Raw genomic sequence first — 144,179 nt, 5'->3', positions numbered from 1 at the left:
CTGCCTGTTCATCCAGAGACTGCCCCGGTCACTTGCCGTGACCTCCTGCCCGTTCTTCTAGAGACTGTCCCGGTCACCTGCTGTGACTGCCTGCCTGGTCGCCACCCGCTCCCTTACAAGGACCTCCCCCTTGTATAGTAGCTCAGAGGTTCCGCCTCCCAGACCCGTTACAGAGTGTTACTCACAAGGTCTGTGAATTTCCTCTCACTATTAATGGTATTCATCAAGAGAATTTGGATTTGGTGGTATTGGATAATCTGCCTTCTCCAGTAATATTGGGGTTACCCTGGTTAAAATTGCACAATCCTGTACTGGATTGGTCTACCAATGAAATTAAGTCCTGGAGCCCTAAGTGCTATGACAAGTGTTGTAACGGGCGCATTGCTGCTGTGGATAGAGGGGAATTGCCTGTACCTATTCAGGATTTTTGGAGAGTTTTTTTCTGAGGAGGAGTCGCAGGTTTTGCCTCCCCATAGAGACTATGATTGTACCATTGAATTTGTCCCTGGAGCGACTCTTCCTAAGAGTCGTTTATTTAATCTTACTATTCCTGAGAGAAAGGCTTTGGAGGAATACATACAGACAAGCTTGGCCGCTGGTCACATTAGGCCTTCCAAGTCTCCTGTGGCTGTTGGATTTTTTTTTGTAAAAAAAAAAGATGGCGGTTTACGTCCTTGTCTGGACTTTCGTGAGATTAATAAAATTACTGTACGCAATCCTTACCCACTGCCATTGATTCCTGATTTATTTAACCAGTTAGTGGGGGCCAAGTGGTTCTCTAAAATTGATCTCCGGGGGGCATACAATTTGTTGCGCATGAAGGAGGGTGATGAATGGAAGACTGCTTTTAACACTCCTGTGGGTCATTTTGAGAATCTGGTGATGCCTTTTGGTCTTACCAATGCTCCAGCATTTTTTCAGAATCTTATTAATGACATCCTTAGACCTTTAATCGGCAAAAATGTGGTTGTGTATTTGGATGACATTTTGATTTATTCGCCTGATCTGGAGTCTCATTGGCGGAGCGTACGTGAGGTATTACAGTTATTAATGGACAATTCGCTTTTTGCTAAGCTGGAGAAATGTGAGTTTGCTGTACAGAGAATTAGTTTTTTGGGCTACATTATCTCCAGTGAAGGTTTTAAGATGGACCCGGTGAAGGTTCAGGCTGTACAGGAATGGCCTAGGCCTATTGGTTTGAAATCGATACAGAGGTTTTTGGGTTTCGCCAATTATTACAGAAAATTCATAAAATTTTTTTCTATTATTGTCAAACCGCTGACCGATCTCACCAGGAAAGGTGCTAATGCGGTTCAGTGGACTTCTGAGGCCATTGAAGCTTTTGTGTTTTTAAAGGAGAGGTTCACCTCTGCTCCCATCCTTATGCAGCCTGATGTGACTAAGCCGTTTTTGGTTGAGGTTGATGCTTCTTCGGTGGGGGTCGGTGCGGTGTTGTCTCAGGAAAACAAGGATGCAGTACATCCCTGTGCCTTTTTTTCAAAAAATTTTTCCGAGACTGAACTTAATTACGATGTCGGTAATCGGGAATTGCTGGCTATTAAACTCGCATTTGAACACTGGCGTCATCTCTTGGAAGGTGCTGATTTTCCCATTCAGGTTTTCACTGATCATAAAAATCTGATCTATCTTGATGCTGCCAAGCGCTTGAATGCCCGTCAGGCTAGGTGGGCACTTTTTTTCTCGCGGTTTAATTTTTCCGTTACTTACATCCCGGGTACCAAGAATGTTAAAGCGGATGCTTTGTCTCGCAGTTTTTCTCCCATGGTCGGTGTTGAGGAGGAAGAGGAGACCATTTTACAAGAAGGTGTTGTGATTGCTGCTTTGGACTCCGTTTTGGAGGATGAGATTCTTAAAGCACAGGAGAATGCCCCATCTAACACTCCCCATGGGAGGTTGTTTGTGCCTAGGACCTTTAGGAAAGCTTTGTTTGTTGAGTGTCATGAGACTCGGTTGGCAGGTCATCCAGGAATTTCTGAGACCAAGAGACTTGTGGGTCGCAGTTTTTGGTGGCCTGGATGGCAGAAGGAAGTCATTAAGTGGGTGCGCCAATGTACTGTGTGTGCTAGATCCAAGTCTTCGCATGCTCCTGCTGCGGGGTTGCTTTGCCCTCTGGAGGTTCCTAGTGCACCTTGGACACATCTGGCTATGGACTTTATTACTGACCTTCCTCCCTCTGAAGGTTTCACGGTCATCTGGGTGGTCGTGGACCGTTTTAGCAAGATGTGTCACTTGGTTCCCTTTATCAAACTGCCTTGAGCTAAGACACTCGCTAAGGCCTTTGTCAAGGAGATTGTCAGACTACATGGTGTTCCTACTGACATTGTTTCTGATAGGGGACCTCAGTTCGTGGCTCGTTTTTGGCGTGCCTTTTGTGACAGGTTGGGAGTCCATTTGTCGTTTTCATCCGGATATCATCCTGAGTCTAATGGCCAGACAGAAAGGAAGAACCAGGATGTTGAGCAGTTCTTGCGTTGTTTTGTGGCAGACAATCAAGAGGGGTGGTCTGAGTTTCTGCCACTTGCTGAATTTGCTCTTAACAACCATACATCCTCTTCTGCTGGGTGTTCGCCTTTTTTTTGTTGTTCTGGGAGACATCCGTCTTTTGGGTCATTCTCCAAATTGGTTTCGGCTGTGCCTGAGGAGGAGAGTTTTTCCGGTGATTTGGAGAGAGTTTGGACGGATGTGCGTGGTAATCTTCAGGAGGCTAACAAAAAATCTAAGAGGTACTTTGATAGGAAACGGCAAGAGGTTTTGTTTGCTGTTGGTGACATGGTTTGGTTGTCCTCTAAGAATCTGCGATTGAGGATTCCTTCTAAAAAATTGGGTCCCAAGTTCGTAGGGCCCTTTAAGGTGCTTCAGATAGTTAACCAATCTGCTGTTAGGCTGGAGGTTCCTACGTCCTGGAGGATTAATCCGGTGTTTCATGTTTCTCTGTTGAAAAAAGCTGATGTGTCGGATGGTGACGCCTCTGCCACTGTTCCTCCGGTGGTGGAGGACGGGGAATATGAAATTTCCCGCATCCTAAATTCTAGACGGTATAGAGGGAGTTTGCAGTATCTCGTCGCTTGGAAGGGTTTCGGACCTGAGGATAACTCATGGGTGAGGGCGGATGATGTTTCTGCTTCCAGACTTGTCCGAGCATTTCACAGGAGGTTTCCTGGTAAGCCTGGGCCTAGGGGATCCGGAGGATCCTCTTAGAAGAGGGGGTACTGTTACAACTCTCCTGTTAGTTTTTTTTTAGTTTGCTGGTCACATGACCAGTTTTGCCTATTTAATCCGGCTCCGCCCTCCTGGCATTGCTGGACTTCATTTGTATTTACTACTGTTGAGCTAGCTTGGTGCTCTGTTGCCGTTCTCTGTTAGTTTTGCTAGGTCTTCTGACCTCTTTACTTTTTGTTGTGTGTTTGTCTTTGACTGCTACGATTTCTGCTAGGAGGTGTCCAACTTTTCCCAGTCCCTAGTTCTTGTAGGGATTCCTCCCTCACATCTATAGGTCTTCATACAGACTAGCCGAGGACTTTAGCGGGTCTGATCGCAGGATCAGGTTCCCCGTTACATCGTAGGGATCTAGTTTAGTTCTATTGTAGGGACAGATCTCCTGTCTTTCCTTAGTCTCTGTAGCAGATCATAACCGTAGTTATATTCTTGTACATGGGGGGCAGTATTATAGTAGTTATATTCTTGCACATAGGAGCAGTATTATAGTAGTTATATTCTTGCACATAGGAGCAGTATTATAGTAGTTATATTCTTGTACATAGGGGGCAGTATTATAGTAGTTATATTCTTGTACATAGAGGGCAGTATTATAGTAGTTATATTCTTGTACATGGGGGGGGCAGTATTATAGTAGTTATATTCTTGTACATAGGGGGCAGCATTATATTAGTTATATTCTTGTACATAGGGGGCAGTATTATAGAAGTTATATTCTTGTACATAGGGGGCAGTATTATAATAGTTATATTCTTGTACATAGGGGGCAGTATTATAGTAGTTATATTCTTGTACATAGGGGGCAGTATTATAGTAGTTATATTCTTGTACATAGGGAGCAGTATTATAGTAGTATAGTAGTTATATTCTTGTACATAGGGGGCAGTATTATAGTAGTTATATTCTTGTACATAGGAGCAGTATTATAGTAGCTATATTCTTGTACATAGGGGCAGTATTATAGTAGTTATATTCTTGTACATAGGGGCAGTATTATAGTAGTTATATTCTTGCACATAGGAGCAGTATTATAGTAGTTATATTCTTGTACATAGGGGCAGTATTATAGTAGTTATATTCTTGTACATAGGAGCAGTATTATATTAGTTATATTCTTGTACATAGGAGCAGTATTACAGTAGTTATATTCTTGTACATAGGGAGCAGTATTATAGTAGTTATATTCTTGTACATAGGGGCAGTATTATAGTAGTTATATTCTTGTACATAGGGGACAGTATTATAGTAGTTATATTCTTGTACATAGGAGCAGTATTATAGTAGTTATATTCTTGTACATAGGAGCAGTATTATAGTAGTTATATTCTTGTACATAGGAGCAGTATTATAGTAGTTATATTCTTGTACATAGGGGACAGTATTGTAGCAGTTATATTCTTGTACATAGGAGCAGTATTATAGTAGTTATATTCTTGTACATAGGAGCAGTATTATAGTAGTTATATTCTTGTACATAGGGGCAGTATTATAGTAGTTATATTCTTGTACATAGGGGACAGTATTGTAGTAGTTATATTCTTGTACATAGGAGCAGTATTATAGTAGTTATATTCTTGTACATAGGAGCAGTATTATAGTAGTTATATTCTTGTACATAGGGGACAGTATTGTAGTAGTTATATTCTTGTACATAGGAGCAGTATTATAGTAGTTATATTCTTGTACATAGGAGCAGTATTATAGTAGTTATATTCTTGTACATAGGGGACAGTATTGTAGTAGTTATATTCTTGTACATAGGAGCAGTATTATTGTAGTTATATTCTTGTACATAGGGGGCAGTATTATAGTAGCTATATTCTTGTACATAGGAGCAGTATTATAGTAGTTATATTCTTGTACATAGGAGCAGTATTATAGTAGCTATATTCTTGTACATAGGGGCAGTATTATAGTAGTTATATTCTTGAACATAGGGGACAGTATTGTAGTAGTTATATTCTTGTACATAGGAGCAGTATTATAGTAGTTATATTCTTGTACATAGGAGCAGTATTATAGTAGTTATATTCTTGTACATAGGAGCAGTATTATAGTAGTTATATTCTTGTACATAGGAGCAGTATTATAGTAGTTATATTCTTGTACATAGGAGCAGTATTATAGTAGTTATATTCTTGTACATAGGGGACAGTATTGTAGTAGTTATATTCTTGTACATAGGAGCAGTATTATAGTAGTTATATTCTTGTACATAGGGGCAGTATTATAGTAGTTATATTCTTGTACATAGGGGACAGTATTGTAGTAGTTATATTCTTGTACATAGGAGCAGTATTATAGTAGTTATATTCTTGTACATAGGAGCAGTATTATAGTAGTTATATTCTTGTACATAGGGGACAGTATTGTAGTAGTTATATTCTTGTACATAGGAGCAGTATTATAGTAGTTATATTCTTGTACATAGGAGCAGTATTATAGTAGTTATTTTCTTGTACATAGGGGACAGTATTGTAGTAGTTATATTCTTGTACATAGGAGCAGTATTATTGTAGTTATATTCTTGTACATAGGGGGCAGTATTATAGTAGCTATATTCTTGTACATAGGAGCAGTATTATAGTAGTTATATTCTTGTACATAGGAGCAGTATTATAGTAGCTATATTCTTGTACATAGGGGCAGTATTATAGTAGTTATATTCTTGAACATAGGGGACAGTATTGTAGTAGTTATATTCTTGTACATAGGAGCAGTATTATAGTAGTTATATTCTTGTACATAGGAGCAGTATTATAGTAGTTATATTCTTGTACATAGGAGCAGTATTATAGTAGTTATATTCTTGTACATAGGAGCAGTATTATAGTAGTTATATTCTTGTACATAGGAGCAGTATTATAGTAGTTATATTCTTGTACATAGGGGACAGTATTGTAGTAGTTATATTCTTGTACATAGGAGCAGTATTATAGTAGTTATATTCTTGTACATAGGAGCAGTATTATAGTAGTTATATTCTTGTACATAGGGGCAGTATTATAGTAGTTATATTCTTGTACATAGGGGACAGTATTGTAGTAGTTATATTCTTGTACATAGGAGCAGTATTATAGTAGTTATATTCTTGTACATAGGAGCAGTATTATAGTAGTTATATTCTTGTACATAGGGGACAGTATTGTAGTGGTTATATTCTTGTACATAGGAGCAGTATTATAGTAGTTATATTCTTGTACATAGGAGCAGTATTATAGTAGTTATATTCTTGTACATAGGGGACAGTATTGTAGTAGTTATATTCTTGTACATAGGAGCAGTATTATTGTAGTTATATTCTTGTACATAGGGGGTAGTATTATAGTAGCTATATTCTTGTACATAGGAGCAGTATTATAGTAGTTATATTCTTGTACATAGGAGCAGTATTATAGCAGCTATATTCTTGTACATAGGGGCAGTATTATAGTAGTTATATTCTTTAACATAGGAGCAGTATTATTGTAGTTATATTCTTGTACATAGGAGCAGTATTATTGTAGTTATATTCTTGTACATAGGGAGCAGTATTATAGTAGCTATATTCTTGTACATAGAGGCAGTATTATAGTAGTTATATTCTTGTACATAGAGGCAGTATTATAGTAGTTATATTCTTGTACATAGGGGCAGTATTATAGTAGTTATATTCTTGTACATAGGGAGCAGTATTATAGTAGCTATATTCTTGTACATAGGGGCAGTATTATAGTAGTTATATTCTTGAACATAGGGGACAGTATTGTAGTAGTTATATTCTTGTACATAGGAGCAGTATTATAGTAGTTATATTCTTGTACATAGGAGCAGTATTATAGTAGTTATATTCTTGTACATAGGAGCAGTATTATAGTAGTTATATTCTTGTACATAGGAGCAGTATTATAGTAGTTATATTCTTGTACATAGGAGCAGTATTATAGTAGTTATATTCTTGTACATAGGAGCAGTATTACAGTAGTTATATTCTTGTACATAGGAGCAGTATTATAGTAGTTATATTCTTGTACATAGGAGCAGTATTATGGTAGTTATATTCTTGTACATAGGAGCAGTATTACAGTAGTTATATTCTTGTACATAGGAGCAGTATTATAGTAGTTATATTCTTGTACATAGGAGCAGTATTATAGTAGTTATATTCTTGTACATAGGAGCAGCATTATAGTAGTTATATTCTTGTACATAGGAGCAGTATTATGGTAGTTATATTCTTGTACATAGGAGCAGTATTACAGTAGTTATATTCTTGTACATAGGAGCGGTATTATAGTAGTTATATTCTTGTACATAGGAGCAGTATTATAGTAGTTATATTCTTGTACACAGGAGCTGCCAAGAGAGGATCTTGATGATTTTCCTAAGTGCATTTAGCGACCATTGTAAATGTTGTTTCCACCATTTTCAGACCAGTAACATGTCTATTTATCCTGCGATTTCTATAAGTCCTAGACGTGTCCTTCGTGGTGGCGCAATTTCGACCTCTAGGAGAGCAGTTGTTTCTTGCGTGTGGGTGGAATATTAAAAACTGAAACAATGTGGTTAATAATCCTGTTATCAGTCACAGGTCATAGTCTATATCAGATAAACCTGGGCCTGAGAGTGATAATACGCAGCAGACTCTGCAGCCATCACTGCTGCTCTACTCGTAATACTGAATGCAATGCTACACAAAGTACAATAAAGTTTGTTGTGTTTTTTTTTTTAAAAAAAGCGTCCTCCGCACTCCAAGCCTCGTTGTGAGACTGCAGCGCTGTACTGCAAACCGGAAACAGGAAGTGTTGGTGTCACTCGTCAGGTGCGTGGATTACAAGTAGTTGCTTGTGACAGAGTGGAGCAGTGACGGCGGAGCGTGCAGCTTTCCCACGGTGAGCGTGGGGCGGCTTGTTATATTCCCGGGCAGGAGTGGTGGGGAACGAGTTAACCCTGTATTAGCCGGTCTAGTATAGGATATGTATATGTGTGTGACAGGTCAGCCATGCTGTATGGTGTCAGTATATGGTGAAAGGGGGGAAGGTTCTGCATTTATATATATTTGCTAGTTTTTCTTGCCTAATTCTTCTTAAAGGAAAAGTCCATCAGGCTCAGTGATGTAGTATTACAGTGCATGGACGACCACTGCAGGGTATCTCTGTTTTGGGTATTGGGGGTGTTAGACTGACTGAATGCAGACCCCCCTGTATGATGTCATATACCCTAAGAGAACATCCTTAAAGGGGTATCCTCAACATAAGACACACACACACACACACACACACACACACACACACACACACACACACACACACACACACACACACACACACACACACACATCTCCATAGATGTCTAAGGACCCCCATATATGTAAGAATAAAGTCAACCGATATTGGTGGGATCATCAAAAAATCTAAAATGTTTGGGACTCTCCCGAAACAGATCGGGGGTGGACATATCATTGTTGTCACCTATGCAACAGCACAAGGGGCCCATTGCCTCCTTTTTCTGTCACAGGCCTATAAGGGGGCGCATTGTCATGAACTATTAGCCTGTAGTGGACCCATATAATCTGCCTCGATAAACAGACAATGTCAATGGACACTTTTTTTGTTCTCTGGTAGATGAAAAGCTGCAAGAGTTTTTTGATGGCAAAGTTTTCCACTCTTTCCCTGTTAAAAAGAAATGATTGTCCATTGATGGGGAAATGGTGACAAGGGGGCATCCTCTATGCCTGTAGGAGAAAAGGTTTAATCATCATCATCATCACAGATGCAGATTCTTTACTGTAAGGGCAGCGACACTATGGGTTCTTTACTGTAAGAGCCGCTACACACACTATGGAACTTGCTGCCACATGATGCTGTGATAGTTAACTAAAAAAGTTCATGGAGGGCCTGGATGCCTTTCTTGATACATATAATACTGGTTACGGGTAGATTGTTAAGGGACAATGATCCAGGGAACTAGTCTGATTGCCCTATCTGTCAGCACCATATGACTGTTCAAGCTACGTCCCACCGCTCTGTGCTTCACGGACAGATCAAACTTTTAAATACACCTTTTCACCTGTTTGTTTTCCCTGAATATTGACCCGCCACCCTTTCCCTCTATTTTGACAGCTCTGGTTTCATAGAGCCTGAGAGGTATGGAGATAGATGGAAACCAAGCAGGTGGTGAGGTGTATATAAATTATTGACCCCGCCGTGCGCCTGCACTTGATTTGAACAGTCATTCTGTGCGGAGTCCCTTTAAAATCTATGAAACTGTGAACAATAGCTGTCAGCTTGACTGTTTTTGGCCCAACTGCTATTGGGTGTGTCTGACAACAGCCTGAAAGTGTTTTCTCCACAATTAGATAAACATGGCTGCTCTCTTTTGGAAACAACGCCACCTCTGGCTGCCCATGTGCTGTGTCCGGTATTACAACCCAGCCCCATCGAAGTGAATACTCATGGGGCTGGTGCTGTGTCTCTATGAAGGCAACTATGTTTTTCTAATCCTAATCCTGGACAATCCTTTAAAAATGTGAATTAATCCTTTTAAAGATTCATGAAAAAAATCAGCTGACACAAGAGCGGGATGTAGAAACCCAGACTGTCAGCTGATCGCAATGGAGGAAGTTTCGTTCCTTTACACTTTCAAATACATGGAAGCTATTGAGATCAATGGAAGACCACCCAGTATGCGACTGAGCCTGACCGTACTATTGCTCTAGCTTTTAAGGGGGTGTTAGCGGGGGCCCCCTCACTGATGTCTGGGTGTCCTAATAGGATTTATAGACAACAGGCGTTCTTATAGGAGGTAAGGATTACAGATATTGCAAATGCTGGACCATCACCTGCTCTGTGCAAGTGATGGACATATCAGTAATCACACAGACCATTCGGCCCATCGATCATCACTGAGAGCGGAGGAGGGGACATCCTCCTCGAATGCACCAGACGCACAAACTTTTTTTTTTTCTTAAGTTTTCTTGTTTCTAAAAGTTGCAATTTTTTTGCACAAACCATTCATTTGCTGGCCCTGCTGTTGGCGGAGCTTGTCAAAAAGTGTCGGTGTCCGAGACTGCCTGATAGTTTCACAGAAATTGGCGTCAGTTATAGCAGAACTGTTTTCTTCCAGCCCATTGGTAAAATTAATTATTTTTGGCGTTGTGCAAACCCTTCTGCCCCCTCCTGTTATTAGCAGGCCGGGGATTATATGTATCTGGGCGATCTCCTCACCCGAGGGGGTGGGGGGGGCAGCACGGTGTCCTCAGATCTGTGTCCATGCCACTGCTTATATCTAGTCCCTGCATTATCAGTACAGGGTTGCGCTATCTGTTCAGGCTTGTTATGCAGCTCGCTGGGGCTGCACCCGTTTCTAACAGCATCGGTTTCTGTTATAGTTGCCAGTCGTGGCAGATAACTCGTTTACAGGTTGCAGGCGATGAGACCCCCATAATATGTTGCTCCCATGCTTTAAGGGAAGAGGTGGCCACAGGGACCAAGCACCAGGATCCGCTCTTTTGTATCTAAAAACAAATGCACAGCCGTAGCCTCCAGTCGGTCTCTGTCGGGACATGCTGGGAGTTGCATTTTTGCTGCAGTTTGGAAATCGTTGACCTATTATGTATAATTCTTCCCCGGGTTATTGTCTGATCTGCAGCCCCTGTTGCACTGTGACTAGATTGAATGAAGTTTTCAGTCATTTTGACTGTTTCCATCCTCTTCCTCTCATTAATGATTTCTTTGCGATCGGTGCTGCTATCTGGCCGACATCTGTGAGCCGCACTTCAGACTTTGTCAAAGCATGAGCTGATATTTTGCTTCCCATGATCTCGCCACATGGCGTGTGTAAATCATGTCTATATAGATAGATAGATAGATAGATCTGTACACTGTGATATTCCTCTGCTATTCCTCCTGGAAATGTGTTAATAAACTGCCAACAGGGAAGTTACCATTGTCACTCTCAATGACACTGTCAGGGCTGATATGTCAAGGACGCACCGCATTGGTAATACCTGACCTGCCTATTTACAGGAGGTTTAACAGAGGAACGGCTATGCAGAGGGAAAAGGAGTGCCACAACGCTTATCATGGGGAATGCAAATATTTAGTAATAATATGCTAGGAGAGCGGCGCTGGCATTGTGCCTGCCTTGGGTGGGTTGCAGTACCTTTGCCAGCAGTGCTGCAGTGGCATGTGACAGCATTGCATTCCATTACACCATAAGGTCTGTACAAAGCTCAGATATTGCTACATCCTCTGCTCTTTCTCAGTGTGTCATATGATACAGACAGAGGCAGTGGACTTTTTTTTTTTTTATATGTAACAGCGCCACCATTGGCCACTGGTTGAGCTTGATATTGCATGTACATTTTATTTTATATTTTACCAGCGTTTTTGGGTTTAGTAGCCCTATAGTGTGAACTTTCCTAATAATTGTAAGCCAGCCACACAAGGCAGTTGTTTGTCTACCTGGGTCCGGGGATTTGTGAAGCAATAGGATGGCTTCAAATGCATCAATAGGTGGTTGGGCAAGAAGTAGTACTAAAGATCTGGAGATGTCTATCAATATGTGCGGTGCTGCGGCCTCCTTCCCCACACCCTCATGTGAGTCACCGCGCTCTGCTCGGGGGGCATGGTGTGCTGCGTGCTCTGCTCGGTGGGGCGCGGCGGTGGCCTCCTCGCCCTGATCGGAGGGGGGCACGGTGTATGGCGACGGCCTGCTCGGGGGGCACGGTGTGTGGCGCGTCGGCAGCCTACTCCTCGCAGCAGAAGGTCAGTAGAACAGGGATCTTATTTGCAAAACAAATGCCGCTCGTCCGTGTGCTCCTGCTTTGTATGTGGCGGCAGTGTAGAGGGTAATGTCCTCAGCTGTACCTTATGACGCCTCTTGCTGAACGTCTTTGTTTCCTCTCAGGTGATTGCAGTTGGTGAGCCATGAGTCTCCAGTGGACGGCGGTGGCCGGCTTCCTATATGCCGAGGTGTTCTTGGTCTTGCTGCTGTGCATTCCTTTTATTTCACCCACAAGGTAACAGTAACTTCTAACTAGTCGCTTTTATTACAATCTCTCTCTCTCCCTTTGTCTTTTTTTTTTGTTCTTTCTCACATTTTCATCCTTTTCCTGCTTTCTTGCCTCTTTCTCTTTCTCCGTCGCCCTTTATCTTTCTCATCTTTTTGCACAAGAAGGGTACATTCTCTTGGGATGCCATTGTGTGTAAGGGTCGTTGTGGGGCATTAGTTGGCGCTGTACACTGGCACACGTAGTATCTATAGATTTGGGATTTACTCTACGAGGTATACACATGCGGATTTGTGCGCCCCGTATGTTACAATCTGGTATCATGCGATATTCTGAGTCGTGCATGTTCCAGGTATGAATTGACAGCTCACTACCTCCCGTAGGATCAGCGTAGTCCACTTCTGAAATCCTCTGCACTGCTGAGCACTTTGCACGTTTAGCGTATGACCTCCACCTTGTTACGCCAAGTTGGAGGTCATACCACTACAGTATTAAACATGGCAACCTTTTTTATTTTTTTTATAGGTGGCAGAAAATCTTCAAATCTCGCCTGGTGCAGCTGGCCGTGACTTATGGGAACACTTTCTTCGTGGTCCTGATAGTGATCCTGTTGCTTCTACTGTTGGGTAAGTGTTATATTGCTGCTGCTAAAATTATTACACCATATTAAAGGGGTAGTGCAGGCCAAGTGATCACCTATCCCACCTATCATTAGACCCAAGGTCCTCATTCTTTCCTGGCCAAGTCACCTTGGTCAGACTAAGTTGATTAGAGCAGAAGGACTCTGATCTTATGCAAAGTCTGTGATTCCGAAGATGTGAAGGAAGCCAAGATCTGCGCTCAGTTATCTTCATCCTTACCAGAGACTTATGTGTTGTACACTACTTTATATTACCCCCCCCCAATGTATCCCCCCAGGGCCCCTAAGACTATTTGTAAATAGCTTGTGTTGCAGATAGCGCCGCTCACAGACATCACGTGACCCCCAGCTGCAGCCGGCTCTGACATCCGCTGACGTCACAGCAAGTGCTGGCAGCAGCCTGGGGTCTTTGTCTTCCTGGTTCCTGGTGGATGCCAGGCTACCCCTGAATCACACCCGGCATCCACCGCGCTCTCTGCCTCTCCCCATTCATTGGGAAACTGCGTGGTGGATGCTGGGTGTGACACGGGGAATAACCCCGCCCACAACCCAGCAGCCACCGAGGGGACCCCAGCGCTGAGTCGCGCCTCACTTGTCGTGACGTCAGCGCAGGGTCACGTGATGCTTGTGAGCGGCCACCTATAGCGCCGCTCACAGGCATTATCTGCAACAGAAGGTATTTACAGAAAGTCTTAGGGGCCCCGGGGGGATACATTGGAGTGGTAATATAAAGTAGTGTACAACTTCTTTAAATGGAGCGACTGAGCACATGCCGGATCTTCAGCTCCATGCTACTCCTAGGAGAACCAGAATCAGGTCGGGGGACCACAGGAGCTGACACCAATCTGACAGTTTCCCCCTATCCAGTTGATGCTTAGACCAGAATACCCCCTTAGAGGGGTCCTCTTGTAAAGGAGACACCTGTCCATGTACGTCATAATCAAACATGGGTATCATGAGCTCTTTGTAACCCCTTTTCGCTGCAGCCAATATTAGTTTCTTTCCTTACACCTTGGTATAACCACTGAGAGAGACAGCGGCATTTAAGGGGTTCATCAGCCGCTATCAGGGCTATCTTGGTGGCTGCTGCTAGAGGTAAGTGCTAGCTGTACAGTGGCATGTAAAGTTTGGGCACCCTTGGAGATCTGTGTGCTCAGATAATTTTAACCAAGGTTTCAGACCTTAATTAGCCTGTTAGGATTATGGCTTGTTCACTATCATCGTTAGGAAAGGTCAGGTGATGCAAATTTCACAGCTTTATAAAAATCCAGTCTCCTCTAACCTTGTGATAAAAAAGCAGCAGCCATGAGTTCTTCTAAGCAGCTGCCTAATACTCGGAAAATGAAAATGTTGGAGACCCAAAAAGCAGGAGAAGGCTATAAGAAGATAGCAAAGCGTTTTCAAGTTGCCCTTTCCTCAGTTCGAAATGTAATTGAGAAATGGCAGTTACCAGGAACAGTGGAGGTGAAGATAAGGTGTGGAAGACAAAGCAAAATGTCAGTGAGAGCTGCTCATAGGATTGCTAGAGAGGCAAATCAGAACCCCCGTAGGACTGCAAACGACCTTCAGAAAGATTTATCAGACTCTGAAGAGTAGAACAATGTGCCACAACTCCAGAGACACTTGCACAAATATGGCCTTCATGGAAGAGTCGTCAGAAGAAAACCTCTCCTGCATCGTCACCATAAAATTCAACATCAGAAGTATGCAAAAGAACATCTAAACAAGCCTGACTCATTTTGGAAACAAATCCTGTGGATTGATGAGGTAAAATAGAACTCTCTGGCCACAATGATCAAAGGTATGTGTAGAAAAAAATGGACACAGGCATTCAGGAAAAAAACATCTCGCCAACCATTAAGCATGGGGGAGGATCAATCATGCTTTGGGGTTGTGTTGCAGCCAATGGCACAGGGAACATTTCACGGGTAGAGGGAAGAATGGATTCAATGAAATTTCAACAAATTCTTGATGCAAACTATGAAGACCCGGGGTCTTCCGTGGGCGTAATCCTACTCAGACAACATAGGGTGAGAGTAAAACATTATGGCAATACTTTATTGAACCACCAAACAGACAACAAACATATAGAACAGTCCCAGCAAATACCCAAGATGGTGCAAAATTACAGTCTCACCCTTCCGCTGGCCTGCCAGGAATAGAGCAGCTGCTACTTTGGAACTTCCAGGGCCAACTACCTCAACCAGTGGCCCCCCACTTTTGGTGAACACCCACAGAGAAGAGTTAGCTGCAAGATTAAGAAGCTGACAGTCCATTGAGGTACAAGGCCAGGAGACCCGAGGGTCCCACCCTGGCTTCTCCGAACATATCCATGGAATAGGTGACCGGATGGTCCCAACCTTGCTAACCCAAACATATCCATGGGACCAGGTGACCGGAGTGTCACAATCCTGGCTTTCCCAAATGTCTCCATGGGGCCAGGCTATTGGATGGTCCCAACCTGGCGTTTCAGAACATATGCATGTGACCGGAGGGTGACAATCCTGGCTTTTCCAAATGTCTCCATGGGACCAGGCCACCGGATGGTCCTAACCTGGCGTCTCAGAACATATGCATGGGACCAGGTGCCCGGAGGGTCACAATCCTGGTTTTCCCAAACGTTTCCATAGCGTCAGTGATGATCAATGGAGCAGATCTGTATCCTTCTAGCCAGGGCCGTGTTCCCTTAGGCTGGCATCCTGTAGAATCCAAATCTGTGTCCCTCTGGATGGAGCCATGCTACCAATCTGCTGTCCTGAAGAGTCTCTCTGATTAACTCTTGCAGCAGGATAGAAATCCATTTTTATATTTAAATCTGTGGCTCAGGTCATCATTCACAGGTCAGGAGGAGTGTCGTCACCACATAATGTGAGAGGTTGTGCCTGTTCCGTGCATGTATTTGAAGACTGGACATGTGCACAGTGCTTTTATTTTTTTTTGTTTTACATTGCTGTACACAATGTTCATTTTTTTTGCAGCGCTTTTTCAGGTGGAATCCGCCTGGAAAAGATGTCGTGTGCAGATTTTCACCCTTCATAATTTTGATATCAGTGGTGAAGCAGCAGCTTGATTTCTCACGCTGAATCCGCAGCACGATCTCTCTGTGACCTTTATATAATGCTGCCTATTGGTGGGATGAGTGAGGGCCTGTATCATATACTACTGGAAACACAACGGCGGGGTGTAGCGTCGGCTTATATTTACTTCTGAGTCTTCTTTCTCCCATCAGATGCTTTCCGGGAGATCCAGAAGTATGGAGTCGGGGAGCAGGTGGACCTAAAGAACAACCCAATTGCTGTGGAACATATTCACATGAAACTGTTCAGAGCGCAGCGTAACCTGTACATTGCCGGCTTCTCCCTCCTTCTGTCCTTGTGAGTAAAGAAAGTCTTACTGCACAGCACTAGAAGTGATATCGATACTCTGCATCATCTAGAGGCTCTGATGTCTGAGTATCAGGCTGTGTGCCCACCATGCGTTTTTTTAAGCGTTTTTGCAGCAGCAATTCCGCTGCAGAAACGCTTAAAACGCTTGGTTGAAGGCCTGCCATGTTCCCCAATGATAATCAGCATGTGCTGTGCACATGCTGCGGAAATTTCCACTGCGGATTATCATTGCGGAAAAAAAACGCAGCACTACCAATTATTTTGCAGAAGTGAAGCGTTTTTACAGCCATTGACTTGTATTGGAACGCATGGAATCCGCATCAATGGATCTGTACATGCGGATTCCATGCATTTCAATGTGCGGATGGTACCCGAGTCTGGAGGACAGGAGACTTTCCTCCGGACCCGGGTACCATAGAACCTGTGAAAAAAAATATAAATTAACAAATAATTTTTGCCAGGGGTTGTATTTATGGAATCACCGGGCTCGGAGGATGTTCATTCAGTTGTTTAATGTTGTTGAAAAAAAGCAGATCACAGACATGGCACAAAACTAAAGTCATTACAAATGGAAACTTTAGGGCTTTAAGAAACACTAAAAGAAATCAAGATTAAAAATGTGGTACTCAGTAAGGGTACTTTCTTTCAGACCAAGAAGAGGGAAAACATTATGGAATCATGAAAAACAAACACACAAAAGAACACTCCAATACATCACTAGTATTTTGTTGCCAGGGGTTGTATGATACTTACCTTCTGATGGCCCCCGGTGTGCTTGTCTTCGCTTGCCGGCAGATCGCGGTGGACTGGAGGACCTGCGCTGACGTCATTTAGTCATGTGACGGCAGGTCCTTCAGTGTACCGCGAGCTGCCGGCAAGCCAGGACGGAACGAAGCAAGACTCCGGGGGCCATCAGAAGGTAAGTATAATATTTTTTTTATTTTTTATGTTTTAATTCTTTTTTTTTTTTTACTATTGATGCTGCATTTAAAGCAGCATAACTTAGTCACACTATATAAATCCATGCCGTTTGCATGGATTTATATAGTGTGACCAAGTTGTCAAGCACTTTCCAAGTGATGCTAAAATCTCTTGGAAAGCGCTTGTCAACCCGCATGCGGAAATGCAAGTGAATAACGCTTCACATCCGCATGTCCCTGGCAGGAAAACGCATGTACAATCCGCATGCGTTTTTTCTGCCAGGGAGATGCAGAAACTCTCAGGAAAAAATCCGGAGCATTTCTGCATTGTGAGCACAAAGCCTTGCAGAGCCGCCATTGTAGTGTAAGGCTATGTCCTCTCATTGGTGCAGATTCAGAGCTCCTGTCCAGGGTACATTGCTTCATGCTTGTTGTTCCCAATCTGGCCACAGGGTGGCAGCATCCACTTCCTAGAATGTGTGTTCCTGAGTACGCAGTGACGGCTTCCATTGTATTATACCACACTCTGCGCTCAGGTGTCATGGGAGATGCACAGTAATGCGGCTGTTACAGCATTATTTATCAAATGGTTGTTCTTCTCCATGTTTTATATTTTTATAGCTTTGACTTTTTAGTTATATTTTGCCTACGTATTATTATGCTTTGCTTATATAGCGCCATCATATTCCTGAGCGCTTTACAGACATTACAGGCACTGTCCCCATCAGGGCTCACAATCTACATTCCCTATCAGTAGGTCTTTGGATTGTGGGCAGAAACCGGAGAACCCAGAGGAAACCCACACAAACACCATTGGGAGAACATACAAACTCCTTGTAGATGTTGTCCTTGGTGGGATTTGAACCTGGGACCCCAGCACTGCAAGGCTGCAGTGCTAACCACTGAGCCACCATACAGTGCTAACCACTGAGCCACCATACAGTGCTAACCACTGAGCCACCATACAGTGCTAACCACTGAGCCACTGTATTGCTCTTTGTGAAATGATAGTGATGGTGTAAGGGGGAAAGAGGGGAATGCTATAAAATACAGAAAACTAACTTACCCCTGAATCTTTCCGTGATATCTCATGCGTCATTCATCTGACTGCGGCAGACGATCATTGTCTTCAGCGGTGACGTTTGCATGTACCTAATATTACCGCCGGGGTCTGTGGTTGGCTGCAGCTGGCACATAAATAATAGACGTCATCATGTCTGTTACCTACAGGGACCATCAGAACTGCTGGGAATTCAAGGGTTAAGGGAAAATGGCGACCTCCTTTTTTTTTTTTTTTTTAACAAACTTTGGATTTTTTTTTTCACCACAGAAATAAAAAAGAACGTATAGGCTATGTGCCCACGATGCAGAAATGCTCCGGATTTTTTTCCTGAGCGTTTCTGCATCTCCCTGGCAGAAAAAAACCTCATGCGGATTGTGCCTGCGGATTGTGCCTGCGGATTGTGCCTGCGGATTGTGCCTGCGGATTGTACGTGCGGATTGTACATGCGTTTTCCTGCCAGGGACATGCGGATGTGAAGCGTTCTTCACATGCATTTCCGCATGCGGGTTGTCAAGTTCTTTCCAGGCGATTTTAGCATCACTTGGAAAGTGCTTGACAACTTGGTCACACAATATAAATCCATGCAAACAGCATGTATTTATATAGTGTGACCGAAAGAATGGTTAAAAAAATATATATTATACTTACCTTTTGATGGCCCCTGGTCTCCTTGTCTTGGCCTGCCAGCAGATCGCGGTGGACTGAAGGACCTGCCAACGTCAGTGGCCACGTGACCCGTCACATGACTATGACATCAGCGCAGGTCCTTCAGTCCACCGCGTTCTGCCGGCAAGCCAAGACAAGGAGACCTGGGGCCATCAGAAGGTAAGTATAATGTATATTTTTTTATTCTTTTTTTTACAGGTTCTATGGTACCCGGGTCCGGAGGAGAGTCTCCTGTCCTCCACACCCGGGTACCATCCGCACATTGAAACGTATGGATTCCGCATGTACAGATCCAGTGATGCGTAATCCATGCGTTCCAATGCAAGTCAATGGCGGCGAAAACGCTGCTCTTCCGCAAAATAATTGGTAGTGCTGCGGATTTTTCCGCAATGATAATCCGCAGCGGAAATTTCCGCAGCATGTGCACAGCACATGCTGATTATCATTGGGGGACATTGCTGACCTTCTACCAAGCGTTTTTTAAGAGTTTCTGCAGCGGAATTGCCGCTTAAAAACACATAGTGGGCACACAACCATAGGGTATGTGCAGACAGTCGGTATTGGCTGCGCTTTGAACGCAGTATACTTTATGCTGCGTCCAAAGCGCTGCACGCAGGTGATCAATGAACACATGTGGATTCACCTGCGTGCACCGCAGTCTATACATTAGTGAGATTTCTCTTGAGGAGACTAGCGTCTCCGCAAGAGAAATTGACATGCTGCGGTCTGTGAAGATGCGCCACATGTCCGTCTCCGCGGGTGAGCAGCAGGAGCACAGAGAAACATAGTGGACATGGAATGTCTTGAAATCCCATCCACTATGCTGCAACATCTGGCCGCTGCGGATTGCACGCGGCACAAGTGCGCTGCGTCCAATCTGCAGCGTTTACTGACCGTGTGCACGCATCTATACACTTTTGGTATTTACGAACTCATAATTACCTGGAGAATCATAATGACAGGTCAGTTTTAGCATTTAGTGAACATGGTAAAAAAACAAAACAGTCAAACAATTGTGGAATTGCACTTTATTTTGTAATTTCACCGCACTTTGACATTTTTTTCCCCTTTTTCCAGTACACTATATGGTAAAATCAATGGCGTCGTTCAAAAGTACAACTCGTCCTGCAAAAAAGCAAGCCCTCACATGGCCATATTGACTGAAAAATAAAAAAAAGTAATGGCTGTGGGAAGAAAAGGAGCAAGAAAAAAACTGAAATGCAAAAAGAGAAAATGGCCCAGGGTTGAAGGGGTTAAAGGGAATCTGTCATCAGGTTTTTGCTATATAATCTGAAAGCAGTATGATGTAGGGCCAGAGACCCTGATTCCAGTGACATTCTGGGCTGCTTGCTGCAGTTATGATAAAATCCGTTTTAACTGCTGCAGATCTAGCTGAGCTCTGTATGCTGAGCCTTGTATTACCTCATCCACTGTGCATAGGCAGAAATCTATCAATAAGTGGTGGGTGCGTGGTTGGACTACCTGGCAGCAGCTTTACTAGTCCTATAGTGATAACCTATTGAGAAAATAGTGATTTTTATCAAAACTACAGCAAGCTGCCCAGTAAGTGACACATCGCTGGAATCTGGGTGTACTGTATTTTTCGGACCAGAAGATGCACTTTTTTCCCCCAGTATTTGGGAAGAAAATGGGGGTGCGTCTTATGGTCCGAACTTTACCTGTGGTGGTGGTAGCGGTGTCAGCGGCAGCAGAGGTGAGTGGCTGGGGCCGGCAACTGTGCCTGGCTGGTACTGGGGCTGGAGCCGGTGTCAGGCTGTGAGCGGCGTGCGGCCTGCGCAGGTTTCCGGTGTACGCAGCCATCTTCCTAGAGCTGTGAGCTACAGGAAAATGGCAGCCCAAGTCGGCGCGGACCGGTAGCTCCGGCAGCCATTTTCCTGTAGATCACAGCTCTAGGAAGATGGCTGCGTACACCGGAAACCTGCGCAGGCCGCACTGCTTCGCCACTCACTGCCCGGTACAGGCCCCGGCCCGGCAGAGGCTCCACAGCATCTGACCTCTTCTACTGCAGTCGCCAACTTCCTGAGGGACCCTGCCTCCTGTGACCCTCGCTCCACTGCCCCCCAGGTAAGATACCGTACCTATTCAGACTATAAGATGGACCCCCCATCTTATAAAAAATATTTTTTTCTATTTTCCACTCCAAAATTTGGGGTGCGTCTTATGGTCCTGTGCGTCTTAAAGTCCGAAAAATACGGTACTTTATGCTGCGCTCAGATTAGGTGACAGATTCCTTTAAGGCTATGTGCCCACGATGCAGAAATGTTCCGGATTTTTTCCTGAGTGTTTCTGCATCTCCCTGGCAGAAAAAAGATTGTGCATGCGGATTGTACATGCGTTTTCCTGCCAGGGACATGCAGATGTGAAGCGTTCTTCACATGCATTTCCACATGCGGGTTGACAAGCGCTTTCCAAGCGATTTTAGCATCACTTGGAAAGTGCTTGACAACTTGGTCACACTATATAAATCCATGCAACCGGCAGAGATTTACAGTTATATGAAAAAGTTTGGGCACCCCTATTAATCTTAAGCTTAATGTTTTATAAAAAATTGGTGTTTTTGCAACAGCTATTTCAGTTTGATATATGTAATAACTGTTGGACACAGTAATGTTTCAGCCTTGAAATGAGGTTTATTGTACTAACAGAAAATGTGCAATCTGCATTCAAACAAAATTTGACAGGTGCATAAGTATGGGCACCTCACCAGAAAAGTGACATTAATAGTTAGTAGATCCTCCTTTTGCAAAAATAACAGCCTCTAGTCGCTTCCTGTAGCTTTTAAGTTCCTGGATCCTGGATGAAGGTATTTTTGATCATTCCTCTTTACAAAACAATTCCAGTTCAGTTAAGTTTGATGGTCGCCGAGCATGGACAGCCCTGTTCAAATGATCCCACAGATGTTCAATGATATTCAGGTCTGGGGACTGGGATGGCCATTCCAGAACATTGTAATTGTTCCTCTGCATGAATGCCTGAGTAGATTTGGAGCGGTGTTTTGGATCATTGTCTTGCTGAAAGATCCATCCCCTGCGTAATTTCAACTTTGTCACTGATTCTTGAAAATTATTGTCAAGAATCTGCTGATACTGAGTGGAATCCATGCATCCCTCAACTTTAACAAGATTCCCGGTGCCGGCATTGGCCACACAGCCCCAAAGCATGATGGAACCTCCACCAAATTTTACTGTGGGTAGCAAGTGTTTTTCTTGGAATGCTGTGTTTTTTTTGCCGCCATGCATAACGCCTTTTTGTATGACCAAACAACTCAATCTTGGTTTCATCAGTCCACAGGACCTTCTTCCAAAAAGAAATTGGCTTCTCCAAATGTGCTTTTGCATACCTCAGCCGACTCTGTTTGTGGCGTGCTTGCAGAAACGGCTTCTTTCGCATCACTCTCCCATACAGCTTCTCCTTGTGCAAAGTGCCTTGTATAGTTGACCGATGCACAGTGACACCATCTGCAGCAAGTTGATGCTGCAGCTCTCTGGAGGTGGTCTGAGGATTGTCCTTAACTGATCTCACCATTCTTCTTCTCTGCCTTTCTGATGTTTTTCTTGGCCTGCCACTTCTGGCCTTAACAAGAACTGTCCCTGTGTTCTTCCATTTCCTTACTATGTTCCTCACAGTGGAAACTGACAGTTTAAATCTCTGAGACAGCTTTTTGTATCCTTCCCCTGAACAACTATGTTGAATAATCTTTGTTTTCAGATCATTTGACAGTTGTTTTGAGGAGCCCATGATGCCACTCTTCAGAGGAGATTCAAACTGGAGAAGAACTTGCAAGTGGCCACTTTAAGTAGCTTTTCTCATGATTGCATACACCTGGCTATGAAGTTCAAAGCTCAATGAGGTTACAAAACCAAAAAAAGTGCTTTAGTAAGTCAGTAAAAAGTAGGTAGGAGTATTTTAAACAAGAAAATGATAAGGGTGCCCATACTTATGCACCTGTCAAATTTTGTTTGAATGCAGATTGCACATTTTCTGTTAGTACAATAAACCTCATTTCAAGGCAGAAACATTACTGTGTCCAACAGTTATTACATATATCAAACTGAAATAGCTGTTGCAAAAACACCAATTTTTATAAAACATTAAGCCTAAGATTAATAGGGGTGCCCAAACTTTTTCATATAACTGTATATACTGTGACCCCAAAGAATGGTAAAAAATCAAAAATAGATCTATACTTACCTTCTGATGGCCCCCGCAGTCTTGCTTCGCTCCGTCCTGGCTGCCGGCAGCTTGCGGTACACTGAAGGACCTGCCGTCACATGACTATGACGTCAGCGCAGGTCCTTCAGTCCACCGCGATCTGCCAGCCAGCGAAGACAAGCGCACCGCGGGCCATCAGAAGATAAGTATAATATTTATTTTTTATTTTATTCTTTTTTTCACAGGTTCTATGGTACCCGGGTCTGGAGGAGAGTCTCCTCTCCTCCAGACCCGGGTACCATCCGCACATTGAAACGCATGGATTCCGCATGTACAGATGCAGTGATGCGGATTCCATGCGTTCCAATACAAGTCAATGGCGGCGAAAACGTCACGCTTCCGCAAAATAATTGGTAGTGCTGCATTTTTTTCCGCAATGATGATCCGCTGCGGAAATTTCCGCAGCATGTGCACAGCAGATGCGGATTATCATTGGGGAACATTGCAGACCTTCTACCAAGTGTTTCTGTAGCGTTATTGTCTCTGCGGAAACGCTTAAAAAACGCATAGTGGGCACACAGCCTTAAAGTGGCTGTAGCTCAGCTTATCTCAAGCTCTGTGGAAGCAACAGTAAGTCACCGGTGAGCAGCATGATAACAAGTATGCAGAGCAGTGGGAAAGCTGGGTTACAGCTGTGCTTACACTGACACAGCCACATTAACCCAGCTTTCCAAAGCTCTGTAACAGCCACAGATGAGTGTTTAATTATCAGAAAAGCCCCGCGCTCCTGTCCACCCCCCTCAGATGTCGAGGAATCGGTTGTGTGACGCTCTTTATACAGTGAGGATTTCCAAGTGAGCACAGCAGTAACCCAGCTTTCCCCAGTTGTCATTTTATTTATACGTTTCCAGGAGGCGTAGCAGAGGAACGACACAACACTTAGTTCTAATAAAAGATGCTGTTCTCATTCTTATGCAGGTATTTACTATCAGACATGTCTGTACTGGTGACGGAGGTCACTGGAGATGTCTGGCCGTCCACGGGGGCCATTGATTCCTTCTCTTACATTGCCGTTATGGTTGTTGTAGTTCTGCTCATGGTCTTGTCACAGAGGTGTAGTGTTTGGTGTCTGGGGTCCTGGTCAGGGCACACGCAGATGAACGTGATGTTTTCCCCGCGCACAGAGCTCTTGTTGTTTTTTTGGTAACAGATTTTCTTTATCCCGAGCTCAGTACATCCAGTCTCTCCCTTGGGGAATTTCTATATTTTCTTTCCCTTGGCGTGCGTAACAGCGGGTCACAGTTGTGTGTGTGCTGGCGCCATAACATGTTATGTTCTGTAGTTTACTAGTAATGTTCCTGTGGAGGACGGTGCTGTGCCCCCTACTACATCCGTATGGCTGGTAAATAAACAGAGGTACACGCTGCTCCCTCCACCCCCGCAGCCGCGCCTCTATGGCCGCCCTCACCCTTCTTGCTCGGTTATTGGCTGTGATTAGTGTTTTTAAGAACACAACTCAATTCAGGAAAACATCTCTTCTTATTTTTTTTAAGAAGTTGTACAGGCAACAGACGTTCCTTCTCACCCGACCTGACACTGAGCGGAGGGCACGCCAGTGCACGCTGGACTGAGCCGGTACGGAGGACCCTATCTAATGCCCAGTGGGGATCGGGTCCGGGTCTTAAGCCCCCCACACACAGATGGCTGTTAAAGGGGTGGTTCAGTCAGTCCTTTGTCTGGCAGCTATCTTTCCCAACTCCCCCATACACAGAAGCGCTCATTCAGCCAGCAGGTCCTGTGTTCTTCATGAAGAAGAAACGGATTGGTAGTCCAAAGCAGGGCGCGCCGGACTCCCCTTTGCCTGGTCCCTTTCCGGGGCGCGCGCCGGACTCCCCTTTGCCTGGTCCCTTTCCGGGGCGCGCGCCGGACTCCCCTTTGCCTGGTCCCTTTACGGGGCACGCGCCAGCCCCCTCCTTGCCTGGTCCCTTTACGGGGCACACCCCCCCCCCCCCACCCTGGCCTGGTCCCTTTCCAGGGCGCGCCGTGCCACCCCCCCCTTGCCTGGTCCCTTTCCAGGGCGCGCCGTGCCGCCCCCCCTCCTTGCCTGGTCCCTTTACGGGGCGCGCGCCAGCCCCCTCCTTGCCTGGTCCCTTTACGGGGCACGCGCCAGCCCCCTCCTTGCCTGGTCCCTTTACGGGGCACGCGCCAGCCCCCTCCTTGCCTGGTCCCTTTACGGGGCACGCGCCAGCCCCCTCCTTGCCTGGTCCCTTTACGGGGCACGCGCCAGCCCCCTCCTTGCTTGGTCCCTTTACGGGGCACGCGCCAGCCCCCTCCTTGCTTGGTCCCTTTACGGGGCACGCGCCAGCCCCCCCCTTGCCTGGTCCCTTTACGGGGCACGCGCCAGCCCCCCCCTTGCCTGGTCCCTTTACGGGGCACGCGCCAGCCCCCCCCTTGCCTGGTCCCTTTACGGGGCACGCGCCAGCCCCCCCCCTTGCCTGGTCCCTTTACGGGGCACGCGCAGTGCCCCCCCCCCCCCCCTTGCCTGGTCCCTTTACGGGGCACGCGCAGTGCCCCCCCCCCCCCCCCTTGCCTGCTCCCTTTACGGGGCACGCGCAGTGCCCCCCCCCCCTTGCCTGGTCCCTTTACGGGGCACGCGCAGTGCCCCCCCCCCCCCCCTTGCCTGGTCCCCTCATCCATATGAATATAAAGGCCACAATCCTCTCCATTGTTGTCAGTGGGAAAACCATGTTAATATTGAAATGTCCGCAGTATTTTTGAAAACCAGTTTCTTTGTAAAAACTGCGGCATGTAGCCATTGTGGTTCGGCCTTTTTGAATAGGACTAGTCTTCATGGAGACCAGCGCCAGAAGCCCAATGTTCAGTCTTGTATTTCTGCCATGGATTCCACTGCAAAAATGTTGTTTTTTATTTTTTCCCTCCACCATAGCATTAGGATGTGACCCGTGCACCGTACCTGCTGGCTGACGGGTGGTCCCTTCTGCAACCGTACTGCCCAACATGGAGCGATGTCACACCAGGCAGGATGGCATTTTAAGTTTGCTGATATACACAAGTGATTTGGAGCCGCCATGTTCCAGCGATGCTCTATTACATCCCGCAGCACTAGAGGCAGACTACGCCCCCATCTTGTAGTGCATAGATGTTGCATTCAGTCTATCCTGCTATTTGGAGACCGTATCCACTCAACTAGTCCTGGTGCACGCTCCTATTTTTTTAATAGCAGGTACAATCAAAAAATATAAGAAAATGACCAGCAGAGGGCACCATTGAGCTCTGCTATATCTTGGTTATTTGCTCACCTTTACATTGTCCCTTTAAAAAAAAAAAAGTGTTCGGCTCTGCTCACACTGGCGTGATGCTTTCTGCATCTGATCGTGCAGGAAATATATGTATATTTGGTGATCACGTTGCTTCTGGACAAACTCCCTCCATCCTCACTGGCCTGCAATTAGTTCTAGTCTGTAGGAAAGCCTGTCAGTAAGTCTTCTATTTCCTCACAGCGCCACCACAGGAGAAACAAACCATTGCACAATCTATTGAAATGAATGGAAAGTCCAGGGATCCATGGATAAGTTGCCTGAGAGATGTTCTTTGCAGCCACTCTCTGCTCTTACATTAGATTTGTAAGTCCTGAGTAGGGGGCACTCCTCAATTAAAGGGTTATTCCTTTATCTTCATAAATGGGTATTGTCGGCTAGAGCTTGTAAATACAAGCCATTTTGCAATTTACTGCTTATTAAAATTTTCAGCCGTTCTTGAGATATTTACACTTTTTAGTTTTACAGCTTGTTGCCCTGGATACCGACCGCTGCTGCTAGTTCAGCAGAACATGTGCAGTGCTTACCAGCTCTTTTCTATTGCTCTTGTAAGCACTGTTTCTAAGCTGGAGCATGCTGTTACCTACTAATCTCCGCCAGCTTCAGCGCAGTGCTTTCATGCTAGACTGCAACGGCGGTCGGTCTCCTAGGCAACGACTTGTAAACAAAAGTGTTAATATCTCAAGAACGGCTCTAAAGTTTCATAAGCCGAAAAGTGCAAAAGTGCTTGTTTTTACATGCACTATCCGACAAAATATCAATCTATGAAGATGGGAATACCCCTTTAACTCAAAATCCATTATTTATAAATGGAGTTTAAAGGGATTCTACCAAAATCAGAAGGATCACTGATTTGTAATAGGTCAAAAGTTAATAACCACGGTGGGTCCAACATTGGCACACTTAGATCACCAGGACTGGGGGTCCCGAGTCTGCTGCATGGACGGAGCGCAGGATACTCTTACTTGGGTGATGGGTGGTATATGGTCTTATACGGAATGAATGGAGCAGCCGGACACATGTGCTACCTGCGCTCCAGTCACACAGGCACCTCCGGACCCCCTGTTCTCCTTATGGGGGCTGCCTTGTTATCAGAAACTGTCCTATGTATAGATCGTAAACTTTTTAATGTTGAGGCTCCTTTGATAACCTATTGATCTCTTTGCTCGTTCGTGAATGAAGTGCAAAGTGTCCTGTCGCCCCCCAAATGTCTTACTGTCTTTTCTTTCCCAGTCTTCTGAGGCGTCTGGTCACGCTTATATCCAAACAAGCTACACTCCTCGCATCCAACGAGGCATTCAAGAAACAAGCAGAGAGCGCAAGTGACGCTGCCAAGAAGTATATGGAGGAGAACGACAAGCTGAAGAAGGTATGACACTGTCCTGTATACGGGGGGGTGTTATAGGAGTGCAGCGTCCTGCTTACACCTAGTCCTGCGCTGCCCCACATGCAATCTCTGTATCCAGCGCTGCCGCTCCCAACGCTGCGGCTTCTTCTCAGTGGTCCGCCTGCACCATTACATTAGTTATCCCATATTTCCTAATAAAGGCTGGAATACGCTTTAGCATTAGAAAGCTTTACCAGGCGATATGAGCAAAAAAATAAAGGGGTCGTCCAGGTAAGAGAAATCGATGATCTATTGTTGGGATGGTGCATGAATATCAGATCGCTGGGGGGTTGACCCCGGTGAGGGTGCTGGCCAAGCCCCTCTGACTTTCCTAAGGATCAGCCATCTGTAGCTCGTCAATGCATGATGGGTGAAGGGGCCACTCAAGGACCCCGCACGTCACAGAACCAAGGGCCCGGAATACTAAAGCGCCTGCACTGCCTATAGGGGTTTTCTGGTTTCACCCCTGTTCAGTTTGTTTTAACGAAATGCAAACTGTGCTTTAATCACCCTTTCTGGGTCCAGCGCTGAGTCTCTGCCTCTGCTCACAGTGTCTATTATTGTAATCCCTTTGGCAGTGCTGTAAACAATCGGCGAGCCGCTTTGCTCACAGATTGTCTGCCGTGATGTCAGCGCGGCAGAGAGCATGAGATACCCGGAGCAGCATCTCAGACTGTGCTTTACTCACCCTCCACAGGTCCAACACAGTTTTTTGTTTTTAAAACAAGCGTTTCCAAAACTTTTGGAAAACCCCCTCAAACTGCAATTTATATGGTAATGTACTTCAGCTTATTAAAGAGAGAGTAGCGGAACTGCTGATCAATGGGCGTCGGACAACCACAAATAATGCATTGATCACTTATCCTAAAGTCTCAACCCCATATACTTTTAGAGTAGAGGAATATTGGGCCAAACTACAATTTCGGTAAAAATGGCAACCATCAAATGTGTGCGGAGGCCTCCAGGCTCCCCCCTGACAAGGCCATGTTGGAGGTTGCACCAGTTCCTTGTGTTCTCCCTGGAGATGAGCCAGAGATGTATGGAAGCTGCTTACTGTCCGCTCCCATTTCAGGCCGCTGTATTCTGCTGATGGTTTTTCCCTCTAACCCTGTGCACGATTTTCTCAAAAAGCAACTTTGGATCCTCTTCGCTTCCTCTGAGCACTTGAAGCCATTTCTTTGCTTTTTCCAATAATGTTTTCACCTCTGAATCTACTTTTTCCAGCAACTGAAAGCCTCTGGGGTTGAGGTGGCTGATGTCCCCGAAAGTAACGCCGAGGAGGAGAACAAGAAGTTGAAGACTGAAGTGAAGAAATTCAAAGAGGAGCTGGAGTCCACCAAGAAGTGTAAGTAGCATCCCAGCCCCGCGAGCAATGGCATGTCATCTATTAACTCGTAATGATCTCTGCCCGCGTCTCTCCAAAGGTAAGCATGCCACAAGGGCAATTGCTGCAATTTAATGACCCTGCTGCCCCCTCTGCACCCGCCGGGGACAGTTTCCCTGTCCTCGCAGGGTATAAGCTCAAGAAATGCTGACGTAGGAGACAAATGGTTCCTGTTTTGGAAAATCTGTTTCCAGATCACCATATTGATTACCTATCCTTAAGGCCCCGTCACACATAGCGACGCTACAGCGATCCCGACAACGATACGACCTGTAAGGGATCGTTGCTGCGTCGCTATGTGGTCGCTGGTGAGCTGTCAAACAGGCAGGCTCACCAACGATCAGGGGAGCAACGACATCGTGGAAAGAATCTTTCCACGATGTCCTGCTCCTGGTTACCAGCCTGCTGAAGCAGGAGCAGGCTGGTAACCATGATAAACATCGGGTTACTAGGGGCACACACGCACTTAGTAACCCGCTGTTTATCATGGTTACCGCTCACTTTAGCAGGCTCGTAACCATGATAAGCAGTGGGTTACTAAGTGCGCATGTGCCCCTAGTAACGCGCTGTTTATCATGGTTACCAGCCTGATCGCTGGTCACACACAGGGATGTGTGCTGACCAGCAGGAGGGCAAAGTCCAAAAAATGGTCCAGGACATTTTGCAGCGATCAGCGACCTCACAGCAGGGGCCTGATCGCTGCAAAGTGTCACACATAGCGACATCGCTGGTGAGGTCGCTGTTGCGTCACCAAAACCGTGACACAGCAGCGATCTCGCTAGCGATCTCGCTATTTGAGACGGGGGGGCTTTAGACTTTTGAGGGTCCCACGCCGATCAGCCAAGGTGACGTGGCACTTGAGCAAGTGTTAGCTCTTCCACTAGTAAGGAGACACCATGCAGGTATCGGGAGCAGTGATGAGGCCGCAGTTCTTGTATGATCACTGAGACACCATTAGGCAGCTGATCGTTAGGGGGGGGGGATGTGCTGACAGTCAAACCCCTTTATGATTTGGCTTATTGTTTCTGTAAAATACCTTTTTAAAATTTTCCGGACCCAACTCCACTCAATCTAAATATTCAGAGTTGCACGATATTGGAGAAACATGGCTGCTTTCTTCCAAAAAAAAGGGCACCACGTGAGTCGTGTCTGGTCCTGCAACTCCGTTCCAACTTCTTATGGAAGAAAGTAACCACGGTCTTTGCCGTTAGCGTAGAGAAGATACCTGTGCTGCAGGATCAGCTGTAGATTCAGGACCTGTTATGAAGACCTTGCAAGCAGAAGTAAAGATCTCCACTTCCTTCAGTCAGTAAATTCAACTTTGGGGATAAGGGGAGTAGGAGAATTTTCCTTAAAGGGGATTTCCAGGAAAAGCCTATGATGGAGCCAATATATTCTGCATCACTGTATATTTAGGCTATGGTGCAGCTGGTCCATACTTTGTCTACTTCCCCTGCAGTCATGGGACCTGTTCATGGCTGATTGTGGGGACCCCCACCGATCTGGTAAGGATCTTCAACCCCTTTATTCATTGTTCGTAGGAGCTTTATATAACCTCCGGTCACCAGACGTCTCGGCTCCCAGGTTCGCGGTCAGAAATGTGCACTGTAATGTGTTGGACCAGCAGTTCTTTTTAATGCTAAATCCATGTGACCTTCCAAACGGTACAACATGGCAGACGTCCCCCGTCACCTTCAGCTTGTCACTTGTACATTTTCTGCCCGCATCAAATTCCAAAAATGGATAATGTTCTTGTGCACAAATAGACGCCTTGACCTGTCTGTAATTTCACTTGACAGAGCTGAATTATGAGTTCTGCTCCATTCCTGGAAAGTTTATTAGCTGCATGGCTGACTTTCACATCAAAGTGATGTACGCTGTGCCTCCCAGGATGCCATCTGTGGGCGCTCATACTGATGGCAACATGTTATTGATTTTGTTTTTGTGACCCTCCGTTAAGGGCCTTGGGGAACCATATAACGAACACACAATTTGGCAAGCAATCAAAGAGTCGTTCGTATGAATTTGTCTGACATAGATAGGAAATAAAGCGATGGTAGTGGGGGCAGGACTGGGCTTCCCCTTAGTCATCCCATTAAAGTGTAAATAAAGTTTTAGAAGTTTTTTTGGGGGGGAAAAGTTGGAGCCCCTTAAGCTATCTGTAGATCTTTGGGCTCCGAGTCTTGAGACCTCCAATTGCTCGGTCGCACACCCTGTGTTGTATAGATGCAGCAGCTGGACGGAGGGATCTCTTTCGGGACCCACACCGACCGATCGATAGGGTGTTTAAGGGGCTGCAACACAATATGGAGAGGGGAGAAAGCAGATGCCTCTGGCACCAACTTATCTCCTCCGAGAACGTAAGGATCAAGTGTAGTAATTCCACATGGCCGATCCGTCCCGAGCTACAAGACTTATCTTCTATTTTGTTTTCTATTTGAAGCCCTGCAGAAATCTGAGAACGAGGTGATCGCCATCAAAAAGCAGAGCGAAGGCTTGACGAAGGAGTACGACCGGCTGCTGAGCGAGCACGCCAAGCTGCAGGTGAGAACGTGGCCCTTACAGGATGTCCTCGCACTCCGTGGTGGAAGCAGACGTTTCTGGCTCCATATGCAGACCTCACACTTCTATACGTACGCCCGACATGTGCAGGACTCGGCTGGATATTATTTCACCACTTGTGTAAATTTTATACAGGAATTGCGCTGCTTCTCCCTTGTGTATCAGAGGCGGCAGATGGCGGCTTTCCTACTTCTACATACCTTAGATAACGAGCCTGGTGTTTGTGACGCTGAGTCTGTCCGGTCGGCCTTCTGCATAAGACAAATGAATGAATTAATCACTTTTCATTCACTGATTCCTAAGTCAAAGCCTTAGATCGGCCTCGGTGCAGCCATATTTGCTCTGTGCTGTATGCGAGATCTGAACGTCTCCCCGGACTGATAGACTGGTTCTTACGGATTTTGGCTGACATAACCCGTGGTGCCTCCTATAAATCCTAAATGAGGAATACAGAAGTTGTGGAAGTGCCTGTATAAATGAATAGGGTGTATCCATCCCTTATGTTGGCCATGAATTCATGAGGCTCAGTCTTTAGAGGTTTGCTGATACAAAAGGGTCTTCTGGGACCCTCATGGTGAGTTATACCACCGGCAGTCACAATTGAAGCTGTTGCTGCATTGTTGTTGTTCAGTAGCGCACCGATTCCCTTTCTCCAGCGATCCGGCCAGCTACGATATAATGCCCCTTCGATGCTGCAAAGGGAAAGCTTCCTCCTCGAGTTGCACTGGAGAGCGCACAATTCAGGCAGCGGCTCAGGCATGCAGCTGATCCAAAGTGTTGTTCATCAGGAGTGTATTATCCTTCGGCAAGCAGGAGGCAGGGGAGCGGCGCGCTTCTGATGGTTGACAGTTTAGCTGCATTGGTCTGAACTGAGCGTTCTTCAATTCTGCTCCATGAAACCTCTTTGCCACTGCAGGAGTACAGGGCTATACGGATCCAGCCAGCTTCAGTGCAGCACTTACAAGCTGTATAGAAGGGAGCTTGTAAATGCTGCTCTCCTCACCTTGGAGATCAGCCAGTTATGACCAGGGGGTACGTTTTCTCAAGCGTTAACTGCCAGTCATACGGTCCTGACCTCGGCTTCAGGTTTCTCTGAATCTTTAACCTCCCTGGGTGCCACGCATCCGTCAAGTAGCTGCCAGCAGCAAGAGGGTCTCGGAGGCAGGTGATACCCCTCCCAGCCGCTGGAAGGTGAGGGTCTTTGATAATAGATTCTCTTTAATGGGACCAGTATCTGGGACTGACAGTGTGTGGTGATGTGAATAGCGCCTGAGGTTTACTTTTTAAGATTTTGTCACATGCAGGACTCCCATAATGGCGGTCACCACCCCGCAGGACTATTGCAAGTATTAGCTGTGCTGCAGTACCAGATATGGCCCATGAAGTAGAGTGGCGCTCTTCTGGACCTACTTATTGCAGGTCTGATGAGAGAAGAGTCCCCACAATCGGCTTTGATTGCCGGACGTACCATAGTGAAGCTTGATTTTCATGTGGCGTTACAAGGGCACAGGTTTCTGTCCCTCGATGCAGTCATGGTAGCATTGCTGTGCCCTTGTTTAAAGACTGGCTCCTTGATAGCATTTATTAAAATATTTGTACACCCCTAATCTGCTATAGCATTAAAAAACGCTAACCGGTGACTTGAATGTCATGCCATATCTAGGGACAATGGGTGCAAGTGAGCATTTTGGTGTCTTGGACGCTGGGGGAAATAAATGAGTTGGAGCTTCTCCAAAACAGCTGGTCGTGTTCATTCTCCATGGTATGCAGCTTACTGCTTTCCAAAAGTGGTCCAAGAAGTGCAAAGTGTGAACTGGCCACAGATTCTTGGTCATCAAAGTCTCCTTGATTCTTGTAGGAAGTGAAGGCTAGCCCATCTGGTTTTGTCCTACGGAAGAGTACTTGCTATTATGGAAAGGGGTCTGAAGACACAGAGCATCGCTGCTTGCTGCACATGGGGCTACGTAGCCGCAGACTGCTCTGAGGTCCCGTTTTGACACCTATCCACAGCCGAAAGTGTTTAACAGGGGCATGTGAGCACCCAGACTGGATCAAGAAGAGATGGAAGGAGTCCTGGTCTACGTCGCATTGGCGGCCGGGTACCTGCGGAAGAGACTGCAGCTCGATGCCCTGAGAGAAGAAGACAATTCGGTGGAGACAGCGTGATGGGGCTATATCTACGGATTGTTGGCGGCTGAGTGCGTGAGCTTTGCTTACCTGTGGAAGAGACTGCAGCCCGATGCCCTGTGGGAAGAAGACAATCTGGTGGAGACAGCGTGATGGGGACGTACAGGTGCGTCTCATTATAAATTAGAATATCCTCAAAAAGTTAATTTTACTTCAGTTCTTCAGTACAAAAAGTGAAGCTCCTATATTATATAGAGTCGTTACACACAGAGTGATCTATTTCAAGTGTTTATTTCTGTTAATGTTGATGATTATGGCTTACAGCCAATGAAAACACAAAAGTCATTATCTCAGTAAATTAGAATACTTTATAACAGCTTGAAAAATGATTTTAAAATCAAAAATGTTGTCCTACTGAAATGCATGTTCAGTAAATGCCCTCAATACTTGGTCGGGGCTCTTTGTGCATCAGTTACTGCATCAATGCGGCAATGTGGCATGGAGGGATCAGCCTGTGGCCCTGCTGAGGTGTTATGGAAGCCCAGGTTGCTTTGATAGCAGCCTTCAGCTCGTCTGCATTGTTGTGTCTGGGGTCTCTCATCTTCCTCTTGACAATACCCCATAGATTCTCTATAATAGATCCTCTATGGGGTTAAGGTCAGGCGAGTTTGCTGCCAATCAAGCACAGTGATACTGTTGTGTGTAAACCTGGTATTGGTACCTTTGGCAGTGTGAACAGGGGCCAAGTCCTGCTGGAGAATGACATTTCCATCTCCAAAAAGCTTGTCGGCAGAGGGAAGCATGAAGTGCTGTAAAATGTCCTGGTAGACGGCTGCGCTGACTTTGGTCTTGATAAAACACAGTGGACCTCCACCAGCAGATGACATGGCTCCCCAAACCATCACTGATTGTGGAAACTTCACACTAGACCTCCAGCAGCTTGGATTGTGGCCTCTCCACTCTTCCTCCAGACTCTGGGACCTTGTGGAGTGTGTCAATGACTGCCTTCTGGACATCTGTCAAGTCAGCAGACTTCCCCATGATTGTGGAGCCTACTGAAACAGACTAAGGGACCTTTTTAAATGCTTAGGAAGCCTTTGTAGGTGTTTTTTGTTAATTATTCTAATTTACTGAGATAATGACTTGTGTTTTCATCGGCTGTAAGCCATAATCATCAACATTAACAGAAATAAACACTTGAAATAGATCACTCTGTTTTTAATGACTCTATATAATATGAGTTTCACTTTTTGTATTGAAGTGAAATAAATTAACTTTTTGATGATATTCTAATTTAGTGAGATGCACCTGCATCTACGGATTGTTGGCGGCTGGGTGCGTGAGCGTCGCTTACCTGCAGAAGAGACTGCAGCCCGATGCCCTGTGGGAAGAAGGCAATCCGGTGGAGACCGCACGATGGGACGACGTTCTTCTGGGTCTGGTATCGTGTGGATGTGATATGTGCCACCTACGTAAGCACCGTACACGAGGTGTTTGAGGAGCAAGACAACGAGACCAAGGTGATGACTTGTCCCCAAATTTCCCAGATTTTTGCGGGATGTGCTGGAAAAGAAAAACAGTCCGAACCACGGAGGTCTCATCTCACTACTTGCAGGGTCTGCTGCTGGCGTCCTGGTGCCGCATACCACAAGACACCTTCAGAGGTCTTGTAGGAAATATCACAGTGAATTTAGACTTTTAGGACAGAACCGAGCCTGAAGATTTACACCTTCCTGCTATGTTGACTGTAGATCTGGTCTCTCCGTCTAACCAAGGAGTTAAATAGCGCCACTCTTAAATACGACTTTATATCGCCTATCTGAGGAAATAGAGCTCAGCTGCAATACCAGCCACTGCCTGTGGTTAGAAGTGGCGCTGTTGCAGAAAATTAAGTCCCTCGTTAAAAATCCTAAAACATTTATTTATTTTTTTCTAAACCTCTGATTGGACGCTTCTAGCCACATAAAGGCATTCACGTGCAGCGTACGTGCCGCCCTGCCTGTCGTGTTGGCATTTTTTTTTTTTTTTTTTTAAGTCACGAGTTAAGCCATGGCTTAATCACGTCTAAAGTCAAGCTAGTTACTAGTAATAAAGATAAGTCACAAACTGGCAGAAGGAGGGGACACTCCTGTTACACCCGGCGTGATAGGGAACAGCTATTTACAACCCGCCAGCGTGGAGGGAGAGGAATGTGCGACTCCTGTGGAGGGAGCGGAGGATCCCACCTACACTCAAATATGCCCCCACACAAGTCCTTGACTCGTCCTCTTCTGGCGACTTGTTTTTCTTTTCTTTTTTTTTTTTTTGGAAAGGAGATTTCTCCGGTGTCCGTGTGATTCAAAGGTCCACGCCTGAATGTGTTCTGAATTTGAAGAGTGAAGTATAACTGATTTGACTTTGGTAGGGACTTATTTCCTTAAGAACAAAAGGATTGGGCATATTGTATCTGCCTGCCCAATCCTTCACTTTTTCAACATCTACCATGTAACGTAGACAGCCAGTACTGCTGAAACGCGGCGGACTGCGACATCATTAATCGTACGGCGTATCTTTACTACTTGCTTTACGTCTCTTATGGTATACTAGTGACCCAGATCCAAGGGACTGATCCCCAACTCTGAACCTTCCAAAGCCATTGCGAAGGATTATGGGAAATAATGGGGATGGCCCCGCCACATGATTTATTGTATGTCATGAAAAATAAATATAATTTACAATTTTACATGCTATTAAAAAAAAAAAAAAAATCCTGAGAAGAGTTATAACGCTTATTTGCATAGTATGACGCCACCAAGTGTTTTAAAGTGTCTAATATCGCGCACGTCCATGTAATGGATGGAGTGCTGGTGGACACACATGCTCAGTCTCTATAAATTAGCCAATAGCTTATGCCCTGCTTGAGATATCTATTTTTATTGGCTGCTGCCAAGCTCATTAGTCGGATCTGCACATTGCTATACAGTTTGAACTCCCAAGTGGCGCCACATTTTTGCAAGAAAATGTCGTAACTCCTCCCGGAATCATGGAATAGATGTGTAACGAGAGGAGGAGGCAACTCCTTTAACAGTTAACTATTAGGATCATCCAAAGAGTTTGTCCTTGAGGGAAACATAGAAAAAAAAAATCCAAAACTTGATCTCATAACCAATCGTTACGAAAATTCTGTAACTTTTCTGGGCTCCAAGAACGGACTTTCCTGTACTCGACGTTACCTATATACGGGGGGGGGGTAGACTGAGAATGTGCTGCATGTAAGCACAGGTGAGATCTGTGCTGCTGGATGCAGTATAAGACGGATTCCTGTATATTATGGAGCAGCAGGAAAAGGAAGGTAGAAGCAGCAGCTGAGGTAATGTTTACAGCCTTCTCCTCTGTACGGGCTGGCTGCTGCTCTCTACAGCGTGTAGTAGACACTCAAGGTAACCCTTTACTAGCCACCATGTGCCCTTCTTGCACATTAGCCCTTTAGTAACCACTTTTTCCTGGATTGCATAATACACAGGGACACATCTTATAACATGGCTGAGGAAAGGTATTCAGAGAATTTCAGCAGATTTTTCATTGATTTTGCTAAAGAGAAAGTAAAACCTCAGTCAGTAATAGTGAGCTCAATCTGATTTGTTAATTTATATACAGCTGATGAGTTTTATGATTTTATCTACTATCTCCTGGATTTCTCCGACATGATTGCTTATCTTTAATACATATGCCATCTGCCTGGTATGGGGTTAAACAACCAGCACATGCTTCGCTGTTGTTTGACCACTTATATACTGCTCACCCACAGGGCCGCCCTTGCGCCATGGTTCATAAGAGATCCTGATTTTTACTAAATACTGAAACGATTGCATGTTAAAATCCATAGGGCAAGTGAAAAGAACGAAATGAATATAAAGAAAAATAAAAGGTTTCTAAATCTCACCCCCCCCACCCCACCATTTTCAATACAAAAAATAAACATTTGCTATCACCGCATCTGTAAAATTACTATGAACCAACATAAAATTACTCAACCCATATGATAAATGGGGTAAAGATAAATATTGAATTGACAAAAAAATATATATTTTTATAGTTGCACCATTCTCCAAAGACGCAAACATTGTATGTACCCCAAAATTATACCAATAAAAACATCGGCTCTCTTTGAAAAACAAGCCCTGATAGACAAAACCTGCTGACAGATTTATTTTTCTATGTAATCCGATAGCAGCATTATGTAGGGGCAAAGACCCTGTTTTGAGCAATGTATCACTTACTGGGCTTTTTGTTGTAGTTTCATTAAAAATCAGTGTTTTATCAGCAGGAGATTATCACTACAGGACTAGGTGTCTTGTGCCTCCCTAGTCCTCCTGCTCTATGTACACTGTGCATAGGCAGAAAGATACCAATCAGATGTAGTCTGGGTTACACAGTGCTCAGCATTCAGAGAACTGATAGATCTGCAGCAGAAAAAAACTGTGATTTTATTAAAACTGCAGCAGGCAGCCCAGTAAGTGATATATCGCTGGAATCAGGGTGTCTGCCCCTAAATCGTGCTGGGATAAAAACCCTAGTGACAAATTCCCATTAAAGCAACTTGCCTTTCCAAAAAAGAAGCCCTAACACGTCTGTTGAAATAAAAAAATAAGTTACGGGCTTTGGAAGAAGGGAAGGAAAACATGAAGGCGTAAACATGAAAATTCCCCTGGACAAGAAGGCGTCTAACCATTATTTACCGGAGCGGAGACGAGAGCTGTGACCGGTTTAGCTCTTCCCTGTCCAGCCCCCTACTGGCGGTTTTAATCATTCGCTTTGGATCACGTTAATCATCCGGAGTTATAGATCCCATAGACTCCATGTTATTCCAGAAGAAATCAAATCAATACATTTTTATTAGTGGTTTGGGAGGGGGGGTTCAAATTTCTGCTATTTATCCGCTCTCCACCTCCTCTTCTAAAATAGTGCAAGCACAGATGCTGAATTCCTCCTGGATCACATGTATTGCGTTACCAGCTGATATAAATAGTCATGGTGGCTCTATGTAATCTCCAAGCCCCATATGTGGTAGCGGTAGCCGCCTCGTATAGGGACCCTTAACCCGTTAGCCACTGAGGTGGCTTGTAATATATTACTACCAGCTCTGGGCATTGTATGACACAAAATGAGGGGTTTACAAAGTGTAAGCCTTCCTATAATGGCAGCCCAAGCCTTTGCCAGGTATCTCTCTCGGAACTTTTCTGGCTGGATTTAGCTTTTTCTGCACTTTTTGGAACCATTTTTATTGCTCAAACATATCTAAAAATAAGCAAATGAAGCAAACGGCCTTGATTATGAATGGCCACATGATAGACGGTCGGGTCCAGATTTCTCATTTTTATCCTCTAATCACATCTTGATGGCTTTGCTCCTCATTCATTGTACTGGTGTACAGAGTGTAGACTCCCAGCTTTGCTTTAAGGGGTTTCCTAGACCTATTACGTGGCAGGTATAGATCCAGACCACTGTTGTCTCGTGACTACAGCTCGCGGGGGTCGATCAAGCCCACTAGGAGTGCAGGGACCTACAGAGGCCCAGTCCGGCCACCTTTTACTGTGACCTTTCAACACAGAATCTGTTTTTTCTTGTGTCGAGACTGAAGAAAATGATGGTCATCATCATTCTGTTCTGTGAAGCTCCATCCTATCGGTTTTGCAGGATTTGACTAGTCCTGAGCTGAAAATATATAATAAATAAATATATATATATATATATATATATACATATACACACTTTTTAGAATTCATCCGGCTACTTCTATCCACCATCACATCATCAGTAAACGACAACTGCCTAATTCCATTAGCAGGTCCACATGCCCACGGTGTAAAACTATCCCCATTATGTGTAGCATGTTGGTATGTACCCTTCTTTTTCCTGATGTGCACTTTCTTTTTTTTTTTCCTCCTTCTTGGTATATGCAATTCTTTTTTCTTTTTTTTTTTTTTTTATATGGGCTTTTCTTCTCCTACTTCTTGATATGGGCCCTTCTCATTCTCGATTTAGGCCCTTCATATCCTTCTTAATATGGGCCCTTCTAGATATGCACTTCTCCTCCTCTTTGATATGCGCCATTCTCCTTCTCGATGTGCACCCTTTTACTTCTTGATATGTTCTCTTTTTTTTTTCTTCTTTATATGGGACCTTCACCTTCTTTATTTGGGCCTTTTTTGTATCCTCCTTGATATGTGCTTCTTCTCTTTCTCCTTTTTTGATATGCACCCTTGTTCTCTTCAACATGCACCCTTTTTTCCTCTTCTCCTTCTTGATATGTACCATTTTTTTCCCCCTCTTTATTTATATGCACCTTTCTCCTCTTTCTGATGTGCACGGTTTCTTCTTCTACTTGATATGAGCCCTTCTCCTTCTTTTCCTCCTTGATATGCACCATTCTTCTCCTCCTCCTCCTCCTCCTTATTGATATGCACTATTCTCCTTCTCCTCCTTCTTATTGATATGCACCATTCTTCTCCGTCTCCTCCTCCTTATTGATATGCACCATTCTTCTCCGTCTCCTCCTCCTCCTTATTGATATGCACCATTCTTCTCCGTCTCCTCCTCCTCCTTATTGATATGCACCATTCTTCTCCTTCTCCTCCTCCTCCTTATTGATATGCACCATTCTTCTCCTTCTCCTCCTCCTTATTGATATGCACCATTCTTCTCCTTCTCCTCCTCCTCCTCCTTATTGATATGCACTATTCTTCTCCTTCTCCTCCTCCTCCTCCTTATTGATATGCACCATTCTTCTCCTTCTCCTCCTCCTCCTCCTTATTGATATGCACCATTCTTCTCCTTCTCCTCCTCCTCCTCCTCCTCCTTATTGATATGCACCATTCTTCTCCTTCTCCTCCTCCTCCTCCTCCTTATTGATATGCACCATTCTTCTCCTTCTCCTCCTTCTCCTCCTTATTGATATGCACCATTCTTCTCCTTCTCCTTCTCCTCCTCCTCCTTATTGATATGCACCATTCTTCTCCTTCTCCTCCTCCTTATTGATATGCACCATTCTTCTCCTTCTCCTCCTCCTTATTGATATGCACCATTCTTCTCCTTCTCCTCCTCCTCCTTATTGATATGCACCATTCTTCTCCTTCTCCTCCTCCTCATTGATATGCACCATTCTTCTCCTTCTCCTCCTCCTCCTCATTGATATGCACCATTCTTCTCCTTCTCCTCCTCCTCCTTATTGATATGCACCATTCTTCTCCTTCTCCTCCTCCTTATTGATATGCACCATTCTTCTCCGTCTCCTCCTCCTCCTTATTGATATGCACCATTCTTCTCCGTCTCCTCCTCCTTATTGATATGCACCATTCTTCTCCTTCTCCTCCTCCTCCTTATTGATATGCACCATTCTTCTCCTTCTCCTCCTCCTCCTTATTGATATGCACCATTCTTCTCCGTCTCCTCCTCCTCCTTATTGATATGCACCATTCTTCTCCTCCTCCTCCTCCTTATTGATATGCACTATTCTTCTCCTTCTCCTCCTTCTTATTGATATGCACCATTCTTCTCCGTCTCCTCCTCCTTATTGATATGCACCATTCTTCTCCGTCTCCTCCTCCTTATTGATATGCACCATTCTTCTCCGTCTCCTCCTCCTCCTTATTGATATGCACCATTCTTCTCCGTCTCCTCCTCCTCCTTATTGATATGCACCATTCTTCTCCTTCTCCTCCTCCTCCTTATTGATATGCACCATTCTTCTCCTTCTCCTCCTCCTTATTGATATGCACCATTCTTCTCCTTCTCCTCCTCCTCCTCCTTATTGATATGCACCATTCTTCTCCTTCTCCTCCTCCTCCTCCTCCTTATTGATATGCACCATTCTTCTCCTTCTCCTCCTCCTCCTCCTTATTGATATGCACCATTCTTCTCCTTCTCCTCCTCCTCCTCCTCCTTATTGATATGCACCATTCTTCTCCTTCTCCTCCTCCTCCTCCTTATTGATATGCACCATTCTTCTCCTCCTCCTCCTCCTTATTGATATGCACCATTCTCCTCCTCCTCCTCCTTATTGATATGCACCATTCTTCTCCTTCTCCTCCTTCTCCTCCTTATTGATATGCACCATTCTTCTCCTTCTCCTCCTCCTCCTTATTGATATGCACCATTCTTCTCCTTCTCCTCCTCCTCCTCCTTATTGATATGCACCATTCTTCTCCTTCTCCTCCTCCTCCTTATTGATATGCACCATTCTTCTCCTTCTCCTCCTCCTCATTGATATGCACCATTCTTCTCCTTCTCCTCCTCCTCCTCCTCCTTATTGATATGCACCATTCTTCTCCTTCTCCTCCTCCTCCTTATTGATATGCACCATTCTTCTCCGTCTCCTCCTCCTCCTTATTGATATGCACCATTCTTCTCCTTCTCCTCCTCCTCCTCCTTATTGATATGCACCATTCTTCTCCGTCTCCTCCTCCTCCTTATTGATATGCACCATTCTTCTCCGTCTCCTCCTCCTCCTTATTGATATGCACCATTCTTCTCCGTCTCCTCCTCCTCCTTATTGATATGCACCATTCTTCTCCTTCTCCTCCTCCTCCTTATTGATATGCACCATTCTTCTCCGTCTCCTCCTCCTCCTTATTGATATGCACCATTCTTCTCCTTCTCCTCCTCCTCCTCCTTATTGATATGCACCATTCTTCTCCTTTTCCTCCTCCTCCTCCTTATTGATATGCACCATTCTTCTCCTTTTCCTCCTCCTCCTCCTTATTGATATGCACCATTCTTCTCCTTCTCCTCCTCCTCCTCCTCCTCCTCCTTATTGATATGCACCATTCTTCTCCTTCTCCTCCTCCTCCTTATTGATATGCACCATTCTTCTCCTTCTCCTCCTCCTCCTCCTCCTTATTGATATGCACCATTCTTCTCCTTCTCCTCCTCCTTATTGATATGCACCATTCTTCTCCTTCTCCTCCTCCTTATTGATATGCACCATTCTTCTCCTTCTCCTCCTCCTTATTGATATGCACCATTCTTCTCCTTCTCCTCCTCCTTATTGATATGCACCATTCTTCTCCTTCTCCTCCTCCTCCTCCTCCTTATTGATATGCACCATTCTTCTCCTTCTCCTCCTCCTCCTTATTGATATGCACCATTCTTCTCCTTCTCCTCCTCCTCCTCATTATTGATATGCACCATTCTTCTCCTTCTCCTCCTCCTCCTTATTGATATGCACCATTCTTCTCCTTCTCCTCCTCCTCCTCCTCCTTATTGATATGCACCATTCTTCTCAGTCTCCTCCTCCTCCTTATTGATATGCACCATTCTTCTCCTCCTCCTCCTCCTCCTTATTGATATGCACCATTCTTCTCCTTCTCCTCCTCCTCCTCCTTATTGATATGCACCATTCTTCTCAGTCTCCTCCTCCTCCTTATTGATATGCACCATTCTTCTCCTTCTCCTCCTCCTCCTCCTCCTTATTGATATGCACCATTCTTCTCCGTCTCCTCCTCCTCCTTATTGATATGCACCATTCTTCTCCGTCTCCTCCTCCTCCTTATTGATATGCACCATTCTTCTCCGTCTCCTCCTCCTCCTTATTGATATGCACCATTCTTCTCCTTTTCCTCCTCCTCCTCCTCCTTATTGATATGCACCATTCTTCTCCTTTTCCTCCTCCTCCTCCTCCTTATTGATATGCACCATTCTTCTCCTTCTCCTCCTCCTCCTCCTTATTGATATGCACCATTCTTCTCCTTCTCCTCCTCCTCCTTATTGATATGCACCATTCTTCTCCTCCTCCTCCTCCTCCTTATTGATATGCACCATTCTTCTCCGTCTCCTCCTCCTCCTTATTGATATGCACCATTCTTCTCCGTCTCCTCCTCCTCCTTATTGATATGCACCATTCTTCTCCGTCTCCTCCTCCTTATTGACATGCACCCCTCTTCCTCCAGGATATGCACCCTTCTCTTTTTGTGTCTTGATTTGCACCCCTATGCTTCCTGATGTGCCCTTTTTTCGTCTGTTCCTTGACGTGTACCCTTCTCCTCCTGCTTGTTATGCACACTCCTTTTCCTTCATGAGGCTGTTTACTTTCTTTTCAATGTTCTCACCCCATCATTCTGGTACAAGTTAATCTTGGCTTAATCTCTTGTTCTTGGTGTCTGTTTTCAGATGTTCTCTGTAGTCTAATCTGTCCTTACTGATGAGTGTTGCTAGTTGATTACATCTCCAGATGAACTCTATGGATTTCCATTCATAAAAATATCTCTTGATTGTAGACTTTAAGAACTTTCAGCCTACTTCCTCAAGACTGTCTAAAATTGTGACATTATTTACATGTCCAGAGAAGCAGAGAACATCTATAAAGAGTGACCAGATGAAAATAACCCCACCCTATCTCTGCTTGTAGGTCCTCCAGGTAGACCAGATGATTATGGAGGATCTTCCTCCTGGGAACTCTTAGGCATAGAGTATCGTAGAGCCTTGGTGAAATCATTGTAGCTTCCCAACTGTGATCTTCTAGAACTTAAGGCCACACATTAGCAGCTTGTGATCAAAAGTCCTTCCCACCATTCACTTGACATGTAGTACAGCTGCAATCTCCTGCATTAACCTCCAACGAAGCAAACTCCTAAGCATGGCTGCCGGTGCAGCATTGTGACACTTTGGCATAAGTCGTGTAGTTTTGCCACTTTAAGTTGAATTTACAGAGAATGGTGCACTCTCTCCATAGACCCATGAGTCAAATCCTTTCATACGCCTCACATCTCCCTAATTAAAATTTAATGGAATATTTAATTCTGCACTCCTCAAAATTGTCGGCATCCTCCTCTTGTGTCCCAGTTAACCAAGCGTGTCGATATTATACATATCATAATAGGAAGGCCTCGCTTATTTTCCTATTATGGAGAAGCAGTCATCCGTGGAATATACACCGATGTTCTGATTCATTTGTCGGATACAAAAACACATTTGAGTAATTACATCTATATAAAAGTAACCTGGCAATGGTGGAGTTCTTTAGTCCTTGTGGGATATGTGTTTAACCCCCATCTGTTTCTCTGGGTAATAATCAACGAAGAGGACCATGTTCTATTAGTGCATACTCTTGCAATCGGACCACTATCTGGACCTGATCTAGCAACTAGGTCATTAATCAGTGGCCTGCCCAGCTCCTCGTTATATAAGCCGGCCTGGTGAGACTTCATCACTATTGCTTGACGTAAAGGACCAAATCCCAACTAATGCAGAATTAACTATAAAATACGTCCAGTGGGTCTGGTCTAAGAAGAAGCAAGTTGGTTTTGGTGCGTTTCTGAACATGAGAAATGAGTAAGCGTTTGGCTGGTCTTGTTGCCTCCTAATGTTGGATAAACCCAACTTGATCCATGTTCATCACTACGGGAAGACAACACAATCTTCTTGGCCAATATTTGCAAATCAAACTTGACGTCCATGTTAATTCGAGGTATGGGGCAGGAATTTGCACACAAAGTGATAGATTTATCTTGGGCTTGGTTAAATTGTGATTGTGTAGACGGGTTCTCGTAAGAGATGGCATTGTATACCGTCATCACAAAGCAAAGGACAGTAAACTGGACAGTGAATCTGTCTGGACCTGGACTTTTACCTCCAGTTATTGATTTGATCACATCCACGACCTTCTCTATTTCGGGAAGGCCTTATCCAAACTTGATAAGTCTTCCCAATCAAATGTTAGAGGAAGGTTCTCGGAAACAAAAGAATCCACTGTTTTTGGCATCTCCTCCTGCCATGTCTATCGGACCTCTAAGGTTGTGAAGAGATTTATGAGTCTTGGGGTATTGCTGAGATGTTCGTGGGGTTGTCTGTGCTTTAAACCGGAGACCGATTTACCGTACTCTTGAGGACATAAGTCTTCGAACTTTTAAAGTGTTTAGAATTTAGCCAGTGAACTTCACCATTTATTAGAACATTAAGAATCTTCTTGTACGGTCACTAAACTATTTGTAGAGCTTGCCCAGATCGGCTCTTAATTTACTTCTAAAAGCTTAGCTAAAAACTGAAGGTGCTGAGGCCTTTTATGGGCAACTTCGAGGTCTTGAATTTGCATGAATAGTTTATTCATCATAAAGGCACAGTTACAGGTGTAAGAAAAATAAAGAATATTTGGAGCCTCACATGTTAGAGGTAAAAACGTGGAGGACCTTCCCAAAGGCAGCTTGACACATTGCATCTTTTGAGGAGGATCAGATTCATTCCTCAATACCGTTGACGTGTTCATCTCAAGAATTTTGAGAGTTCAAAAATTACTTGACCATTTTGAGACATTTGGATGTCAATGGAGTAGAGGATCTGGAAAATAACCACAACCATTGAGATTTGTAGGCAAAGATAAGAGTTTAGTGAGGCTATATGGTTTGTTCATTCACCTTGCCAACAGGCGATAAAGCCTTGCCCCTCTCACAAATATTCACTCAGTTGGACCTTACCTCATACCATGCTGGTGGGATGAAATATCTGTGCATGCATCTTCCCCAAATCATCTAGATCCCCCATGTTCACTTTTTTTTTTTGCTTCCGGTTTGTCTTCTCAGGCACTTCGAGATGGATCAAAAGACAAAAAGGATGAGTGAAGATTGTGCCGATTGTCAGAAGCTCTCAACATCAAGCTGTCCCGCTATTCCCATGATTGCTGGCTGAGCGGGAATAACCATCCATAATCACTACTTGCCGACACCTTGCTTGTGTTGTCCTTTTAAAGGGTTTTCACCAAAACAAAATTGCTACCGTCACATGGCAGCACTCACTCTCAAGGGAAACCCCCTATAAAAGAACACCCCAGGCAAAACTACTATTGCGTTGTGCCTAATGTTGGACCTGAGGGGGTGGAGCATGACAAAGGGAGGGATTCGCTGTGTCATTCTCCTCCCCTCAGGGGTGGGGTATGACAAAGGGAGGGATTCGCTGTGTCATGCTCTTCCCCTCAGGGGTGGGGTATGACAAAGGGAGGGATTCGCTGTGTCATTCTCCTCCCCTCAGGGGTGGGGTATGACAAAGGGAGGGATTCGCTGTGTCATGCTCTTCCCCTCAGGGGTGGGGTATGGCAAAGGGAGGGATTTGCTGTGTCTTGCTCCTCCCCTCAAGGGGGTGGAGCATGACAAAGGGAGGGATTCGCTGTGTCATTCTCCTCCCCTCAGGGGTGGGATATGACAAAGGGAGGGATTCGCTGTGTCATTCTCCTCCCCTCAGGGGTGGGGTATGACAAAGGGAGGGATTTGCTGTGTCATTCTCCTCCCCTCAGGGGTGGGGTATGACAAAGGGAGGGATTTGCTGTGTCATTCTCCTCCCCTCGGGTGGGGTATGGCAAAGGGAGGGATTTGCTGTGTCTTGCTCCTCCCCTCAAGGGGGTGGAGCATAACAAAGGGAGGGATTCGCTGTCATTCTCCTCCCCTCAGGGGTGGGGTATGACAAAGGGAGGGATTCGCTGTCATGCTCCTCCCCTCAGGGGTGGGGTATGACAAAGGGAGGGATTCGCTGTGTCATTCTCCTCCCCTCAGGGGTGGGGTATGACAAAGGGAGGGATTCGCTGTGTCATTCTCCTCCCCTCAGGGGTGGGGTATGACAAAGGGAGGGATTCACTGTGTCATGCTCCTCCCCTCAAGGGGGTGGAGCATGACAAAGGGAGGGATTCTCTGTGTCATTCTCCTCCCCTCGGGTGGGGCATGAGAAAGGGAGGGATTTGCTGTATCATTCTCCTCCCCTCAGGGGTGGGGTATGACAAAGGGAGGGATTTGCTGTGTCATTCTCCTCCCCTCAGGGGTGGGGTATGACAAAGGGAGGGATTTGCTGTGTCATTCTCCTCCCCTCGGGTGGGGTATGGCAAAGGGAGGGATTCACTGTGTCATGCTCCTCCCCTCAAGGGGGTGGAGCATGACGAAGGGAGGGATTCACTGTGTCATGCTCCTCCCCTCAAGGGGGTGGAGCATGACGAAGGGAGGGATTCTCTGTGTCATTCTCCTCCCCTCGGGTGGGGCATGACAAAGGGAGGGATTCGCTGTGTCATTCTCCTCCCCTCAGGGGTGGGGTATGGCAAAGGGAGGGATTTGCTGTGTCATTCTCCTCCCCTCAGGGGTGGGGTATGACAAAGGGAGGGATTCGCTGTCATGCTCCTCGCCTCAGGGGTGGGGTATGACAAAGGGAGGGATTCGCTGTGTCATTCTCCTCCCCTCAGGGGTGGGGTATGACAAAGGGAGGGATTCTCTGTCATTCTCCTCCCCTCAGGGGTGGGGTATGACAAAGGGAGGGATTCACTGTGTCATGCTCCTCCCCTCAGGGGTGGGGTATGACAAAGGGAGGGATTTGCTGTGTCATTCTCCTCCCCTCAGGGGTGGGGTATGACAAAGGGAGGGATTTGCTGTGTCATTCTCCTCCCCTCGGGTGGGGTATGGCAAAGGGAGGGATTCACTGTGTCATGCTCCTCCCCTCAAGGGGGTGGAGCATGACGAAGGGAGGGATTCACTGTGTCATGCTCCTCCCCTCAAGGGGGTGGAGCATGACGAAGGGAGGGATTCTCTGTGTCATTCTCCTCCCCTCGGGTGGGGCATGACAAAGGGAGGGATTCGCTGTGTCATTCTCCTCCCCTCAGGGGTGGGGTATGGCAAAGGGAGGGATTCACTGTGTCATGCTCCTCCCCTCAAGGGGGTGGAGCATGACGAAGGGAGGGATTCACTGTCATTCTCCTCCCCTTGGGTGGGGCATGACAAAGGGAGGGGTTTGCTCTGTCATGCTCCTCCCCCACTCATCCCTGCATCAGCGTATACGTTTTGTCTGGAGTGTGCCTTTAATTCTGGGCGTTTTGTGTATTTTCTACAAATGCTTTTGCAGCTTTAGGGTTTGGCAGCCCATACGTGGCACTGTTGCCTGGCGTATCGTTTACAGTCCCGTATCTATTAGCCAGTCCATCTAGGCCACGGCTGGTATTACCATATTAATGTACCAGTCATGTCCTGGACAACCTGAATCTTTGGCTACTCCACGGTTTCTAGTGTCTTCCTGTCCTTGCAGATTATGTGCTACAGGAGCAGGAAGGGATAATCAATGGCACACATTATTTTTTTTTTTTTCCTTTTCTAGCCTCGTTAATACCACAACCTCCGCTTCACACGTTTACATTGGAATCTATAGGTTTATTATACGCCGTTTTTTTTTTCTCTTATGGCCCCTGCTTTTCTTTTATGATCTGCGTTATCAAAATACCTCTGTCGAACAGTTATGATATGTAATAAAGTGATTTAATTTCATCTCCGTGCTATGCCTATGTTACAAGGTTATGAACGCCGCTTATCACTTCTTCACCCGTCCGTACAGGCCGCTTGCATCACCTGTAATTTTCCACTCCGTTCTGTTATCATAGGAAGACGTCCTGGTATTTTGTTGTGGGTTTTCTCACTGTTTTGTGTAACTTTCTGCAAAGTGTGCCAACTTGCATCCGAAGCCAGCTGTGTGTTCTGGCTGTAATTGAAGGGGTTAACTTAATTGATGGAGGGGTCTTACTGCCTGGACCCACTCCGTACTGGACACTTATGGAGCTGTAGTGCTCATGTTAGATCGCCTCTCTATTCATCCTCTATGGGGCAGCTGAGCACTGCACTTGACTTTTTCTAGCAGTTCCATAGAGGATGAATGGAGCTGCGGACAGCCTGACCTGCCGCTCAGTTTTGTAATTAAAGTTAAAGTGCCCCATCGGGTATAAAAATCCCCCTGGTTTTGCCTATCGGTGTGGGTCCAAGCTCTCAAACGTCTTACTGATCAGTAAGTTATCCACAGGATAGATAAGTGATAAAAAGGGTGGTCTAGTGAAAACAAGTTTAAGTTCACATAATAGATACTATAAAAGTAGCGGCGCAGGTTTGTGTGTAAGTGTTTTATCTCAAGTGAGAGCTGGATTCACAGCTACACTGCTCAGAACTACAGTGTAATATCCAACATGCTGCTGCTCACGTCTCTGTGTAGTAGCTAGTGTTTTCTGGACAGCCATGATTGAGGTGGTATAAGCCTGTTGATGCACAGGAGTAGTCTGATCGTTCAGTATGGCAGGTAGTGAGGACATCACAAGTTGCTTTTAGGTAAGTATGCTCCTGGGATATCACAAGTCTGCTTTATTCCTATATGCTACCATCACTTTAACAAAGTCCCAATACAAAGCTTCTAATTTCTACAATGGAAGTGATCACTTACCCCCTCTCAGGATCAAATTCAGAGTTTATAGAGAAATGGTGTGATCGTGCAGAAAAAAACAAACAAAAAAAAAAAAACATCTCCAGATATTTAATCATACAGCTCCAAACCAGTTTTACTCCTGTGATGTCCTAGGGGGTGATGCACATAGCATACCCATCCATCATAGAGTTAAAAAGGCCTTTATTCCATATACTCAATGTTTCCCGGTACAATCCTGGGTTTCGCCTTGCTATGGGCTTCTTCCAGGGGTTACTGTTACATTACAAGTGGATTTCAGGCAAGTAATCTGTTGTAACCTCACCCATCTATTTGAAGTGGCGATGCTGTGAAAACACAGTGGGTTTGAGGCAGGTGAACGCTTGTCACATCGCAATTAGGTTCTACTTCAACAAACTTTGCATCAATCAATAATATTAACAAATATGTGTACTGTTAGAATAGCTGAGCTGCTTTTTCCCCCCACTTATGAGCTGCTGCTTTACCTTTTCTCTGCTTCCTGAAGTTATTAGTCAGATTGAAACAGTATTTTAGACTATCTTGCAAAACTGACTGCCACTTCACTGAGGCATCAGATTACTGCTGCTTATTGATGTCTATGAAAAAGGGAGGGGGAGCAAGCAGCACAGTGCTGGAGAGAAGAGGAGAAACATACAAACCTGTGCTGCTTCTTTTATAGTAAGTGTTTTATCTCAAATGAGAGCTGGATTCACAGCTACACTGCTCAAAACTATGGTATAATATTCCACATGCTGCTCACTTCTTTGTAACAGCTAGTATCCACCTACTAGCTCAGAGAACAGGATACGTGACCGGATCGTCACAATGCGTTTTAGGACGTTAAGCTCCTGGGAGGACAGGCCATATCTAATGGTATATGAGAAGTTAGAAATCAACTTGGCCCATATTTTGTTCTGGCACAGGTTTCCTTTTCTTCTAGGTGTTTTCCACAACCAGTGTTTGGACCTGGAAGTTATAAATTTGATTTCTTTACAGCATACAATAAAGTGTTGTCGATAATGAAACACTGGAATTAAGCATTTAGATAAAGTTTATTCAGGAAGGCCATCTGCCTACGAGGAGCCTGCCGGTGCGAGATGGGGCCCTTACCGGGAAGGTTGGAGGTCTCCCTAAGATTTAGTGCTTTATCTCTAGGGGAAGCTACATTTTTTGACAGTTGTCTCCAGCTTTATCTTTTAGCGTAAGCGACATATCTAGAAAATCACTGGTCCTGTCTTGTTTTATTACTGGGTACACACTACGGGGAGGACGATGGAGTCAAGGTCATCATACTGTTGTTATGCACAAGGCTCCTTTGGTCATAGTCCAGCTTGTTATCATAGAGCCACTCCCGAAGCTGAATATATCTATTACAGACATGTACTGAGCTGCATCCAACTAGTTTGCCTTCCATACCTGAAGACATGAAGTTGTAGAAGTCACCATTGGATGGAAGATGACCACCAGAGCCTGCAAAGTTCTTTGTTGTTGCCCCCTTCTATTTGATCTTGGGCCGGCCGGGACCTTGATCATTTCACCTTGGGTCTCTGTATGGGCAAATCGGGACAGTCATGTTGCTCTACATAGTCATTCCCGTTTGAGTCAGATTCTAACATTTCCTATATCACATTTCATATTTGTCCAGGGTTACAAATGTATTTTGTTTGTATATGTGTTCACAGAGGTGTCCTCCCATGTCTCGAAAACATTCTTCAATGGGTTGTCCGATGTCAACTCCCCTTATTTTTTTATGACCCAAGTATGATTGTTGGTGGACTGAGAAGAGATCACCACAATTACTGAAAATATTAGGTCCTAATTCTCCTTTCCCCTCGGTTTTGGCATTGTCCTCAAAAGTGTAACCAGTTCTCTATGGTGGTGAATAGGAGCATCTTGTTTCCCACTTTCCATAAAGAGTGGCGATGATGAGATGTCTCCTGCCCCATTCCTCCATCCATATAGAGACTCAGCCATGAAGCTCTCATGTTACTGATCGTGTTCATTTTAATTAAGGGAGTAGGGTGGATAAATCTTTTCATCACACGCCGTTGACATTGTCTGACCAAATATTCATCACCTTGTCCCTCGATGCAAACCTCACATGTAAAAACTGCAAAAAATGGACCAGACCGCTTTTGAGTGAAGCAGATGGAGTCATTTCTATGGAGCGCTGCCACTTGACCGATGAGAAAACAGGAGTAAGGCTGAGAATAGTAACTGCGATAGCTGCCAGGAATAAAGTTATTTATTCAGGACGCAACTATAACTAACTAGGGTTACAACCTTGTAGATAAACAAATTGTAATATTGTCTTTCTACTTAAAGGGGTTGTCCACTTTCAGAAAACTATTGACTTCCGATTTCAGTTTGCTGTTAAAAAATACAAAAACCAACATTATTTATCTTCCCTGGGTCCGGCGCTGTGTCTCTGGCACAGTTTGGTTCTGTCACTCAAAAAAAAAAAAAAGGCAGTGGAGATAGAGGGAATACAAGTAGGTGGGAAGGTGCACTTAAATGTTTGGCCACACCAAGGGTGCACCGAGTCGATGTACTTCTGGAAACCAGTACTTTTTGGGCAAACCAAAAGATTTTCACCCGACAAACAAGCTTTTTGGTCATTGGTTGAGTGATCGGCACCCTATCTACACTGCATGCTTATCGGGAAAAGAGTATTTCCTGGAAATGGCAGTGTCCATACACCTTAAGTAAAATGTGTTTTTTGTTTTTTTTTACAATGATCTGAGCTAGTAGGCAAAAGTTTTCTGAAAGGGGTCAACACCCCTGTAACAGTTTCCACCGCTGTCTTAACTGAAGCATAGCTTAACCGATACGTTCCTTGAGGTTTGAAAGTTGACAAAGTTCTAAATCAGGGGTCCTCAAACTACGGCCCGCGGGCCACATGCGGCCCGCGGAGGACTTTTATCCGGCCCGCCGGGCTATGGGTGGAGGAGAGGAGAGCGGTGCCCATTGCCCGCCCTTCCCTCCGCTTGCTCAGGGCCCCGGCAGGCGGATACTTACCTCTCCCCGTGCCTCTGCAGATCCGCTGTCTTCCTGCTCTGCGTTTCCTGTGACGTCTCAGGACAGAGGGCGCGGTGACGTCTTTACACCGCGCCCTCCCGAGTGCCGTCACAGGCAGCGCAGAGCGGGACAACGCCGCCGCAACGCTGCAGTCCAGACCAGAGCAGCGGCAGCAAGTGAGAAGTGAGGTGAGTATTGGATTTTTTAATTTTTTTTATGTATGGAAGCATAGGTCATTATATGGGGGGGTGACATCCTGCATGGGGCATGATATGGGGGGGGGGTGACATGCATGGGGCATGATATGGGGGGGTGACATGCTGCATGGGGCATTATATGGGGGGGTGACATGCTGCATGGGGCATTATAAAGACAGGGGAGTGATATCATGCATGGGGCATTATATGGGGGGGTGACATGCTGCATGTGGCATTATATGGGGGGGTGACATGCTCCATGTGGCATTATATGGGGGGGTGACAGGCTGCATGGGACATTATATGGGGGGGTGACATGCTGCATGGGGCATTATATGGGGGGGTAACATGCTGCATGGGGCATTATATGGGGGGGGTAACATGCTGCATGGGGCATTATAAGGGGGGTGACATGCTGCATGGGGCATTATATGGGGGGTGACATCCTGCATGGGGCATTATAAAGACAGGGGAGTGATGTCCTGCATGGGGCATTATATGGGGGGTGTGACATGCATGTGGCATATGGGGGGTGACATACTGCATGTGGCATTATATGGGGGGGTGACATACTGCATGTGGCATTATATGGGGGGGTGACATGCTGCACGGGACATTATATGGGGGGGTAACATGCTGCATGGGGCATTATAAGGGGGTTGACATGCTGCATGGGGCATTATATGGGGGGGTGACATGCTGCATGGGGCATTATATGGGGGGGTGACATGCTGCATGGGGCATTATATGGGGGGGGGGGGTGACATGCTGCATGGGGCATTATAAAGACAGGGGAGTGACATCCTGCATGGGGCATTATATGGGGGGGTGACATCCTGCATGGGGCATTATATGGGGGGGTGACATCCTGCATGGGGCATTATATGGGGGGTGACATCCTGCATGGGACATTATATGGGGGGTGGCATCCTGCATGGGGCATTATATGGGGGGGAAGGGACATCCTTCATGGGGCATTATAAAGACAGGGGAGTGATATCCTGCATGGGGCATTATATGGGGGGTGTGACATGCATGTGGCATATGGGGGGTGACATACTGCATGTGGCATTATATGGGGGGGGTGACATGCTGCACGGGGCATTATATGGGGGGGTGACATGCTGCATGGGGCATTATATGGGGGGGTGACATGCTGCATGGGGCATTATAAAGACAGGGGAGTGATATCCTGCATGGGGCATTATATGGGGGGTGATATGCTGCATGTGGCATTTTATGGGGGGTGACATGCTGCATGGGGCATTATATGGGGGGGTAGCATGCTGCATGGGGCATTATATGGGGGGGTAGCATGCTGCATGGGGCATTATATGGGGGGGTGACATGCTGCATGGGGCATTATATGGGGGAGTGACATGCTGCATGTGGCATTATATGGGGGGGTGACATGCTGCATGGGGCATTATATGGGGGGGTGACATGCTGCATGTGGCATTATATCGGGGAGTGGCATGCTGCATGGGGCATTATATGGGGGAGTGACATGCTCCATGTGGCATTATATTGGGGGGTGACATCCTGCATGGGCCATTATATGGGGGGTGACATGCTGCATGGGGCATTATATGGGGGGGGGGTGACATGCATGGGGCATTATATGGGGGGGGGTGACATGCATGTGGCATTATATTGGGGGGTGACATGCTGCATGGGGCATTATATGGGGGGGTGACATGCTGCATGGGGCATTATAAAGACAGGGGAGTGACATGCTGCATGGGGCATTATATGGGGGAGTGACATGCTGCATGTGGCATTATATGGGGGGTGACATGCTGCATGTGGCATTATATCGGGGAGTGACATGCTGCATGGGGCATTGTATGGGGGGGTAACATGCTACATGGGGCATTATATGGGGGCGTGACATGCTGCATGGGGCATTATATGGGGGCGTGACATGCTGCATGGGGCATTATATGGGGGCGTGACATGCTGCATGGGGCATTATATGGGGGGTGACATGCTGCATGGGGCATTATATGGGGGGGTGACATGCTGCATGGGGCATTATATGGGGGGGGGTGACATGCTGCATGGGGCATTATAAAGACAGGGGAGTGACATCCTGCATGGGGCATTATATGGGGGGGTGACATCCTGCATGGGGCATTATATGGGGGGGTGACATCCTGCATGGGGCATTATATGGGGGGTGACATCCTGCATGGGACATTATATGGGGGGTGGCATCCTGCATGGGGCATTATATGGGGGGTGACATGCTGCATGGGGCATTATATGGGGGGGGGGTGACATGCTGCATGGGGCATTATATGGGGGGGGGGGGTGACATGCTGCATGGGGCATTATAAAGACAGGGGAGTGACATCCTGCATGGGGCATTATATGGGGGGGTGACATCCTGCATGGGGCATTATATGGGGGGGTGACATCCTGCATGGGGCATTATATGGGGGGTGACATCCTGCATGGGACATTATATGGGGGGTGGCATCCTGCATGGGGCATTATATGGGGGGGAAGGGACATCCTTCATGGGGCATTATAAAGACAGGGGAGTGATATCTTGCATGGGGTATTATATGGGGGGGGTGACATCCTGCATGGGGCATTATATGGGGGGGTGACATCCTGCATGGGACATGATATGGGGGGGTGACATCCTGCATGGGGCATGATATGGGGGGGGAAGGGACATCCTGCATGGGGCATAATATGGGGGGTGACATCCTGCATGGGGCATGATATGGGGGGGGGTGACATCCTGCATGGGGCATTATATGGGGGGGAAAGGGACATCCTGCATGGGGCATTATAAAGACAGGGGAGTGATATCTTGCATGGGGCATTATATGGTGTGAGAAAGGGACATCCTGCATGGGGCATTATATGGGGGGTGGCATCCAGCATGGGGCATTATAAGGGTGGGGAACAGCCTGCATATGGCATTATAAGGGGGAAACAGCCTGCTTATTGGGAACATTTACCTGCCTATTGGGGACCTATGCTGCCTATTGGGGATATTTACCTGCCTATTGGGGACCTATGCTGCCTATTGGGGACATTTACCTGCCTATTGGGGACATTTACCTGCCTATTGGGGACATTTACCTGCTTATTTGGGATATTTACCTGCCTATTGAGGACCTATGCTGCCTATTGGGGACCTATGCTGCCTATTGGGTACAGTTACCTACCTATTGAAATACCGGTTGATTTAACTTTACTTGTTCTTCATTTTAAATATTGTATTTGTTCCTGTATTTTTTTTTTACTTCAAAATAAGATATGTGCAGTGTGCATAGGAATTTGTTCATAGTTTTTTTTTAAGAACTATATTCCGGCCCTCCAATGGTCTGAGGGACTGTGAACTGGCCCCCTGTTTAAAAAGTTTGAGGACCCCTGGTCTGAGGGACCGTGAACTGGCCCCCTATTTAAAAAGTTTGAGGACCCCTGTTCTAAATCATAGATGTCCAGGGTGGTTGACACTTCTCTCGTCGGGCAAATGGTCCAACACGAAGTTTGAATGGATTTTTTGCCATAAATTTGTAGATCTTCCCAGTCACCAACACATTTGATTTACAGTGACCTCCTCTATAAATGTATCCTGTGATCTCTGAAAGCCAAAGGAACATGCAAAAAAAAGTGTTGAATTTGTCTTGTCTTCATGTTTTGCAACAACTCTCTGCAGAATATAATGATACCATCTTGCAAATTCTTTAACCCAGTAAGTAGATTTACTGAAGGATGTGAAATAGTTGCCATCTAATGACTGACATGTTAATGACGGCGATGTTCACTAGAGAACAAAGTGTCTGTCTATAACAGCTATGGACATTTTTGACATGGAAAAATTATTTTTACACATCAATGGTTTAATACCAGTTGTAGACAAGTGCAATTTTATTATCTTCATTTCTTCATTCATTTTTACGCCCTTCCTCCCCTGGTATGCAGTTTGCAGCCTGATCCAAGGGTTAGATTTTTCTCCTTATGGGAGTGTCTCTCCCAGTAATATAGGCTGGATGTGAAGTCTGCATGTATCCAAGCACAGCTTCTATACTTTATCTATTTCCTCTCCATGTGCTTTCTTCTTTTTATATAGCCTGTTTTCTCTATCAATAAGACGTTACTTTCCCATCTCTCCACTGCAGATTTGTGTAAATCCTTCTCCTGTGATCTCTAACACTGAGAGAAGAGAGTGGTAGCGCCGAGTCCTCTTTGCACTCCCAAGGTGGCTGCAGACTTCAGCATACCTTGCCCTATGGCTCACGTACACACTAGACTAACGTTGGCTCAACCAGCCAATGGGTTCAGCCAACAGTCTTAATATGTATTTGACCCGCCGACAGATGATGTTTGGAAAGAGAAGGATCTGGCATGTCCAACTTCGGACTGCCGATCCTTTCATTCTCCTTATAAGATGAGCTGCCACTGGAGAAGTCTGGCAGCGGCTCTCTGTATATAGGATAGTCAGGAAAGATGGCTACCGGCTGAACCATTGCTCAGCTGACAGCAATCTAAAGTGCGTGGGGGGCTTTACTCCAATGACTATCACAGATAACAATAGCTTTGCTATCTCCAGGGCTTCTCTCTCTTCTTTTTTTAATAATTTTGAATGTTAGTTTGAAATTTAATTTTAACTGAAATTTTCTGTAATTATTGTCTTGTTTCCAAAATCTTTTGGCAAAAAACCCTCCAGAATAGTGATTTTTATAGAAAGTAGTGAGTATTATTTGGCTATTCTTAAAGCTACACCCAAAGCCTTCATTGCTGAAGGAGATGACCTTCAGACCTTGGGAAATAAGGTAGTAATTAGAACATTAGAATAACATTTAGGTGCCAATAGATCTAGAATCATCCCGTCACCTCTCCTGGAGTTGGTGACCTCGTGTAATGTTATATTTCAGTACTTGAAATCATAGACAACAAGTCTACCCAAAATTCTGTCACCCATACAGTACCTACTACGAGTTCTTGTCTTCTGGCATGGATCTAGCTGTTCACCAGATGGAGCTGAGGTGCAGTACCTGACCTTGGCCAAGAGCGGTGCTGTTCCTGGGGAGGAGGGTGGCGAACCCCTTTTAATTTCTCTTTTATTTTGGAAATTGCTTTTAATTATTTTGTTCCAGATCTACAACAGTTGTCAGTCCACTTCTAATTCTCTTGCAGTTTTCGTAGATTTCTGATAATTGACCTCCTAGTTCACCTCCTTTTTTATCTCATGCTAACATATATACATTTTACATAAAATAGTCCCAGATTGATAAATGTTGTGGATGAGTTGAAGCCCAACATGGATTTTGGGGCGGTCACTGAAGTCAAATTCTCAATCAGCCTGCCCGAGTCTCCAAAATTGCTAGACAAAACTTTACTGGATGGGAAAAAAAAATTGAAGGGAATGATTTTCTATAGTCCGTCATGGTGTTTTCTATTGTCGAGCACTGCACAGTTTTACTTGGTGACACATGGTGGTGCTATAATAATAGATTCCATGCGTGGCATGTATCCCTCTGTAGTGTAGGTCTCAATGATGAGTGCGGACCTGGATGAAAAGTAGTGCATGCTTGTCTCAATCTATTAATTCAGGTTTTTCATCCAGTCCCATTGCACCTGGAGTATAATTTCCAGCCTCTCACCCCCGGTGTATAACATCTGACACTTCATCCCCCAGTGTATAATCTTTAGCCCCACGCCCCCCAGTATATAACATCTAGCTCCTCACCTCTGGGGTATAACCACCAGCCCCTCGCCCTCCCGGTATATAACATGTAGCGCCTCACCACTGGGGTATAACCACCAGCCCCTCGCCCCCCCAGTATACAACATCTAGCTCCACACCCCTGAGGTATAACCACCAGCCCCTTGCCCCCCCGGTATATAACATGTAGCGCCTCACCACTGGGGTATAACCACCAGCCCCTCGTCCCCGGTATATAACATCTAGCTCCACACCCCTGAGGTATAACCACCAGCCCCTTGCCCCCCCGGTATATAACATGTAGCGCCTCACCACTGGGGTATAACCACCAGCCCCTCGCCCCCCCAGTATACAACATCTAGCTCCACACCCCTGAGGTATAACCACCAGCCCCTTGCCCCCCGGGTATATAACATGTAGCGCCTCACCACTGGGGTATAACCACCAGCCCCTCGTCCCCGGTATATAACATCTAGCTCCTCATCCCTGGGGTATAACCTCCAGCCCCTCGCCCCCCCAGTATATAACATCTAGCTTCTCACCCCTGGGGTATAACCTCCAGCCCCTCGCCCCCCCCCCCCCAGTATACAACATCTAGCTCCTCGCCCCCCGGTATATAACATCTAGCTCCACACCCCCGGGGTATAACCACCAGCACCTCTCCTCCCAGTATATAACATCTAGCCCCTCACCCCTGGGGTATAACCACCAGCCCCTCCCCTCCTGGTATATAACATCTAGCCCCTCTGCCCTGGGGTTTAACATCCGGCCCCTTTGCACTCGGTGTATAACATCTGGCTCATCACCCCCCAGGCTATAACCTCCAGCCCCTCACCCCTGGGCTATAACCTCCGGCCCCTCGGCATGCCGTTTGCCGAAAACTATTGTGACCGAATGGCTGGTGGTAAACCTTGACCATTATGACTCATGAAAAATATGGCCGACATGGTTTAGAAACATAAACCAGAAATGGAAAATTATTATTAGATCACAATGAATGTGAGTTCTCTAAAACAAATATCTGGAAACTGGAAGTGGACGTGCCGTCCTTCTCGCTCTGTCAATTCCTGAAAATAGGAGGAACCTCCACCGAAAAAACTCCCAGTGTAATCAACAATGTGGAGCCGAACCAGATAAGCGGCCACTTTAGACATAGCATATGGCGAGGGCGTTTGTTGGGGTGGGAGCTGGGGATTTAATCAGTGATTACTCACAAATTTTGGCAACCATAGAACGTTTCAGGGCTGGATGGATTTCAGACAATGGCTTCAGCTGTATCTGAGAAATCTTGGTCTCCTGCATAGGTAACATGTGGACGAAAACCACTAATGGTTACATTATCCCCTTTACCTGACCCCTGTATTATCAGCCACTGTTGTAAGAGTACTAGAACTCTAGCGCCACCTAATTGAAACAGCGATCCTAAAAATCAATATCAACTCTTTAAGAGCCTTGCAATATGACTTAGAATAGAAGCCAAACCAGAATCTCCATTTGCAAACAGTGTTTCAGGGTGTTGCCCCTCATCAGTGCAAAGTATGAGATCTGATTTGGCTAATTTGCTTATTTAATTTACTGGAGGAGCATCCATGGCTTATAAGTCCCCTTACTCTGACATGCCAGGCCTGGCTTGCCACTCTCTACAAGGAGAAACGTTAACCCTTAGATCCAAGTCCAGAGCCTCTCACCTAGCCAAATCAGATCTCATACTTTGTACTGATGAGGGGCAACACCCTGAAACACCGTGTCCGTAAATTGATAATCTGGTTTGGCTTTTATCCAAAGTCATATTGCAAGGCTCATTAAAGAGTCGATATTGACTTTTAGAATCACTGCTTCCAATAGGTGGCGCTAGAGTTCTAGTCCTCTTCCTCTCTGAAGAGACAATTTGTATATTTAGCCCTATAAACTGTAATTCCAGACACTATAGCGACTACATCTATCAATAGAGCAACTTCTAGGAAATATATGCACCGAAAACACCAGTGCGGGTGTTACTGTCTGCAATCATTCATACACGGGACCATCTGTCTCACACTTAGGGGCGGCACTCATTGTAATAATGGGATATCTGAGGGGCCAGGGGCAGGACAAGCTGTGTTGGTGCCCAAGATATGATGCGCCCCTTCTCCACTATCAGCCTTTGAAATTCAGCATGATAGCTGTTGGATGCACAATAATCTATAGAATTTCTCCCTCTCATATCCCAAATTTCCCTGTGTAGTTTGCATTGCAGGCCGGCTTCCTTACTAAAGATCTACCTCTCGATCCCAAATCCTCAATCCTTGCCCCTCCAGTTTTTACCCAACGGGGCGACGTTTCTGAAAATTTGTTACCTGGATGCCCAAAATTCACAGTCCTCTTCACTGTTTAAAATTCTCCAGTGAATAGAAACCGCCGAGTGTCAAACATCAAGGTGCTCATTTGTTACTGTCATCCATCTTTCTTCTCTTTTGCTGGCTGTAGTTTAGCATGTAGAAGGAGAGAGGGAGTTAAAGGGAATCTGTCAGCAGCTTTTTCCTATTTAATCTGAAAGCAGCATTAATATAGAGGCAAAGAGCCTAAATCCAGCGATGTGTCACTTCCTCAGTAGTTTGCTGTAATTTCAGGATAATCAGTGTTTTATCAGCAGGAGATTATTGCTGCCTGACTAGATGTCACATGCCAGGCAGTCCAGCTAATCTGTGTAATTCCACCCCCACCACTGATTGGTTGCTTGCTGACAGAGAACACCTGAAGCTGCCAATCAGTGATGTGGGCGGGGTTATACACAGCTCAGTATTCAAGCACTGCAACATCTACAGCACAGAAAACAAGGATTCTATCAAAACTGCAGCAATCAGCCCAGTAAGTGACACATCCCTGGAATGAAGGTCTCTGTCCCTACATCATGCCGATTACATTGTAGACTCCCTATAAAGGGATTGTTTTATGCTTTGATGTTAATGACCCATGTAAAGTATAGGTCATCAATATGAGATCGGTGGAGGTCCGACACCCGGCATCCCCATTGACCAGCTGTTATCAGCTCTGGCCATGACATAAGCAATATACAAAGCATGAACAGCACAGCTCCACTCACAGTGTAGTGGCCGCTCCTGGGTACTGCATCTCAGCATCTATTGACGTGAATAGGAGCCGTAACTGTAGGTTTAAGAAATATTAATATTATATTTTTTTTATTTATTCACAAATTTAGTTTTGTAATTTTTTATGCACTTTCCATTTAACCCATGCAGTGTCCTAGTGAAGCAGAGACCGTTATGTATTGTGCAGAGAATACACTGAGATTTACTGCACGCTGCTTGCCTGTAAAAATAATCCTGTGGCTCTGCAGCTTGCATTACACACTATGCTGGGATCCCCGGTTTGGACACACCTTCTCATTTAAAGATTTTTCTGTATTTTCAAGACTTTGAAAATTGTACATTCACACTGAAGGCATCAAAACTATTAATTAACACATGTGGAATTATATACTTAGCAAAAAAGTGTGAAACAACTGAAAATATGTCTTATATTCTAGGTTCTTCACAGTAGCCACCTTTTGCTTTGATGACTGCTTTGCACACTCTTGGCATTCTCTTGATGAGCTTCAAGAGGTAGTCACCGGAAATGGTCTTCCAACAATCTTGAAGGAGTTCCCAGAGATGCTTAGCACTTGTTGGCCCTTTTGCCTTCACTCTGCGGTCCAGCTCACCCCAAACCATCTCGATTGGGTTCAGGTCTGGTGACTGTGGAGGCCAGGTCATCTGGCGTAGCACCCCATCACTCTCCTTCTTGGTCAAATAGCCCTTACACAGCCTGGAGGTGTGTTTGGGGTCATTGTCCTGTTGAAAAATAAATGATGGTCCAACTAAACGCAAACCAGATGGAATAGCATGCCGCTGCAAGATGCTGTGGTAGCCATGCTGGTTCAGTATGCCTTCAATTTTGAATAAATCCCCAACAGTGTCACCAGCAAAGCACCCCCACACCATCACACCTCCTCCTCCATGCTTCACGGTGGGAACCAGGCATGTAGAGTCCATCCGTTCACCTTTTCTGCGTCGCACAAAGACACGGTGGTTGGAACCAAAGATCTCAAATTTGGACTCATCAGACCAAAGCACAGATTTCCACTGGTCTAATGTCCATTCCTTGTGTTCTTTAGCCCAAACAAGTCTCTTCTGCTTGTTGCCTGTCCTTAGCAGTGATTTCCTAGCAGCTATTTTACCATGAAGGCCTGCTGCACAAAGTCTCCTCTTAACAGTTGTTGTAGAGATGTGTCTGCTGCTAGAACTCTGTGTGGCATTGACCTGGTCTCTAATCTGAGCTGCTGTTAACCTGCGATTTCTGAGGCTGGTGACTTGGATAAACTTATCCTCAGAAGCAGAGGTGACTCTTGGTCTTTCTTTCCTGGGGCTTTCCTAATGTGAGACAGTTTCTTTGTAGCGCTTGATGGTTTTTGCAACTGCACTTGGGGACACTTTCAAAGTTTGCCCAATTTTTCAGACTGACTGACCTTCATTTCTTAAAGTAATGATGACCACTCGTTTTTCTTTACTTAGAATTTGTATTATGGCAAGAAAAAAGCAGCTAACAGTCTATTCAGTAGGACTATCAGCTGTGTATCCACCTGACTCCTGCACAACACAACTGATAGTCCCAGCCCCATTTATAAGGCAAGAAATCCCACTTATTAAACCTGACAGGGCACACCTGTGAAGTGAAAACCATTTCCGGTGACTACCTCTTGAAGCTCATGAAGAGAATGCCAAGAGTGTGCAAAGCAGTCATCAAAGCAAAAGGTGGCTACTTTGAAGAACCAAGAATATAAGACATATTTTCAGTTGTTTCACACTTTTTTGTTAAGTATATAATTCCACATGTGTTAATTCATAGTTTTGATGCCTTCAGTGTGAATGTACAATTTTTTTATGCACTTTCCATTTAACCCATGCAGTGTCCTAGTGAAGCAGAGCCCATCATGTATTGTGCAGAGAATACACTGAGATTTACTGCACGCTGCTTGCCTGTAAAAATAATCCTGCGGCTCTGCAGCTTGCATTACACACTATGCTGGGATCCCCGGTGGATGACATTGCTGGAGTGGATGGGCTGGATGACATGACCACAACAGCTGACTTGATTCTTGCATAATCCATTCTTGTGACTTGGAGCGGGGGACTACACTCTCAAAATCTAACTAACTGGTCCACACCACGTACACAGCCTGCTCATATTCACAGGGATCCTGGTTTAAGAAGAGTGTAATGTATTCCCAACAAAACAGAGCCTTCTATATCTCACATGCATCTAATCAAGCACAAACTTAATGAAGCTGCTGACAATAATAGGAAATATACATATAAGCCAAGCAGATTTTCAGAAGTTAAAATGTTCAATGAGGTTTGTCGACCGCCTCTACAGTCCTGCTCACCATTATTGGCACCCCTTCATTTTTTTCATAGACTGTACAATATCTTCAGAAATAAATGGGAATGTACCAAAGTTATATGCTCAGGATTTTTTTAATTAGTGGTCCAAAGTAATACAACAATAAAGCATTTTTTTTCAACTTCCATGTTGCAATTTCAAAGAAGAATCAGAATAAACAGCATGTGCAGCAATAAAGGCACTTATACTTGGTTGCCCCCCTAATTAATACTTGGTTGCACACCCTTTGGCATTGCTGACAGCCGCCAAACGTTTCTTGTAGCCATCTATAAGCTTCTTTCACTTCTCAGCTGGAATTTTCTCCCACTCTTCCTATGCAGTTTGTTCGAGCTCTTGAATGTTTGCAGGATTCTTTTTCCCAATGGCTGATTTCAGCTCACCCCAAAGATTTTCAATGGGACTGAGGTCAGGACTCATTTCTGGCCATTTTAAAACAGTCCGTTTTTTCTTTTTCTACCATTCCTTTGTACTTCTGGATGTGTGCTTTGGGTCATTGTCTTGCTGAAGGACCCATGATCTTCAACTCAAAGCAGGCTTTCTTACACTGGGTTGGACATTTTGCTCTAAAATCTGTTGATATTTCTCTGATTTCATGATTTCTGTGATCCGGTCAAGGCCTCCAGTACCAGATGCAGCAAAGCAACCCCACAGCATTATGGATCCTCCACCATGCTTAACTGTTGGTAAGGTGTTCTTTTCCTTATAAGCTTCATTGCGCCGTCTGTAAAAAAAACAAACTGTTGCTTTGCATTGCCAAAAAGCTCTATTTTTGTTTCATCTGTCCACAGAAAATTTCCGCAGAAGGACTGTGGTTTGCCAAGGTACTCTTTGGCAAAGATCAGTCTTCCTTTTTATGTATTTTCTTCAGCAATGGTTTCTTCCTTGGCCTAAAGCTCTGCTTGGTTTAGTGTGCCGCCATGAAACCATGACCCCAGACTGTTCCAGGTTGGCTTTCAGGTCATCGGATGTTTGGCGTCGTGTTTTTTCCACCATTCGCACCAACCTTCGAGACATCTCTTGTCAATTTTCCTCTTTCCCCCACGTCCAGGAAGGCTTTTGATGGTTCCATGCTTGGCAAACTTCTTAATAACATTGTGCACTGTTGAAACTGAGATACCAAGGTCCTTGGAGACGGCCTTATGCCCTTTGGAAGTCTGGTATTTGCTAATAATAGCAGTTCTGATGTCCTCAAACAGCTCCTTTGTCTTCACCATTATGACAAAGGAACAGGGCCTACCATGTGGCTTTTTAAAACACTGAAGTCTTCATTGACTAATTAATGTCACATGGGCACTGACAATCACAGGTGAATCTCTTTTGTGATTTACCACAGGCGAGTCAAAATGTGTTTCCATAATGAATTAATGTAAAGGGTGCCAATACCAGTGACAGCAAGCTTTAGGTTTTTCTATTTTTCCCTCCCATTGTTTTTGTTTAAATTATTGTTTATCATTTGCTCTTTTTTTTATTTAACACGAGTGCTCTATACAAAAAAACAATTTCACTTAATTAATTTATTTCAGGAGATATTCCACATTATGTACTTAAACATCATGGGTGGCAATAACGATGAGCAGGACTGTACATCTTGTCTACTCAGCTTGTCTTCTACAATGGCCTAAAATGATAGATCTCTGTGATGACAGCTTCTCAGTTCTCACTCTAGCTTACAACACTTCTCTTGTGCTGCACCTGTACAATAGAATTCTCTTTCTTGGACAGCTAACCTGTGTAAAATGGCGAATATTACTTTTTAGATATTATATCATAAGTTGGCAGGAAAAACTGTCTACATATGCATACACAGAATGCAGAATATGTGTGTGTGTATGTGCATATATATACTGTACATACATATATATATGTATGCACTGATGAGCAAAAGGGTAACAATGTTTTGAACTTTTGATTTTCAGTCTTCATACCTCACCCTCCACTACTGCTTTGAGCGTGAGACTACCATCATTTTATAGACAATCATCTTGGCTATGTCATATGTAAATTTGAATTGCAGCTATTTAGCATATGATTAGTTATGCAGCTTCTTGTCAGGTCACTGGTTTAAATTGAGGAGCAGCCATAAAGAAGATTTCCCAAGAAAAGAGAAACGGCTTCATCCAGCTCATTGATATCAGTCTCTCGGCCTAGAATTGCCAAGCTGCATCATGTGAGCGCCATGACAGTTGGAAGAATACGAAATGAAGTCCATCCATTCAAAAGCCAAGAGGTGGACGTCCAGGGGAAAATTTTGGAGTCAACAAGTCGGCTCATCACAAGGTCTCTCAGTTCTGGAGAGACTAACACGGTAGTGGAGAAGGCTCTTATGCTTAGTAATAGTGAGATCACAGATGTCCATACAAGCACCATCTGACGCAGGTTACACAAGTCTGGAATGGTGGCCCGAAAAAAGGTGAAGAAGCCTCGACTTTAATATCATCATAAGAAGCATCGGCTCGTTTGTAAATAAGTAAGAAAAGTGGAAAGTGGAAGATTGGAAACGGGTGATTTGGAGCAATGAAACAAAAGTCAATAGACAAGGCTCTGATGGGTGCAAATTGGTCTGGAAGAAACAAGGGAAAAAAGGGGCTAATGGATCGAGAAATTTAAGGAACTGTTAAGTTCGGTGGAGGAAGCCTGATGATATGGGGTTGTACCAAAGGCGTTGGATACTTGACCAGGATCGATGGTGGTCTCAATTCTGAGTTATATGTGAGTATCCCACAAGACGAGTTACTTCATAAACTCGAGTACTATGGGTATGAAAAGGACGACATAGTGTTCCAGCAGGACAACGACCCGAAGCTTATGTCGAGATTGGCGAAGAAATGGTTCAATAATAATGAAGTAGAGGTGCTGGATTGGCCACCACTGTCCCCAAACCTCAACCCAATCCAACACATGTGGGAGGAAAATAAGTCGACCAGTAGGCACCAAATTTGGGAACATGTAGAAGAGACCAGAGATCAGATTTCGGTTGAGACAAGCTTGAATCTGATCGAGAGCAGAAGGATTCAAGCAGGGTTGAAAGCCAAAGGTGGATTTACAAAATACTAACAAAATAATAAAAATTTAAATTTATATTTTTAGGCGCAAAACAGTAACAATACAGTGACCTGACAAGAATCTGCATCACTAATCATATGCTAAATAGTTGCAAGTCAAATTTATGTATGACATAGCCAAGATGATTGTCTATAAAATGATGGTAGTCTCACGTTGGAAGCAGTAGTAGATGATGAGATATGGAGCCAGAAAACCAAAGGTTCAAAACATTGTTACCCTTTTGCTCATCAGTGTATGTATATACATGGTGGTCCAAAAGTAGGTGGACAGAAAGTGTAATAAGGTTATGAAGGGGGAGATTTATCAAACATGGTGTAAAGTGAAACTGGTTCAGTTGCCCTTAGCAACCAATCAGATTCCACTTTTCATTCCTCACAGACTCTTTGGAAAATGAAAGGTGAAATCTGATTGGTTGCTAAGGGCAACTGAGCCAGTTTCACAGATAGATCTCCCCCAAATCTGTTTTCTTTTCAGATAATTCAGATAACACATAATGGCAAATAATTTAAATACTGATCAAAGAAAATGGATTTTAATAGAGTATTGGAAATCTCAAAATGCTGAGACCGTTAGAGCAAATTGGGTTGAAACATTTGGTACTCAAGCCCCAAAGAGACAAACCATTTACCGCATTCGTGACAAATTCACTGCCACTGGCTCAATCCTTAATGCTCCAAAAACTGCTCGACCCAAAACAGTCTGTACAGAAGATAATGAACAACTTGTTGCTGAAACATTTGTTCAGAGTCCAAAAAAGTCCCCAGAAGAAGAGCCTCTGTGGAATTGGGAATTTCACGAGCTTCTATCATGCGAATCCTGAAATCTATTGGGTGGAAAGCTTATCGTCCACGTCTAATTCATGGTTTATTGGAGGATGATCCAGACAGGCGGCTGCAATTTAGTGAGATTATGCTTAACGAAATTGAAGAAAATCCAGTAATTTTAGATAACATTATGTGGAGTGATGAAGCTTCTTTCATATTCTCCGGCCATATTAACAGACATAATTGTATTTACTGGTATAATGAGAACATGCATTTAACATTAGAGCAACTAAATGAGCCTGGTGTCAATGTTTGGGGTGGTATTTCAAGTTTTGGTGTTTTAGGACCAATATTTTTTGATGGAGCAGTCACAGGAGATGAGTATCTCGAAATACTAATGAAACAAGTTGTTCCCCAGTTACAGCAACAGCCTAATTCAAATGTTATTATTTTCTGTCCACCTACTTTTGGACCACCCTGTATATTCTCCAAAAAGGGATGTAGTTCTGAATTGTTTGCTGTATGCTTCTCTTTTTTTTCTCTCATTATTGTGATTCTTCCATCACTAGTATTACTGTATTAGGCGTTCCACACTGTAAGTACTGTATGTAGGCCAGAAGTCAGCATGGCAGATCTAAAAATACTGATCTATTATTGATCCCTGTGAAAGAAGCTTTGTCTCCTCATTGGGAGCCATATAGGCCAAATATAGAACATGGTGTGCGAAGACGCAGTTACTCTGTCCTTGTGATGAGACGTCACCACATGCATAATGCAACGCACCCAAGCCATAAACACCCATAAATACAATCCGTTTCCAATGGGACAAAAGTATTGGGACACCTCCACTTTTCTCATACAGGAGGTTTTCTGACCTCCAATTTCACATCCATTGACATTACCATGGAGTCTGCTTCTATGCACATATAACATTTGGGAAGGATTTCTATAAGATTTTGGAAGTATCTGTGGGAATCTTTCTCCATTCATTATGAACAGCATTTGTGAGTCCAGACCCTGATATTGGGGGAGGCCGGGTTCACAATCTCCATTCTAGTTGATCCCATAGGTGTTGGATTGGGCTGAGGTCGGGGCTCTGTGCAGCTGGTCATGTTCTTCCCACCAAACTCCACCAACCATTTCATTATAGAGCTTGTGTACTGGGCGCAGTCATGGGAAACATAAAAGAGCCTTCCCCAAACTGAACAGCGATCACAATGCAGTCAGGAGGTAACGTTCTCCTGGAATCACCAAACCCAGACTCCTCCATCAGACGCCGGATAGAGAAGTGTGATCCATCACTGCACAGAACACGTCTCCTCCAGAGTCCAGTCATGGCGGCTTTACACCACTCCATCTGACGCTCAGCATTGTGCTTGGTGATGTAAGGCTACCTGCAGCTGCTCGACCATGTATCTCCTGGTGAGAGTGTAAGAGTGGTGGGCTGTACTATTGTGTTCCTACCCCTGAAGACACCAATCGTGCTGTGCTGTATATTATAATATGAATAGTGTCATGCGGTTTTAGATATATTTTGTCATGCATAGTGTGGAGCAGGTATGACGCGCCCCTGGGCCTTCTGTGTCGTGCGGCATCGCGCGCACGGGGGCTTACCCGGAGCCGGATCAGATGGGGGTAGTAGTCTCGTGGCGGTGACCCGGTCCGTGCCCAGGGAGTCAAACTCAGTGGCGAGTCTATTAGCAGTAGATGTTGGATGACTACGCCACCCGTTGAATGCAGCTTTGGAGCTGCCGCTGCAGGGCAGACCGCTGAGGCCGGTGGAAGGATGGTGCAGCGGGGATGGTATAACCCCCAATGGGAGGGGTATGGCCTCAGGGCAGCAGGTGTAGATGATGGGGGTTGTGATGGTGCAGCAAGGAGAGTCAGAAACGTATGGTGCAGTTTCTGGGTTTTTACTCACAGATGGTACTTCAGTCACTTCGGCAGGGAGTGACCACCCGAGCCGTACTGCGTTCACCAGGTGCGGGACTCGGCTAACCCCCAGGCAGTTCCGGAGCGTGGTCCTGAGCTCCCCTCTCTCTCTTTCTGCTGGTCGTCCCCACCAGGGATCCACCTTTGTCCGGCTCCCTCGGGCCTCTTGGTGGTTAAACCTTCTCTGGCTTTCCTGACCCTACTCGTGGTGTGCCTTCCTGGTGGATATGGTGAGGGTCGTGGCAAAACTTGACCACGACCTCCGGTTCCTGGCTGAGGATCATTAGCCTCCACCAGTTTGGGTTCCGGTACCCGTTTCCGCCAACCCTTCACCCGGTAACTTGTGGGATCTCAGGGTTCCCTCTGGCTCTGCGTCTCTGGGCCTTTCTTCCTCCTCTCTCTCCACTGCAGGCTTGGCCCTGGAGCTGGGCCCAGCCGGAGCCACAACTCCCTGTCAGCCCTCCTGGCTGAGCTCCTCCGCTCTGCTTCTCCTCAGACTGACTGACCCTGTCCTAAGATGGTGCCCACCATATATACTCCCTCTATGTGTGAGCCCAGGTGACTAGCACCCAATGGGCTCCTATCTCTATGCCCAGAGCCCCTCCCCTATCTGCCCCTACACTACTGGGATGTTCCACCCCCCCTCCCACTCCAGCCAGGGACAGACACTGTCGTACCTGCACATTCACCTAGTGGGAGTACCATTGATCTGTCCCCCGGAAATGGGATGAGTGTAGTGCATGCAGCTAGCTGAGCTCAGTCCCACACTCCATCCTTACCCGGGAGTGGAATACCACACCTCTGGCTCGAGGTGCACTACCCCTGTAGCAGCCGGGTCCTCGGGGTGCTACAGGTATAGGTTAACATTTAGGACATAAGGTATTGACCATAGGATAAGATAGACTCTGGTAAGCATTCGAAGTATAATATATTTAATGCGCGTAAATGTAATGTATAATGTTTGTGAAGGAGATCTGCCTGTCCACATGCTGTAGGTAGGGACACACCTAGTTAAAGTTAGGGACTAGTCCATGGTGGGAGGGACAAGCCCCAGTGGTATCCACTTATCTGTATAATGTCACTGTGCATCAACTGATATTAAGGGATATCATTTCCGACAAAGAGTTGATATGGTCTTTGTGTGATAGAGGGATTCATCATTATTATTGTTTTTTCTGACTCTCAAATTGAGCATGGTTAAGATTGTGTAATTTTGGGTACCTTGAGATATTACTTCAGAACATTTCTGTTTTATTAATCACGATTTGTACAATTTATATGTACTTATATTGGGGTATTTATATGTTAGATTGTGGTATTATTCGCAGTGTTTTTATGGCTCATGATTGGGTGCTCAATTTAGGATTAGGGTCCTATATGGACCACTAGGGTGAGTCTACGTTGAGCGGGCGCGCCATATCGTTTACATTAGGGTGCCAACCTCTGCGGACGGGTAGGGGATAAAATAGGGCTTTTGTTAAGGACTATAGATCCTATTCCCTAATCCTATGACCTCAGTCATTATATGTGTATGCTTATTCGGGGACAGGGGCTAATGGAACCCTTAGTGGTTTTCATCCACATCTGTTACCTGTGCAGGAGACCACCATTTCTCAGATACAGCTGAAGCCATTGTCTGAAATCCATCCAGCCCTGAAATTTTCTATGGTTGCCAAATTTAGTGAGTAATCACTGATGAAATCCCCGCTCCCACCCCAATAAACGCCCTTGCCCTATACTATGTCTGTAAAATGGCCGCTTATCTGGTTTGGCTCCACATTGTTGGTTCCACCTATTTTCAGGAATTGACAGAGCGAGAAGGACGGCACGTCCACTTCCAGTTTCCAGATAATATTTGTTTTAGAGAACTCACATTCATTGTGATCTAATAATAATTTTCCACTTCTGGTTTATGTTTCTAAACCATGTCGACCATGTTTTTCATGAGTCATAATGGCCAAAGCCCGGCTGTCCCCATCATGAGCAATAGTCATGGGACTTTTGACGATTATTCATTGAACAATGGACAGGTCACAAGACTATGGTCCTTAAATGACAAATATCACACTGCTTAAAGGGAACCCGTCAACAGGTTTTTAAACCATAAACTAAGGTCATCTAGGTAAAACATCTGATATATTGATGACATCCATATCTTTATATTATAAGTCTGTTTTTTAGAAATCCATTGGCGAATGTTTATGTAAATGAGCTCACAAGTGCAAGGGGCTTGGCCTGCACTTACACCTCTCTGTCCTCGCCGTCCTTTTTCTCCTCCCATCTGGGACTGATAAGTCCCTCTGTTTCCTGCTTCTACGAGCCAAGATCTCACATATGCACCATCATTCCCAGGTGCATGAGCAGACTGTTAGTCATCAGGATTTTAATGCGCATGTGCAATCCAAGCGCCTGTGCAAAATCTCAGATGGAGGAGCAGGTTACAGGAACGCTCCTGAGTCCTGTCAAAGCTGATAAACCATGTTATTCTTTAGTGCGGGGTCTGAGAGGCGAAGCCTGACACAAGGATTCTCTGATGTTGCTTTAGAAGGCGCTGATTCTCCTTGTAGCGCTCCATCTGATGTAGAGTATTACAGGCAATATCACCGGGGATAACTATGCAAATTAGCTCTCTTCCAAAAGGAATAAAACTCTCACTAGTGGTACCGGTAGGTAACTATCCTATAATTCAATGTCTGACCTATTAAAGAGCCCTGAAACATGAGTATGGACACCAGAACAATCAGTACAGAGCAAGGTACAGGTTGGCTGGGTGAGTAACCTCCAATAGACGACTCTGGGGAGAGAGTTTTCTTTCTTCTTTGCATCGTTTTTCCCAGGGAGACTCCTACACCAGATGGAGAACCAGTAACGTCCCTCCGCCAACCAGTACCCTACGCTATACTGAAGAGGATCAAGAGCTCTACAATCTGTCTAGGTGGCTCTGGTTTTTGGCTGATATTCCAACCACTTTAAAGCTTTTTAATGGGTCAGACATTGATCCTGGGTAGCAGTTTGGTACTAAAGTGCATGTTTTCTTCTATATGGAAGCCAACTATTTTGCATACTGGCGCTCCTTGTGTCATGAACTGTCCGTGCATTAGATGACAACGTCTATTGCTAGAAGGGTCTTTAAACATCTACGGCTTTGTTCATGTCTGCACTATTATTATTTTCGTATCCTGTTCCATTATAGGAACAGAAAAAAAAATAAATGAGAAAGTGACAGAGACGCACAGGATGGAAACCAACAGTGCCCAATGGCGCACCATTGACTATAAAAGGTCTACCATCATTTGTGCCATCATTTTAGCAAATACTGCCTTATTTTATTTTTGGTGGAATTTGCAAAGCAGACTATATCGAAGATGTGGCGGTAGCAATTGTACATTTCAATGGTTCAGACTCAGTACAGTCCTTTCTACAGGACATCAAACAGACCTCACATGATCCCCGTAACTGAGGAATCAATGTGTAGGTTCACATTGAATAATGGACTCTTAGGCCACGTTCCCACAATGAGTTTTTGATGCTCCGTATTTTTGAAAAACTGCAAGTAACCTATTTTAGTTAATAGGTGCAGAAAATCTGCAACATCAAAAGCTCATCGATCGAAGGTAGGCTCATAGGAAACGGCAAACTAATTTTTCTTGTCAATCTGTAGGACCTGAAACTTCACCTTCCAGCATGCTTTCGTACCCCTTCCCCTGCCTGCAGACTTTCTGTGCCCTCCGCTCATCACTGATATTGTTTGCCCATGGGGCCAGTATGTGCCAACACTCTGCATGTTCTTCTTCTTAGGGAAGTGATTGGATTAGGACAGCTTCAGTTGCCGTTCTGTGCCTCGCGGATATAGCATCTTGTCCAGGATTGGTAACTCCACTTCATACACATATACAATTCCCTGGCAGTAAAGTTTTCTTGGAAATTCAAAACCAATTTTAACACCTATGATCCCTCCTGAGCTCCGGTTACTGTTTGGTGTCTTTTACCAAGAGAGTCCAACGACGTGCAGGGGGCACACGCCACAGCTGACTCGCCGCACTATTTCTGTCCCTTGCTCTTTGGAAAGTCCTAGTCTTGTGACCAGATGGATATTCCTAAGCTGGTGCAGTGGGGTCATCCCAAGTTATTCCTGCAGACAACTGCATATGTTAGGAGGCGAAAAAAAGACTGGGTTATATCTAACGCTGGGACAACATACACAACGGCTTGTCAATCACCGTCCTCAGAAGAGGTGGGATAGCAGGTGCCCCGTTCATATTGGTGGATCAAACCATGGGGCACATTTAGTATTATATTTCAGCCATTTTTTGGTGCAATTGTTCTAGTGGTGTGTCAACATGATAGCCATCGGCTCCCTGCCCTACCACTCTGTATCCTGTAGGGGGTCATTGTCCTGGCACTGGCGGAGCAAGGACCTCACTGCATTGTGCCGCCTGCGCCAGTCTGCTATGGAATAGAAGACTCGCTTGCTCTGATTGTCGGGAATTTGGAATAGGTGAATTTAAATTTTATTTTTAAGGGGAACAAAAGGGTGGCTTTATTATTTTTTAAAGGGGGCACTCTGGGGGCATTGCTACTTTTTAAGGGGGCGTTGTTACTTTTTAAAGGGGGTGTTATTACGTTTTACAGCGCACTCGGGGATTATTACTTAATATAGATACTTAAGGAACTACTACTTTAAGAAAGCATATCAGGACACACAGGACGTCAAACATTTCAAAACAAGTCCATAAGGGTCATTAATACTGTTTAGAGGCAAAAAGGGGGCATTATTACGTTCCAGAATGCACACATGGGGCATTCATGGGGCTTTCTAGTTAGCACAGAGAGGACATCATTGCTTTCTATGGGGCATACATTGGTCTGTTACTGTCTAGAGGGCACACAAGAGGCACTGTTATTGTTTGGAGGGAGCAGAGAAGACACCAATACCATCTGTTTGGCACCATTTATTTTTAGGGGCACTATCTGTTTGGCACTACAGTTTTCAGGGTCACTGGCTTTGTAGCGCTTTAGGAAGTGATTATAGTAATGAAAAAAACTTTTGAAGTATTGGGGTCAATGTGAAACAAAACAGGTGCAGTGATGGGGCAAATGGGGAAAGAAAAGACACATAATTGGTGGGAGCAACAGGATAATGAAATATTAGGAAAAAGTTAGGGAAGGTGCTAGAAATGTGAGAAGTTAAAAGTGATGATACAAGTCATGGCTGGAAGAAGTTGTTATAGTGGTCTGGGCCAGATAGGAAACAATGGAAATGTGAACAATTCCAATCAGAAAAAACGTCAAAGTCAATGGATTTTACTGTAGTCACCTCTGAAATTGGAGTCACATGCTCATACTTTCATAGTTTTTTTTATTATTATTGAGTAATAGTTTGGTTGTGCTTTTAAGTCACTGTGTAGTGCAGGTGTATAGTGGTTATATCAGAAATATTAGTCTTTTTACAGTGTGTTTTGTACAGTAGAAGTTTGGTAATATTATTCATTCACTATGTAGTTGTATTGTTCTTGGACACGGTGTAACAGTATTATTTCATCCTTGCAGTGACAAGTGGTGTCACTGGTAATATTGGTCTTAATTTTAATGGCCGTAGATTAGGTGGCACATGTGTTTTTGCCATATTTATGAATTCCAATTTTTTAAAAAATGAAGTTGCAAAATCGCTTTCCTCGATGAAAAATGCCTTCAAAGTCCATGCTGTGCCGAATGTATATCGATATCTCCCTATAGACACATCTAAGTGAAATTCAAATATAATATCACATCAGTTTGTCCTCTGCAGTTCCAACCATCTTAAAGGAGTTGTACAAAATTAGTAAGACGCTGCTGCTCTTTTCCAAAATCCTGTTCATGTGTGGTATTGCTGTTTAATCACTATTCACTCCAATGAAGTCATGCTGCAATAACCAGACTTGACACATGGTCAGATGTGGCGCTGTTTCTGGCAGGAAGCAGCCATGTTTAAAGACAAAATAATTTCGACAGCCATCAAAAAAGACACAAAACACATTTGTTTCTTCAAAAAAATCACATCTTTTAATATTATTATTGCCATTTTCAGTGAATATACTTAGCAGACAATCACAGTGCAAAAGCATGGAGCTCCTTGCGATACGATATATTACAGAGGTATGTTACAAAGCTCCTACAGGAAGACTGAGATAACGTTCATTGGGACCGCCAATGAAACATTACAGTATCTGGCTCAGTGAAGGGGTGCAGAGCTTGACCTGTCCGTCTATGACAGCAAGTACAAGGGCAGCGGATTATACAATTGGGGTCATGTCTACTAAGTACTAAGGCACCTTACAACCCACATATGTATATTCATGGGCTACAGTTGACTGTATGGCTTAGCAGAGCTAATTAAAAACTAGGGCTCGGCTGAGAGAAACAAGATTACTGTGCTAGATCGTATTGCGGCAGAAGCTGGGTGATAACTATGAAGCCCCCCCCATCCATGTTAGACTAACGTTGGCCGAACCTGCCGATAAGGTTGGGTTTGGCTGACAGTCTAATGTGTATGGGAGCCCAGAACAATTGGTTATCGAGGAGTTAAGGATGCGGCATGTCCGATTTTAGACTGCCAATCCTTTAGTTAAGCCGCTGCCAGAAATGTCTAGCAGCGGCTCTTTCATAGAGAACACAGGAGCGCTCAGTCGAACGAGTGCTCCTGTGTATGGTAGTGATGGTCGAGATAGCTGCCAGCCGAACCATTGTTCTGCCAACAGTTATCTAATGGGGGGCTTTATCATAGAAGATTAAACTCTAGATGGAGACTGACCACATTGAAAAATCACAAGTACAAGTAATCGATCAAGAATGTCTTGGGCTACAACTTATCTCTGTAGGCTTGGGTTCTACAGTTCGAGGACCACCACACAAAAACGAGTTAAGATAAAGGGGTTACAGATAACATTCACAAATATGTGTGCCAAGTTAACATTGGGGGGAGATATTCCATTATTGAAGTACTTTTTAGTGAGCATAGGCTATTACAGAACATTGAGCAATGGTTACAGAAGAGAAGAGGTCCTCAACTGGAGGCCACTTCATAAGACATTGTCTTCTACCAATGCTAATAGCATACCAGTTGGCACTAGCCTAATAGCATATTACAGTGGCCCTTGACTGGCTTTTTTCTATACTACTTCATGTGGCTCAGTATCAGTACTATTGTGGTTGAGGTTGGCCGTCAATCTTGAATTTGACAGTGACCAAAATACAAGTAGAAATGCAATGAAACTTTTGAAAAAACTTTTGTGAACTTTAATCAATAAAGCCTTGAATGAAGTAGCTTGCAGTCTAGTTGCCCCAGGCGGGGATGTCAAATATTAAAAACATAAATATGTGTTAATGTATAACAACCAATCAATGAACAACCTAGAATAGCCTTGTCTGGATTTGGGAAAGGACTTCATGTCTGTCAATAATGTGTGATTGGAATTTGTAAGGGTTGTAATACCAGATACAGCCCATGGACAGATATTTTTGGGAAAAGCTAGACCTCTTTCCCTTACTACCTCTTTAATTTTCAATCCCAATAATTTGTCATTTAATTGCATGAATATGACTCGGAAGAAGACAATCCCCATGGATGATCCATTACATGCCTGTTAAAAATGGACTACACCATTGTACAAAGTTCTACTTAATGTGGCTGCAGAACTAAAGTAACCCATAAGGTAAAAAAGGCAGTAGAAGATCAATTGCCATATCTTCCTTGTTATATGCTCCAAACTTGCACTGTGGAGGCTTCAAACTACAGCTAGATCCAGATCTTTTCTGAATATACCCCAATTCTTGAATAAGTAAAATCTAAATTTTTCAATCACAATTGTCAAAGAAGTTTGGTAACTTTTTAGACCCTTCTGAAGTTGTCAACAGTCCATTTTGCCCCAATATAATCTGCAACAAATGTAATGGATAGCATGGTGCCGTAGCTAACAATCAGACACAGACATCCTATAACTATGGTACAGCTGAGGAAAATGATACCAATATATATATATATATATATATATATATATATATATATATATATATAGGGATCTGGATGTGTTAATCTGCTACCCAGAGCCACCAAGGTGTTTTCAACCCATCATGTTTCTGCATTACACCGTATACAAGGAGGATTGCCTAGTAGTCATTTCTAAAAGTCCTCAAAACCCCAAAATTCACAATACTGATGTGGACACAATGAAAAATCTTCCCATTGATACTGTATGAGTGTTTCGAAGACTCCAAGAATGTACAATGGCTTTATTTCTGAAATTCAGTCTTTTTTTTGGCTTGTTCTATGTGATGCTGGTGACTTAAAACAATGTACAAGGATGTATAAAGTGTCCGATGCTTGGGCTTAAGATAGGTAGAGGGCGAACTCAAGAAAATTAAAAAAAAATACAGAAAAAATGTATTTCAAATAAGCAAATTCAACACAAGGAAGATTTACAATAAAATTAGACAAGGTGCATAAAGAATTAAGAATATTGTGGCACCGTAAAAAAAAAAGATAGCTCCTTGGATGTAGAATCATTTGTTCTGGAGAAAATGGGTACGAGGAATTTCCATCCAAACATGATAGCTGCTGATCTTCAGGTGTGGGGACAGCTATACCCACTGATTATCATGCTGACTTCTGTTTTAATAGGGGTTTTCTTAATTTAAAAAAAAATGAAATTTTTGGAAGAGAGTGGAAAATTCCTTAAAGGGGTTAAACAAGAAGAAAAAAATATCTTCTTCCTTTCAAGGTGCTCATATATTTTAGCCTAAACATATTCCCTTGAAGATTGACCTCGTTTCAGGAAGGAAGCAGCCATGTTTCTCTAATATTATACAACCCATTTAATGGCTTTCATAGAAGCCTTGTTTATAAAGTACCTTAGAAGTTGGATGAACACAAATTTCACAGCCAACCCTCCCTCTCCCCATTGAGAGGTAGTTGCCGTAAAATGTTAAAGCTGAAATATTACACAATTTACAAAATAATACAAATTGGATTTGTCGACCGTTACTCATAAACTACAATACAATGGACTTCAGGCAATAAAACAATTAACCTGACAAGCAAAATATTCACAGAACAGATCAATAAAAAGATTAACCAAACACTAAGTCAACATTAGCCATAGTAATCATTACCCAAGGAATATGGACAAGGACTCTTTCCAAGACTCACTTAGTCTGCACATTCCTTCTAAATACTCATTTTTCCACCAGAAGTGCCTCTACAATACGTTCTTAGGATGTCCTGAAATGTCTTGGCACAATCAGCCCAAATAATAAGAGCTGGAAATATTTTATTAGACAAGTGTTTACAAAAAATGGCCGGTTATTCACATCAATGGTGCCAAGCGCGTCACCTATAGGTTACTTGAGAGGTGAAACTGCTTCTGATCTTAATCAATCTTAGCCAAAGTGAATTCAGCAAAACATTTTCAGTAGCATTTCTTACACCTGGACCTTAAATCCCCAGAAGTAATAGGATTATATAGGGGACTATAGGGAGAGACCAGACTAGTCCGGTGCTTTTCCTCGCCCCGCTCCAGTTGATTCACAGGTCTCAGGCTATGTACACACATGGGAGAGAGCTGTCAATCACTTGGAGAGGAACAGGGAGAAGCAAGTCCTGGGCAGCACCGGACTAGTCTTGTCTCTCTCTATGGTGGTCCACTGCCGGTCTATGCTAAAATAGCAGTCATTTTGTTCGGCGGGCAGGGGGTATTTTGGTCAACTATACAGATTTTTTTTTTTTAACAAGTAGAGGCTGGCCAAATACAGACCATTTTTTGTCCAATTCATTTAAAGAGTATCTGTTGGGTCTCTATCTGGGGGCAGCATAGTACAGAAGAAGAGATGCTGAACCAGGGAATATATAGATTTCTTTCATTTAGTACAGTATTTCTCAAATATAAAGTGATAAAACTCATAGACAAAACCTGTGAGTCCTGTCAATCACGGTGTGTGGGCGGGGCAAGCAGGACTTACAGTAAAGACTCCATACACATTAGAACTGGCCCACCATATAATGTCATTGAGGGCCTCCACACTTTGCCTCGACTGATGATGTCAAGGGAGAGAAGGATTAGGCATGTTGAACTTCACTCAATCCAGACATGTTCCCCATTGAAAACACATGCACGCTTGGCCAAATTGAGCATGCACGTGTTGATGGATGAGCATTCAGCCTACAGGTCCTAAGGACTTCATCTATTCATTCAGTAACAATGGCTGCTACTATTGAGAGGTAGTGGCACATGTATGAGTGGAATAAAATTATATTGATTCACATTTTCAATTCTTTTTTTTTTTATAAGACCTTCTGTAATATTCATATTTCCTTCTTTGTTCAAACTTTATTAGACTCTCGTCAACTTTCTTCAAGACACTTCCCGAGGTAAAATATCAGTGTTCCGCATGGCAACCAATCAGATGCTTGCTTTCATTGGCAAAATAAGAGGTGGTTTCTGATTGGTTGCGCTGATCACCGTTATCTATAACAACCAGAGCAGATATAAAGAGAAGCAGTCGCTCATAGCAACCAATGCTGTAATTTGTATTGGCTACTGCAGCAACATAGTCTCCATTAAAAAAAATGTAGTCCATGAACATATGAAGGCCCGGGGATGCCTAATAAATACATATAGGCCTCATTTCTCAGTCTAACAGATAAACGGGCCTTGTTGTTCATAGCAACCAATCACAGTTCAGCTTTAATTTCTCCAAAGCAGCTTTGGAAATGTGAACTGAGCTCTGATTGGTCGCCATGGACAACTATTACGGCCTATTGCATCGTATATAAAAATGAGGCCTATTTGTGACAGGGACTGCTTCATTTACACTAAATACCTTATCTCCTTTTACATGCTCATGACTGAGAAGTGTATCAGAATCACAATTACTGCAAACAGCCCACAAAAAGTTACCCTAATTCTTCCTCCCATTTCACAAAGTCACAAAATATAGCATTTTTTTTTTTCATATTTCCTTCATAAAAACATTATCTCTATACATGTTTTATCATCAAAAAAATAAAAATTACATTTTTGCCGCACAAAAATATTTATAATAAAATTAGAAATATGCATTTTCTTTTTAAAAAAATAAAAAAAAAAAGCTATTGAGCGTACTAATTCTGCTGCTAAGGATGCTGGGCGGGGAAGATATAATTCCAGTCTGTTACCTTACGCATTGATATTAAGGAGTAGTTTTGCGTTTGATCAGATTCAGTTGTGTAATTCAAGTATTTTTGTGAATATTGTAGATTTTGGAGATCTCCCTTGATGCATTGTACCGTACGGTAACGGTAACCTGCTGCATATTTACCAACCGTTATGAGTTTAAGGGGATAATTTAAGTCCTGCCTAATTTTACCCCAAATGCCACCAATTTTAATGCAAATTAACATAAGCCCACCATTTTTTGGGAACTGTTGGCAAGTATGGTGCTGGCATGCATCCTATTTTTTTTTTCCGTATGTCAGGTACGACGTATATTTTCACAATGGGGTATGTAGAAGAGAAGAGATGTGGGCTTGTATTAATGGGATGTATCAAGTGTTCAGTCTATGTTCCCGTTCAGACCTATCTGGTCTTTGATGCAGCTTTGGCTCACTCCCTAACTCGTAACAAATATATACACACACACATATATTTAATATACGTGTGTGTGTGTCTATGTAACACATATATGTATACTGTATTATATAAACACATATATATATGTATTCCAAAGCATTGCATTGGTTGATGCATAGGTTTCACTATTTCTAGAGGCACAAAATGGACGCCGGTCACAGCAGTGCCTATAGCAGCAGAGACCTCCCTTTTCAGCAGGGGACGGATACTAATACGAGCAGCGATTTAGTGTTTTTTTTTTGTTTGTTTTTTAATACCAATGGCGTCCTCGGGGGTCACCTGTACACATATAATGCATGCACAAATATACTGATTTAAAAATAATTTAAAGAAAAAAAAAAGTGCAAAGTCAGCATTTGCTGTTGTCTGTGGTGATGTCAGTGAACTGACCTGGCCACCTCATCCCACTTTCCTTCAGAGGGTACATGCATTTGATATAATGCTGATGTCCTAAGGGGTTAAACCTATCAGTTTGCCATAGTGCACAATGGGTGCCTGTCCTGCTATTTGTTTTCATGGATATTTCGGTATGAGTTTTCCTGGTAGTAAAGGAAGACATTTGGCAAATCCCCCCCTAAAAAATGTAAATCTGGAATTACTCAATGGTATCTGTTCTATGTATTCTGCTTTTTGGCATAAATATTCCTTTTAGATTCTGCAAATAAACAAATCGGTACAGAATGTATGAGTCCAGGTTGGTGAGATTCTCCGTTAACACACACACTTGGGGTACTAGTATCTACCATTACAAGATCTAGCAGATTGGAGATCTAGCAGACTAGTAGTCTCCTGGTCATAAATGGTTAGTCCCGTGGATGATGTCCTACCAGTTGTTCACTAAAGGAGGACAACCATTAACAATGTTGGTTAGGAAGATCTCAACAACCTGTCCACTTTTTTGGCCACTTGATGCCTCCTACTTAGAATTATGAGAAAACCGATTTGTAGCCAAAATTTTTTCTGGTAATCCATGACAGAAATTAGTACGATTGCAGTAACAGAAGCTCATTATGTAAATTTCCAGATTTTTTTGTTTTCTCGAAACGGACCATATTTTAGAGGTAGAAGACCCAACCCTGTTTAAAATTCTTCACATTTACTTCCCCATTACCACCAATGGTGTGGGACAATCATTTCACGTCTTGATGATTTAGCGTTAGGTGGAGGAGATGTTTGCATTGGGAGTTGGAATTTAGTGTCCATTTTTGTCATTGATTGAAGACGGAGATTATGACCGGAGTAAAACCCTCAAAGGATCGCAGGTTGTAGACGCTCACTTCACATAACACTCTCGAAGATGATGACCTTGTTATCCGACACAGGGCTCAAGCTGGTCAAGCTCTTGACATCTGGATCAGGTGCCATGTATTCTAAATGATGAGCTCCCCAGATGGGTTCAGTCAGATGATGCCAACGCTGTCAATAAATATCAACAAGGTCATTAGATGCATTGAGGGGATGAACATTCTTCTATTTAAGGATTATCACTACTTTAATAGCTGAAAAGAAGAAGACAATTTTCAGGACAAGGCCATTTTCTATGTTAAATTTCATTCAAAGAGATATCAATGGTTTAACAAAAGAGTATTTTTGGGGAGAGGACTGAAATTTCCAGCTTTGCTACCCTAGGATTTGCTCATAGTTCCACCAATTACGGAAACCAAGATATTATGAGTCAATGATATCTGAACGTAAAAACCACCAAAGAAAGTGAAAACATTAACAGTGAATTATGTGAAATACTAATTATATTTAGATTCTGGTGAATTTCGAAATCCATCCATAAATTGATATTAACCAAAAAAGGACTTTGTTGTGAAGAGATTGAAAATAAATCTTAACCTGAATTATAAAAAGTAAAGTTTTCCCTTTAAGAAGGTTGTCCAGTGAAAATAAGTTATCATCTATCCACTGAATGGGTGAAAACTTATTGATTGGTGGGAGTCCGACCATTGAGACCCACACCAATCGGCAGATTAGGGTACTTTTATCCCCGTTAGAATGGAGCAGATATGTGTATGCTTGATCTCTGCTCCATTCATTCTCTATAATAGCCTCGACTTTTTCTCGCAAAGTAAATGGAGCGATGGTTAGAAATCTGACCTGCTGCTCCATTCACTGTCGGGAATAAAAACTCCCCGATTTGCCAATCGGTGCAGGTCCCAGCAGTACGTTATCATCTACCCATGATAATGTGATTTCACCAGACAACCCCTTTAATACCAATAATAAGTAGGTACAGTCCTGTCTTGGACTTGAAAAGATTGTAAGGGGTTAAAATTGTAATCAACTCCAACTGCATCTACTTTAGAGTTTAAAGGGTTTGTCCACTTAGGACCAACCCTACTTATTAAAAGGCTCCTTTGACAATAAGTTAATCATAGAGTGTTTCTTGCACACCAATCATCTGTGGTCTGTAGAAGAAACCTGGCGGTAAGTGTTACATTTCACTGCACCACCACCACAGGGCAAATTAAGAATTACACAATGCTTATTCAAATTAATGGGTTGTAGGACAGGTTAAGCTTTTTAGAGCGAGATGCTTTTTGCAATTACTTTCTACTTTAGCCAAGGTATAAATGACCTAAACCGTGGACCTCCCTTCTAATTTTCTACTAGGATTATGTGGAAATAGGTTTTTTAAACAAGGCAAGCCCTTTAAGTGAAACTAATTATCATGTCCAATGCTGGACCCAACGGAACATCCAATTTTCTCTTGGTGGATCGGTCCAACCCTGGAAGGAACCATCTTTACGTAGAAGTGAGGGCACTTACTTCTTTCAGTGTCCCCTTGGCACGTGAGATTTTGTAAAGGAAGGTCACCGGGACACACAGCATTGATGACATAGCAAAGCACCAGCCGATTGCTTCACCCCACCATGGGTATGTGTAGGTTTTATTGTACGTCAGAGGCTTGTAGTTCACCAAGTTGAAGATAAATATGGCCTGTGTAGTAGGAAGTACATCAGTCACTACAAGTTCTGAACATAACTTCTTCAAGAAAATCTAGACTGATTTATAGATTTAGGAATCAGTTCACAACTTTAATAGATTTTTTATTGTTCTAGGAGCCAACCCCATATCTAGTTCATGGAAGAAGAGGCAGCTGGAGGTTATGATAAGTTTCTTTGTTCAGCATCTGAGCAAGTGGTATGAGGCAGCTGCCTTTGGCGGCATCATAGATCAGTTTTCTCCAAATTGTAGCTTTCCAGCTGTTTTGAAACTATAACTCCCACACTGAGGCAGGCAGGTAATTTTTGGAGCTGAAATGTCACAATAGCTGGAGAGCAAAAGGTTGGAGACCAAAGGGAACCCATCAGCAGGTTTTTATATATAGATGTGTAGGTGCTTGTCCTTGTTTTTGTACAGATCCAATGTGCCTGTCATGAGAAATGTAGAGTAGAAGCCATATGCAAATCAGGCTGGAAGTGCACGGAGGGTGTGCCAATGCAATTGAATTGCTTCTTCCATTACATGCAAAGGTCCAAACCACATTTTTAAGGATGTGATCTTACCATGCAGACGAAGGGTGTGATCACAGACCAGCACCATTTCATCCAAGGGACAGGACGATATCCAATCATACGGGCAATGTCATCCATGAATCTATCAGCACCTGAAGATATGAAATGAATTAAAATGTCAACATTGGCAGATCATTGTTTTACTATTATTCCTATGTGTAACTATTTTTATCAGCATTTGGGGATATGAGATGATGGGGGTCCTGATGAGGGGTCAGTTGTGATAGTAACTGTGATGATAGTGGCAAGGATGGTGGGTGTGATGGTGATGCTTGTGATGGTGGTAATCGTGGTGTTTGTTGTGATGTTGTTGGTGTGGACAATGATTTTGATAGTGGCGGTTGTGTTGGTTACAATGGTGGGTATGGTGGTTGTGATGGTAGTGGTTGGGATAGTGATGGATGTGATAGCGTGTGTGATGGAGGTGGCTATGGTATTGGTTGTCAGGATGGTGGGTATGATAGTGGTGGTTGTGATGGTGAGTGTTATGGTGGTAGTTGTGATATTGGTCATCAAGATGGTGGTTTTAATGGTGGGTATAATGGTGGTGATTGTGATGGTGGTGCTGATGGTGGGTGTTATGGAGGTGGTTGTGATATTTGTCATCAGGATGGTGGTTTTGATGGTGGGTGTGATGGTGTTTATGGTAGTGCTTGTGATGTTGGGTGTAATGCTGCAGGTTTTGATGGTGGGTGTGGTGGTGGTGGTTGTGATGTTGGTCATCATGGTGGTGGTTTGATGGTTGGTGTGATAGTAATGGATGTGATATGATGTTTGTTGTCATGGTGGTGGGTGTTATGATGTTGGTTGTGATTGCTGTGGTTTTGGTGGTGGTGATTATGGTGGCAATGAAGATGGTAGAACTTATATTTCAGTACATGTAGTTTGCCATTTGACCTGGTATACCGCCCCCATCAACTACATATACCAAATGGACAATCCCCCACCTCCAGAATTGTGACAAGATGAACTCTCTGCTACCAAATTTCAATAAATAGTATACTGGGAGCCTTCAGCATGTCGCTTAGCATTTTTTTCTATATTTCCAGAGACTCCCTTATATTCCTTCTTCTATAAGGACTACAAATGAGATGTACGTGCCAGTCGGCAAATAGATCAATCCATCCTGTGTAGAGTAGATATGCTGTTGCAAATGTGACCAATCTGGCAATTTGAAAGCTCTCTAGGAGATGCTCTGCGGCATCTCTGTAGCTCAGCAGATCCCAAGGACAGAGCTATATTAAGACAGAGTTTAGGTGTAGAGGCGCATGCTCTGGATGACGGCCAACAGCCGTTCACGCTCCAGCTCCTGCATCTGCCTCTGAAGTGACTGGAGTAGGACTCACTGTAAATAGAATTGGACTTTTAATCTATCTGAAATATAGATCACACATCAGAGAGATGGGGGCTTAAAGTATTTAGCATGTCCTTTCAGCCCTTGAAACTACAAATGTCTGCGTTCCAATGCAAAATCTCTAATCTGGACCTTATATGCTATTTTATAATACTGGTGTCTCTAATGTGACAGGTTGCCTATGGACCACCTTATGGACCAGGAGCCGCAACCTTTGGAGCCACTATAGCTATGCCAGTAAGGGTTAAGAGGCCATTACACCTAAGATAGCTGTCATTCGTTCAGCTATCTCTCCTGACTCACTCATACACATCCATGTCAGGCACACTATACTGTGATTAAATGGAAATATTATCTCAACCATATTCATTCCATGGTAGAAGTGGCATAAAATCACCAGAAGAAGAAACTATTTTAGATTTATACCGTGGTACCCATTTTTACCACCTTTGTGGTCTCTTTAAGGTGGTTTAACTATAAAGTGGGCATATAAGTTGTAATTTACAGAAAAAAAACCCTTTAAAAACACTCTATTCGTATAGTTAAAATCACCTATGAATTTCCACAACACAAGCAAAACAAACAAATATATAAATATAAAATCTGACCTATAGCTAGGACACCTTACTTCAATGTTACTGTAGATAGATAGAGGATGATGTCCTATAGGGAATGGTCTAGTTAATTCCCTACACTGTATAATACTGTAAAGGCACAGGGGGGAATATATTTCTCCTAGAATTGACCCATACCTGTGCAGCGGAGGTTGGGGCCCTAAAGAGTCGACAGTTGCGCCCCCGCTCATGGTTGGCTATCTCTGATACGATAAGACCAAATCTCTTATCATTTATAAGCCACCACAAGATTGGCCCTCAGGCATCGAAATGAATCACTTTTTGTATCGGTGCACTCATGATAAGAGTGATTCACCAATATCAATAACAATCATAATTTCCTTCATAGAATCCATATATGTGTTTAAGATGAACTTATCTGTCCAGATGATTATGCCTCTACGCGTTTCCCCTAGGTTCATCAGGAGGTCAAAATGAAGGATGGCGTGCATATTGCCTTCTGGAGTTCTGAAGTAAGGTGTCCTATCTATAAGTCAGATTTTGTATCTGTGTTGTTTGTATTATTTGTCTTGTGGCACTTTATAGGTGATTTTAAGGTTTTTTTTTTCTGTAAACTAGTTTTGATACCCTTGCTGAAAATAGATATTGTTAGACGCATATAAGTTGTAGTATGACCCGAGTCCTAGTGCCACATGACTATATGGATGTACCAGGAGATTGAAGTTTTGTCTTTGCCCAATAACGATGACAGATTGTAGTATCACTCAAGCCCTGGTCCTTCATAAACGTATAGCTCAACCTACCCAATGGCCAAGATAAGTTGTAGCATCATTCAAGCCCATATGGTGCTCCATAATTATATACAAGGTTCCAGCTAAGTCTCTGTCTAATGACCACGATAGGTTTTAGCATCACACGAGCCCTGGAACTCCACAACTAAATAAATGGACCAAAATATTACAGCTAAGTCTCTGCCCAATAACCATGATAGGTTGTAGTATCACACAAGCCCTGGTGCTCCTCAACCACTTAGATGGGTCAGGATATTCCAGCGATGTCTCTGCCTAATAAAAGGCTGTGATGATAGGCTGTTATTACAGTATCAAACAAGCCCTGGCACCCAACAACCACATATAGAATATTTGATCTATCTCTTAAGTCTCTGCTCAATGACCATGATTAATTGTTGTATCACGCGAGCCCCAGCACCTTACAGCCACATAGGAATCCCATGAGCTTCCACCAATGTCTCTGCCCAATGACCATGATTAATTGTAGTATCTCGAGAGCCCTAGCACCCTACAACCACATAAATAGAATATTCTGGTCTATCTTAAGTCTCTGCTTAATGACCATGATTAATTGGAGTATCACGAGCGCCCTGGCACCCTACAACCACATAGTAAGCCCAGGAGCTTCCACCTATGTCTCTGCCCAATGACCATGATTAATTGGAGTATCACAAGCACCCTGGCACCCTACAACCACATAGAAACCCCAGGAGCTTCCACCTATGTCTCTGCCGTATGACCATGATTAATTATAGTATTATGATAGCCCTGGCACCCTACAACCACATAGAAACCCCAGGAGCTTCCACCTATGTCTCTGCCCAATGACCATGATTAATTATAGCATTACAATAGCCCTGGCAGCCCACAACCGCATAGATGGACCAAAATATTCCAGCTAAGTCTCTGCCCAATGACTATATGTTGTAGTATCACAAAAGCCCTGGGACCACAAAATAACATAGAAGCACCAGGAGCTTCCACCTATGTCTCTGCCCAATGACCATGATTAATTGGAGTATCACGAGCGCCCTGGCACCCTACAAGCACATAGAAACCCCAGGAGCTTCCACCTATGTCTCTGCCCAATGACCATGATTAATTATAGTAGTACGATAGCCCTGGCACCCTACAACCACATAGAAACCCCAGGAGCTTCCACCTATGTCTCTGCCGTATGACCATGATTAATTATAGTATTATGATAGCCCTGGCACCCTACAACCACATAGAAACCCCAGGAGCTTCCACCTATGTCTCTGCCGTATGACCATGATTAATTATAGCATTACGATAGCCCTGGCACCCCACAACCGCATAGATGGACCACAATATTCCAGCTAAGTCTCTGCCCAATGACTATATGTTGTAGTATCACAAAAGCCCTGGGACCACAAAATAACATAGAAGCACCAGGAGCTTCCACCAACTCTCTGCCAAATGACCATGATCTTTAAACAGTTGCTAGAAGAAGTAATATATAACTCATATCCATTTTTTCAGGTTGCCACTGACTTACCATACACCCAGGCAATGACTACGCACTGCCAAAAAGTCTGCCATAGAAGGGTCATTCCACTCGCAGAGTAATAGTCAAACAGTTGAAAAACATACATGCCACCCTGCAAAGACAAACACATACGTAGGATGTTAGGTCACATATAACCATGATGTTCTACATCTATATGGTTGTATAAGATCAAAATGGCAACGCGGCTGCTTTCATCCAGAAACAGTGCCACATCTGTCTGTAGGCTGTGTCTGGTATTGCACCTTAGCTCCATTTACTATTGAATCCTAATGTGGTTCCATCCTTCTTTCCCTCAACATCATCTATCAGGGAAGCGTTGGGATGCCCCCATATCCATAAGATGATTGTTTGGTCCAGTCAAAAACATTGGGATCAGCAGACTTTTCTCTAATGTGTATGGTCACTTTAAGGCTCATGTGTCTCTTGATATTTTCAGCCGCCCGTTGTAATAATAAGGGCATATAAGTAATGCTAATAACACAACATGCACAAGCCAACGTCAGATCATAGCAACCAAAGGGGTTATTGTTCCTAATACTACATTGATTAAGAAACCTGCTCTCATTCCTGGCAGTTATCAGGGTTTTTTTTATATACTTTTCATAAAACAAACTCAAAAATACAAGCAAAGTAGATATGGACTGCAACAAAAATATATAAAACACTATATAATAAAAGATAGAAATAGGATATAAAATGATGCTGCCCTGATTGCGTATCATACCTCCGTCAGCATAGAGAGGTCAATAAGGAACATGACCACACAGAAAATGGCCACAGCTATCTCTCGTTGGAAGCGGAAATAATAGCGTGATGGAAGCAGGTCCAGGATGGCGGTAATGAATCCTTCCACGCCTACAAACTGTAATGATATAGAACGATTTCTAAGTGACATTATACACAGTACATTCTAGTTCTTTGATCACCCATAACTGATAGTTATAATATATCTGTATAATATACAAACCATTTCCAAATACCCAGTAGAGGGGTTTAAAGTTACCAATTAATATTTAATTAATTAGCCTGAATGGTAGCGATTACAGAAGATGTCTTTCACTTTGGAGGACCTGACATTTTGGTGTATCACATAGACGGCCCATTGATTTAAACAAAAATAGTGTAATACTTCATTTCTCCTGCGGTGGTGCTGCAGGGAAGTTGAACCTTCGTTATAAGCTTCCTCCAGCTGATCATTGTAGGTCCCATTAGTGGGACAACTTGTGATAAGCTCATCATCGGGAACCCTTCTAACAAAAGAAAACGGACTAGGACTGTTTAGAGAGGACCTGTTACTTGATCAAAAAAATTACTTTAATACCTTGTAAAATTGCCCGAGCTTCCCCGATTCTGCAGTTTTTTTCCATTTTGCTCTGCGTCGCTCCATTGCAGAGATATTCACATTTGTTGCTTTTGGAGCACAATATGTGAAATCTCTGCTTTTGGTTCAACTGGGTGTTTCTTCGGAGTCTTCTATGGGGGCATGCGTGTTCACCACTTTCTCCAATATGCTGCTAATCACAGCATGGCCACTGATCTAACAGTCTGCTGAGCTGTGATGGGCAGTATCTGGGAGGGGTGAAAGCGCATGCCTCCAGAGAAGACTCAGAAGAAATGCTTAGTTGCACAACAAGCAGAGATTTCACATACTGCTCTCCAAAAGCAATGAATGTGAATATCTTGGCAATGGAGCAGTGCAGCGCAAAATGGAAAAAAAGCTTATATGTATGAATAAAAAGATAGCTTACCTGGCTGTCCAAACCAAGGAGAAGCAGCATAAAGAAGAAAAGAGCAGACCAGAGAGGGGCCACTGGCATCAGACTCACCGCCCGGGGATACGCAATAAATGCCAATCCAGGCCCTAGTATGGAAAACATATTCGGTGTAAGGACCGTGAGCTGGAATTAACACCACTATGAAAGGTGCAATGAAACCAGACAGGACTAATTCTTCCATCAATGTAAACAAGTAAAGCAGAGGAGCACAGTAGATGTTCCTCTTGGTGGACCTCTTGGTGGACATGTACAGAAATGTTCCTCTTGGTGGACATGTACAGAGGAGTCAGTAATCCTCAAAAAACAGCTGCTCCAGAAGGTACTTACCTGATTCTGCTACTTTGGAAATGTCCACTCCCTGCTCATTTGCCATGAATCCAAGAATGGAGAAGACCACAAAGCCAGCGAAGAAACTGGTCCCACTGTTAATAAGCGCGAGGATGAAGGCATCTCTGAGAAGAAAGATGAAGCTGGTCAGAACACACACCACCGCTACAGATGTTTATCTGACTTATGGGATTTGTGAAAGGTTCCTTAAATTTAAATGACCCAACTACCACCTGCTAGATAAAGTTAGCCCATGAAATTCAAAAAGGTTTTCCATGCTTACTATAGTGATGACTGATTGGTGGGGGTCCGTACGGTGAGAGACAGATGTAAGTGGTCCGTACACTATCTAGTGGTCGTTCCCGGGTACTTCAGCTCCGTTCCTATTCACTGATTAAGAGCTAAACTGCAATACCCAATGACCTATTCTAAGGATAGGTCATCAGTATCTCAAAGTGGATTTGTTGTTTCAATTTGTATTCAGCAACAATAGTACACCGGAAAATAAGAAATCAGGGAACTTTGCTTTGCTCTCTTACGTTAATCTTTCAATTCATGGGTAAAAATTTGTATTCAGTAAAAACTGATTTTCACATTAATCAGATAGAAGATGATAGTTTGTGATCATAAAGTTCTATGGACAGACGGGGGGGGGGGGGGTGTGCTATTGGGAGACACATTCTGCTGCAAGTTCTCCTAAAACAACAGTTCCACTATCTCAGTAATGTGACCCAATAACGAACCCAATGGCTCAGAAGAAGTCTGTGAAGACTTGGGTCCAAGCTCATGTTGACCCATTCCTCATTGATGTTGAACCTGTACGGTGATCTCCTCTATATAGACGCCATAACAATCAAGAAGAACAAGCCTGATGGAATCTAGCTCCTCAAAAGTGCTGGACCCTCCTGAGGGGGTGGTAGTGTGAACCGGCACCAATTTTAAATTTTTTGCTTTGGTAGTAGCCCCATTCGGACCCTGGTGCTTAGAAGAGACGAAAAGGTCCTCGGCCACTTAAAAAGGCATCGATATTATAAACGTACAGGGGCCAAAAAGTTATAAAGGATACCGCTATGGGATCACTTCTTTTATGTTAGTCTTTGACTGTACTCCATGGAGGAGGTCTTAAGATGTAGAAATTAAGAAATTGGTGCTTCAAAATGGCTACTTCCATATAACCCAAGAACATCTTTTGAAAAGTCTTTTGCATACGTTAGTTGCTTTTTGGCAGCGGATGAGAAGGTATAGGGGGTCTTCTTTCAGACTGACATCATCCCTTGAAATAGATCTGAGATCAGTTGCTGAGCTAAGAATGTCTTCCATAAATAAGAGGGAGGACCACAGGAACCATGCTCGCCCCACGTGGCCGGTCGCAGCCGTGTCGGCCCATCCACCCATATTACACACCGCAGCTGTCATGTCATTCTGCCCCCAACTCCCTGGGTTTCTCCTTTCAGCAGCTGTTTTTGTGCAGCCATCAATCTCATTATATAACCCTACTGTCAGACTCCTGCTCTGGTTTCCTTAAAGTGGCCCATCATCCCCGCAGCAAACGTTCCTGGTATTACACTAACTAAGAGCGTGCCCATCTGCCAAGTGTTGGGGCACAGTTTTGTAATCGATCTTGGAATGACAGAGGACCCCATTAGAGAAACGGGCTCTCCATTAATGGGGTCATACAATTGAGAAACACCATGTTAGAAGCCACACTGAAAAATGGCTATTAAGAGTTCTTTAGACTTTGGAGGATCTGCCATATTATTTGATTCATGGTGATTCATAAAAATGTCCCCCTTTTGAAGATTTTTTTTTTTTTTTTTAACTTAAATGCCCTTTTGGCGGGGGCTAACAATTATTTTTGCAATTGGGTTTCATAAAAAATGTGGTACTGTTTGGCGTTTAGAGGCTCTTTGTTTCCCGTCACATTCAATTTTGATGTGGTCCGTGGTCATAAATCAGCTGAGAGAAGCTAATTAAAGGACAGATAAAAGAGTAACAAACTCTCCCAACAGACGATCAGAACAAGCTCACTGACAGATTCTCAGTTGACTGATTCTGTAGCCAGTAATAGACAGTGCAACACTGATGTGCAGTTTATGGAAAGGCTGATGATGGCTAATTCCCTGGATACTTGGAAGAGTGGATGAGTGTTTGTCACAAATGCCTTTCACTTGGCTGGTGACAAGATGAACCCTTTACCCTGTGAGTTCCTTTCATTCAGTACTCCATGTGCTGATCCCCTACCCACATGGTACACAGAAAATGAATGCTGCCTGCTAAATGCATGAATTACGGAGGTGGAAACAACCATAAAAACAACTTTATGGAAAGCGAAGCAGGACTTGTTTGCATGCACGCTGTATTTTCTTACTTGTAGCAGTCATTGTTGAAGCGATTATAGCTGCCCAGTGCAGTAAGAGCTCCCAGCCCTATGGCATAAGAGAAGAAGATCTGTGTCCCGGCATCAATCCAAACCTGTGCACATTGATAAGAATGACACATTACTTGTATGTCGCAGCATACATTAGCAGTAACCTGCTCACAGCACGTTCTTAGTATCACTAACCTGTGGATCATTAACAATCCATCAGTCCATTCCTCCAATCCAGTAGTGAATCCCTTATCCCACAAGCATGTGGATCGTATTTTAAGAAGTTATATATTTTTTCACTTTTTATTTTTTTTAATGCTATATTGATGCAACTAATTTATTACCCTAAACCTAGTGCCTACACTAGCCCTAACCCTTGCTCTAACCTTAGCCTTAGCACCAACTGTAGCCGAAACTCTAGCTCTAACCTTAGCCCTAGCACCAACCCTAGCCCTAACTTTAGCTCTAACCTTAGCCCTAACACCAACTCTAGCCCTAACCCCAGCTCTAACCTTAGCCCTAGCACCAACCATAGCCCTAACCTTAGCCTAACCCTAGCTCTAACCTTAGCCATAGCACCAACCCTAACCCTAAACTTAGTTCTAACCTTAGCATTAAAACCAACTCTAGCCCTAACCCTAGCTCTAACCTTAGCCCTAGCACAAACCCTGGCCCTAACCCTAACTTTAGCTCTAGCACCAACCCTAGCCCTGACCCTAAACTAAGTCCTAGCACCAATCCTATACCTTAGCTCTGGTACTATTCCTAGCCGAAACCTTTGCCCTAGCTCTAATCTTAGCCCTAACACCAACTATAGCCCTAACCCTAGCTCTAACCTTAGCCCCAGCACCAACCCTAGTCCTAAACTTAACTCTAACCTTAGCACTAACATCAACTCTAGCTCTAGCCCTAGCACCAACCCTAGCCCTAAACTTAGCTCTAACCTTAGCACTAACATAAACTCTAGCCCTAACCCTAGCTCTAACCTTAGCCCTAGCCCTAAACTTAGCTCTAACCTTAGCACTAAGACCAACGCTAGCCCTAACCCTAGCTCTAACCTTAGCCCTAGTACCAACCCTAGCCCTAAACTTAGCTCTAACTTTAGCACTAACACCAACTCTAGCCCTAACCCTAGCTCTAACCTTAGCCCTAGCACAAACCCTGACCCTAACTTTAGCTCTAGAACCAACCCTAGCCCTGACCCTAAACTTAGTCCTAGCACCAACCCTATACCATAGCTCTGGTACCAACCCTAGCCCTAAGCTTAGCCCTAACTTTTGCCCTAGATCCAACCCTAGCACTCACCCTAATCTATTCCCAAGAACCAACCATAACCCTAACCCTAACCTTTGCCCTAGAACCAACCCTAGCCCTAATCCTAGTTTGTAAAAACAGAACATTTATTATGATGTTAGTGTTTTTATCTTTTACAAGCAAAAGTTAAAAAAATTTAGGACAGTTCTCACAGCAGAGCTCGGTCTTTTTGCTGATAAAATTACAAGTGAGAGGGCAAGGGGAGTTCTGCGGCAGAGCACAGAGCAGAATATTTGCGGTCGTGCCAAGAAGAAGCAGTGCTTGCCGCTGGATCATTTGACATTAAATTTGGCAGCCCCATAGAATTTAGTGCCCAGAGCAACTGCTCCTTTACACCACCCTATTCCATGCTATGCCGATACACTGGGTTCAGCTGTCAGGGCATGATGGGATTTGTAGTTTTGAAGGGACAAGTTTGGGGAATCCAACTATATTTTTAAACTTGCTATAGGAGATGCACTTTAAGCAGCAGATCTGGTAATGATTGATCTTCTTCAGGTACAGATCCACATATGTTCCTGCTCAATGAGCCGGCTAATGGCCACAGGGTGAAAAATTAAACCTTAGGCATTTCATTTGAACCACAGGAATGATTGAGAAGAGTCTGTAGGTGATGAGATTCTGCTTGGAAATAATCTTCACTGCAGAATTTACAACCTACAATCTGCTCCGAGATGCCAAGATGAAGACTCCTCCCGGGAGATCGGATAAAAGCTTTTTGTCATTATCTTCAGCCAACTGATGGCGGTATTATGGATGACTGTAATAAGAAATGCATAAACTGGCAAGCTCAATTCTATATTGATTTTTTTTCTTACCTGGGCATGCCCAAGCTTCGACCAGTCGGGTTTAAGGTAGTATATGATGCCTTCAGAAGCACCAGGCAACATGGCACCACGAACAAGAAGGATGAGCAAGACGACGTAGGGGAAAGTGGCCGTGAAGTAGACGATCTGTAGGGAGAGAGAAAACATGGTGAAGACGTCACATCTCACAACAGTCCCCAAATACCCAAATATATGTATTAACTCATAAAAACCTGAATAGATCCAGTCCATCCCGACTCTTTGCTTATATTTATGTAATAAAGGCCTGCCTTTTGGGATCATGTACCTGTCCGGCCATTTCTAAAGGGGACAACACCCTGATGGCCTGGTCAACTAGAAGTTTGACCACCAATTTTACCCTTGATGCCTAGATGTATGGGAAGATTTATGTACAGGCATTACACACCTGTCCCAGCTTCGGCACTGGCCTCTGCTCCCTTTTTTGTGGTCCACACCGGGATTCACAAATTGCCCAGTGTACTCCAGTGACATCATTACCCCAGGCCTTTTAAGGCCGACTTGGACACCCATATGTGTCTATTATGTAGGCTTTGTGTTCAGTTATTATTATATTTTATTATTATAGCGCCATTAATTCCATGGCGCTTTACATGTTTAAAAGGGGTATACATTGCAAACAACAAGTACAATAATTTGAACAAAAACGAGTCAGCGACTGGTACAGGAGGAGAGAGGACCCTGCCCGCGAGGGCTCACAATTTACAAGGGATGGGTGAGGATACAGTAGGTGAGGGTAGAGCTGGTTGTGCAGCAGTATGATGGAGTGAGGGTTACTGCAGGTTGTAGGCTTGTAGGAAGAGGTGGGTCTTCAGGTTCCTTTTGAAGGTTTCCATGATAGGCGAGAGTCTGATGTGTTGGGGTAGAGTTCCAGACTAGGGGGGAAGCTCGGGAGAAATCTTGTATGCGATTGTGGGAAGAGGAGATAAGAGGGGGGTAGAGAAGGAGATCTTTTGAGGATCGGAGATTGCGTGCGGGTATATACCGGGAGACTAGATCACAGATGTATGGTGGAGACAGGTTGTGGATGGCTTGTGCATAGTTCACTCAGCTGGAATCATCTCCTTGTCAAACTCCTGTTTGCTTCTACAATTTGCATTTATCTCCTTGCTCAGACTTGAGTAACCTTTCATTTGCTGCAAGCATAACAAACTCTTCTCTGGAACTGTTCACACATCTAATGCTGCTGCATCAGAGAGCATAAACAACCTGCCGGTTTATTAATTGGGATTGCGCAGAATTAAAAAAAATATATTGCTGCTATCATCCCCAAACAGTGCCATACCTGTCTGTGACTTGCGTCGGAAATTTCAGATGAACTCTACTGAAGCGAGTAGGGATGAGCTGCAATACCACACACAACCCGTGGACCATTACGGCACTGTTTTTGGAAGAAAGTCTCCATTTTTCTAACCCCTTTAAGGCTGTAGGTCCTGTTGATTGATAGATACAATTTCCCATTTTCTGATCATGTGCCATGAGCTTCCTCTTGCCAACTTCTGCTTCAACAGGGCCGAGAGATTATTTGCAACTGCACAGTAAGTCGTAGATAGATTATAGGGTTTCTAGCCCTTTAAGGCTCTTGTATTACTCAAATCAATGTTATTTTGCGGCCTCGGCTGTGAGTCAATCATTCCCCATAGTGTTCAGTCAGACAAGACAGTGTTCACATGACGCAACAGCTGCCCTTTAGTCAGTGCCCACAACCCACACCGGGCCTTGTCCATTCAGCCTCTGTGCCAGAAGGGAAATTATATGCGCATTTAGCAGCTTGGATATAAACCATACTAACTATATGGACTAGATATGATTAATAGTTAAAATCTACAAAAATTTAGTAACTTTTCAACTATACATTATATTGCTTGTATTAATCCTTATTTACAGCTATTATACCTCAGAGCTGCACTCGTAATGCAGCTGGTTGCTAATGGAACCAGTGGGCAAAAAATAAGCCCCTGACAGTTTAGCTGAGAGTATATAACTCAATACTCTGCATTCCAGGAGAGTCAGATTACATATTACTGTACAGTATCTGGTGTAAAGACTATGATTCTCAAAATAAAGCAGCAGGGTATGCCGGGAAATGTAAGCTTGGCAGTCACAGACTTGTAAACACAGTTCTGGATAAGAAAGGATTTGAAGGGGTTTTATGAGATTAGAAAAAAGGGGCCAAATAATTTTTATTACCAGAAAGAGCGCTACTCTTGTCCATGGACGGTTTCAGGTACTGCAGAATTTAAATAAATGATGCTCAGTTGTAATACTAGATTCTACCAATGGAAAAGAGTGGCGCTATTTCTGGAAGAAAAAAATAACCAAAGACCCTTTTTTCTAATCACAGAACTACATGCTGTAAGGTAAGGTCAGAAAAAGAATTGACAAAATTACTTTCATTCCTTTTACATTCTATGGACACAAAAACTGGAAGATGGATTTATAAGGAAGACATATGGGGAAAATGTGTTCAAGTAAGACACTTTTAAGAGGGATTTTGTAAGAGGGACAGTTTTAAAGAGCACTTATTAAAGAAAGACATATATAAGGAAGGCTCAGTTAAAGTCTTATTTAAGGTGTGCTCATTAAATAGCACACTATTAAAGATAACACCTCTATATATAGACTCCACCATTCACAATAGGTGATGTCACAGCTCACCTCCCCCCTCCTGTACAATGACTGATAACACCTCTATATACAATAGATACCACAGAATCCACCATCCACAATACGTGATATCACAGCTCACCTCCTCCTCCTGTACAATGACTGATAACACCTCTATATACAATATAGACCACAGGATCCACCATACACAATAGGTGATGTCACAGCTCACCTCCTATCCATCCTGTACAATGGCTGATAACACCTCTATATAGAGTAGATAACACCGGATCCACCATTCACAATAGGTGATATCACAGCTCACCTCCTCCTCCTCCTGTACAATGACTGATAACACAGGATCCACCATTCACAATAGTTGATATCAAAGCTCACGTCCTCCTCCTCCTGTATGACTGATAACACCTCTATATACAGTAGATGACACCAGGTCCACCATACACAGTAGGTGATCTCACAGTTCACCTCCTCCCTTCCTGTACAATGACAGATAACAGGATCCCCATTCACAATAGGTGATGTCACAGCTCACCTCCTCCCCTCCTGTACAAAGACAGATAACACCTCTATATACAGTAGAGAACACAGGAATCACCATACACAATAGGTGATGTCACAGCTCACCTCCTCCCCTGTTCATTGACTGATCCTCTATATACAGTAGATAACACAGGATCCATCATTCACAATAGGTGATGTCACAGCTCACCTCCTCCTCCTGTACAATAACTGATAAGAACTCTATATACAGTAGTTAATAGAGGGTCCACCATTCACAGCAGAATATATATACACAGTAATGGCCAAAAGTTTTGATACACTTTAAATTTTTCCAGAAAATTAAGTATTGCAATTACACGTTTTGATATACACGTTTATTTCCTTTGTGTGTATTGGAAATGAACACAAATTAGCAAATTGGACATAACTTCACATAAAACCCCCCCAAAAAAATTCCGGACAATAGGCTGGAACCTCTATTATCTACTTTATACAGAGGTGTTGTTATCAGTCATATATTATATATATATATATATATATATATATATATATATATATATATATATATATATATATATATATATATATATATATATATATATATATATATATTTTTTAAACATTTTTTTATTTATTTAAACAAGAATTCCTTTTAAAAAGATCATATTTAAGGAAGACACATTTAAGTTGGATTTAGTTTAAGAACTCGGTTAATGAGGCCATTTTGAGGAGAGCTCATTTAGGGAGAATACTTTTAAAGGAGAACATTTTTAATATTTAAGGCATGCCATGTAACGATAGACAGTCCAGGCTTTAGGTGATAATCTTCTGTCACAATGAATCAGAGAAGAGCAGAGTCTTTAGAGGAAGGTCATTCCCCAGAGCTGAATGAAGGCTGTTTAGTAAATGGTCAGTCTGTCAAGATGAGGCATTAGATAGTCAATCTCGTTCAGCTGACTATAGTCTGGTTACAGGGTAAGAATACCGAGGATGACATGGGGAGGCCGCCCCTGAGAGGGATCGGATGCTGCTCAGCATAAGACAGAAATCTTACTTCGTTACAGATAGTGACCCATTACTAATCCTGGTGACATATTTGCCGGCAATGAGCTAGTTATAGGCACTGACATACGGGTAACTCAGCTGAAACAGTTAGTAGTAAGCAATGGTATCAAGAATCAACCATAGTACCAAAGTCAAGGGATATAACTAAGGCAATGCAACAGACACAATTAATAATTTTTACACTTTAGGTTAAGGTTGGTGTTGGTGGTGTATGAGGGCCTTCTGACCATCCCCGGATGTTGAAACATAACACCACATCCTTTTGTTCTCGGGGAGATAAACCATCACGTCACCAGAGATGTTTAGCAGGGGTTTACCCTTTAGGGTACACCATTACGTCCTCTATATCTCATTCGGTGCAAAAGTAGGCTCTGCTAAATAGAGCATGTGTGTATATGGGGTTGGTTGGGAGGATTATCAGTCAGTGGCAGCTATCAAAAGTGTGTAGACAGACTTAAAGCGGGCTTTTCACTGGATTTTTTTTAAAAAAAAACTGAGCACCTCCTCAAGTTGCCACTGTTCTACTGAGTCTGGAACAGTTTTTCTTTTTCTTCTGTGCCCCTCCGTTCCAAAGTTATGCCACCGATAATAAAGATGCAATTTTTCCCTTCTTGGTTGGGAGGATTATCAGTCAGTGGTAGCTATCAAAAGTGTGTAGACAGACTTAAAGGGGGCTTTTCACTGGATTTTTTTTAAAAAACTGAGCACCTCTTCAAGTTGCCACTGTTCTACTGAGTCTGGAACAGTTTTTCTTTTTCTTCTGTGCCCCTCCGTTCCAAAGTTATGCCCCCGATAATAAAGATGCAATTTTTCCCTTCAACGAACTGGACATATGCCATAGAATTACTCTGTGGGCGTTTGCTTTTTCTCCTCTATGATGCTGACCAATCAAAACACAGCCACGCCCACAGAAAATTTCTGTGCTATATGCCCAGTTGGTTAAAGAGGAAATCTGCATCCTTATTACTGAAAGGCGTCACTTTGGAATGAAGGGGCACAGAAAAAAAATAAAAATTGTTTCAGAATCAGTGGAACAGCTGCAATTGGAGGAGACATTCAGTTTATATTAAAACAATCCAGTAAAGGGTCCCCTTTAAGATATTTTCTACTGAAAATTCACTAACTGATTAGACAATTCTAGTTTCTAATGACAAATCTATGAAAGGACAGTAATCTAATGGCATAGAATTTGTTCAGGTGGCAGTTTTCTACTCTGTAAGCAGCAAAGAAAAAAAAGCTCAAAGAGCTACAAATATATTTAAGTAGGAAAACGTGAGTTGAGTTGACTATCGGGTCACTTACAAGGTACTGTAACCAGTCTGGCTTATAAGAATTTAATTGAAAAAGAGACACTCATTAGCAATTAAAATGTCCTTAGGAGACCATGAGTGAATGGCTGAAGAATAATTCATTACAGGATCTTCTCTCAAGTCAGAAGATACTCCTTGAGTGTTGGTATCAAAGAGTCTAAAGAACAATCACATTTGATCTAGACTTTACCTTTTTGTAACTGCCTACCATATTTAGGAACATTCAGACGAGAAGCCATGATGCCTACAGAAGATAAAGTCATTATTCTTGACTTCTACAGCCTAATCTGGATTTATGCTTTCTTCGGGAGCCAATGCTAGACACATTATCCATTTGAAGGGTATCCTTTGGTTGTTGGTAAATGATTTTGATTAGGAGATATCAATCAATTGTCTGTTTTTGTAGTCACCTTCTAAGTTGACTACAAAGAACCAATGTGACCACATTGCACGATCCTACCTCCAACTCTACCAGTGACATACTGTCACGGGTGTGTCCGAAATGACAGACAGTCACCGTGCAGTGGGTTGTCTCTACGTTTGGCATTGCAGACACCTTCTTAGAGGTTGTCTCTAGGACCCAGCGACTACCTTCCTCTGGCTAATTAACACCCTGGCCTGGGTGTATAAATACCTGCTGTGTTCCAGAGGGAAGTGCCGGCGATATTCATTAATACTTGTGAGGCTTTAGCAAGAGCAGTACTTCGTCCTCTCTGGAGCTTGAGGACGTGTGCGCATTTGTCTGGAGTTCATCTAAAGCTAAGCAATTTCCCCCTGTTTGTCCTCCCTTGTTGTCTTTAGTGTTCAGTGGGGATTGACTAGTGCTCATTTCCTCCCTTCCCTAGCCTTAGCCAAACGCCAGGGAAAGACAGGGCAAGGAACACGTGCGGCGACTGGTGTAGAGCCATGATAGGGACGATAGGGGAGACAGGGTGATATTCAGCCAGGAGGTCTCCACTCCCCCCTTTCCCTAGAGTCTGGGCTTCCTTTCCCTCTTCGCTTTATGTTGCACTAAGTCTTTCCCATACCTTGCGTGACACATACATAGAAAGGAAAAGGCCCAATACCAAAGTTCAAAATATACCTCCCATCATGGTGCCATTCCTTGCCAACCAGGATAGAAAAGCCTGGTTGTTGTTTGCTGCCCCATATCTTCACGAACCTTTGGCCAATTCCTAACCCCTTAGAGTCTCAATCATTTGTCCGGTTATACTGGAAGGTCACCATTTGGCATCGTAGGCACTGAATAAGCATTCTTGCATGGTCCCCAAAAGAGTCTTTGAAATCTATGCTCAACAATAGTGAAAGGATGACAATATTTAGTTCATTTGATCAGTCATCCCTGCCCAGTCATCAAGTTCATTCTTAAATCCAACATTTCTGTGTCATAAGCCAAAACCAAATTCACTCAGCTGATCCCACACAACTCAAAAATGTGAAGGTTTCCTGGCAGGATAAGTACTATACATAGAAGATAAAGGTCATGAGTTGTCTTGAAATTGTTCAGATAAATCCTTTGTTCTTGCTGAACAAGTGTTACTGGTAAGAATAAAATGACATGCAACAAAGGGGTTGAAAAAAACCCATTTTCATAAACCAAACTCATTGCCAGGTTTCCCCAAAGATTACAGATGATCACTAAAGGTCCGAGCTGATGGATACTTTGGGGTCATCTTATTCTTAAGGGACCCATCTAATTCGTATGAGTTGTCCAAAATGCACAACCCTTTTAAGAGTTTGAAGTATCTATGAATTATTGGCAAGGTCAAGGATCCTGTTGGACTGATGAGTCAGAATGGTGAGATAAGAGTGGCATACTATATAAATTAATTAACCAAAACTCCAGAAGTTGTTACGATAGCACATAGCATGGAGTTCTTTGGTGGACACTAGTTCTTCCAGCCTTAGGTGATGTAAAGCTTAGCATAGGCAAGGGTACTGTGGAAATAAGAATGTTACTGCTCTAAACATTACCCACCTAAGATGGTGGGCCTATGTTCTGAGTCATTAATGAGCCATACCTTCTATAGTTTCCATCAAAAGATACCCCCATCTTAATCTGGCTCTTACTTGACATTAGGGTCTGTCGATTTTTGGTGCAATGTAGAGGGACGTGTTTTTACAGCTCTGAGTTGGGGACCCTAAGAATTACATTCCCTGGTGGCTCTTTGTAAAAGCGCCCGACTCCACTGCTGACCAAAGCCTAGGTAAGACTGCTACATCGTCATCCCCTAAAATTAGGGCTTGTGTGCAGGAGGAGCCCCACTAGACATAAAGTAGTCCAGCCAACCTAATCTATGTTCTCAAGCGATTTGTTATACTTTGTCTGCGCCATTGTGTAGATTTATTGGCCCGTTCTCGATGGAAGGAATTTTCCACTACAGATCTGTGTACACATTTGCTTTCTCTACTACAGAAATCTCGGTCAGTCTCAGCTATTCTTTAGCTCAATTGCAAGATCTTTGGATTAAGCTAGAGACTTATGCTGGAATCTCTCTTCTGGCCACCTGCTGTGTATGTACTTGGTCCCAGGACATGCTCTGTGCCACCACCAAAGTCTCCCTGGGAGAGAAGGGACGGATGACTGGATAAGGAGAGGCCGACAATGATAATTCAAGGGCAATCGCATTCTTCTTCTTTACAGTCTCATTCATTCCTCCTCATTGTTCCACGGTTGCCGAGCAATTCAGGACGGTCTACCTCCTTCACTCACTTAAAGGGAAATTGACATCAGGGAGATTCTGGGAAGTGATCTATACCACACTCTCTAAATACAGACCCAAATTAGACCCCCTTAATAAATACAGAGCTCAGACTTTCTAAAAGAATATCGACTCCAGATCAGATAACTCTCCTAATTTCTGGACATTGACGTCCTCTTCACTTCTGGGTGCCTTTGTAGATAATGTCTTGACACTGGTCTAAGTGCCAGAATATTGTCCATGGCCCTGCCAGTGGGTGAAGAGGACTACAGAAAAGAAAGAGAATTGAGTTTTGAGTGTATATGGTGGACCACTACATCATGAAGATCTTCAAGTTCTGGTCACCAACCATACAGCACAATTGCTGTCTCCAACCAGTGACTCTCCAAGTGTTCTCCCATATGTACGGCTGGTTGGCCATACACATTAGAGTAACTCTCCAAATTGTGGTTCTTCAGCTGTTTGGAAATTGCAACTCTCAGCCTGCTGGGAGTTGTAGTAATTCAATAGCTGAAGAACCATTTGTTGGAGACTATTCTGGTAGAGCATAGACAACTGTCCAGATAGCATGAGAATATCTTCTTGCCTTGTATTTTCTCACTACAGCCATACATCGTATGATATTTTAGGCCAATGGTAGTGCATCTACTAAATTTCATTTCTCAAAATGTTAGAAAATTCTACTTTTTCCTCATAGAAAATATAAATATTGAGTCAAATGGAGCATAAAAGAAATGGCTCAGGGTGACAGATGCCTCCACATCTTATGGAAACTTGTTGGTTATGTATTAGACTGTTCTAAATGTTGGCTAATATCATCCTCTGTGTGCACCCCGGACCTATTATAGCCAATGTGCCAGAGTATGTACATGGCTGATTTTCCATGCAGACTGATGATCACAACATTCACTACTTTGTTCTTTTTTACGGACCAGAATAATGCATTCGATGTAAAGGCAGCTGCGGCACCCATCTACAATGAAGGTGAGCATAAGGTGCGAATAACGTCCGCAATTTGTGGTCGCGACTGGCCCCATTTTCAATACAGCAATCTGAACCGGGCCTTACCCAAGACTGAAATCAGCATCACGTTTGTCACCTTTGTGATGAACACCTGTATGCACCATGCACAGAAACATACTAAAGGCTCCCATAAATGTGTAGATAAAAGTCAGTTGAACCCACCGATTTCGTCAGGACTGGTTAACCATCTGATGTATATAGCGGCCTCGCTACTCTCCCTCCGACAGACAGTGTTAGGGGAAAGAAGGATCGGACTGTTGGAAGTTTAATGGCTGACCCTTTTGCTTTTTAGGGAAGATAAGCCACCAGCGTAGGGGTCTGGAGGAGGAGGAGGATGTATGGGTCTAGAGGAAGAGGAGGACGTAGGGTTCTGGAGGATGAAGAAGACATAGTGGTCTGGAGGATGCAGAAAGTAGAGGTCTTGAGGAGGAGGAAGAAGTAGGGGTCTGGAAAAGGAGGAGGAAGAGAATGTAGGGGTCTGGAGGAGGAGGTGGAACAGGATGTAGGGATCTGGAGGAGGAGGTGGAACAGGATGTAGGGATCTGGAGGAGGAAGAGAACATTGGATCTGGAGGAGGAGGTGGGAGAGGATGTAGGGATCTGGAGGAGGAAGAGAACATTGGATCTGGAGGAGGAGGACAGAGGGGTCTGGAGTTGAAAGAGGACGGAGGAGTCAGAAGTTGAAGGAGGAGAATGGAGGTGTCTGGAGTTGTGTAGGAGTATGGAGAAGTCTTGAGAATAAGGAGGAGTCTGGAGGAGAAGGAGTAGTCTGGAAGTGGCTTTCTTCTCTCTTTCTATTGATTGTCCTACAAATATAGACTGGATTCAATCAGCCCTTTAAGCATATTTCATTATTTTACTCATGGGTGTCATTTTAGAGGGTTCCATGATAGCAGTCACCCAGGCCACTGAGCTTCGGAAAACCAAAAGGTCCCTTTGTCACATAAGACGACATCAGCATTATAAATGGTTCATGGTTGTGGCTGAACCTTTATCACTTAGGCCCCCGGGGCATCATTTTTTCCAACGATATGTCACACCTACTGTACATAATACAGATGATGATGGAAATGTAGTTCCAATCTTTTTACAGTAAATCAGGTAGCGGAAATTTCCATTCGCTGTCATTTTCACATTCAGCGCAGTCCATGAACTAACAGACACTTCATTGAAAACTCTCCACCTGCTGGGAAGACCTTGATCACGTGCCGCCTACGAGCATTTACAACGCCGTCAATTACGGGAAACAATTCACGGCAAAACGCCTAAGAAAAAGGCCTTTATTTAGCCGGTTTATCACTCCAGTCCAGTTTTATCAGAGGGCTGAGTGGAGTTTTCTGATATCAGTCATGGGTTAATTCCTCGGCACTGCTTGGTATATGTTTGTGTGAACAGCCTGGCATAAGCGAGTGCCAGCATGGTACGGTGCCAGCAGTATTGACTGCAGCAGGAATCTCAGCCCGCAGGTCGCCCTGTTGTAAGACTTACTATTCAATTCTGCAAGTGAGCGTCCTGCGGTACTGAGCAGAACTGAAATAGCCCTGACAGGACGAGAAATCACATAAATCACAGCTGCGTGCGGTCTGTGTGCACGCTTTGGCGACGTGAAATATGTTTTTTTATTTTTTTTCTATCTTTAGCAAGATCTGGATGAGCAGCAGCGTCAGATACACAGACTTGTCTCTGCCAATACCGTGCCTCAATCACTGTCTTGTTCGAGACTTCTGCATGCTCGCCTAGCCCACCCCTGCTTGTTTGTGGAAAGTTACAGACTGAGAATAATTGCAGCTAAGAGAATTTATCGCTCTGAAGGTTACTATGGTATATAATCCGTTCTGGCAGCTATAAACTGGGCATTGACACGTATAACTGGGCATGGACTGGGCACAGGCACATGGAGAAATAGTTACCACCAATACTTAGTGCTTTAAACATGTTAGTTCTGCTTGAAAAGTCACAGCATTTAATGAGTTTGTACAGCTAAACTTAACTTGTCACGTTCCCTAAATACTGATTTTTTTTCCATCTGGCGTAAATGCCGCTGTTCTCCTGAATCCGGCGATGTTTTCCTTTCGTTCCTGTGCCTCTCCATTCCTGAGATATGGCCCTCTCTTCCCTGCATATAAATCTAGTTTTGTTAGCCAAGTAGGCATGGTCCTCAAGAATACACACACACACTTGGCTAAAAATACTAGATTGATATAACGGTTAAGAGTGGGCCGTATCTCAGGAAGGGAGAGGCGCAGGGACAAGAGAAAAACAACGCCGGATTCAGGAGAACAGCGGCTTTTACGCCAAGTTAAAAAAAATGACACAATTATCTGAAGTGACAGGTCTCTTTAAAGAAAATGATGCTTAAATGTGTGTAAATGCAACTTGCTAATGTGCTTCTATTATAACAGGTGCCCCGATATTCAGCTATCCTCTCTGGTGCCACTTTCAGCAGCTTCCCATAAGTTTTCTGTGTCAGCACTTTTTCAGAAGGGGGCTGGCTGACTGCTCATTTCAATAGAAAAGCCCCCACCCCTCTTATCTGTCAATTGACAGACAGATAAAGGGGCTCTTTTATCTATGGCAATCAGCAGTCAGCCAGCCCCCTTCAACCTCAGTTCTGATCACCTGCCAAGACTAGAAACACTCTACTGTGTCTAGCCCAACTGAAGGGGCCAAAGCCAGGACCGGAGGAGATATCTGAATATACACATTAGTAGGTTGATATAACTTACTATTTATGCATATTTAATTCTAGATTTTTGAAACTGTTCAACTCCTTCATAAACAAACTTAGGGGACCTCCCTGTAGTTACTATTTGGGGGTCTTTCACATTGGAAAGCAGCATAGCAATGGTCAAAAAAGGAAGGTTTTGTAACTCAACCCCCAGGCCAATTTTTTGCCTCCTTTATTGCTGGCAATGCCGTTGTTCTAGTAAGGTGGTCCTTCTCCGTACCGGCTGCATGATCTGCCACCATGGTATGTACGCCCTAGTTTTTCATTTTAGTTCTATCCGTTAAAAAAAAAAAGAAGCCCTTGAGCCGACAACTATGATAGATGTCAGCATAGAGGAGTTGTCAGCATTTAATCTTAGCTGTTGACAGCACTTTCTTTTCTGTGTTCTGACAACTCAACTCATAGCAGCCAATCAGATCTCTCTTACCTGTGCTAGGGAAGTGAAATCTGGCTTTTGATTGGTTCCTCAGGGGTGGGCTTAAAAGTCTGGTATAAGGGGCGGAGCCCTCGATAACTCTTACCTTTCCAGTAGACTTCACTCCCTTCCAGACGCAGAAGTAGACGAGAGTCCAACAGGCGAGCAGGCACAGGAGCAGCTCCCAGTTTATTGAGCCCACATCATCCAGACCACTGGAAAGTCTCAACACTTTGTTCCTGGAAGAATGATTGCAGTGAGCATCCATTTTTCTTTTTTTTTTTTAAAGATAGGGGGCAGTAGCTACACATTTATCTGTTAGTCCTTAATGGACTCTTGGTGATGGCTCAAGTAGGACGTGTGAGGTGGAAAAGAAGGAGACGGGACAGACAGGAAACAGGATCAAACAGTAAGGCTAGAGTATGTGGGCCTAGGGGGCATTTTAATGGAGTGTCCATTTCTGGGTGTTAAATGGGGCAAGAAGTCTTATTTAAAGGAGAAGTCTAGTTAAAGTGATCAAATGATCTGTAGGCGGAGGACTTCCTGAACCAATGGGAGCTCTCGCCCCTTTGGCACTGCTCAAAGATTTCTGTTCCTAAAGTCATTGACTGGATCCCAAGTCTTATGGGCCTTTCCTTTACCACAATTATCACGAAGGCCGTATTTATCAACACTTTTTTTTATGTCTCCTATAAATAAAAATATTCTAACTGTTGCTATAAAAGTGTTTTAGATAAATGTGCAAAGTTTTAGTACTAAATTGCAGGTTCAAATAAATGGGGCTTAACTGCAGTACCAGACACAGCCTACAACAAGGAGTGGCGCTGTTTCTGGAAACAAAAAAAAGGACCCTAGTCTTAACCAATGTATTTGTAATGTTCATTAATTAAATTAGCCGTGTCGGAAATTGGCATGAAGATTTGTAAATAACAGTAGATGCCATGAAAATATAATAATGATGAATGGACAGATGGCAAAAGTCTTTCCCGCGCCAAGACATTGTGCGCCATAGCAATTTATTGTGTATGCACCATTCATCCCACTGATCTCTGCAGCACTGGCCATTTTGTTTTAAGCCTGAGTCCATTCATAACTCACATTTAGGTGTGGCTGCAGCTAATGGGTTAGCAAAAGTTTATAAAAAATGTTAACTTTTTATTTCCGGCCTTATTCCTCCATTGCTTATGCCGGGTATTACAGCTTTTTTCCATTCATGTAAATGGAGCTGAGTTTCAATACCGGACACCGCCTGTACTCAGGAGTGGCGCTGTTTCTGCAAGGAAAAAAAAAAATGAAACCTCTTTTTTCTAATACTAGAAATCTCTTTAATCCTACTACTATTCCTCCTATCATCACTACAATAACTGAAGCTCAAAAATTGGTGTTATCGTGATTTTTGGTGGGATAGGATCAATTAGAGCTGTAGTCGGTGACATTTTTCCTTCTGCATATACATGGATATACAATGGCTATGTAAAGGAGCCATATATTTTGTGCCAAGGACATGTAGATCTTGGGGAATCAAGGCGATCAACGTTCTAAAATAAAGGCTTTTACTAGATCAAAAATTAAAAAACGTGTCCTGAATTAAAAAAAAACGTTTGTTATATTGGCCGTTAACAATAAACAAAGGGGTAAATCCTTTGTCCATGTTATTCCCTCTCTTAATTACTGTCCATTGAGCTGTCGCCGGGGCAGAATAATTTGCGGTAAAATGTCTTAATTTCTATGTTAAAATTGTGCAAAATTTTATATTTCTTTTGTGTTGATTTTGTGCTTTTTTTTTGTTATTTTTATTTTCTTCATTTTTTCTTGAGGCTCTTTAGATAATTAGTTGAGGAGGCCAAGTTTGATGTAATTTTATACACTAATTGTACACATTTTAATCATATATTTTGGGGTGTTTTAACAATTTTTTATTTATTTATTTATTTTTTATTTTATATGTTACAATCAACGTAGCAGGATTTGTTAATCGGTCAGAGGGGGAGTTGTGGACCCTTTTTCTTTTTTTAATTATATTTATTTTTTGCTATATTTTACACTGGAGGTAATTTTTATAGAATCTGTCGGGTCTCAGAAAATTGCCTTAGAACATCACCAAGAAACCGCATGTCAAGAAAAGGGGGAGGAGGTACACAGAGTAAATAATAATAATAATAATAATAATCAAAAATGGGATAGGCTGTTTTCAAGCTCACATGTTTCAGACTCATGCTAACAAGACCATCCCACCCTGCAGCTGCCAGCGAGAGGCCATTTGATCCGCTCCTGTCCTGGGTTTGCTGGGGCGCAGTGCATGGGCACACTTCCCCTATCACCACTCGCTCGCAGCACTGCAAAAAAACATCATAGCAAGAAAACGTACAAAAGTACAGGAAGTGAAGTACTACATGACATTGGGAAACTACAATTATATTGACGATGTTCCCAAAAACACTAACAATTCAAAAATAGTAAAAAAAAAATAAAAAAAAAAAAAATTAGAAAATTGGACATTGACATTTTATTGACATTAATTCTACATTTTACATCAGGCTTAGGCAATCGGACACTTTCCAGTTGTTCCGGTACTAATAGTGCAAGCATGTCCTACCAGCCCAGAAGACTCCTTGTTTTGCCACAACAGAAGTCTTATTGATTTATAGATTTAGCATGAGGCTTTGGAACCAACACTCAAGACCTTACATGACCTTGGAGCATTTGCACAAAATGATATTATGCTGCCAAACAGGAGCCACAAAACCTTTATATATCACACTGTAGGCAGTATTATCTAGACCCAAACACAAATTCAACCTTATTCGAGTGAACTTTGGGGACTGGCAGTACCAGACGTCTTCTCGTTAAGACCTAATAAAGGGTAATAAAAAAAATAGGGGTTTGTATATTTGTGTCTGTGAACCAGTGGTCTGTCTTCGGAGGAGGAAAACATATAATCAATTCTACATGTACGAAAAAAAGACCTGGAAAGAACCTCAAGTCATCCTCAAATTTGTGACTGGTTTTATTATTGGGTTCTGTGGGCATACATGGCACCATGTAAAATTAAGGTAACCACGGTATACATTAAACCAATATTTAATGGGCACCAGTCTGGTAATTTGCTCTAGAGATAGCTCCATTAATGTTTTTGGCTCCAATTTTAAAGAAAAGGGCAAACACCTTTGGAGGAGCTTTACTAATCTATAGCCATGTACATGATAAGTCAATGGTCAACTCAACCTTTGAACTCAAGGGTATATGTAATTGAGGTAGGTCAGGAAACCTTCAAAATCTTGAAGGCCTCCCCATCTACAATGTGCCTGGCCATTCAAATCCTGAAGGTCTTCCCATCTACAATGTGCCTGGTCTTCAAAATTTTGAAGGCACCCCATCTACAATGTGCCTGGTCTTCAAAATTTTGAAGGCACCCCATCTACAATGTGCCAGGCCTTCAAAACCATTATGGTCCCCCATCTATAATGTGCCTGGCTTTCAAAACCTTGAAGCCCCACATCTACAATATGCTGGGCCTTCAAAATCATGAAAGTCCCCCATCTACAATATGCCTGGCTTTTAAAATGCTGAAGTCCCACAACTACAATGTGCTAGGCCTTCAAAATCTTAAATGTCCCTCATCTACAATGTGTTAGACCTAAAGGCCCCCCCAATGTGCTAGGCCTTCAGAATCTTGAAGGCACTCCCATCTACATTGTGCCGAGCCTTCAAAATCTTGAGGCCCTCCCATCTATAATGTGCCATTTACTGATATCTTCTCAAACAGAAAAGTGGACTTTGGACCCCGGGTGTGTCTTCTACCTTTGCCTGCCTAAAAGTTACACCCGGCTTATAAATTTTTTATCTTTACTACAGTACATTGGACCCCATAGAGTTGTGTAGCAAGATATATGGGGACTTCATAACACTAAAAGTTTCTTCTTGCTGGGAATGCTTACTGGTACATACAGCATCATGACAATTGGAAAACAAGAGTTGCCCAAGCCTGACCTGGGGATTTTATGGAAGAACATGCTATCTCCATGGCATCACTATTCCCACAGTTATAATATAGTCATGGTTGCCTATAATAAATATCACGGCACGTGTTATATGTCTCAAAACATGCTGCAAACTCCTCCCACTGTGCCCCCGCATTCCCTGGAACTTTCCTATTTTTCCGCGAACCACCAATCTCCTCGCATATTAACCTGTTTGCTGCTGAGATTTTCAAGACCCTCATTGCAGCAAAGTGGTTAAGTAACACTTGCAGGGTGGATGGTGCTTGGCCAGTGGCATGATCTCATTACACCACGCAGGGTTCGTTAATCATTAGCTATCATAAGTAGACCAGATGTCCCCACTTCATTGTGGTCCATCATTCTACGATCCCTTGTCCTTGTGCGAGATTCAATGACCTGACAGTAGGTCATCCAAAAGTGGACCACCATGAACATAATCCCTTCTCCCATAATAGATGGCCTTAGATACTTTTTGAATAGGACAATTAAATTAATTTCCAAATACTCTTAGCGGCTAGACCAGATGATGGGGACATCTTGTTTACTTAAAGGGTTCTCAATACTGTCTTAGATGAAAAACTGGATTTAAGTAACATAATGCGTCCACCTTCTCTCAAAATAATGTCTTAATTAAAGGAACACTCCATTCAAAAATGGACTCTAATTACGTCATGCAGAACCAGAATGATGGAGGTGCATGACTTCAATGTTTGGTGTTCTTTAGGTCTCTGAGTCATGCTCTGCCTCCTTAATTCCTGCACTAGGCTTCCCCCAATTTTTGTCTGGAGTGTTCCTTTAATTCATTTACTTCCAAAATTATTCGCACACAGGAGGCAACCATTTTGTGAGTTAAAAAGTGCAATGCAACATCCATAAATAAATAATAGCCCCATACAGTGCCTACATAATACTGCTATACAGTGCCAATATAAAAGTACCCCAAATAAACCCTTGGTAATCGGTAGTTTTAATTTTTACGATACTCTCAAAATGGCTGTTCTCTTTGTATGCTTAGGATATCCTAAACCCTTTTTTTTTCACAAAGTTCAAATTATATCAACTGATAAAAATATCACTTACTCCCAAAATTCGGTAATTGGAGATACACTGTCCGATAACTCATCACAGGTCAGATTCCCGAAGGTTGCATTGACAGTACTATTGCTACAGTCATCATGTCTGAAGATCTCGACGCACTCTGGGGAGTTCCATGTGTTGTTGCAGTGCGACCAAGGCAGGACTGAAGTGAAGGACTTCACCAGGTAGTAAAACCCCCACGTCAAGATCATGATGTAATATGTGTTGCAGAAGAAGACAATGACCACCGACGCAAATCCGATTCCTGTAGAGAAGAAACAAAGTAGTAAGAGGAAAGTCAAAACAAGTCATCGAAACAAAATCAGCCATTGTCCATGCATCCTCATGTGGTCTTGGCAAAGCAGGGACTCCCTTGAATGTGGTCACCACAAAGAAGGCTTATACAGATTGATAACAATTTCTCTTGAGAAGGTGGACCAGAATTTACCCCAAGATTTAAGAAGCATCAGTATCTAGAAGTGACTTGGTTCTCGATATACTTCTGTTATAATGAAAATAGTTGCTCTAGAATATTAAATAACAGGGTTGTCTCATCAAGGACAACCCTTTTCAAAATACGGTTTCTGAAACAAATCAGCAGATCGCCCCTGGCTCTGTCCCTGGCACTCCTGATAAACTGCTCCTATGGCAAGGGGAAGTTACAGTGAGCCAGACATCTGTAAGACAGTATGGTGGACATTCATATCAGTGGACTTTCCTTTTAAGACGGGGACATCTCAAGTCTGCTAGGACAGGAGCCAATCCAACAGAGCTATTCTCCATTGTGGCTCAGAGATAGTGGTCTTGAGAGGTGGACCCATCCTCTATGACACCAATATACCCATATAGGGTATTTGAACAGGGATTGTCTTCAAGAGAGAGCTCCTTTCAAGAAGTGTCCTACTTATAAGGGGTGTAGCAGACACCCCTGAGCTTAGTGTTTGAGTAGACCCAGATGCCCCTCTACCACATAACAACACATGGTTAGGTGGGATGCCCCATTATACATTATGCCCGGGAAGCTCAAATTATGCCTCGTTTTAGGGATTTCATCTCTGCCCAGCCTTGTGAGCTTGAATGATTGAAGTCCTCTGAAGAAAACACACGTTCGGAGACGCACAACTGTTAGTATTGGATGGACCATAAAATAGCAGAAACAGGTGCTCGCATGAAAAGTCATGGGATGCAACTACGACCCATGACGCTTAGAATGAGATTTATCAACCATGTAGACCTCCGATCGCCAACTACAGTATGACAGATTAAGAGGTTCTAATAGCTGATTTAAGGCAGATTATAAACACCAAGCCTAAAATGAGAGTTTGGATAATAGAAATCCAGATTAAGTTCATAAACAATATTATATAACTTTTAAACTTTGGAGGTGTCACACCTACCATCCACTACCCTAAAATCCATGGGCCATTCCTTATACTACTTCCTTCTTGGGGCGCTGCCATGAGTATACCTTATGGTGTTTTTTGTTTGTATTAGTTGCTCAATAGTATTGCACTGTTAGATGCTCAATGTATGGCACTATTATGTTGCCACTCTATGGCACTATTATGTAGGCACCATTTGGTCATTTTATTTATTTAGGCAGTATTGTGTGGACACTGCATGGCAGTATTATTTATTTTAGTACATTATGGGATTGTTATTTTGCAGTATTATAGCGCCATTTAGTCCCATTTTCGTCAACCTTTACCGATTTGTCCAGGGGGCTTTAACAAGCTCGTATGGACATTGTTGAAGAGTACTATGATATATTAAAGCATGTAACTGGGCATTATTATTTTACATTTTTCCACCATACTGTCCAGTTGACACAGTGATGAGTCAAAGGTTCTCATGACCTATCTACTAGAGTTGGTGCGTATCGATTCGTAGGATCCATGTCTAGCCGCTGGACGTGAGCTCTGAGAACCGCTTCCTACCTGACCACATCTGTGACATTTTTGATTAGCCACCCTGACACGATGTCATATGTGCGTCACACCGCTACAATGACATTGCCCCAGGCCGGCTAATCAAGAGAAAAGCCGCGAATGCCGGGAGGTAGGAAACAGCTCCCATCCAGCAGAAGATATTGCCGATCTGGTCCTGCGAATTGATACTCACCGACTCTTTTACCTGGTCCATAAATTCATTAGTTTGTATGAAAAAAAATATTTTCTCCTTTTGCTCAGAGTTTGCCATATGCTCATGAGGATGAGTTCACGAGCGTTGGCCAAGCATTCTGCTGATCACCGCAGCTCGGGCAGCTAAGGACACAATCTGTTCATTGGCTCCATACTAATTATAGTAAAGTACCTTCACATCTGATGGAGGAGATAATGCTGATCTGCTTATGGAATAAAACACCGAAAATATTCCATAGGACCACCCCAGCTCGAGTATTTTCTTACACTGGAAGTCAATATCATCCTGCAGCCTGGAGTATGGTATGGATGCACTGGCAATAGTATTACTTCTTCCTGGCTTATGGTTTACGCCTGTTGCAGATTTCAGCTTTCAGCAGAATCCTCAACGTTCAGATATTGTGAACAGTTTTACTTGGTACGAACGGCAACCATTATATTCATCATCATAACATTGAGAAACTGACACCAACGAACCAACGAGGTCACACAGTACAGTATTAATAAACTACAAAAAAGAACACAGCGTTGTCTGCTGTCTGCTCAACACCATTCTTCTAGCATAAGCCTGCAGCTGTTTTATGCTTCAACAACCCCTACCGGATGTCTAATTGTCTATGGGGACTGGAATTTAAAAAAATGATTGTGTGTCTAATGTTATTCATCTTTGCCTACACAAAGAAGTCAGGTTTAATGACACAATTATGTCTAACGCTGGGTGTCTTCAAGGTCAACCCAAGACAGTTATATCCTTTTTGACTTTGAGAAATCCTGATTCAGGCCAGGCAGCCGTTATCTGTTTGTTATCACCATGGATGGATGCCACGTGTACTATAATAAATTCGGTCAGTTTATGATTGTGGTGTGTGTTGTCCTACATATTACTAATCCACATTTCATTGAAGGACTTTGGACTAAGCCAAGTGCCAGGTGTGTTCCTTCTTTACCCCACCAGGGTGCAAATAGGAAATTAAGCATTAGATCGTTAAAGTTGTTGTCTCGTAAACCACTTTTATCACATTTGCACATGACGGGTTATAAATGTGTAAGAGTTGGGGCCCAGCTGCTAATCCCGAGAACGGATGGTCCTAAGACCCTTGTGTGAATAAAGTGTCAAGTGGCAGCTGTAACCACGCCCCAAGCACTTTGACTGACAGCTGGCACTGCAGTACATCAGTGCTTTTAACCTGCAGATTAACCCTTCATCTGCAGGTTGATACAGTTATCCGACTTGACAGGTTCCCTTTAATGTATTTTTTATAATGGTTTTTTTTTCCACACCATTCATTTTTCACATCACTGTCCACATAAAAAAAAAATCTTGCTAATTTCAAGCTGTTTACTTGGCCAAATATTAGACTTCCCCATCCTGTTCTACACATGTATATACAAAGCGTTATCTGAGCATCCGCTAATCTGACAACAGGTCACCATGAAGGGAGGAGGTGAGCTGTGACATCACCTATTGTGAATGGTGGATCTTGTGTTATCTACTGTATATAGAGGTGTTATCAGTCATTGTACAGGAAGAGGAGGTGAGCTGTGACATCACCTATTGTGAATGGTGGATCCTGTGTTATCTACTGTATATAGAGGTGTTATCAATCATTGTACAGGAGGAGGAGGTGAGCTGTGACATCTATTGTGAATGGTGGATCCTGTGTTATCTACTGTATATAGAGGTGTTATCAGTCATTGTACAGGAGGAGGAGGTGAGCTATGGAATCTCCTATTGTGAATGGTGGATCCTGTGGTATCTACTGTATATAGAGGTGTTATCAGTCATTGTACAGGAGGAGGAGGTGAGCTGTGACATCACCTATTGTGAATGGTGGATCCTGTGTTATCTACTGTATATAGAGGTGTTATCAATCATTGTACAGGAGGAGGAGGTGAGCTGTGACATCTCCTATTGTGAATGGTGGATCCCGTGTTATCTACTGTATATAGAGGTGTTATCAGTCATTGTACAGGAGGAGGAGGTGAGCTATGGAATCTCCTATTGTGAATGGTGGATCCTGTGGTATCTACTGTATATAGGTGTTATCAGTCATTGTACAGGAGGAGGAAGTGAGCTGTGACATCACCTATTGTGAATGGTGGATCCTGTGTTATCTACTGTATATAGAGGTGTTATCAATCATTGTACAGGAGGAGGAGGTGAGCTGTGATATCACCTATTGTGAATGGTGGAACCTGTGTTATCTACTGTATATAGAGGTGTTATCAATCATTGTACAGGAGGAGGAGGTGAGCTGTGACATCTCCTATTGTGAATGGTGGATCCCGTGTTATCTACTGTATATAGAGGTGTTATCAGTCATTGTACAGGAGGAGGAGGTGAGCTATGGAATCTCCTATTGTGAATGGTGGATCCTGTGGTATCTACTGTATATAGGTGTTATCAGTCATTGTACAGGAGGAGGAAGTGAGCTGTGACATCACCTATTGTGAATGGTGGATCCTGTGTTATCTACTGTATATAGAGGTGTTATCAATCATTGTACAGGAGGAGGAGGTGAGCTGTGATATCACCTATTGTGAATGGTGGAACCTGTGTTATCTACTGTATATAGAGGTGTTATCAATCATTGTACAGGAGGAGGAGGTGAGCGCAAGATCTGAATTAAAAAACAGATAATTTTCTGTTGACACATTTCCTATATATAATGGACAGATAATCGAGCAGTGGTCGCACATGGTCACTAACACTTCATTCACACAGGAGACTTTGGAGCTCCCGTTCTAACGATCGGTGGTGTTCTCAGACCCCCAGCGATCACATGTTTATCTCACCAGCTTTGTTCTGCCCAGGTTATGGAGTGTAGTACAGGTAATGAGAAAAGGCCATTACATGAATTCAATTAACAGCAGAGCGCCCGGGGCTACAGCACAACCTTGTTAGACAAGAGGTGGAAATGCAATTCCTGCTCGAATTGGAAATGCTCTGCTGAGTTCACGTACATTAGTTTAGGGTCACGAGACACTTCATACACTGCAGAGAAGTAGTGAGAATTAAACATGTGTAGGCGTAAACCAAGTGTATGCTTTCCATAATCATTGGGTTAGCACCCTAAACTATTGGTTGTAGAACCCGTAGAGTAGATCCTTGACCAGGTTCTGGCCAAACTTAACAAAATAAGGGATACTGACAACTTCGTCTGCGTTCCTCTTTCCATGGGACCATAATGGAAAGACTTCGAATATGTTTAAGTAAATTTGTATCTAGTTTTTTACCTTCATGGTCATAGCCAAAAATGTTGACGTGATGGACTAACCTTGGAAAAGAGGAGCTATGTTCCACACAGCAATACTTCCAGCTTTCATAAACTGTCCCAAGGCGATTTCCAGGAAGAAAATCGGAATTCCACCAAAGATGGCAATCAGGATATAAGGAATGAGAAAGACGCCTGGAAACAGATAAAAATTGTTTGGTCATGCAAGGTTTCAGGTAGATCAGTTTAATGTAGATCACTAGGGTATAAATATATTATGTCAATAATTTACATATATAGTAGTGGCCATGGGATCTACCTTGGTTGGGCCTTCCTCTTATTCTACTGAGACAATTGTCATGATGAGCAAACCAATAGAAATGCTGTACTATGGTTGGTCCCACCTTCTTTTCTACTGAGCCAATTTTTATGATAACCAAACTCATAGGAAGCCCTACCATGGTTGGTTCCAGTTATTTTTCTGTTGAGCCAATTGTCATGATGACCAAACCCATAGGAAGACCTACCATTGTTGGTTCCACCTAATTTTCTACTGAGCCAATTGTCATGATGACCAAACCCATAAGAAGCCCGATCATGGTTGGTCCCACATCATTTTCTACTAAACCAATTGTAATGATGACCAAACCCATATGAAGCCCTACCATGGTTGGTCCCACCTCCTTTTCTACTGAGCTAATTGTCATGATGATCAAACCCATATGAGGTCCTATCATGGTTGGTCCCACCTCCTTTTCCACTGAGCTAATTGTCATGATGATCAAATCCATGGGAGGTCCTATCATGATTGGTCCCACCTCCTTTTCTACTGAGTGAATTGTCATGATGACAAAACCCATACAAGGCTCAACCATGGTTGGCCCCAGCTCCTTTTCTACTGATCCAATTATCATGATGAAACCCATAGGAGACCCTATCATGGTTGGGTTTGCCCCACCTCCTTAACTACTGAGCCAATTGTCATGATGATCAAACCCATAGGATGCCCAACCTTTGTTGGTCCCCACCTCTTTAACTACTGAGCCAATGGTCACGATGGTCAAACCCATAGCATGCCCTACATTTACCACTTATAAATCTGACTTTACCTGGTGGCATTACCAAATATTTAAAGCCCACCAAGTCCCATCTCCAATGCGGTTCCCAGTGCCCTCTGTAAGAAACACTGAGCTCTGTAGATTCCTCCTTTCACAATCTGCTGTCGTTCTTCTTTATCAGCCAGGAGACATTGAAACACTTACTTAATCCTGGTGTTAGTCATAGCTATGGTCAGGAAGACATATTAATTTGTGATTATACCCAGTCAGCACTGGAGACAGTTTGATTTATAAGAGGATTCAGAGGATTAGGACGTCAGGATAAGATGACGCTGGTGAGGACATGTGGCAAGGTCTCATAGTAGAAGGTCAGAGTGCAATATTTAGGGTCTGACCGTATGCAATGCAGAACAATCGGGAGGATCATCAATTATATTGAGTGTGTAGCCTGGCATAAAAATGGCCCCTATGGCTATGTTAGATGAGTCTACCCAGTGGAGTACAGGTTATGTATATATGTTCCTTTTTTATTTAGTAAATGATTAATATCTCCATTAATATTCCACCCAATTTGATCCTAGAGGGGCCTCGGGGCGTAACACATAAGGGGTACATTACACCCCCTATGATGACTTCTTCATCGATGTGAGGGGATATAGTAACACCAGTGCCCTCAGGCTATTCATATACAAAGTGGTAGCAAATGCTTTTTACTCCATGATCCCATGTACACTAAGTAATAGAAGGGACCATTACTCTACATTCGAATTAATGAAGTTGGGTCACAGTTAAAGTCGGGTTCATTTATTAATTGGGTTCCCATTGAAACGCATGTAGAAATGTCAATGACCCATAGGAGCTCTGACATTGGCTGGAGGGAGGACCAGGCTGAAGATTTGTAGGGTTCAGAGCCAATCAAGAACCAACCACTTATGGCTGCTGCTTAGTTTCACCGAGAAGTCGTAAGTCAAGAAGGAATACACCAAGGTCATTAACAAACTCAAAAGAACTCCGGCACTGAAAAGGGTATGAAATACTTAGATAGAAGCCAGACAAAAAAAGAGGGGTCCAGCCGCAATTTTCCTGGGAACTGATTGAAAGGAGTATGCTGAAACTTTCTGCTACTGAAAGCTGCCACCCAGCCAGAAAAATAATAGCACAGAAAAATAATAGCACTTTTTAGTATTTTTTTGTAAAAACTTTTCAATAAATGTATAATCAGAAAATGACCTAGTGTTTCAATCAGGTTTTTGTGTTAAATGTACTTACTTTTTAAACACTTTTAACATGTTTTTTTTTCATATCCCAGTAAGTATTATAAATAACAATTAGAAATCTTGCAATTTTCACGCCGGCCAATAGGGCTTTTTTTTTAGACTCTAATTTCCTGTTCTTTCAGAAAATTCACATGTACATTAGAAGCAATGATCAGACACCCAAACTTTAGTATTGAAGCATCTAATGAGCGTGTGCAAAGGTCATGGTGAAAGGAGGGAGAGCTATGACCTCGCCTATTGTGATTGGTGGATCCTGTGTCATCAGCTGTATATAGAGGTGTTACCCTGTCACTGTCATCCTGTCTCTGATGATAAGGAGACTGCTGGAAATGCTTTTAGAAAGAACAGGAATTTAGAATCTAAAATAGCCCCAATAACTATGATAATTGCAACATTACTAATTTTGTTTTTAATGCATCTCTTGAAATGGAAAAAAATAGAAAAAAAATGCCATTTTTTTTAAATATATGTAACACCTGATTTAAAAAATGTCATTTTCTGATTATACATTCCCTTTAATTGTCCCATCTAATACATTTTTAATATCTAGAGGATATACCAAAAATATCTTAAAGAGAGAATGGGGGTCCAGTGGTATGCCGACAGAAATAGAGAGGTAGCCACACATGCATGGCTCTATTTATTTAAATAGGCGCTTTGAAAATTGCCGACCAATGGACATCGATATGCCATAAATATACAAGATGGGACCTCCTATATAAAGTACGGTTTACACTGACCCATTCCGAGCGCTGAATGGCAATATATCAAAGTTGATTGGTACTTGTGAAAAAAGGACCTGTCACTTGCCATAAATATGTCATTGTTTTACCCGGTGTAAATGCCACTGTTTTCCTGAATCCGGCGATGTTTTTCTTTTGTTCCTGCGCCTCTCCATTCCTGAGATATGGCCCCTTTTCCCTAGTCTTGTTAGGCAAGTGGGCGTGGTCCAGAACTATTCTTTGTGGGTGTGTTCTTGAAGACCACGCCCAGTTAGCTAAAATACTAGATTTATATATGTAGGGGAGAGGAGGCCATATCTCAGGAACGGAGAGGAGCAGGAACTAAAGAAAAACATCGCCGGATTCAGGAAAACAGCGGCATTTACACTGGGTAAAACAATGACATATTTATGGCAAGTGACAAGTCCCCTTTAAGGACCTTTTATATTGGCTAATGTAGACTGTATGTTAATGGGTGATTGCTATCATCCGATACAGTTTGCATATTGTCGGAAACATGCCATGTTTACACGGGGAAATGTGTTGCCGACATCAATGAACTTTCTAGGCCGTATACGTGAGAGCGAGAACGGAGAATTCTTTTTATTTCCATTGACAAAGTCATTCTGACATAATGGGTCAATGAGGAGAAATGTACTCGTCTACATGGAAGCACGTCCTCATCCATTCACAGACAATGTATTCAAGGCCGACTGTAAAGGCTACAGTATAAAAAAGCTCATAACAGCACAGATAGTCAGTACGTAGTGCATAAGGGCCCCTATGTCAGATTAACACTATGGGGTCTTCGGGACGCCTCCTCCGGGAGACAAGTGCTACCTCGGCACCCCCATAGTCCCACCCTTGAAGTGATATCTAACAATGACAAAGTAAACATACTGACGTGACGATATACAACCCTGTATTCTCTGTAATTTTTACCAACGATGGAAAAACTGCACGAGGCCTCGTCCTACTGGGATTTTGGGAATGTTGAATATACAGGAAGTTACAGTGGGGAGGAGAGATAGCACCAGGGATAGGTCAGGGGTGACGCATCTGCAAAATTCATTTAATGACCCTTTCGTTTCAGTACCTTATAAGATTCTTAGGGATATATGAACGATCCTCATTGTTGAGGCTTTTTTTGCAAATATTTCCAAGATGAAAAAGTTGAACTTCAGTGTAAAGTATGAGGGCCTGATCCACCGCCTGACTTTCTAATGTGGCAGAAAATGAATATCAATCTTCAAATGAGCTATAGGAGACAATAGAGATCATAGTAGCCCTGTAAGGGCTCAGTATTTAGAGAGTGGCCGACTGTCGAGATCATCAATGGCGCATTCAGAGCTCCCGATAATCAACACTCGTGATGTTTGTTTTCTCTCATTCCTATCAGGTTCGTTAAATTTCCCACACACGTCAGTAGAGGTGACTCAGGACTGGATCTGTCATTTTTTCTTATCTGAAGTCCTGTCCAAGTTATAAGACCAGGCTGGTTAATGGTTAACTGGCCAGCCAAGAATACGTGAGCATCAGGGATTGTCTCATGGACTCTAGGTGTGTATATATGTATATATATATATATATATATATATATATATATATAATATGAGATATTCACAAAGGAAATGCATCATAATGGGTGGGAAGAATGAGAATATTTAGGTGCACCTACTATGGGAGCAAAGTACAACATTGCTATAGAGCCCAGTGGGGCTAGGGGGGACATATTGGTACCAGGTGGCCAGCAGTGATCATTTAATCCTGGACAATGTCTGTGACTTTAGGGCTTTAGGTGGTGTGCTGTGGATGCAGACGGAAAGTCATAGCTGTGAAGTGGGTGATGTTGGGCATGTTGGGTTTGAACATATCGGATTCTTTGTTTTCACAATAAATTTTCTTCCCCCAGAGATATACCTCTCTCCCTATTGAGAAAACTGGAACACTTGAAGGGAATCTGTCAGTAGGATAAACCCTCCTAATCCGACTATATGGGCATGTAGGTCATAGAAAGCTGAATAAAATGATACCTTGATATCTGCAATCTGATGTCTTATCCCAGAGAAATTCACATTTTTCTTAATATGTAAATGAGCTGTTAAGATCTATGGGCCGGACATAGATCTCTCTGAGAATCTGCCTCCAGAGCCTATTCTAAATGAAAGGAGACATTACCAGTGTGAGACATGTAGATCTGGAGAGCAGACTGTCACTCATTACATGTCTCACACTGATAAAGCCCCCTTTGTCATTTACAATAAGCTCTGGAGGCAGATTCTCAGGGAGATCTATGTTCCACCCATAGATCTTAACAGCTTATTTACATATTAAGAAAAATGTGGATTTCTCTGGAATAAAACAACAGATCGCAGATATCAAGGTATCAATGTATTCAGCTTCCTATGACCTACATGCCCATATAGACAACTTAGGTGGGTTGTTCCTACTGATAGATTTCCTTTAAGCCATAGACATGAGATAACCATTTGTCAAACGTTTGTTCGGCCGGCAGCTTCCTCTTCTGACTCCCCCATACTCATGGACCCTTGGCTTCACTCATTTTTAATAGGGGGAGAGGAGACACCTGCTAATCTCCTCTGAAGGCAAAAGAATTTGTGGTTGAAACTTTCATGTATAGGGCTATCAAACTCTTCCTTGAAGGCAGAAGGATTGGGCATGTTGGATTTCAATATGCTCAATCCTTTGTCATTAAGTCAAGTGACTTACTTCCCTCTCCCTATTGAGAACACGTGCACACTCGGCTGAGTCCATCGGGTTAGGGGGCATAGGATCACAAGGATGTTCGACTTACAAACACCTAAGGAACAACCATTGAACAAGCGATCATTTGGTGACCCATTTTTTTGGCAATGCAGCGATACACATATTAGTCCCTAGTGTCCTAGCGAAAACAATGTCCCTTAAAGGGGTTTTCCACTGTCAGAAACCTCCTGTCCCGGTTGCATTTTTTTTTTTTCTAAATCAAAATGTTCTTTCAATCACCCTCCTTGGGTCCAGCACTGAGTCTACACTGCTGCTCCCAGTGTCTGGTATTGTCTGCAGTGCTGTCGTGATAGTGACAGCGCTGCAGCCAATCAGTGACTCAGCGGCCTTGCCTGAGTAGAAGTCACGATCCGCTGAGCCACTGATTGGCTGCAGCACTGTCGATGGTGACAGTCACCTGGAGCAGCGGCGGAGCCTCAGCGCTGGACCTGGGGAGAGTGAGTAAAGCGCATTGTTGTTGTTTTCTAAATTTTAGTAACAAACTGCAGCTGTGGAATGGGTTTCTTAGAATGGAAAACCCCTTTAAGTATCCGCTGGGTCAGTAAACCTTGCATATTTTTTTTTTTACTGTATGGTAACATTTCGTTTTTTTTTCTACACAGAGGGACACAGTAAAGAACATATACGGAGCAGTCAGTGGTCCATGTATATTGTGGCTTCCGTCGGAGGGAGACGTCTGGGAATACTCCCAACGTGTATCACCAATGGAAGCGAAGAACAGAGCCGTGATTGTGTCTTTAAAGGAGAACATAACTCGTGCAAAATGACTTTTCTCACCATAATCTTTGCTGCATGATGCATGGATGTGCCCGGTCGGAGCAGCTGTGGCAGCAGATGTCCCTTTTGTCCACTGTAAATGTATGCATTGTACACTGGCTCATAGCTGCTTTGGTAGATTTGGGTCCCGGCTTGGGAATGTCGCCCGTTATGTCACATTTCTTCAACCTTCTATTCATTAATGGTTACACTTTCACTACGTAGCTTCATCATTAACTCTTGTTTTTTTCCCCCCGTCTGGATATATGTATACTACTATCTAGGTACAGACTGCTTTATTCCAGAAACAGCGCCACCCCTGTCCTCAGGTAGTGTCTGATATTGCAGCTTAGCTCTATTATAGTGAATGTTGCAGGACTGCAATACCACACAAGTCCTGTGGTCAAGTGTGGCACTGTTTTTTTTGCAGTCATGTTTTTCTAATTCTGTAAAGCCCCTTAAATTGCTATGTACTCATGTCATACTATGGCTTGACTGGAAGCAGCGCTCAGTTGTGTATCTCCGGCACTATGTGCAGCGCTCAGTTGTGCATCAACGGCACTGTGTGCAGCGCTCAGTTGTGAATCTCCGGCACTGTGTGCAGCGCTCAGTTGTGTATCTCCGGCACTGTGTGCAGCGCTCAGTTGTGTATCTCCTGCACTGTGTGCAGCGCTCAGTTGTGTATCTCCTGCACTGTGTGCAGCGCTCAGTTGTGTATCTCCGGCACTGTGTGCAGCGCTCAGTTGTGTATCTCCGGCACTGTGTGCAGCGCTCAGTTGTGTATCTCCGGCACTATGTGCAGCGCTCAGTTGTGCATCTCCGGCACTGTGTGCAGCGCTCAGTTGTGCATCTCCGGCACTGTGTGCAGCGCTCAGTTGTGTATCTCCGGCACTATGTGCAGCGCTCAGTTGTGTATCTCCGTCACTGTGTGCAGCGCTCAGTTGTGTATCTCCTGTACTATGTGCAGCGCTCAGTTGTGTATCTCCTGTACTATGTGCAGCGCTCAGTTGTGTATCTCCTGTACTATGTGCAGCGCTCAGTTGTGTATCTCCGGCACTATGTGCAGCGCTCAGTTGTGTATCTCCGGCACTATGTGCAGCGCTCAGTTGTGCATCTCCGGCACTATGTGCAGCGCTCAGTTGTGCATCTCCGGCACTATGTGCAGCGCTCAGTTGTGTATCTCCGTTACTGTGTGCAGGGCTCAGTTGTGTATCTCCGGCACTATGTGCAGCGCTCAGTTGTGTATCTCCGGCACTGTGTGCAGCGCTCAGTTGTGTATCTCCGTCACTGTGTGCAGCGCTCAGTTGTGTATCTCCGTCACTGTGTGCAGCGCTCAGTTGTGTATCTCCTGCACTATGTGCAGCGCTCAGTTGTGTATCTCCTGCACTATGTGCAGCGCTCAGTTGTGTATTTCCTGCACTGTGTGCAGCGCTCAGTTGTGTATCTCCGTCACTGTGTGCAGCGCTCAGTTGTGTATCTCCTGCACTATGTGCAGCGCTCAGTTGTGTATCTCCTGCACTATGTGCAGCGCTCAGTTGTGTATCTCCGGCACTATGTGCAGCGCTCAGTTGTGTATCTCCGGCACTGTGTGCAGCGCTCAGTTGTGTATCTCCGGCACTGTGTGCAGCGCTCAGTTGTGTATCTCCGTCACTGTGTGCAGCGCTCAGTTGTGTATCTCCTGCACTATGTGCAGCGCTCAGTTGTGTATCTCCGGCACTATGTGCAGCGCTCAGTTGTGTATCTCCTGCACTATGTGCAGCGCTCAGTTGTGTATTTCCTGCACTGTGTGCAGCGCTCAGTTGTGTATCTCCGTCACTGTGTGCAGGGCTCAGTTGTGTATCTCCGGCACTGTGTGCAGCGCTCAGTTGTGTATCTCCTGCACTATGTGCAGCGCTCAGTTGTGTATCTCCGGCACTGTGTGCAGCGCTCAGTTGTGTATCTCCTGCATTGTGTGCAGGGCTCAGTTGTGTATCTCCGTCACTGTGTGCAGGGCTCAGTTGTGTATCTCCGTCACTGTGTGCAGGGCTCAGTTGTGTATCTCCGGCACTGTGTGCAGCGCTCAGTTGTGTATCTCCTGCACTATGTGCAGCGCTCAGTTGTGTATCTCCGGCACTGTGTGCAGCGCTCAGTTGTGTATCTCCTGCATTGTGTGCAGGGCTCAGTTGTGTATCTCCTGCACTATGTGCAGCGCTCAGTTGTGTATCTCCGGCACTATGTGCAGCGCTCAGTTGTGTATCTCCGGCACTGTGTGCAGCGCTCAGTTGTGCATCTCTGGCACTATGTGCAGCGCTCAGTTGTGTATCTCCGGCACTATGTGCAGCGCTCAGTTGTGTATCTCCGTCACTGTGTGCAGGGCTCAGTTGTGTATCTCCGTCACTGTGTGCAGGGCTCAGTTGTGTATCTCCGGCACTGTGTGCAGCGCTCAGTTGTGTATCTCCTGCACTATGTGCAGCGCTCAGTTGTGTATCTCCGGCACTGTGTGCAGCGCTCAGTTGTGTATCTCCTGCATTGTGTGCAGGGCTCAGTTGTGTATCTCCGTCACTGTGTGCAGGGCTCAGTTGTGTATCTCCGTCACTGTGTGCAGGGCTCAGTTGTGTATCTCCGGCACTGTGTGCAGCGCTCAGTTGTGTATCTCCTGCACTATGTGCAGCGCTCAGTTGTGTATCTCCGGCACTGTGTGCAGCGCTCAGTTGTGTATCTCCTGCACTATGTGCAGCGCTCAGTTGTGTATCTCCGGCACTGTGTGCAGCGCTCAGTTGTGTATCTCCTGCATTGTGTGCAGGGCTCAGTTGTGTATCTCCGTCACTGTGTGCAGGGCTCAGTTGTGTATCTCCGTCACTGTGTGCAGGGCTCAGTTGTGTATCTCCGGCACTGTGTGCAGCGCTCAGTTGTGTATCTCCTGCACTATGTGCAGCGCTCAGTTGTGTATCTCCTGCATTGTGTGCAGGGCTCAGTTGTGTATCTCCTGCACTATGTGCAGCGCTCAGTTGTGTATCTCCGGCACTATGTGCAGCGCTCAGTTGTGTATCTCCGGCACTGTGTGCAGCGCTCAGTTGTGCATCTCCGGCACTATGTGCAGCGCTCAGTTGTGTATCTCCGGCACTATGTGCAGCGCTCAGTTGTGTATCTCCGGCACTATGTGTAGCTTGGGCGGCTGGTATGGATGTTTTAGATACTGCTGGACACAAAGTCCTGAAAATGAAGGAGCTTGAAGCAGAGTCCAAGAAACTGAATACGAGTGCTCGGACTGCCTAGACGTCAGGGCTGTGAGACAGAACCGTGTTCACACCCACCTCGCTCTGCTTTTTATAGTGTCCAGACCTCCCATTTTAAGGAAGGACAGAATGGAGGACAAGAAGTAACGTGAAGTATATACATCTTTCATTACAGATTCTGCACTATGTATATTATTATAAAGGACTCCGTCTGGAGTCTGCAGAAAAGTAACTAATGAATGTGAAGGAAAAGTCAAAAGAGCAAATAAAGAAGTGGAGACGACGTGCGTTCTGCCATGTAGAAAGAAGTCGTGATACATATACAAGAGTAAAAGGAGGCCGCCCTCCAAAATAAATGCAGAAGTGAGGACTTGATTGACTCATTGCAATGTTTCAGTCCATATAGTTTATACTCTTTTATAGCGTTCATGGACGGAAAGGTTACAATGAGCCAATAAAGCCCTCACTTTTGCTTTTATTTTTGAGGGCGGCCTCCTTTCACTTCTTGTGGATTTATCAAAGAAGGATTTTTTTTTTAACCTGGATTCTGAGACTCGCACCAAGATACACAGTGCTATCTGTCTGTCTATTATCTATCTATCTATCTATCTATCTATCTATCTATCTATCTATCTATCTATCTATCTATCTATCTATCTATCCCATATCTATCTACAGTATATCTATCTATCTATCTATATCTCTCTTATCTATCCCATATCTATCTATCTATCCCATATCTATCTACAGTATATCTATCTATCTATCTCATATCTATCTACAGTATATCTATCTATCTATCTATCTCATATCTATCTACAGTATATCTATCTATCTATCTATCTCATATCTATCTACAGTATATCTATCTATCTATCTCTCATATCTCTCCCATATCTATCTATATCTATCCATCTCTCCCATATCTATTTTATCTATATCTCTCATATCTATCCCATATCTATCATCTATCCCATATATATCTATTATCTTTCTTTCTATCTTTCTATCTATCTATCGCTATCTACTCATTATTTCATCATTAATTATTTTATATTAGTGTAACAGACCTGTCAAAGTTAAGTTTTTAAACATTTAAAGTGAAGGTATTTCCAAATCAAGGAAATGCCCCCACTACATAGCACCTACATATTACCCCCAAATCATGTGCACCCCTGGTAGTACACGTACCACATATTGAGAAATTAGGATATGGATGAAATATGCCACAGTGGAACTCCCGGCTTGTTTCTGACCATTTGTTGCCTCTTTAATTGCAAGTACACTGTATGCACCGGCTTTGTCAGACATCGTATGGGCTGAGACATTGCATGGTGTAGGGCAGTTAACTTCAGCCCATTCATAGACATCACCGATCTGCTGGATTGGCCGCTTGGACCCACACCGATGGGCAGAATGGGGCACTTTATCCTTATTTGAATGGAGCGTCAGTGCGCATGCCCGACCGTGGCTCCATTAATTCCCTACGGGGCTGTGGAAAAAAGTCAGTGCAGCCCCATAGAGTGGCGGTTGAACATGTGCACTGCATGTTCTGCCCATCGGTAAAGGTGGCCCGTTCTACAACTTTACCGATGGGGCAGAAGTGCCTCGTTCTGCACATTGGTGCAAATCCCCCACCGATCATTAGTTTTGGATAGGTGATAACTTATTTTCACAGGAGAACCCCTTTAAGATTAGGGTTAGGTCGATCTAATATGACAGGTGCACTGAATAATGATATGAAGTAGAAATTAGGACGAGAGTCAAACTATTGGATCTGGAGGGAGGATATGGAGGCATAGGACATGGGACAACCTGGGTAGTGAATTGCTGACGTAGGATGACCATACCCAGAGTTACAACTTTGGTAAGAACCAGGCAGAGTAACTACGGGAATATGGAAAGTAGGGAAAGGAAGGGTATGTTCTATTCTTGTGCCAGGTCTCCGCTTACCCACCTCCTCCGTTCTTGTAGCACAGGTAGGGGAATCTCCAGACATTTCCAAGTCCAACAGCGAATCCCACACAAGACATTATGAAATCCATCTGCCGAGTCCATGTTTCTCTCTCAGGAATGGCTTCCCTGGAATTCGGGGGAAAGATGATGCCCCCTTTGATGGATCCATTATGACACAAGTCAGTATGTCCATTCCCGCTCGGTATGAGTTGTCCACTTTTCTCCTCCATGTTCACTTTGTAGCTGCCATTCTCCAAGGACAATCTCCTCTTTTCCATCCTTCCAAAACTTAAACTTCTTCCAAAATAAAAAAAAGGACCAACGTAAACCCCCAACCAGTTCTTTGATCCTCAGGTCTCTTCCCTACCCAACTGCTCGTGGACCTGACCAACCCCACCACCTCCGAAATAAATAATAAATAATACTATAAAGGAAAAAAATAATAATAATAATACAATACAAGAACTATTAAAAAAAAAAACAATAATTAAAAAAAAATAAATCTAAATTTGGCAATTCGAGATTTTAGCTGAGGAAAAAAAAAATCCCAAAAATCACAGAGAAAAGAAAGGGATAAAGGGGGAAAAGGGAATCAGAAACCGTCCACAAAGCACTTGAAGGTGAGCCGGAAGAATCTCATGGGTTACAGCGTTGGATGTCAAAAAAGGAGGAAATTTGGAGGAATTTGTAAGAAACCGAAGCCCCCGACAAGTCGTCCAAAACCGCCGGGTAAATCAGCCCGTTATCAGCTAGATCGAGGGATCTCTGAATCCTACGCTCCTGTACCCTGAGGTTTAAAAGCCCAGGCTGGAGAGTTCCTCCCTTCTACCCTCCTCTCACGTCTCGCCCTCCCTTTTCTTGCTCCTACTCCTTCTTCTTCTGATGCTTCTCTGAAACCATCAAGCCAACCCTCTGTCTCAATGTCCAGGCCGCCTCGCTCTCTTCCACGCCTCCGCACCCTTACTCTAGATTCTCCCCTCCTTTCTGAATCCCTTCTGCTGAATCCATTCACAGTAAATCCCTTTTCCTCCTGCTGTTGTGCGCCGCTGTCAGAGAGCTGCGAGCTCGTCTCACGTGGTTTCTATTTTGGGAAGTTCATGCAAGGAGTGGGATCCGAAAAAAGGGGAGGGAGACGTGAGCGCATGGAGGCATCTGCAACCCGATGGGCACCGGCCGAGCCCTGCTGGAAGAGCGCTGCAAGAGGCACCTGCAACCCGATGGGCACCGGCAGAGCCCTGCTGGAAGAGCGCTGCATGGAGGCACCATCCTTTGCACCCTGACCGCTCGTCGGTGCAGTCGCTATCCTATCTCAAGGAACACCGCTCGGCTTCAAAGCCTGAGGCTTAGTGCCCATGATGCAGAAATGAAGCAGAAATTTTCCTGAGCATTTCTGCATCTCCCTGGCAGAAAAACGCATGCGTATTTGCCATGCGTTTTTCCAATGCATTGTATAGGCAAATACGCATGCAGAAACGCACAAGAAATGGTCATGTCCGTATTCTTTCTGCGAGTAAAATCTGCGCAGAAAAAATAAGGACCATGTGGACAGAACTTGCAGAATGTCATAGGAAGTCATGGGATAAGGTATGCAATGTGTTTCTGGAGCGTTTACGCGCTGCAAATACGCACCAAAAAACGCATCGTGGGCACACAGCCTAAGGATTCATTATACCGGCCGACTATCATGAGCGAGTGTCTGCTTGGGATCGGAAAACATACCTTAAAGTGTCACCGTCGTTTTAATTTTTATTTCATAAATCAATAGTACACGTGAAAATAAGAAACTTTGTAATATATCTTATCAGAGAAATCTGCTTCTTTCTGATTCAGTTCGGTGCTGATTACAGAAATAGGAGATGACATTTGGTGCTCATAAAGTTCTATGGAGAACTGTAATTTTCACGTCAGTATAATGACTACGCTTGCCTCTAGCTCCTCCTTGTCAATAGAATGTATATATCATATCAGAGAAATCCACTTCTTTCTCTTCCTGGACTGATTTTTCACTCAGTAAACTATGTATTCAGGTAACGGAGATAGGAGATGACAGTTGGTGCTTGTAAAGTTCTATGGAGAACTTTAATTGTCACATCAGTGGAAAGTCTGAATCTGCCTCTGCCTCCTCCTTTTCCATAGATATTTATAAGCACCAACTGTCATTGTAATATATCTTATCAGAGAAATCCACTTCTTTCTCTTCCTGGACTGATTTTTCAGTCTGTAAACCATGCATTCAGTTACTGAGATAGGAGATGACAGTTGATGCTTGTAAAGTTCTATGGAGGGGGAGGAGCTAGAGGCCAACATACACATTTTACTGCACGTTCACCTAAAAAAATGGCTTCTTTCTCCTCCTGGATTGATTTCTCACTTTCAAAATTCTCAATTTACAGGTAAAATCTGTATTCAGTGAATTCAAACTTTTGCATTACTGAAGTAGGAGATGGCAGTTGGTGCCCATAGGGTTATACGGAGAACTGTAACTTCAGCGGAATGTCTGTCGGCCTCTAGCTCCTCCCATCTCCATAGAACTTTATAAGCACCAACTGTCATCTCAGTAATGGGGAGATCTGTCTTCACTGAATGCAGATTTTACCCCTAAATTGAGAATGAAAGATGAATCTAGGAAGAGAGAGATGCAGATTTCTCCGATAGAAATAAGAAACTCTGTAATTTTCTTATAAAAGAAATCCGCTTCTTTCTCATCCTGGATTTATCTTTCCCTCTTAATTCTGTATTCAGTGAAGACAGATCTCCCTATTACTGAAATGACAATTGGTGCTGATAATATTCTATGGAGATGGGAGGAGCTAGATGCCGACACAGACATCCCGCTGAAGTGCCAGTTACAGTTCTCCATAGAACTTTATGAGCATCAACTGCCATCTCCTATCTCAGTAATGAAAAAGTCTGAATTCACTGAATACAGATTTTACCTGCGAATTGAGAATTTTAAGAATGAAAGCTCAGTCCAGGAAGAGAAAGAAGTGGATTTTTTTAGGAGAACATGCAGTAAAACGTGTGTCTTCCTCAAGCTCCTCCCCTCCATAGAACTTTACAAGCACCAACTGTCATCTCCTATCTCACTAACTGAATACATGGTTTACAGAGTGAAAAATTTAGTCCTGGAAGAGAAAGAAGTGGATTTCTCTGAGAAGATACAGTATATTACAATGACAGTTGGTGCTTATAAATATCTTTGGAAAAGGAGGAGGTAGAGGCAGATGCAGACTTTCCGCTGACGTGACAATTACAGTTCTCCATAGAACTTTACAAGCACCAACTGTCATCTCCTATCTCAGTAACTGAATACATAGTTTACTGAGTGAAGATTCAGTATTGAAAAAGTCTGAATTTACTGAAGACACATTTAACTCGTGAATTGAGAATTTTGAAAATGAATGATCAGTCCTGGAGGAGAAAGAAGCAGATTTCTCAGCCGATTTTTTTTTTTTTTTTTTTTTTTTAGGTCAACATGCAGTAAAATGTGTGTGTCAGCCTCTAGCTCCTCCCCCACTCCCCTCTTCATAGAACTTTATAAGCACCAACTGTCATCTCCTATCTCGGTAACTGAATGCATGGTTTACAGAGTGAAACATCAGTTCAGGAGGAGAAAGAAGCAGATTTCTCTGATAAGATCTATTACAACTTTTCCTATTTTCACCTGAACTATTGATTTATAAAATAAAAATTAAAATGACGAATAACTCCTTAAGTTTAGAGGCTTCATATAGTATAAGGTTGTGATGACTTTGGCATTGCAGTGCATTATATGTGAACTGTACTTAGAGGGGTTATAATCCACCTATCCACAGGATAGGCTATTACTTGTTGATCGGTGGGGGTCCGACTGCTGGGACCTGTACTGAACGGGCCAATACTGAAATCTCCCGCTCTTAGGAACTGATGCTAAGTACGTGCAAATTGAGCGGTGCATATGCGCTACTACTCCTGATTGGATTCATTTGAAGGGGTTGTCCAAGATTAGAAAAACAACTGCCTTAGTCCAAAAAACAGCGCCACCCCTCGCTCCTGTTTGTATTCGGTATTGCAGCTCAGCTCCATTAAAATGAATGGTGCGGAACTGTTATACCACACATGACCTGTAGAAAGTTTGTTTTTTTTTTTCTTAATTCTGTACAACCCCTTGAAGTTGCGTTTCATAACAAGTCAGGCGAGTCATATGTTTTCATATGATTTCAAGATTTCTTTTGGAGTCGCATGATTTGTAATGTCAAAAAGTGAATGCAAAAATTTAGAAAACAACAACAACAACAACAACAACAAAACAAGGGAGATCTACAGGAAAAAAAAGCCCCACAAAAACTCTCTGAACAAAAAAACTAACATTAATCATCTTCACTAAAACACAAACATAAAATATACAAGTAAACTAAATAAAAAAAAAAAACAACAAAAAAACAAAACAAATGTATAATCTGGCCATTACCAGAAGCATAATGGTTAAAAAGAAATAAATAAAATACTGCACCTCATTTTTATCTTAATTAAAGGGACACTACACTTAAAAATGTAGCTCAACTTTCCTTCTTTTGATGCAAAGTTTCCATTTACCGCTCGAGCCCTGTATATCAGGAGATCGTCCTAGGCAGATCGGCTAGTTATTGCCCTCTGGCGACTAGCACCTTAGCCATACCGATCAGATCCATCGCTGGCATAACTAAGCAATTTGGAGTCTGGAAAACCTGGGTGCGAACCCGATAGGAGCTGAAATAATCAGAAAATTATTTTACCAATGTGAGGGAATTGGATTTTTAGCTGCTTTTCAATTCTAAACTATCGCTCTCTGTTATCAGCCAATTTAGATTTATGGTATTTTTTTTTTCTGAAAAAGATATTCAGAGAATAGCTATTAGCAGCTGTTTTTAGTATCCGCAGCTCGATCGGCTGCACAGTTTAGATTTAGCGACCCTTTAAGAATAACACATAGGTGATAGGCGATGATTTTTTTATTTGTACGTCTATAAGACGTTCGTCTGACAGCTGACAGGTCTATAAGGCCCTCTTGTGGACAGAAGGGGCACTGCGCACTAACATCTTCAGACTTATACATTTTATTTATTATATATTTCAGGTCCAGTCATAAGAATTGTTCAGGATACCCTGTAAAATAATAGCCTAAACCAAAATTAAAGCCTCGCATGCCTTAAGCATTAAAGTGATTATTCCCATTTTCATAGATGGGTATTGTCGGATAGGGCTCGTAAATACAAGCAATTTTGCAATTTACTGCTTATTTAAATTTTTAACTGTTCTTGAGATATTAACACTTTTCTTTTGTTTATAGCTTAGAGACCGACCACCGCTGCTGGAAAGCAGAACATACACAATGCTTACAAGATCTTTTCTATTGAGCTTGTAAGCGCTGTTTTAAAGCCGACCAGGGTCACTGGAGTGCGCTGTTACCCCCTAATCTCGGCAGTTCTTAAAAGCCAGACAGCAGCGGTGGTCAGTCTCCTAGGTAACCAGCTGTAAAAAAAAAAAAGAAAAAGTGTTAATATCTCAAGAACGGCTGCAAATTTTAATAAGCAGTAAATTGCAAAAGTGCTTGTATTTACAAGCTCTATCTGACAATGTCCTTCTATGAAGATGAGAAGAACCCTTGAAGTAATATAATCTAGGTGTAATAAAGAATAAACTAAAAAAAATAAATGATTCTTCAAAAATAGAATAATATAGTAAATACAGTAATATTCCGATAATGTGGTGTCCATCAGATGCTTCGATTAAGATAGCGAGTGGATTTATTTTCTACAGATGTCAGACTGTTAGATTCTGGATAATCAAGATTTTGCGTATATACAGTGGGTACGGAAAGTATTCAGACCCCTTTACATTTTTCACTCTTTGTTTCATTGCAGCCATTTGGTAAATTCTAAAAAGTTCATTTTTTCTCATTAAAGTATACTCTGCACCCCATCTTGACTGAAAAAAACAGAAATGTAGACATTTTTGCAAATTTATTAAAAAAGAAAAACTGAAATATCACATGGTCATAAGTATTCAGACCTTTTGCTCAGACACTCATATTTAAGTCACATGCTGTCCATTTCCTTGTGATCCTCCTTGAGATGGTTCTACTCCTTCATTGGAGTCCAGCTGTGTTTAATTAAACTGATAGGACTTGATTTGGAAAGGCACACACCTGTCTATATAAGACTGCACCGCTCACAGTGCATGTCAGACCAAATGAGAATCATGAGATCAAAGGAACTGCCCAAGGAGCTCAGAGACAGAATTGTGGCAAGGCACAGATCTGGCCAACGTTATAAAAGAAGAAGTTTTCCTAGACCTGGCCGTCCAGCCAAACTGAGCAATCATGGGAGAAGAGCCTTGGTGAGAGAGGTAAAGAAGAACCCCAAGACCACTGTGGCTGAGCTCCAGAGATGCAGTAGGGAGATGGGAGAAAGTTCCACAAAGTCAACTATCACTGCAGCCCTCCACCAGTCGGGCCTTTATGGCAGAGTGGCCCGACGGAAGCCTCTCCTCAGTGCAAGACATATGAAAGCCCACACGGAGTTTGCTCAAGAACACATGAAGGACTCCCAGACTATGAGAAATAAGATTCTCTGGTCTGATGAGACAAAGATAGAACTTTTTGGTGATAATTCTAAGTGGTATGTGTGGAGAAAACCAGGCACTGCTCATCACCTGCCTAATACAATCCCAACAGTGAAACATGGTGGTGGCAGCATCATGCTATGGGAGTGTTCTTCAGCTGCAGGGACAGGACGACTGGTTGCAATTGAATGAAACATGAATGTGGCAAAGTACAGCGATATCCTGGATGAAAACCTCTTCCAGAGTGCTCTGGACCTCAGACTTGGCAGAAGGTTCACCTTTCAACAAGACAATGACCCTAAGCACACAGCTAAAATAACAAAGGAGTGGCTTCAGAACAACTCTGTGACCATTCTTGACTGGCCCAGCCAGAGCCCTGACCTAAACCCAATTGAGCATCTCTGGAGAGACCTGAAAATGGCTGTCCACCAACATTCACCATCCAACCTGATGGAACTGGAGAGGATCTGCAAGGAAGAATGGCAGAGGATCCCCAAATCCAGCTGTGAAAAACTTGTTGCATCATTCCCAAGAAGACTCATGGCTGTACTAGTGCAAAAGGGGGCTTCTACTCAATACTGAGCAAAGGGTCTGAATACTTATGACCATGTGATATTTCAGTTTTTCTTTTTTAATAAATTTGCAAAAATTTCTACGTTTCTGTTTTTTTTCAGTCAAGATGGGAACAGAGTGTACTTTAATGAGAGAAAAAATGTACTTTTTAGAATTTACCAAATGGCTGCAATTAAACAAGAGTGGAAAATTTAAAGGGGTCTGAATACTTTCCGTACCCACTGTATGAAAAAAAATAATAAGATGATTTAAAATATAACATGGAAAGAGCCTAAAATAAACCTAGGATGATTATAAAGGGTCTTGTCCACTACACACAGGGCTGGATTCAGGTCCTCGGAAGACCATGGGCAAATACAGTGTCTATGTAATACTTTAAGCGATGTGTCATGACCTGTCACATACCACCCAACATTGCAATGTGTGACATTTAAAGGGGTCATTTTGTATCTTATTTTACACCCTTTATACAATCTCTTATTTGTTGCAAGTGTCCCCTAAATAAGAACAAAGATGCTATATTCTATGGTGGACTATGGCAGCTCCTCCACAGGAGTAATGAATTATTACACAATTCACATTAAAAACAATTGACTATCTACGTAACATTGATTCCTATAGAATGAGAGACACTCTTTACTTTGTAGCTGCTGTCTTCTCTAACAGATGAAAGTCCCAAACTGGAGACTGCCTTTTGTTAAAGGGGTTATTCCCATTTTTATATATGGGTATTGTCCGATAGCGCTTATAAATACAAGCAATTTTTCAGTTTACTGCGTATTAACATTTTTCAGCCGTTCTTGAGATATTAACACTTTTTTTCTTTCATTTACATCTCGTTGCCTCAGAGACCGACCACCTCTGCTAGACAGCAGAACAAGCGCAGTGTTTACAAGTTCTTTCCTGTTGAGCTTGTCAGCACTGTTTTGAAGCCGGCTAGGATCGCTGTTTTCTCCTAATGGTAGCACAATGCTTACATGCTAGACAGCAGCGGTGGTCGGTCTCCTAGACAACAAGCTGTACACAAAAGAAAAGTGTTAATATCTCAAGAACGGCTGCAAATTTTAACAAGCAGTAAATTGCAAAAGTGATTAGATTTACGAGCTCTATCCGACAGTATCAATCTGTGAAGATGGGAAAAACGCTTTAATTTAGCTAAATCATGTGTATAGTATATTTAGTGTATAACGACATATATTACAATGAATATACAAAGTCTATACAGAGATCATTGACAGAGGCTGTTCCTCTTGCGAGGCAGTGTATGGGTTACAGGAGCAGCAGATGGGCATTACATGCTGCAGTGCTTCCGCACTCTCCCTGCATACAGAATTGAATCTTTACAGGTGGGCAGCACTGATCTTACACATCCATGCCGCAAACCAGAGATCTACAGAAGCCCTAAAGCTACTGAGACAATGAGACGACTGCAGTCCTATTTCTCTATATACTGTACCGAAACGCCGCCACTGCAGCAAAACCAGGCGAGGAGCTGCTGCTGCACTGTCATCTGTCTCGGGGTCAGTTGACGTCGTAACGACGTCACTGCAAAACGAGGTATATTAAATGTCATCACGTGTAATGATGCCATCTATAAAAACCGCCCCCATCCCATAATCCTCATTGTTACAGATGAAATTGACTTTGAAAAGACCTGCCCTTCTGTCATGGGTTTCCTCTTTCGACTCTAGCGGGTATCACAAGAAATGAAAGACCCCCGACCTACTTATTAAACATTTAAGTGAGCTGCAATACCAGTCACAGACTATAGAAAAGGGAGGCACTGTTTCTGGAAAAATGCAAACATTTTTTTCTAATTTTTAAAGAGTAAATAATCTGACTGGAGATTCACGGGAAGCAAGAATCAGAGACCGGGTGCACTACCGCAGCCATATATCTTTTACTCTGAAAACATCTGCAGTCTGTTCCCCTAGAATGACATATGTGTGTGTATAGGTAGAGACTTGTCAGTCTGGGATAGCGGTGCGGGCAGAAACCACCAGGAATCTGCCACTTGGACCAGTCATCCAAGTAGCAATGTCCCTGACCGACTTTTCAAAGTAAAACATTCACAATTGTAATAATGTTGCCAGTCAACCAGGACTGCAACCAGTCCCTTGAACTATCTTCTTGGCATTGCAACGTTAGGAATTTTTGTAACATACTTCATCATCTTATTTTGCTTTCTCCTTTTTCAAACACTATCATACACTGCCAATTCATTTCCAGTTCACGCTCCTTTAGAAGCTGCTTTCAACTGCTGCTCAATATTCGATCAGACTGAGTATGGGATGTTCCCTGTCTGAACCTCTCTATTTCACACCCTGTGTTCAGACAGGGAAAGTCCTAAACTGTTTAAATATAGTGTGGAGATCTTTGCTGAGCAGCAGTTGAAAGCAGTTTCTAAAGGAGCATGAACTGGTCATTGAATCAGCACTCTATCATAGTGTTTGGGAAAGGAGGAAGCAAAATAAGGTAATGACATTCAAAGAGGGTCTACAACAACCCTCCCCCTCAGAGCATTTCTTCTGGTCGGCCAGCTCAGCACTTTGCAGTGACTATTTATATGGCACCTCTGAGACCCCATCTTTTAAGAAAACCAGGGGGCACATAAACATTAGCTGCTCGGCTTGTCCTGCTGAAATAGATAGGTGGACATTCTTCCAATATGTATGGCAGCTGGAGTAAACAGCTAATGGCATGACAGTAGTAAAAACTTTTCTGCCCAAATCCCTTTCTGTTATAAAGGTCCTCGGGAAATAAAATGATCACAGAACATCGATCAGGTGCTGGAATCTGACAGCAAAGTGTTAAATTTCCCTGCAGTGCCCCCATAGGAGAGAAGAAGCATTACATGTTGTCCATAGAAAACAATGAATTGTGTAAATATTGAACATTCCGTGTCTTCCCAACTCTCTTTCTAGAAGTTCTCCACTCCAATTTATTGAAGGAAGTCCTAAAGAAGGGTCTCCCCTCCATTAAAGGAGTTGTCCCATATAGAGACCTCTTGATCATATACCCAGAACAGAGAGCCGTCCTGCTAAATTAGTTGGGGATGTAAAAGCCGATAAACCTGCATAGACCTAAAACGTCTCAAAGTTGGGGTGAACATTCAACGCTGTTGTGATTGATATGAATGAGAACAGTCTTACCTCCTCCATTTTTATAGCACAAATACGGAAACCTCCATACGTTTCCCAAGCCAACAGCAAACCCTACACAAGACATCATAAAGTCCAGGTGCATGGTCCACGTCTGTCTCACTGGAGAGGATTGAACATCGGGACAAGACTCTATCTCTGATTTAAGGGCGATTTCTCCCAAGACGCCAGCATCACATGTGTTCTCCACCTTAACTTTATAACTGATGGTCTCCACCTGTAGTTTATTTTTCCGCATCTTAACCTTGAGGGGTATTCGATCTCCTGGTGCTGGTAGCCTATGTCAGTTCTGGACTTGGAGCCTTGGTTTCAGGAGGACTATTGCTTGGTGACACACCTTCACTTGGCAGGGAATGATTTGTATGAAATATAAGAGAATCCTCAAAGGTTCAGTTCAAGGAAGGAGATGGATCAGAGACAAGTCCATTAAATTATTTTCCGACCTGACATGTGCAGGTCCAAGATGTTCTGTGCCTGCTGCTACAAATATCTAGAACAACTTGTAGGGTGAAGATGATCCGACAGTGGACAGCTGTGTGGGATCTCAGACCAACCTGTCATTTAAAGCAGTGTCTGTGGGAGGTCTCCTGGGACCCCACCCCATAGTCTTCTACTACCTTCTACTACTCACAATTTGATAAGCACTAGTGTGTAGAATAGCTCACCAGGGGACAATCCAGTTGTAGTGGACACATGTGATTCAATCACTAATGGACATTATAGCCCCCCATACACTTTAGATAGCGGATGGCCGAACGATAATTCGGACAATCGTTCAGTTGGCAGCTTTCTTTACCGAATTTCCCATACCCAGAAGTACTGGCTCTGCAGAGCTCCTGTGTTCTCTATGAGAGAGACTCCTCTGGTGGCGACTTCTCTCGAAGGATCGGTGATCCGAAATCGGACATGATGGATCCTTATCCTCTCCCCCAACTTTATCTGTCGGGGACCCCATACACGTTAGACTGTTTGTTGAACCCGTCTATATTGATGGACTCAGCTGTTAATGTATATGGAGGGGGCTTTACATGGTCTATTTAGTAGAAGAATGTGGAACCATGAGTGGTTATATAGTGGTTATATAGGACCATATCTGGTCCTATATAACAGCATTAAGTGGACAGGCGTGTGCTTGGCCCTGAAGCCTATGGGATTTATGGGGATTGCTAAACTAGACTTCAGTAGTGAGAGCCACATACAGTAGATGCATCTGCAACTTTTTTTTATTTTTTATGCATAAGATTGATCAGTTTATGATATGATGCATCAGTTGCTCCCTTCTCCAGATTGGTGGGGGCCCCAGGGGTGAGAAGTATATTCACTACCCATAGAAATAATGGCTGGGTGTATCTAGAATATGCTGGGCCATAGAATAGAAGACAGCTTACTAATCATTGGGGTTCCGACCACTGTGACTCCCAGCGATTCTATGGAATCCGAGTCCCATCTTAAATGGAGCAGAGGTGCGCATGCTCCACCTCCACTCCATTCATTGTCTATGGGAAGTCCGAAATAGCGGAGCGCTAAACTTGGCTTTCTCTGAGCAGCTCATGGTTGGCTGAGTGTGCATGTGTTCTTAGTAAGAAGAGGGGGTACGCCGCTGTCAGACACCTCTGGTGACAGCTGATTTCTCAGAGAATAAAAAGACCAGGCTGTCGAAATCCATTTTGCCGATCCTTGACTGCCTCATCATCTGCCATCAGGGGATAGTTGGAAGGCCCCCATACACATTAGACGATTGGTCCATTTATGCCAATTTAATTGCAATTATCATCACTGTCCCCATCGGGGCTCACAATTGAAATATTCCCTATCAGTATATCTTTTGAATGTGGGAGGAAACCACCATTTTTGTGGTTTTACGCCATTCTTGCCACTTTGGAAAAGTGGACATGTTGGCTACGTAAATAATCTGCTTGCCAGAGTTATGGATTGAGAGTTTTATGAATTACGAGTCCTGGAAAGTAAACCTTTGCCACTCATCAGCTTCTGCTATGCGGCATCACCATGCTGCTATCTGTCCCCAGTTGGATCATTAACCAGGTCTCTACTTGATTGTATGTATTCTACCAATTCATTAACAGTTCAGCAAATATTTGCCCCTTTAATGGCTTCCTGTGTCACCCAAGAGACAAAAAATGCAAAAACATAATGCACATAGCTGCGATCTGCTATACCTGAAAGGTTATGGGGACGACCTCCCTCAATGGTCATCATAATGTAAATGGAAGGCAGGCTGCTCATCGGGAAAGCAATTGATGCAATGAAATAACCAGAGATCTGCTCAGCCTCCCATCTGGAGAGGAATGAGGCAACCTGATGTGTGGCTCATGTACAGCAGACAAGGTATGCCCAACAGATGAAAGCAAAGTCATTATGTATAACAATCAAATCAATGGCCACCTGCAGATAGGCTTTAGACATGACCGAGTAGTCTGCTGCCTATTGGGCTGGTTTATGTGTGGGGAGAGATGATAAGGCTGGACGGTTTTTACTTTATCTACTCGATTGTATCCCCAAAAGTCTCCATACAATTCAAAATAATAGTCAATCTAATGGGAGAAGCCTAAAGGGGTTATCTGGCTTACAAACACACGATTAAATGCCCTATTATTCAATCATGAATTCAACGAGGATCCTCACTCAGGATCTATTACTAGTGGATAGTGCCTATAAAGTTTATTTGCTCTGGAGGACCAAAAATGAGATATCCATAGGTTCCTCACCTCTTAGGTCCCTCTAAGAAACACATCTCTTAGATACCACTAGGCTGCTCACACCTTAGGAACCTCTAGTCTTTTCACCTCATAGGTACCTCTAGGCTACTTTGTTTTAAGGTTCCTCACATCTTAGGTACCTCTAGGCTTATCTAGACTCCTCTCTTCTTAGGTACCTCTATGCTGCTCACATCTTAGGAACATCTAGGTTCCTCACCTCTTAAGTACACTTCTAGGCTTCTCGCCTTTTAGGTGTGTAGCGCCCCGAGGGCTCGGTTGCTACAGAGGTATTGCATCTCATCCAGATGTGCGATATCTCACTTCCAGGTAAGGATGGAGTGTGGATCAGGACC

General features: G+C 43.5%; 2 protein-coding genes across 3 annotated transcripts; one reads left to right on the top strand and one right to left on the bottom strand.

Annotated features, from left to right (window-relative positions):
• The first annotated feature begins 7,943 nt into the window (after nucleotides 1-7,943).
• BCAP31 (B cell receptor associated protein 31) lies at nucleotides 7,944-49,132 on the top strand. 2 transcript variants are annotated; one of them, XM_073639944.1, is made up of 8 exons: nucleotides 7,944-8,038; nucleotides 12,127-12,238; nucleotides 12,755-12,855; nucleotides 16,099-16,243; nucleotides 27,649-27,784; nucleotides 29,027-29,147; nucleotides 31,630-31,730; nucleotides 46,427-49,132. In XM_073639944.1, the coding sequence occupies exons 2-8, from the start codon at nucleotides 12,147-12,149 to the stop codon at nucleotides 46,463-46,465; spliced, it is 735 nt and encodes a 244-aa protein (XP_073496045.1). In that variant the 5' UTR covers nucleotides 7,944-8,038; nucleotides 12,127-12,146; the 3' UTR covers nucleotides 46,466-49,132. The 2 variants fall into 2 exon arrangements, with proteins under 2 accessions (XP_073496045.1, XP_073496044.1); XM_073639943.1 differs by having other exon boundaries at nucleotides 7,961-8,108.
• A 27,054-nt stretch (nucleotides 49,133-76,186) lies between these two features.
• SLC6A8 (solute carrier family 6 member 8) lies at nucleotides 76,187-131,883 on the bottom strand. Its single transcript, XM_073639941.1, has 13 exons — nucleotides 130,795-131,883; nucleotides 119,086-119,217; nucleotides 113,670-113,931; nucleotides 108,695-108,827; nucleotides 96,191-96,325; nucleotides 94,059-94,162; nucleotides 91,691-91,815; nucleotides 91,337-91,449; nucleotides 90,313-90,450; nucleotides 89,577-89,679; nucleotides 85,329-85,429; nucleotides 84,589-84,759; nucleotides 76,187-83,229 (listed from the first exon to the last, which is right to left on the bottom strand). Exons 1-13 carry the CDS (start codon nucleotides 131,069-131,071, stop codon nucleotides 83,092-83,094), a joined length of 1,932 nt encoding a protein of 643 aa, XP_073496042.1. The 5' UTR covers nucleotides 131,072-131,883; the 3' UTR covers nucleotides 76,187-83,091.
• Nucleotides 131,884-144,179: the final 12,296 nt, after the last annotated feature.

Source organism: Phyllobates terribilis, unplaced genomic scaffold (genome assembly GCF_046119375.1).
Source record: "Phyllobates terribilis strain yellow unplaced genomic scaffold, ASM4611937v1 Scaffold_7__3_contigs__length_470593459, whole genome shotgun sequence".
Lineage (NCBI taxonomy): Eukaryota > Metazoa > Chordata > Amphibia > Anura > Dendrobatidae > Phyllobates > Phyllobates terribilis.
This window is presented reverse-complemented; position numbering and strand designations above follow the sequence as displayed.

Excerpts from the sequence above, each read along its gene's own strand:
- BCAP31 (XM_073639944.1), top strand. The coding sequence starts at position 12,147 with ATGAGTCTCCAGTGGACGGCGGTGGCCGGCTTCCTATATGCCGAGGTG. Across the intron at positions 16,244-27,648 it reads TTCTCCCTCCTTCTGTCCTT|TCTTCTGAGGCGTCTGGTCA; the intron begins GTGAGTAAAGAA and ends TTTCTTTCCCAG. Across the intron at positions 31,731-46,426 it reads GCGAGCACGCCAAGCTGCAG|GCACTTCGAGATGGATCAAA; the intron begins GTGAGAACGTGG and ends TTGTCTTCTCAG.
- SLC6A8 (XM_073639941.1), bottom strand. The coding sequence starts at position 131,071 with ATGGAAAAGAGGAGATTGTCCTTGGAGAATGGCAGCTACAAAGTGAAC. Across the intron at positions 91,450-91,690 it reads TTCCAAAGTAGCAGAATCAG|GGCCTGGATTGGCATTTATT; the intron begins GTAAGTACCTTC and ends TTTCCATACTAG. Across the intron at positions 85,430-89,576 it reads AGTCATTGCCTGGGTGTATG|GTGCTGATAGATTCATGGAT; the intron begins GTAAGTCAGTGG and ends TCATATCTTCAG.